A 144179-nucleotide genomic window follows, 5' to 3' on the forward strand; every position below is an offset into this window, starting at 1 on the left:
CTATGTTCTCTGGTACTTTTAAAATACTTCTTTGTCAGGCTCTAATTGCTGGCCTTTATTTATGATGCGTGAAATAGCTGACAGATAAAATACATGTCAAATTCTCCTTTATTGTAATTATTTTATTATTTACATAGCAAAATTCTATGCTTTTCAACCCAGGGCAGAATTGTATTTCACAGATCTAACTAATGTGAGTCCATTTACTTCAACTAGATGTTCGAGTGATTAAGTTTACTGAGCAAGATGTTATGAAGGTACAATAACTTTCAGTTGCCTTAATCTGATGATTACCTGTGTCTAATCATGGAACTAGAAGTTACAGTCCATGCCACCAGCCAAGCAAAACAAGTTTCTAGGTATTACCAATTCATAACAGTAGCTACTTAATTTCATCTGAATGGCTTAGTTTAATAATGGAAGGATATGATTAGCCTAGAGCATCATGTACAAGCTGCAAATTACTGTATATTAGAAAATTATTAGAAGCCTGGCAAAATTAATTTTAAGCAAATTACATAAAATTAGAAAAAATATGAGGAAACAACCTTCCTCTGTTAACCTTTACATCTTTACAGTGTATTTGGCTTATTCTCAGATTGTAAGGCAACATATTATTATTATTCTTGGTTACCCAGTCAGCCAGATGTTTAGATTGGATCTGGTATTTTAAACACCTACCAAGTCTTTTCCAAAGCCTTGGAATGGAGATGTTGTTGTTTAATAGTATTAAAGGCATCATTGCAAAATGTAAGCTGTTCCAAAGAAAGCTGCCTTTTCCAATTGATTGATGATGACTTTGTCAATGTTGATGATGTTCAAACGATGCTCCAGATGTTCTGGAATTGCACCCAAAGCTCCTACTACTATTGGTGCTTTCTTTGCCACAGTTGTTCTACTTCTGTTTGGAGGTCTTTGTATTTTGTGATTTTCTCCAGTTTTTTTTTTATTCTGCTGTAAGGCAGACATGAAACAAGACATGAAACAGTGAGATCCAATCAAATTTGGTGAGGTAAAAATTTAATAGTTTTTCCAGATAATTTGTATACTGAATTTGATAACTTGATAACTACTGTATTTGTAAAAGGGAAGATAGCATGTGCTGTCATTTTTACTGCATATTGTACATTGCGCACTTATATATATATATTCAAAAATAATTCCCATTGACTTAATTTCAATTAGATTCTCTCAAAACATTCTATCTCAGTATTAATATTTATATTACTAAATTGTTACTAACACTATTAGTCATGTTATCTTGTGAGCATGGAAAATGGACACAATTTTGCACAGAACACTGAATGTTTCCAACCACTTCCTGTTTTCTTAACCAAAGACTAAAGTTTTGGTAATAGAAGGCTTTTATATAAATTCTTTAAAATATAAGGTTGATTTTTTTAAAAAAAAAGTGGATTGTGGCTTGCAAAATTTGAAGGATCATAAATTATGATGTCCCTCATTTATTTATAATGAGATGCTGTACATTTGTATAAACTAAAAGCAGTGCTAATCGGAGGCAACAGTTATTTGAATAATTTCTTCTTCTTACAAAGTAACATCTCTGATGTTAATATTATTATTTTATATAATAAAAATGGCAGATCCAGTAAATCCAGTTTCTATCAGCTATTGTTGTTTTTACTATTATTAAGTCACCAGTAGTGGCAACATTTCAGAATGAGTATAGAGTAAGTCTGTAAGCAAGTATTGTTCCATAATCTTCCAGCTGTACCATGCAAACCTCTAATAAGTTACTGATCTGGCCCTAATTTATTCTAAATAATGAGGCTATGTTTCAATTCTAGATCAATATGAGGCTCAATCAACTGGGAATATTAGGCTTAGCATTGCAACGTGACCTAGCCATTCCTATCTTAATTCCTTCTAAATAGAGAATAGCCAGGTTACAACAACAATTATGGAATAGTAATAGATCACATTTAGAATACAATATATTGTACCGCAAACTCTTTTGGGTCTGTGCAGTGAACAAGAAAGAGGAATTGGCAAGTTGCCTATCAAGGAAGTGTGCCTCTGAGGAATCTCCAGTAATCCTTTAAGAATCTCTGGGGGGCTTTAAAACCAGTAGATTAAAATTATGATAACTATAATACTTTTACCCAAAAATTAAGACCCCAAAGTAAAGGAACTCTGTGTTCCTCTCTGAATATGATCCTTCACCAGAGATGTTCTAAGCCGACTTATTTCTGAACAGAGCCTTTATATATAATGTAGCAACATAATATATAACCCTGTGCATTCCAGGCAAGTAAATCCTAAACTCACCTATATTTGGTTTCCCTGAGCCAGCAGCTGAAAGTGCTCAAATTTCTCTGGAGACCTCAGTAACAATGCCCTGCTGTCTACAGTAAAAGCTTTCTTTTCTGAAAAGAAATCAAAGAACTTACATAAAATCTTTATATTGATACAGAGATGAAATAAGATCATCAGCAGATTGGCTTAACATTTGGGCCATCACACGTCGTGTTAGCAAAGGAAGAATGGGCTACAGAACACGACTTAGAGAAAGAATAAATTCTGCCACTCCAAAATGAGAATACAGAGGTGATCTCAAATTCCAAGCAGGAAAAAGGAAATCTCACAAAGATATCTGAAATGACACCATCCTCAGGACAAATAAGAGTTCAGGAAATGGGCCTCTGTAGGGTCAGAAACCAGCATCTAGAAAATAAACAAACTTCTTTTCCCTCTGAGACTTCTCAACAGGGCAGCATTAGACATCTCATTAAATGGACCTTTGTTAAAGAGATAACAAATTTCTGGATCACTGGTAGGAATTACATCCTCATTCATACTTGCAGAAAAGGTAACTCAAAACAAGGATCTTAATCTTCCGATTTTGCATCATTAGATCTGGGGTAGGCTTCAAAAATTTTAGCAAGGGATTTTCTGCTCGGTTGCTGGGTGAGCATGACCATGGTGGGCGTGGCCTAGTTGGCCTCCTGCACCATAGCAGGAGTGTGTGTTTTTGCCCTCCCCGGGCTCCGGAGGCTTTCCTCAAGCCTTGGGAATGCAAAAATGTCCTCCGCAGGCTCTGGAGACCCTTCCAAAAATTCTGGTAGGTCCATTTTTCACCCATCCTGAGCCTCCACGTGCACCCTGCACTTACCTGCATCCAAAACGGGCCACGTGGGGATTCCTAGGGTGGGTGGGGTGGGGTGGCCCGTGGCACAACAAAACCGCGCTACGCAAAATAGCGGAGATTAAATCGCGTCGCTAAAGTCGCGACGTCATCACCGCGCGTCATCACCGCGGGGACAACAGCGTGGCGACAGAAGGGCGTTCTACATACTTCGTTCTTTGCCTCCAAAGGTAGCCCTCCTCCTCCAGCTGACAGCGGGCACGGGGCAAAGCGGGCTGCCCAGCAGCAGCAGCCTGCGGGAAGGGTCCAGCACAGCCACGGGGGGCAGCAGGAAGCCCACGGGGAGCCCGAGCAGGGCCACCGACGCTGGCGGCGGCGGAGGAAGCGGCAGCGGCGGCGGCTGAGGCTCTCCCGGGGCCGGCGAAGCGGGCTTGCCCGGCAGAGGCAGGCCGCCCACTTCTTCCTCAACAACATCTCCTTGGATGGGCGGCCGCCGCCACCGGGCAAGCCCGCTTCGCCGGCCCCGGGAGAGCCTCAGCCGCCGCCGCTTCCGCATCCTACTCCCCTTCCTGCTGCCCCCCGCGGCTGAGCTGGACCCTTCCCGCGGGCTGCTGCTGCTGGGCAGCCCGCTTTGCCCCGTGCCTGCTGCCGCTGTCAGCTGGAGGAGGAGGGCTACCTTTGGAGGCAAAGAATGAAGCATGTAGAACGCCCTTCTGTCACCGCGCTGTTGTCGCAGCGGTAGGGTCATTTTTTTCTTAGCGCTTCGGACGCCGCGGATTTGCCTCCGCACTTATGTCGGCGCGGATAAGGGCATTGCGGTTTTGTGGTGGAACCAGGGTGGCCATGGCGGGCAGGGATTTGGGGGTTCTCCAAACTGCACAGAATCTTAACTAAAAGTTCTTCCAAAACCCTGTGAACTCCCAAAAGCCCCCTTCATTATATAGTATTTAGTTTAAGAAAAATGAAGAATAGAAATAAATAAATAAATAAATAAATAAATAAATAAATAAATAAATAAATCTTTATTTATAACTCTCCCGATCTTCATCTACAACAGTGATGTGCAGTCAGGGGAAGCAGGGGAGGCTCTGCTCAGGCGAGCGAAAGAAAGCGCTTTAATCAGTGGGGTGCCAGGAGAGAGGAGAGAATGCTCAGGCATTCTCTCCTCTCCCCCGCCATGCATCCCACTGACTAAAGTGCTTCCTTTCGCCCGCCTGAGCTCTGCTGCGGGCGAAAGAAAGTGCTTTAATCAGTGGGGTGCCGGGGGAGAGGACTGCCTCACCAGCCATAAACCACCGCGTGTCACTGATCTACAATATAAGTAAATTTCAAGATCATTATGTATTAACACACAGACAGGCATATAATCTATGCTGATTTTCAAAGAAACTTCATGAACTATATTATATTCAGAAAGCACTTTCTTACTTCTGCCAGAAAGAACTTGAGACTGCAACATGATTGTGCAAGCTTAGAAACATTTCTACCTGCAACATGAAGTTCCCTTCTCGGTCTGAGAATCATTTACATTCTTCAGTACCAGTTCAATCCCCTTTTGCCACGGAGACCTGCTTTAGTGCATGAAAGGGGAATTCCTCACTTGCAGCCCGCCCCTCTTTTCCTTGGCATGCTCTTTGGTGATTGGTTCCCTATGAGTTGCACACAAGTTCCTTTTTGCTCAAGTTTGGGGAGATGATATGAATCGTAGGTCATAAAGTTGTAACTTTATTGGTGCTTGGAATGTTTCAAAATAGAGAAGTGCTGATTACAGTACTCCAGTCTAGTAACCCTAATCCCTTTAGTAAATAGTAGCAGTTCATAATTATTTAAATGAAAATGCATGAAAAGCTGTGGTGGGTGCAGTGGTTAGAATGCAATACTACAGGCTAACTCACTGCTCACTCCAGGAGTTCAATCCTGACCTGCTTAAGGTTGACTCAGCATTCCATCCTTCCAAGGTCAGTAAAATGAGGACTCAGATTGTTGGGGGCAACATGCTGATTCTGTAAAGTGGGAGCAGTAAAGCACTATGGAGTGCTTTTGCTACAGTGCTATTGCTAACAAGCCGATGGTTTCAAACCTCACAGGTTTCAGTAATTCACATCTCTTGAAGCATTCAGAATGGCAGAGTCTTCGGTCAACCAACCTACCTACCTGACAGATGCTCTGGAAATCATTATATTTGTTTAATAGATTGATGTCAAAGAAAGGGCAATGAAAAAATATTTATAGGAGCCTAGAAACAAATGATATGAGTGCACGAGATGAATAAGCCACTTCCCCATCAGTCCAGTGGCAAACACACACCATAATTAGCTGTGGTTTATTGATTAGTTGTCATGCTTTGGATTTTCTAACTCCACCAACGAACCCTCCCCTTCTTTTATTTAAAGGCTAAGGGACAGGAAGTTTAAATTGCTTAAACCTGCACTTCTGGAAGCAAAAGGACAACACAGGTTTAGCCACCTTACAAAACTGGTTCCACAATGCAGGGGGGGGGGAATGCAACAGTTGACTAAAATCTGAGCTCCATCTTCACAGGTTTGTACAGTTCTACCTACTGAGATACCAGGACTGGAATGTAAAACTGGGACAAAGCCTGCCAAACCAGGATATATGATATTTACATGTTTCTGACTCAGTTTGTTATAGTTTTTTCTCCTTGGCAATTACAAAACAGATTAATCCCAATCTGAATATGAATAACAATTACAGCTAAATGTGTTTGTTTGTTGTAAAGGGCAGATAGTAGTCAGTAGGAGGATAGTAGATCCTTCTTAATAATTTAATCAGTGGTCCAAGTTGAACTATCATACTAGATCTAAACAGAAAATGACTGAGCATGTCATTTGAATATAGCTAATATTTCAGCACCAATGACGAAGCACCCAGGTGAAAAGTTAAGCATGGACAAAATTAAATATTCATATAGGAAAAACTAAGATCTTCCAATATAAACTGTCATTTAAACCGTTATTAATTCATCAATTTGTTGAGAGTAAGTATACAGAGAATTTAAGTATATAATTCAATATCATATAAATATGTTTAAAATTTAAAATATTACTATGTATGTATGTATGTATATATATGCATGTATGTATGTATGTATGTATTGTATTTGTGCTGATAAATAAATAAAGGGAGACTAGCATAGATCTATTTCAAGCTATTTAGCTCTCATCAGCTAGCCATACCCTTACTGGGATTAGAACCTGTGCTGTATTACATTTTAGGCAGATGTGTTAACCACTAAGCCACAAGGTTCTCCTCCTTTATCAGCTGAGCCAGGGAAATAGGTATGTATTTAGTGTCACAACCCCTGGTATGCCCAAATATGGGAGAAGGCCTATTGCTTCCTTTCTCTGTCTATCGGCTCGTCGCAAGAGACCATCCAGACAGAAAGCCAATGTTTTTACTGTTGCCTTTGTTACATTTGTATTGTATTTGTGCTGATAAATAAATATATATATAAAAATTCCATTCCAAAAAGGTATCAAATAATCACAGGACTGTATCATGTAGGTCAATGAACTCTCAAATATAATTTAGAACATCTTGGACTCTCCAAATAATGTATTTGAAAGGGTATAATGGTTAAAGTTTGTATTTCTGCTAAGCCTTACTGCTTTTTTGCTAATTAATATGGAAATATGAAATATTACATGTAGACTTACAGAGGATGGGGTGAGTATGGGATGAAGAGGTGTTTGGTTGTATTTTAAGAGATAGTGATAAATTGTTAATGTTGATTGTATTTGCTGGGGATGAAAGGGGAGGCTTTCCTTTGTATCCTTTTCTTTCTCCTTTTTTCACATCTTTAATTTTATTTTTTTAATTTATTTTTGAACTATGTATTTATTTAATGTTACCTGTATAATATAATCAATAAATTTATTGAAAAAATATAAATATAATTTTTGGATAAATCAACTTAAATCTCAAATCCCTTGACTCCTTTTTAGCAAAAGCAATGTCTCTTGGAAGATAGGTTGCAAGATGATTTAGACTTTTCCAGATTAAGAAAAGATAAGCATGGACAATATGATAAGTATATTTATAATTGTGTCTATTATGGGGAATATGTTCCTCTCTCATAATTCCAGAATCTGAGAGAGTCAAGTAAAGAAGAGTGATTTCTCCTGATAATGTTTAAAAAACTGGAATAAACATAAAATAGTGACTGGAACCTTCTGGGATCCATTCATGAAAGATAAATCAATCAGTGACTATATACAACCTTAAGTATTAAAGGCAAAATACCTCTTAATATAAATGTGGGTTGTACAGGATCAGGATTTGAAGGGCAAAATATGATTCTGATAGGACACTTGAGAAATACTTGTGATAGAAACATTTTAAAGCAGCTGTGGGTTTTCTAGGACTTGCATGGCTGTCCTGATATATGATCCTAGGAAAACATGTGTTTGAAACATTTGCTGCAATCATAAGCAGGACAGTGCTACTGCAGTCATATCCTGTTTATGGAATTATAAGCATTTTGTTAGTCATTATGGAAACTGAATGCTGAACTGAATATATTTTGTTGAGATCTATCCAGTTCTTTTGACTTTCTTGTTGGGTAGAATGAGTATGTATAACAAATGTAAATTATTCTATTGGAATAAGGTGTGCTTTATTGCATTTGTTGACTGTTGTTTTATTCATTTGAATATAGGGCTTTGATTTCTAGGATATATCTGCACACATGTAAAGTTAGAACTATGTTATCTAAAAGCTTATTGGAATTTTTGATTTCTCTTCTCTAACAGATAATGAAATGTTGAAAAATGCATTTGCCCAAAAATAGCATCTGGTTTCAACAGATTGTGCAATCCTAAAAGGCTTAAAACTGAAAGCAGAAATATTACTCTAATCTACTTTTTTGCAGATTGTCTGAATGAGATAATGCTACATATGTACATGAATACATGTGTTTTCATATAATTTCATTACACACACACACACACACTGCTTTCTATAGAGTTAAGAATCCAGTCATTATAGATACACTACCTCCAATTCACTAGTGTTGTATGCTAACTTTAAACAGTAAATATAGTTCTAAGTATAAAATGATTGTGAAAATCCTATGAAATATAAACAGCCTGACTTTATGGAAGGCAATGGGAAAAATAAATGTTGTTTTTAATCTAAACTAGTGCTTGACACAATAGGGTGATTTAAACCTAGTTGTTCAGAACAGTGAATAATTCAGGGATTATCTGTGTTGACTCTTCTAGCCTCTAAAGCAATAGATTACAGTAGAAACCAAAAAGAATCCCAAAAATCAAAATGGTCTTGCATCTTCCAGCCAATGCCGCTAATAAAATACTTGAGTGTATTTCACCTATGTTTAATTGCATCCAATACATTTCTTAACTTTCTCAGGCATTTCACATTCTTGCCAAGCTTGTCCCTTGGGACGCTATCCATTTAATATGTTCACTGTTAATTAATTCCCTTGATAAAGGAATAGCATCTTCAGCAAAGGATTACATATAATGGATTTTTCTTAAATACGATTGCTGCAAAAGGTGCCCAGATTTTTTTTAAGTTTATGGAGATCATAAAACTTTTTCCTTTGTTTCTATGTAATGTTATACTTGCTTAAACTGTTATATATTATTGGACTGCTGTTAAAAATACAGAAATTGTCTTAAAATGATGGTAACCAATACAAATATAATCTTCATATGGATGAAACTTTAATAACAGCATAGTGAGAGACTAGGAAAAACTAGTCACGTGCTAGATCAAATTATAACATATTGTTCTGATTTAGTGCATTATGTGAATCCAGAAAGTGCAGCTTATTAAACCATGATTTACAGAATATGATTGTTCATAAAATCTTAACTGAAACAAAAACATGCATTGGTGAGTGGTGCATGTATACAATGAATTAATTTCAAAGACTGAGGTTCTTATCATTTTATAGGGCACTTCAGGCAAAAAAATCTTTCATATGCACAGGTCCAAATGAAGTTTGGATGGGATTCTAATGGAAGCGTGGAAATTTAAAATGCAAAACCTCTGGTTTTACATATGTTGAGGATGATGTCCCCAAAACAGTTATGTTCTTCTCAAAATTGTTCTCTGTGACACCTGCTGAGTATACACGTTCTTGAAATTAATATAGAAAGTATAGATTTTAACATAAAAAGTCTCAGAGAAATGTTTGTTGCTGAAAAAGCACCTCTGGAAATCTGTGGCAAGCAAAATGTTTACAGATCAATCAAAAGCATTATTTCTAAGTCCTCATACCAATTGAATCCTATTTCTATGTGCTTCTGGTTTTCTACACATTACTCTTTACCAGTTGTGAATATGCCTACCCTTTAGCTATTGTGCAATAAAATAAAAGTGGGACACCACTTAGGGATGTCTCGTGAGAAACTATGTGTGAGCAAGACAAAATATTAGTGGTAGAGTGCTTTGACTTAACTATTCAAGCCAACTGTGCTATCTTCCCACTTGTCCTGCTTGACAAGTTCTCACTTTTTTTTCCAACTGGCATTCAGAATTAGATGGTCACCAACTCATAGAGAACATTTTACTTGCAATATAACTGTTATACTTTATATATGTTTCTATTATACTTTTGATTATATTTTAGTTAGAATGTAACCATTATTTCCAGCCAGTATAACTTTTCTAATCTTGAATCAAGTGAGGCCTTTTGGTTTTGTGCTATAGAAGGTAACATTTCTCAACTTAGCCATGATGTTCGATTTCTTTCGTTTACTTACCCGGTCGTTAAAATGACCTTATTGAATAAGCTTTCCTCACACCCCGACTAATCAGAATCAGCTAGTAAGGTAAAGCAAGGTAAATCCGTGATGCAAAGCCTTGAGGAACATCTTAAACTACCATATACAAATAATATACAAACGTCATGCCCATTCAGTTTTATTAACAACTTTGGTTCCTCTCCGCCGCCCCTCCCTTTCTCTCGCACTTTGATTAAACCTGCATAACTCCAACTATCTGAAACGTTAAGCTGATAAAATGAGGAGGCGAGTTCAGGGAGGCTCCAAAGCTCTTTTAAAAACAATCCCTTTCGGGGGGGGGCGGAGGAAAGAAAGAAATCTCGGCATGTTCTATTCATACACCATCTAAGTAAGAGAAAGGTGGCATTACGACCACTGGATTTGGAAACGTCCAAGTGAGAGGGGGGGGGAAGAGAAATGGTAGAGGCGTCAGCGAGCTGGATACAATCCCGCAAAAGAGGAAGGTAGGTAATACGAGGCGGTGTGTCGTGCGCGCGCGGTGCGGGGGCGGAGCTACTCCTCTTTGAACTCGGCAAGCCGAGTAGGAGGAGGCGGTGCCGCGTTGGGGCGTCGGGCCCTCGGCGCGGGGAGCTGCGAAGTGGCTGCTGCCCCTCCTGGCTTCCTTTTGCCCAGGGGCTCCCGACGGTCACCTCTGGAAGGAATCGCAGTTAGGGTGCGAAGGCCAGTCCCGGCTTGGGAACTGGATGGGAAGCAGCCTCAGCCAGGGTGGCTGCAGGGGCGGCGGGCATGGGGGAGCGCCTTAGCACGGCCAGCTCTCCGCCGGAGCCAGACGGAGCTGCCCCCGAGCCGCGTCTCTCGGGCACGGAGACCCAACCTCCGCTGCCCACAGTCAGTGGAAGGACACCAAGGCCACAGCAAGAGGACGATGCTGGACCGCCGCCGATTGAACCGCCAGGCCAGGAAGCCGGCGACGGCGGCGGGGCTCCCTTGGAGGAGGGTCCACACTCGGAAGCACCAAGTAGCAACAGCTGCCGGCTTCCTTTGAGGCCCGTCTCCCGTGCGGAGAGCGAGCAGTCCCGCGATGGCCCACCGCCTCTTCCTTCTCCTCTTCCTCCAACTCCAGGAGAAGAGGGCCGACAAGAAGACCCCCCGCCCGCCGTCTCGCCGCCGCCGCCGCCGCCCTCCCAGCCGAGCGCAGTGGGAGTTGGAGGAAAGGGGACCCCTTCCGGCAACGTCGAGGTCGACCTGTATCTTCTGCCCGAATCTTTCTCCGGGCTGATCTCCGGGGACTTCGGGACCCTCCTGGTGCTTTCTTGCCGTGTCTGTCTGGAGGAGAAGCCCCTGAAGCCGCTGCCGTGTTGCAAGAAGCCAGTCTGCGAAGCGTGCCTCAAGCGCTATCTCAGCTCCCAAGTGGGTACAGCTTTGGCGCAGTTGTCCTTGACCTGCCCTTCTCTCCCCTTTCCCCGGAACGGCTCGGGGAGGGGGGGCGATGATGTCTCCCCCTCCCAACAGGCCCTCGGGCGTGTGGTCTTCGCCGGGAGGCTGCCTCCCTTGTTTGCCTCCTTAGGGCGATCCCGAGTTGCCCGTCCTTCCGTCTCCTGCGGCCGTCGGTAAAATCCGTGCGGGGATTATAGCGCTCGGCACATGTGCAGAATGTTTCCCTCCCAAATCCGCGAAAATCTACTCTCCACCCGTCCCCGATGTTTTAGGGGACGGAGCTGCCAGTTAGGAAGTCGGGGAAAACCTGGCTTAATCTTCTATCCCTTAGATTCCCACCGTCGTTTTTTCCTATTTCATACGTGACCGTAGGGCTTCTTAAATGTGGAACGTCCCTCGTTTTAACAACACGTTCTTCCTGAGTTGAACGCCTAAATTATTTTCTTGTTATCCTCCACAAGGTTTAGCAACACCTTTTGTATCGGTAACCCCCCCCCCCCAACACATACACTTCCTGTTCTGTATCCTGCATCCCTGAATTTCCTGTTCTTCCTTTCTCCTCTCATTTCTCTTTGGTCCACTAAGCAAAACTTGTAAGGGGAGCAGAGGGGGGGGGGAGGAGACACCTTGTTTTTAAAAGACACAAATGTCATGCTTTCCTTGAAACTTCCTGCTCCTGGTGTCTGTGTGTGGGGGGAAGGTGATTGGAATGGGCTGGTTGTTTATGGGTCATAGAAGCCATTGAGGGCAGTGCAATGAGAAGATAATGCAGCCTTTTCCGAATTTGAACTTACTTTAGGTTGAAACAGATCAGGTTAGAGTATGGATGGGAGATATTGAATAGAATAGTGGTTCTCAACATGTGGTCTGTGAAACCCTGGGAAGAGGGGCACGATGTCCTCACTGGGGATCTGCGAAGAAATGTTATGATTTAAATCTTGAGTTAAGCCTTGGAGGGCCATGGTCTGTGGCTACAAAGGTATTTAAGGAGGTCCATGATGAAGAAGAGGTTGAGAAACCACATGGATAGAATAAATAGAAAGTGGGGGGGGGAGATGGAAGTGGAAACATCCTGGAAGATAATGTCAAATTCTTCCATGTTGTTGTGGGGAAAATTTAACCATGTGTAGTCACAGTAGTAATTGAGAATCAAGCTCAACTTGAAGGATACTTTTTACATTACTCAGTGCTGTAGGAAATGGCATAATTTTCCTTTTCCCTCAATATTAACAATCCATTGCTGCTCTAACGATTGAGTTCTGTTGCAAATCATATAACTGCAGCTCCTCCTATGGGACGCACAAACACACACGTCTGCATTTTTTTTTCTTTAATGTTAGCTACACTTCGTGTTTTGATTTTTTTTTTTCCTCTGCCAAAACTCTCTTCACCAGAGTTCAATTTTTGCATTTCTTTTAGAGTTAAAATCAGTGCGGGAAAAGGAAAAAAAGAGACATAAATGGACTTATTCCTCTGTAAAGAGAGAGAAAAAACTTGAATGTTATAGAAGTTGAAAAGGCTTTTCAGTTTTTAAGAAACAGTTTTCAGGTTAGTTAAGAAAAAATGGTGTATGGGTGAAAGAGATTAGTAAAATTAGCAGCATTAGGTTTGTGTCCTCTATGATGCTAGTTTTCTTATCAAAAAGTGTTCTAATCAACATGTTGCTGACATGCATTTTTTTCTTTATCTCATATTTGATGATATCATCATAATTTTTACAAAGAAGATTAGCAGAGTTCATACCTACTCTAAGCCAAGGATTGTTCTAACTACAGTTTTCTTAGTTAGATTCATACATTCTGCTAAACCATAAGCTATATTTTGCAAATGTATTACATAGATTACACAAATCACATTATGAATTAATTTTGTGAACCCAGGTAATTGTAGTTTAGTTAATAAATTGTGACTTAGCAGGGGAGGTGGATCAGGTAATTAACTGACTTTCTCATTTAAAACTTTTAATCAATTTTAATCAGGCGAACAACTTGGATATGTATTTAAGCAAGATATTCTTTTTATGCTTATTCATAAATAATGTTTAAAGACCAAAGTGATCATTTATTTCTATTTTGTTATTTTCTATATGTATCAATGTATTTAAAGCTCTTATATTTTCCATTCATCTGAAAATACTACTAGAACAGATTACAATTATCAGAAATAAAAGAATCTTCAGACCAAATACAGAAAGAAAAGAGGGTAAGAGAAAATAATTTCCTACATATTAACAGCCCTGGGACGTAGGAGCAAGCTATGAAAGAGTGATGTGGTTAAAGGATCTAACAGTCTATAAAGAAGTTGAATTCCGTCTCCATATTTACATCAAGGAATCTGAGAGACTGCAGCAGTTTTATCTATATGTCTGACAAAAAAGCTGTTGCCTATATGTCTAAATTTTTATGGTATATTTAAACTGAGTCATTGGGAATTTGGACAAGAGGTTATTTAATATTTTACATTTATATGAGGTTTTGCACTCTTGTTCCAGTAAAAATAAAATCCTATGCCCAGTTTTGGTACTAATGTTTTTATTTTGTTTTGTTTTGTTGCTTGTCTTGATGCTCTTTTGAAAAAGTTTATTTTTTACTTAACTTGATAGAAAATTCAGGTCTTTCAGGATAGGTGGAATGTTGACTTGCTGGTAGTGTCTACTGATAGGCACACTTCCTCATTTTATTCTATAAAATTTCCCAGTAATTTTTGTTTCCTAATTCCCTCAGAGGTTGAGGGAACTCTGGGCAATTTTGAGACACTAGTGACATTATTCCAAGCTGCTGACCAAGATTTATCTTGAAAACCCTTTTTGTGTTTGATTTTAATTTTAAACATACACATAAACACCTGAATTATAAACTTAATTTCTTTTTTTGTACACAATGGACAAAAATTAGTTATTGTATACTTATATAATTTAGTTCTATGTTTACTATGCTGCTGGCACTTCATAAGTTCGTATGTTGAAGGAAAATTTAAAATAGTATATAACATGACAGTAAATGTTCCAAAAGCTTCATATTTATTCCTTCCATGTTACAACATCTCTTTGAATAGGTCAGTGTTACATTGTTTATTATTTGTGACTTTCTTTGCTCTAGTCTAGAAAGTACAGAGTGTGTTTGCCCATAACCCAGCAAACACAATAAAATGTTTAAAATACTAATTGGGGAAAGAGGATATCAGTTACTGATGAATATCAATTAAAGATCATACCACCTTGTAGAACTATGTATGCAGATGTTGATTTTAGCTAAGTCTCGAGCTTTCAGTCACTCCAAATCTTAATGTTATGTCTCTACTCCAATAATAATAAATTGAACTGAATAGGATTGCATTTTTTTGCATCAGAAGTGACAAACAATTATTTTTAAGGTACTTAAACTCAGAGACAATCTTTTGAGAGGGTGTATCTGAATTCATCACTTGAAGACTCTGGAATGGGGTTGGGGCTTGAAGTATGTTTGAATACTAGAAACACCGAATCAAGGTCATAATGACCCACAGTAATGCATATTGTTTTGGACAATTGGGGTCATAGGTCCTCACCATGCAATGTTTGTTTAATGGGTAAATATACTAAATAATTAAACAAAAAGTTTTTTAAAAAAAAATGAAAAATGTGATGTGCATTGTGCGTAGCCCAAGTCCTGACTTTGTTGTTTTCTGTAGAACACACCATACAAATGCATGCTAGATTAGGTTGATTAAAACTGTATATATAAAGTGATTGGTTCTTGACTTATTTTTGATACACAAAATTGCAGCAGCTCCTTCAGCATAGCTTGGCCAGGAAATAGGAAATATTTTGCATGATAACATTATATAAGCAGTATACTTCAAAACATGGGTTGGTCATGTGCTGTCTTCAACCAAATAATAGGAAATAACTGGATTATACAAGGCAATAATACACAATAAGAAAATGAGACATCATAAAAAGCTGTAATTGTATTTGTTTGCTTTGGATATAGCATTTTATGTGCATCCAGCTTTATTGTGTTTGAGAGGCTTAAGACCATGTGTGGAACAAGGCAATTGTATTTTTGTTTCAACAAAATATAGTTGAACAAACCACAGCTTAATCTTAACATTTGAACCTACATTGTGCCTACAATGAATTGACCCTAGTATGCCTTAGATATAGTGGCTGAACAAGGAATGGATATTATGGCAAGAATATTCTTCATTTTTTCTTTAGATGTTTCTGGTGAGAAGAATAAAACATACTTAAATCTCAGCTAGAAATAATTCTAAAGCTGCTTCAGTCTTCAGGATTATGTCAAGTGATGGGGTGAAATGTCCAACTCTCTATCTTTGGCAAACATTTTCAAACTGTTTTACTCTTTAATCAAATTTTGTAAGATTCTAAGCAAAAAGATTCCCTTTTCTATTCGGCTGCTGACAAATGACTGTGTCACCAGAAACATTTCTGTGTTTTGTGCACACCGTTTGTTTAATAATAATAGGTTTACCTACAGATAGTCCTCGATTTATGACCTCAATTGAGCCCAAAATTTCTGTGGTTAAGTGAAACATTTGTTAAATGAGTTTTGCCCCATTTTATAACCTTTCTTGCCACAGTTGTTAAGTGAATCACTGCAGTTGATGTTAGTAACCCGGTTGTAAAGTGAATAGGGCATCCACATTTACTTTGCTCATCAGAAATGGGATCATATGACCGTGGGACACTGCAATGTTATAAATATGAATCAGCTGCCAAGCATTTGAATTTTGATCACATGAACATGGAGATACTGTAAAGGTCATAACTGTGAAAAATGGCCATAAGACACTTTTTTCAGTGCTGTTGTAACATTGAACGGTCACTAAACAAACTATTGTAGGTCAAGGACTACCTGTATGTATATTAAAGAATTCAAATGTTTTATCATAATTCCACTAGGCTGGAATAACAACAAATCTGTACAGAGTATTCTCGCTATATTAAAATTTGAATTATTTGTTATAAAATTCCATGTAATGTATTATGTTTGCTTCATTATATGATATATATAGGTGCAAAGAATATCATTACTGAACTTTAAAAGAGAATGTATTCAGATTTAAATTTATTAAACACTGTATACTGCATGCTGTTAATGAGCTGAAAGAATAGTATTACACTACAGTAATGTCAGACAAATAATGAGCAGCTGGAGATAGAAGCCTGTGGAGTCAGCAGGCAAAAATAGGCATCATTTTGAGTAAGCTGAGTCACATATTCAGTAGAGTTTTTCTAGCCAATCATCAACTGAACTTTAATGGGGTTTTTTAATTAAATTGTTTATGTATAGGGCTCAGGTGATGACAAAAAATGTATCTGACACTATATTAGCCTTTTTAATTTCCAGCCATATGCAGTATATGAAGTGTTTTCTTGCTGTACTTTACTTTATTTCTCTTATCAAGTTATAGTCCTTTAAATCATTGGATCAAGATAACTCTATGAATTACCTTGGGTATTACATGAATTGCTGTTGTTTTTGTGTTGCTTTCTGTTGCTTCTTTGTTTCTAAATGTTTTATCAATATGTAAACTACCCTAAGAGCATATAAATATACAGCATATAAATTTAACTAGTTTTTATTTTGGTGTGTTATTTTAAGGCAAGAACAATAACTGGCAAAATTAACCAAGCAAACTTTAGGGCATGTGGGGATTCAATCGGTTATTTAAATGTGTGCATTAATAGTCCCCAAATATTAATTAATATTTATGCTATGAAGTGTTAAGGGACTTCACTGCATTTACACAGCATTTTCTAAGATCAGTTCCAATAATTCCTGAAGCCCTTTTGCTGCACAAGTCTTCCTTCCCTATAAGACTGGTAATACTAGATCTGTGAACGCTGTTGAATGCTTGATATGCATGTACTCTATGGAAAACACACTCCTAGGTATGCCCATATGTTTTCTATATAGAGTAATGATGCCTTGCGTTCAATATACTCTTCAGAGCATGCTGTGATGGCTCAGCTCAAAATATTTTGCATTATAGGGACTGCCTAGGCTTCTTAAATTGATTTTCCAGCAATTTTGAGTTGCAATTTATTATGTTGAATCTGAGGAATTGCCTTCTTATACAGAAGCTATGCTTTTTTGGAATCATGATCTTTCAGTCAAACTGGACCTACTTCAAGCCAGATAGAATATACCGTGTTTCCCCGAAAATAAGACAGGGTCTTATTTTCTTTTTACCCCTCCCCCCGAAATAAGCACTTGGCCTTATTTTTGGGGAGGGCTTATTATTTTTAAGGTGAGCATGGTCACCTCATGGCTGCTGCTGTGTTGCAATATTTTCAGGAAGGGCTTATTTTCAGGGGAAGGTTTATTTCAGCGCATGCGCTCAAAAGCCCAATTGGGCTTATTATCCGGGGAAGTCTTATTTTCAGGGAAACAGGGTAGAGACCAAATGCACCCTAACATACTCCTAACTTTAGTGTTTGATATACGCCCTAACCTTGCTGTTTTTATGTTTGATTCTTTCTTAGAATGATTTATATGTGGTGCAATTTTAAATGAAATGTTTGAGATTTCTTCAGAAGCAGTGTTATTGAAGTTAACTGCCATAGTGTTAGCTATCATATTCTTTTTAGTGATAATTAACCAGTTTTTTATAGCAGGCTCTTACTGGATTGAGGGAATTCAGGTTTGAAGATTCAAATGTAATACAGGTAGTCCTCAACTTACAACCACAATTGAGCCCAACATTTTTGTTGTTAAGTGAGGCATTTGTTAAGTACATTTTGCCCCATTTTATGACATTTCTTGTCACAGTTCTTAAGCAAATCACTGCAGTTGGTAAATAAGTATCTCAGTTCTTAAATAAATCTGGCTTCTCCACTGACTCTGCTTGTGAGAAGGTTGCAAAAGGTGATCACATGATCTTGAGATGCAGCAACGTTCATAAATATGATTAGATGCCGAGCATCTGAATTTTGATCACATGATCATGAAGATGCTGCAAAGGTTGCAACTGTGAAAAATGGTCATAAGTCACATTTTTCAATGTAACTTGTAACTTTTTCTGCTGGTTGAATATAGGCTTTGCTCAGTGCAAGAGAGAGGGAAGGCTTCACCACAAATATTACTCTTCTTTCTACCATACATACTAGTTTGACCAATTGCTGTTTTGTTAAACAGAATTCTTGGTATTTTATTTATCTAGTTATGAAGTTTATATGCTGCCCATCTCACCTAGAAGTGACTCTAGTACACACCAGTGTTCCCAAACTGCTCTGCTCCTGGGTACTGTTGACTGATAATTCTGAGATTTGTAATCCATCACGGCTGGACAGTTTCAGGCTATGAAGGGTTTATTGCAAAACTTCCAACATCACTATAATTACCACATTCCAAAATGGGTTGGACCAAGGCCAATTTTGAAAGGGATTTTTAATAGTCATTTTTTTCTTGTTTGCTGTTTCTTATTTGATTCAATAACACAGCGGATGCCATTTTAAAGACATTGCTGGCATTAAATGAAAAAGAAGAGGCACGTTAAGCCATGATTGTACTTGGTGGGTTACCCTAATTTTAAAAAGAGATATTTAGCTTGCCAACCACACCACTTATGGTCTATTATGCTATATAGATAAAATGTTGTGGTTGGAAACTTGTAATTTAATGCAGGTACAAGAAAAGTTGGAAGTTCATTATCTAAAATAATCCAGTGGCAATATGCCGTTTCCAGAATCACTTGAAGAGTTTTCTGAAACTATAATGACATTTCCACTGAGATATTTAACTGGTTGCTGAAAAGGATATGCATTAAGAATGGTCTGGAAGGCCATTGTGGTCAATTTCTTAGGACAAAATCATTTGGGTCTGCTTGAAGTTAGATGTCAACTGGGCAAATTCAGAGGAAGTATCTTAAGACTAATTCTTAATAGGTTATCTATGAGGAGTTTGATTCTGTAATAGCCAAGGAACTGGACAAGGTGGACTCAGCATTGACTTTACGCATGTAGTCTGGATTTTTCCCTTTCTAGTTGGTGTAAGTCTCTGGGGAGGTGCTAGGAACATATATTGAGCTGGTGATAAATGCATTGCTAAGTAGAGGGAGTGGCCATCCTCCCTGAAGGAAGCAATAGGTGCTTCTATTGCATTACATTCTGGAAACTTATGGTTTCAACCTTCCGTTTTAGGGATGGTTGTTAAGAAAGTTAAAAAGCCCTGGAGGAATCAGTCTCAATTTAGTCAGATTTCAGGCACAGTACATTGTGACATAGTTTGCATTATGGGTAACCAGATAGGAGAAATATGATGCTCCTAATGCTTTTTGATCTCTCTTATTGCCGTTCAGTACTGTCAATTATGGAATCCTTCTGACTTGCCATCAAGGATTTGGAATGGGAGGCACTGTTCCACCATGATTCCAACAGGGTCCAGTTGATGGTGATGTAGAGAAAGTTATAGGCTTCACTGTTATGGAATGAAGTCAGATATACTGCTCCTTCTAGGGAACAAGTGGTAGCTCCCTCCTGTGATATAGCCTTTTCTTCAAATAACATCTTTCCTTTTGGCATTTTAGGAGGTCTATTAAGACATTGCCAGTTAAACTGATTGTATTTTCCCTTCAGCTATAAAGTAGTTAATTATGATTAGTTGGTTGTATTTTATTCCTAACTCCCAGTCTTACTATAAAATTATATGTTGTATTGTTTTCTTCCTTTGTAACTTTTTATGCTGAGTAGGAACTCTACGATCAGAATCCTAAACTGTCACAAATCCAATAAAAGTAAGAAACCAAGTGTTCTTTAAATCTTTATCATTTAATACAATTGCTACAAGGCAAAACCAAGGGATAATCGCTAGTTATAATAGTTGTTTGTTTGTTTCCTTATAGGTATGGCTTTTCATCAATAAGGGCAGTTTGATTCAAAATGTATTAAATTGCTCCTACCTCTGAAATTTGATTCAGTTAATGTAGTTCTGTTTAAAAATAATACTTTCCAATATTATTGTGTGATTTGTTTGTTTGGGGAAGGTTCCAAGCACTCAGTTATCATTGCCTATAACCTCCCCTACTTCATTTCTCTTCAGGTGCTTTTAATATAGGACTTGTCAAGTTGCTTAGATATCAAAGACAGTCAGTCACGTAATAACATTTTTCCTTTTCCTATAAGGACTCAGTAAAAATAAATTATTTATCTAATTATTTTCAGCCATTTCATGTCATGCAGAATAGGTTGTCTTGAGGAAACCAGTTCATTCTTTTAAGTCTTTAATCCAAGGATGATTGTGGTTATGTCCCCAAAGTAATAAGGCACCTGAAATGGAGTTTGCTTCACATATTAATTCAGAAATAGCTTGCTTGGATTTAAATCTCAGTGTGTTAACTTTTTGCCAAATAAGTTCCAGTTACTGAAATGATACAATATGTGTTCCTTAAATCTCCCTTTGGAAGTTATACAGAAGTGAGAATGTTTCATGTTAGATGAATATTTTGTGATTTCAATTTCTGTATTAAAATGTTTTTTTAGATGAAGAAATTTTGGAAAAGTTACTCAGTATGCTGCAGAATATTTCATGTCTTGAGATAAAAATGTGGGAGGGGAAGTTCTTTACAAATATTGAATTAAAGACTACAGATTCTACTTTCACATTAATTTATAGTATGATAAACAGTATCAGGTTTTTATGTCTCAAGCTTGGAAGCAGATAGAATTTTAATTAAATTTCAGAAAAGTGGTACTATTCCAAAGTTGGGTTCTTTAAGCTATGAAAATGTAGTAAATGAGAAATATTCATTTGTGCTAAATAAAATAACATACACGTTATCTGTAGATATTTATATACTTTGAAGGAATAGATGATAAGATTGGAAGATATATTTTCTGTGTTTCAAAATCAGTTTCCAATTCAATGTTAAATTGTCTTGAAAATAAAGAAATCAAAGTTGCTATTTTGATTTTGGATTTAGACACATTCCATGGAAACAAATTTTCTAAGGAGAAAATAATAAAATTGTTGCAGCAAAAAGGAATTTTGTTGTCAGTTGCACCTGCAAGAGCTACTTTAACTGAAAGGATGTTTTGCTTCTTGATAAACTAGACACCAGGGAATCCCAGAAAGGGGAACATTCAGACTGTGGTGACTCACTGTCTCTTACCACTGATTTATATACTGATCATTGAATTAATTTACCTTGCACTCAAATTTTAAATACAGTTGATACTATTGCAACCTTCCCCAAGCTATCACCTTCCAATTGTCTTAGGGTTGCCATGTTATGTGGGAATTGCAACTCCAGCACAATAAAGCATGCTTTATTGATGACTGCTGCTTTAATGTATCTACATACTCATTGATTTCTGTAGCTGTAATGGAATGAGTAGATGACCTTGGGGGGAAAAGGAGAAGAGATGCTGCCTAGGAAATGATCAGATAAGAGAGGCAGAACTCCACACACACACCCCAAGTGGGTTAATAGCCACAGAAAGTAAGGAAGGAACCCCCCCCTCTTAATTGTTCAAATGGTTAAAAGTGGTGTACTTGGAAGATTCTGTCAATGTAGCCTCACAATAAAGTAGAATTAGTACATCTAGCTGTGTTTCTTGTCTGGCTTACAGTGTGTCTGTGTGTGCGCGCGCATGCACACACATGCACATATGTTTGTGTGTGTAGGTAGGGACTAGCAATAATTTACTGTTACCATACTTGTATGTCAAAATTATTAGATTACTGTATTAATATTAAATTAGTGTTATTATTCATCACTCCCATTTGACTGATTACCTGGCAATTCTAGCTGTGGAACCTGATACATTCCTCTGTAAATGCTAAAATACATGTTATGACATATCTAGGGCTCTATATGGGTTCTAAAAGGTTGGGTGTGGCCCCTAAAGCCCTTCCAAAAGTTGTTGCCAAACTACATTTTAAAAATGAGATTTTAAAAAATGAGAACTATAAAATGCATCAGGAATATCCCTATGATTATATTAAGTTAAATTTTTTTTAATTTTAATTCTAAATTAAATAACATTTTTTTAATCTTCAGCCTATTATTGGTTTGTGACCCCATTCCAAGATTAGTATGATCCTTAGCCCAAAGAGCTATATACCCCCGATTTTAAATGAATGTATCTAAATACTGAATTTTCAACACATTTTGGTATGCTGACATACATAGTGCTCTAAATATTGCAGGGCAGATATTTCATTGCAAATGTTTAGCAGGATACTTGCTTTTAAATAATATATAGATAGTTGTATCTAAACTCAGCTTTATAGACAATAAATAGTGGATATCAGGGATGTGAGAAATTAATCTCTTATTAGTGTCTCACTCTATTTGCTCCTGGTTCCTGTTTTTGAAGCAATTATTTTTTGCTTCTGAAATACCAAGTAGATACTTATAATAATTATGCAGTATGTAAGTAAAGCCTCCATATGGTATTATTTCATATACTACATCATGGTACTTTTGAACCTTACTTTAGTCTTCAAATAATTTATTCTTGTATTAAAATTGCATGTATGAACAGTTTGACCTCTGAATTCACAGTCTCTATTGAAATGTGATGATCAAGAAATCATTTCTGTTCATAGTAAAAGAAGCCAAAAAGGGAACAAAAATCCCAGAATGCCTCTTTATCAGCAATACAATACCCAGATGAGCAGAGAATAACACCAAAATTAACATTAGGCCAAGTATCAAGAAGAAAACAGTGGTTCATAGCATACCAGATTTAATTGTGGTTGAAAAGAATGAAATGTGGATAACTGATATGACAATACCAGGGGATAGTAGACTAGAAGATAAATAGTTGGAGAAGATCACAAGGTATCAAGATCTGAAGTTGGAAGATTATTGCATAAACCAGCCATAGTGGTCTCAGTGGTTCACACTGGGTGTCATAACAAAAAAAAAAAAAAAAACTTAGCACTTAGAAAATCTGCACAATAACACAATTTTCATCTGCCAATTACAAAACCACACTGCTTGGATTTACTATGCTGATACATTGCTATCCTAGGTTTTTGGCAGGAACTTGATGTATATGAAGGCCATCTTCAGCTAAAGAATTGGCAGCTTTAATTTCACATTGCTGTGTACAATAATAATAATACAAAGTTGGTAAACTCTAATCAAGTGAACGGCCTAACTATGAAAATAGCTGTGAACAACCAGATACTAAGTCAAAGCAAAATAAGAACCCTATAGTATCTTCCAGTTAATATTCCAGCAACTAACATTGAGGGGCTGACTGCTTCTTGACAATAAAAAAGTAACATATAATGATAATATTGCCAATCATTTACCCTCTGTGGATTTTTTGAATGTTCAGGAATTACAGCAAATTCAGAAATTAAAATATTACCAATATTTTTTGTTGGTCATGAAACATTTTTCTGAAATAATCCATTGAGGCTGTTGAAACTAAGCAATTCTGGAATTGTATCAGAACTTCCAAAGAAATTCAACTACTCCAACAGAAAAAAAAGATGATAGCATGATTGTTGTTTTATGTCTTATCTACATTTCTGCATGGAATTTTAGCACAAGGGATTTGATAAGTAATGCAAGTTCATTTAGAGAAGTTTTTCTTAACATTGTGTTGCTGTTCTGTTATTCAACTCCCATTATACTCAGCACAGTTTGTAGTCTTAAGACATGTGGAGGGTACACGGTTAGAAAACATAATTTTAGATGAGAATATTCCTCAAAATGTGGAATATTGTGTCCTTGTTGATATTATTCTCAAGTCCAACTTATAGAATTGATTTCTACCTTCAGATCTTGAATGGATTTGGGCTGGTATATTTGAGGAATAACTATTACTACTTTTAGAACAAAAGAATGTCTCTGCTTACTTTTTAGATCAGAGGTAGAGAGATGTTCAATATCGTCTTACTGCTTGAAGTTTAGTAAAAGACATGGACTCCCAAAAGGCAACATTTCTGGTTCAGTCACTAAATCAATGATGTGCAACTTCTCAAGTTGGTCAGCCTTCCTAGGTAGACTGGACAGGAAACATGATGAGCTAATTCTATTTTATTTTAAGGCTACATTATCAGAACCTTCTAAGTCTGAAAGTACAAATCACTTACCCTCTTTTTACAAACTGATAAGTTAAGAGCTCTCTCTTTGTCCCCAATACACAAAGTCATTATCACATTCCCTCACAGGGACCCAGGAACAGATCTGTTTATGTTGTGGTGCCTGCCATATGGAACAGCATTGCCCCAGAGATTAGACTTGCACTGACTTTACTGGCCTTTCTGTAAGATCTTGAAGAAAGGTTTTTATTATCTAGCCTGATCCTGTATCACAGGGGTGTCAAACTCAAGGCCTGGGGGCTGGATCGGCCACGGGGTGCTTAGATCTGGTCCACAGGCCTGTATGCAGCCCTGCTGGGCTACATTTTCACTGGCAGAGGGCTGCAGGAGGATTCCCCCAGCCCCACCCAGGCGACCTCAGTTTCATCTAGTGACATCAAGCTGGCCACGCCCACCCTGGTCACGCCCACTCTACCATGCCCCCTCCCCAAGGTCAAACACAACTCTGATGCAGCCCTCAAGCCCTGCTGTTCCATGATCAACCCCTGCTGTATCATGATTGTCTTTTGTGGTTTGTTAGCTTGTCTTGGCTGTTAAATATTTTTTTAGTTTTGTTACCTTGTTTCATGGATGTACGTAGATGTACCTAATAGATCTAGCATTCACTATTACATAGTACAGATTAATTTGTCTGGGTAACTGATAATTTTTGAGGATTTTTAAATTTTAAATTGTGCAAACATGAGAGATTAAAAACCTTTATTCTTCAGTTTGAATTTGTTTTGTAGGCAAATTTTTTTTAGAAAAAATTGTCTACACAGACTTGGTGGCAGAGGTTGTCCTTACATGTTAGCGAATTAACCCTCTTCACAATCTCTGAGCATTAGTTATTTTATTGGCCCAACCAACTTCTGGACTATGAGACCACAGCTTCTAATTTTTATATTAGAATATTCCATAATGATGTTAATAGGTTCTCCTTTTTTCCTTTCATTTTATTAATATAGCTTGTAGTAGTTACACACAATAAAATGGATACTAAATTAAACCCCATTGCCTTATACCAGGTAGTCCTCATTTAATAACCACAATTGGAACTGACAACTTCATCATTAAGCAGTGTGATCATTCTGCAAGATACCTTATGCACCCAACTTTCAACTTTTTTGCTAGCTTCTCCACTGACTTTGTTTGTTGGGAGCTCTCTTTGAAGCATGAAAATGGTGATCATGTAACTGAAGGATATGGTGAAGGTCATAAATACCTGCTGGTTGTGAAGCATCCTAACCTCTTTGTTACATGACTGTGGGAATGCTATGATGGTCATAAGTGTGAGGGCTAGTCATAAAATTACTTGTTCAGCCCCATCTGAACTTTAAACGGTGACTAAACAGAGCAGGTGTTAAGTGAGGACCAGGACTAGTTATTCACTTAAAGGATGAATTGAATAGTTCTATGAGGTTACTTTTGTGACATATTATCTTATCAACATGTTCTTCTGTTTATATGCAGGTGCAAGTGGGGCAAGCAGATATCCCATGTCCAATAACAGAGTGCAGTGAACATCTGGATGAAACCACCATCCTCTTCAACTTGCCACATGATGACATCATCAAATATAAATACTTCCTGGAACTTGGCCGTATTGGCTCAAGCACCAAGCCATGCCCTCAATGCAAGCACTTTACAACCTTCAAGAGGAAAGGTCATATTCCGACCCCTACCAAAATGGAGAACAAGTACAAAGTGAGCATGCTCACACGAGTTATGGATTAAATGGCAGAGTGTGAGCAGCAAAATTAGGCCAGGATATGGTGGGCATTTAAATGGGCTTTCTTCTCTTACTGGAATCTCATGTAAGATGTGTTTTTAGACTACAAATATATAGCTTATACCCATTATTAGTTGACCATTAACCTATCTGGACTAACTAGTCAGATACCATGTTAATCCTTATGTTTGTTACATCTTTTTGTTTGGAAATGGCTATCCGGCCTGCATTATTTTATGGAGTTTGGCAGTTCTTACCCTTTGAAGTATTTGGTGGTCTTTGCAATGTTTATTTTAAGTATTGTACTATATGAGTACCTAGCTGAAGTTTACAAAGTTCCCAGTTTTACTTTTGTGATTTGGTACTGCTCTGAAATCGACCATCTCAAAGTACATGGAGGGTTTTGCATTTTACTCTTGGGATTATTCTGATAATTCTCATGCCATTTTGGTCTGACATTCTATTAGTTAATAGAAGTCACCTACAAGAATGCAGATATAACGGGGCTTAGTATAACACAGTAATAATGGATATGTGTTGTTATATGTGCAGAATATTTTTGGAAAAATAGACACTAAAAATATGCATGATAAACTACTGCATGTGCCAGATTATAACATAGTCCCAAGATATAACATTGTAAATACGCAAAAAGAATTATCAGTAATATAAGCATAGAGTTTTGTCTCAGATTCTTATTTTTAATGCTTATGTCTAATGTTAGAGCAATTTGAAGGACTATATAATAGGAAAAAAACAACATTTGGAAGTGGTTCAGTGTTCTACAAGATCAGGACTACAAATTAGGGAGTGGTAGAGAAATGTATAACAAAATCTTTCCTTGTAATATTGAATGTGGTTCTGATATATTATTAACTCATAGTTCAAGCTCATGGGTATGCTCATTGATTTTAGAATTTTCAGTTGTAGATAATTCATTGCCAGAAGAATGCAGTAAGTACTAACTGATATTTAAGATTCTTTTTTTTTAAATGCTCAGTATGGTATGTAAGACTTGGTATTTTGCTAGCTTGTTTTTCAACATAGACTTTTATAGAACAGAAATTTAGAAAAGCCCCACCAAAAATTAAGAGATCAAGGTTTCTTCTACATAACACCGCTATTTTGTTGGTTGACCAAAATAGATAATCTCATGTCAGTTTAAGTAGCGTTAAATATTTCGATGCCTTTCTCACTAACTGTTACCAATAGGTACACAGTCTTAGACATGAGTAATGTTCTACAAATCATATGGAAATAATTCATTATATTCCAAAAATGTTTTTCAAATAGTGCAGGGATACAAATTGCTCTTTAAAGCAACTGAATCTATTTACAAAAATATATAGCAGCTCTACAAGACAGTCACATGATCCTTGGAAAAGATGCCTCTGTTTTAAAAAGTTTTAGACTATGGTCTCATATTCACTAAAGGGACCTCTTGGAACTGAATTGGAAACTCTATTCATCCCTAATATTTACATTTTAATCTAAATATTTATTAGATTGCATTTTATAATCTCTAATATTTCATCATATTGATAATATAAAATTAGCAATTAATTAGATATAAAAGCTCAGTGGTCTTGGGAAAAGCACACTTTTTGAAAATATTTTTATAACACAGGACACTTAAGAATATATCTTTTTTGTATTCTTAATTTTTATTTTAGGATTAATGTACTTTATATTCTACAGTCTCTCTTGAATTGTTTTTTTCTTAAATCACATTGAAAGGATTAGAAAGCAGATTCAAAGTTAATAGAGTTAGAACTTTGGAATGTGTTATTGACTTGTATCCTTACTCATCCCTCACTTTCTTTATTTCTTAAAAGTAGTTGTCTCTATTCTGCTGCTGTCTACACAATATGGCCAGCGCATTGAGTAATGCTGCTTTAAAGGCTCCCCCCCTAACTTCCTAATAGTTGCTATGCCTTGCAAATATGTAACTTGTTACTGTGGACATTATGACCAACTCTGATTTAAGAAAATCTACAAAATGCATGTGAGCTTTGAACCATAATTTATTCAGCTCATGATACCTGATCTATTTTGTGGAATTATCCTTTAGAAAAACATTATACCTAGGAAAATCAAACTTAAATGTGCATGTCAGTTGTTCATGAAAGACATCCAGTGAAAAAATCTGGTAGTATGACATTAGGGTGGATATATCTTGTTTTCCTAAAATAAGGCTTGAAATTTACAGAGAGCTCGGGTGTATGCTTGAACTACAACTTGTACATTTCTGTGCACTCCTCATGTTAGCATATATAGCATCATCTCCCCCCATTTTAACGCACAATATCAACACTGTTAATATACTAGGTTGAAAAGCAGCGTGAAAAACACAATTGGAAAAGAAAATCTTCACACACAAAATCTTGAGGATAGGCTATCTGGTGCCCTCTGGATGCTGTATATTGCAAGACTTGTTCCCCTAATCACTAACTATGTTGGTTGAGCGGAGGAAAATTAAATCCAAATCATCTGGAGGGAGCCAGGCTAAATCTTAGATTTATTCATTTAGAGTATGGCATGGAATTCATGGATAACGGTAGTAAGGATGTATAGAAGAAACACGTAATAATATCAGGCACATACACTGAAGATCTGTGGTCAATTTCGTAAGATGTAAGAAATTCAAGAAGTTATATTTTGAGTTAGATTTTTGTATCCTATTAGATAAACTGTAAAGTTGTATAAAGCACTTTATACACTTTATAAAACACTCATTAAGGTATTTGTAGCCTTATAAAGGTTCAAATGTTGATTCAGTGGTCTTCCCAGGATGTTTTGTGTATGTATGCAAAGGCATCTGTTCCATAGGGTATACAGGCAAAGTTGTTTCGCTTGTAGATACCTGCTGAAACTATCTGGAAGATACTTTAAGGCAGCTTTGTCAAGTCTTTCAGAAGATGGAGATACTTGGCACTTTGAATAGTGGTCTTTTATGTGCTAAGTACAATATGCACACCTAACTTAAACCTTCAGCTGAAATGTTTTTCACATATTTAATTATCTATATTTTAGTATATATATGATTGATTTTCTTCTGCAGAGAGATTTTTAAGGATTGATTCAGTTTTGCTGACATCCAAAATAAAAACCACTTGCTATCTTTCTTAGAACACTAAGCTTTACAATTCTTTGCATATAGAGGAGATATCTGCAATGGCTGATCTTGTAAGATTATATCAGCTGTTTCCTACACACTGAAAAGGAGAATACTCTGTAGTATATAGTAAACGTTAAACTTGCAGTATAAATCTTGTTAGTGTTGCCTTTTTTTACTTCAATGTTTTATTGGTTCTAAATTTTGCACTTTTTCTATGCAAATGCACATTGCCAAATCATTAAAAAATAATGATAATAAAGAACTATCAGGTATAGTTTTACAAGCAGCTTATGTCTGGCTAGGTTTAATTTGATATTAAAATTTATCTCATATTGTTGAAGTGGCCAAAAATCTCTGTTGTGAAATTAGGTTTTTGTTGAACATTAAGAGCACAACTTGCTCAACTAGGTCATATTTACATATGATTATTAATATTTCAAAGGTCAGCTGCTTTTTTTGAGTTGCTGCATGTTAAGCAGCATGAACAGTTCCCACCAAAGATAGAATATAGCAACTTGGAAAAGTAGAAAACCAGGTTGGAAGGATAATTAGTTGGTTATCTAATTTCTAAGAAGAGGCCTAATCAAAGAATTTCCAGTATTGATCAATGCAAAATATATTTATGTTATGACTATTGATTCAAACAATATTACTGATTTTTAAAACTATAACATATTCTGTGGAAAATATGATATAGGAATAAATAGTGCATTTGCCCAAATATATGTTACCAGGAAGAACATTTGTTAGGTTTATTGTGTCTTTTCTCTAGAAAATCATGTCAATAGATAGAATAGAATAGAATTCAATTATTTATTAGCCAAGTGTGATTGGACACACAAGGAATTTGTCTTTGGTGCATATGCTCTCAGTGTACATAAAAAGACAAGATACATTCATCAAGAATCATAAGATTCAGCACTTAATGATAGCGATAGGGTACAAATAAGCAAATCTGGGAGGTATATTGGGCTAAGAGATAGCAACTGTGCCAGTGAGCCTTGGTGGCTGGGAGGGTCTTGCACATGGAAATCCCAAGTGCTGTTACAACAATTTAGACCTAACATTTCACTGGGGCTCATTTATCTAAGAAGAAAATAGGGACTTATCTGTGCGTCCTTGAATTCCTGAATGAAAGACCACATAAACTCAAACAAATATAGTCAGTGGCTAAGGGAAGTACCTAAAACAAAGGAACTGTAGTTATGAGGATTTTGCGTGTTATACAGTTTGCCTATTATTTCAGGCAGTAGTAGGGCTTAGCCACATTGCACTCATCCATCATATATATATATATATATATATATATATATATATAGGTCTCTAGTTGTTCGGGTTTTCTCCCGCGTAGAATTGGAGATGTCTTGGCGACGTTTCGACGAAGTCACATTCGTCATCTTCAGGCTGAAGATGACGAATGTGACTTCGTCGAAACGTCGCCAAGACATCTCCAATTCTACGCGGGAGAAAACCCGAACAACTAGAGACCTACATACTAACACCCGCGAAAACCTCAGAAAACATATATATATATATATATATATATATATATATATATATATATATATATATATATATATATATATATATATATATATATATATATATATATATATATATATATATATATATATTTGACCCCCTCCTCCGTCCAGTAACGAAAGCTGAGACAAGCGTAAAATGGAATGTCCTTTAATAACAAGACGAGACTCTTGGTGGCTGAAAGCCAAATAAACAAACAGATAAGGACCTTGGCAGCAAGGCTGACAAACTTTGGCAGCAATTCAGACAAACTCTGGCAGCAATCCAGCCTGCCAAGTTTATTTCTCTTTAGTCAAAGCATTGACTTCTGCAAGAAGGGCATGGCACAAGCAGTCTCTTTTATAGTCTGGAGAGGAACCTAATGACCATCAGCTGAGCGTAATTACCTCCTGTAATTACTTTGACGGCGTGCATCCCGGAACAACTCACTGTTGATTTCTGGATCACTCTCTCTTGTCTCCTCCCCACTGATCCAAGGCTCAGGCGCCACCTGGTGGCCAACCAATCTCTCTGCGCCCTGCTCTGAGTTGGAACACTCTCCACGGTCCTCCACATCCTCCAGGGCCGACTCATAGGGCCACTCGCTGTTGGAGTCTGTGACAGCTCCAACGGCTCCTGCCGGGCCACAACACAAAATTATGTTTCAAAAATTAAAATAAAATAGATCTTTGTCTTGACCAGAAAGACATAATGAACTTGACCTCTGCTTAATTAACCTTCTGCTAACAGCTTTGCTATGCCATTATTTTTAGAGCTGTACAAATTCTTATGAATATAAAACCTAATGCAAGAGAACTGGCTTTGATCAGAGGTCATAATAATAGTAGGATGCTTGCTGAAATCTTAATGGAATCTTATCAAGACACTTGTTCTATTGCAACAAATCCACAATCCTTATCATATCCAGGTTGCTGCAGACAAATAGCTATAGGGTTCTGTCAAAATGCCTTATCAATATGAAGATAAATTTATTACATTGGTAGGAAAGATAAACATATGACACCAGTTTTTCATTTGGCATGTTGCAATAAATGTAACAGAGCTGACATTCTGGATTCTTACAAAAGTTAAAACCATTCTGAGAGTCGTCACTGGACAAGATGGGCAGCTCATAAGTTAAATAAATAAAGGCATAAAACAGGTGAGAAAGAGAATAAAGACTGAATGTTTCCCTATTTTAGAAGTAAAACACCTAAAGCATTCAGCAGATGGTCTCTATTATTCATTTAATGAGATTTGCTTTACTTGGAGGAAATGTAGACATAAACATACAAAGATTACTGTGTTGTTGTACTTGGTCCATAGTGCATATTGAAAACTCAGATTCCTGTATTCCTTAAACATTACCACCAAAGCATTGTAAGAATAATAGTATTATAGTATACTACAAAACTGAACCATGAACAATGATATAATGAAAACAATATGTTTTGAGGAAAATGTACATATGATAGAAAGCTTGAAAAAAATTCCCAGATGTCTATTATCAGTCAATGAAAAAGAGCATTCTTCTTACACCTGAAGATTTGTTGCAGATTCCATTTATTGTAAGATTGAAGGCAGCTACTTTCATTAAATAGGCTTTCAAGACAATCTTCTTTTTTGGAGCATTGTACCTTTTTATAAACTGAAGATCACACCCTTTGACTGGGAGGCACTGGGGCCAGGGGGTGCAAGGTTCCAAAAAGAAAGTAGGCATCACCGCAACAAATATAAATATATTTGATTTAACTTTTTAATTAACTTGGAAGGAAGCCTGTCCTCTGTATCTACTAAAGATTGAATATTGATTAGTGTTTTCCACTTACCATTACTCAATTGATTGATAATGAGAATTTGCAACTTTTTGTATACCGTATTTTTCAGAGTAAAAGACATATCTTTTTCCCTCAAAAAAGAGGGTGAAAATCTGGGTATGTCTTATACACTGAATATAGTATTTTTTGCCTAATGAAACCCCATCCCCTTTGCAAAAATGGACGTGCAGGTTTGGGAGGCTTGCAAAATGCTCCTGAGGGCTGTGGAGGGCAAAAACGAGCAAAAATTGACTGGTTTTGCTTGTTTTTGCCCCTCCCAGCCCCCAGGAGCACTCTAGAAGCCTCCCAAAGCCTCTGCATGCCCCTTTTTTTGCAACCCCATTTCTGGGAAAAACTGGCCATTTTTTGTTCATTCCCCCCCAGCCCCCAGGAGCACTCTTAAGAATCTCCCAAGGGCCTGCATGCCCCCCCTTTTTTTCAAAACATGAGGTGTGCAGAGGGAGGCCTGCTTAGTGTAAAAACTTTTTTAAATTTACCTCTTCAAAATCATGGTGCATCTTATACTCCGGTGCATCTTATAGTCCGAAAAATATGGTTAATCAATTTCCTAAGGAAAAGGTGGTCTATAGTTGGTGCTCAATGGAAAGATCAATGAAATGAACAGCTAGTAATAATAAATGGATATTTTACTTTTTGTCTTCCATGTTTGGTTAGAGCACTAATATTAGTGATAAGAACAGGTTTTGTACTGACAGTAATTGAAGTAAGTGGAATTAGTGTGGTGGGGAGATAAATTATATAAATCAGCCTGCAGTGACCACACTCTGATTTCAAGAGAATGTTATTGGTTTAAGCTGCCCAAGAAAGTTAATTCCCTATAAAATGTATTTATCTCTAAATGGTAAGGCTTCTTAAGAGCTTCATCTTAATGTGTGAGTAAATGAGTAGTTGCAGATTGCAGGTATCTCTTGACTTACAAAAGTTCATTTAGTGACCATTCAAAGTTACAATGGCACTGAAAAATGTGCCTTATGACTGTTTTTCACAGTTACGGTTTTGCAGAATCCCCATGGTTATGTGATTAAAATTCATATACTTGGCAAGTGGTTCATATTTATAACCATTGCTGTGTCCCAAGGTCATGTGATCATCTTTTGCGACTGTCTCATAAGCAAAGCCAGATTTGTTTAACAACCTGGTTACTAATGTATTAACTGCAGTGACCGATGTAACAACTGTGGCAAGAAAAATTGTAAAATGGGGCAATACCAATAAAATTTTTGAGTTCAACTGTGGTCACAAGTTGAGGTCTACCTGTATTAGGTCGTTTTTCTGATACATGCCTTCACCATCTATACCCCCTTGTCATTTTTGTGCAGAGGGGAGCTGCGTTATTTCTCTGCCAGCCTCTGTTCAATGACCATTTGTTTAGAAGTTTATTGCTTTATGCTCTTTACTTAAACAGATCCAGTGTCCAACCTGCCAATTTGTGTGGTGTTTTAAGTGCCACTCTCCTTGGCACGAAGGTGTCAACTGCAAAGAGTTCAAAAAGGGAGACAAACTGCTACGTCACTGGGCCAGTGAAATTGAACATGGGCAAAGAAATGCTCAAAAATGTCCAAAATGCAAGGTAAGAAGACAGTGCATGTTCTTGCAATACTCTTTGAGGTGCCTGGGCAGAGTCAATTAGTAGAACTAACACCTACTGAGAAACAAACTGAGAAAACCAATCCCTTTTATCTGTTGACATTACAGTTCTTATCACCTTCTTTATTGAACCAATGACTTTTAGAACTGTGAACATTCTGTTTCTCAGGAAAAGAAAAGAAACCAAATAACTTTTCCTTCCGTCATTCCCCCCCCCCACACACACACCCTAAGATGTATTTAAATGGTAAGTTCTAAGGATACACTATTTGGGATAATGATATTTGATCATGTATTTCTCTGTTTCAAGACATTATGGATTAGAAGTTGGGGAAAAAAATTTCAACTGAACTTTTTTGATGGAATCTACATTTAGCAATATTGAAAAGCACTGCACTTAAAAAAATATTAATGTTGGTTATTGATGAAAGGTGAACTGAATTGCCATGGTTGGTCCCAAATTTCTTAATGAAAGACCATGGCAGTGCATTTTATGTGAAAATGTTTTCTTTTTAAAATTAAAACTATTTAACTCTTTTGTGTAAACATTTTTTTTAAAAATTATGACAATGTTCAGTTTTTTTTAAAAAAAAGTTTGCTTTTTACAGCTGAATTCCAGTGTCGCTGTTTCCGTACTGTACATGAAGTGTCAATGATACTTTCAGGAATGAGGATCATCCCATGATTTTACATATTGGGAGCTTCCTTCTCAACATCTTGAAAAAAACAACCAAATCTTGCAAAAATTTAATCCCCAAATATTTTGAGATCACTGATTGTTGGATGCTTCATTCCCCATGGGCAGTATTTCTCTGATCTGTGCTTTTACACAAATAAAAGATGGAACATGCAAATTTATTTCGTAGGAGCTGTCCAAAACCTATTGAAACAGTGAGGATGTTGCATTTAAGTAAAATTAAAGCAAAATGTTTGCAACAAAGTACGTAAATAACATTCAGGCAGTAAATAGAAAAATAATGTCATCAAATGCTAGTCTGAAAATAGAAAAAGATTTTCCCACATTCTGATGATGCAGCCTATTTGTTAACAGTATTGTTTCATTCATTAACGAATATAGAACTCAAAATCTGACTGCAGGAATAAAATGTGTTTCAAGTTTCTTCATTTGACAACTTTGTCAAGTGAAAATGAACTTTCTACACACAACAAGTATTTTTATTGAGCAAACTTGTGCTCTATGTTCTAAGGGTGATAATATGCCACATGTTTCCACCAACTGGTTCTGCTTGTTTTACAAACTGCATATCCATTATATAAAACCAAAGTGGACTACATTTTTGGAACACTTTGTCCTGGTTTGAAAATAACATTTCAGATTTTCAGCATTGTTTTCGTAGTGTTTATTATAAATAAATTGATCTATTGAGTTACAGCAGAAGAGGCTATAAATCAGTGATGGCGAACCTATGACACGCGTGTCAGTGCTGACACGCGTAGCCATTTGGGGTGACACGCACAGGATTCATCCCTAAGGTGACCAGACGTTCCGCTGTTGGGACGCGATGCATCTGTAGCGGAGGAGCGGGATCCCGAGGGAGGCTGTTGCAGAAGGGCGAAATCTGAGATTTCTTCGCTTCTGCGGCAGGATAACATTTGTTCTTTAGAGGAAGGGGGGGAGAGACCACTACAGTTGCATTTCTTTTCTTGCTGGGGATTTAGAAGTCTTATGTTCACTTTTATTCCCGGGGAAAAAAACAAACCCGAGCCTCCGCCATTGTCCAACCCTCGCGTTTCCTGGCAAGAAATCCATCCCCCATTATGACGAGGTATGCCGGCTTTCGATTGGTAAGGCATCCTCGGCATCCCCCGGGTGATCTCTGGGCCCCCGGCTTCCCCATCTCCTCTCCTATGGGGAGACGTGCATCATAATGTTGTAAGCTGCCCGGAGTTACCTGTGTGTGAGGTGGGCTGCCCTATGCATTTGCGTTTGTGTGCTGGAGAGAGAGTGAAAAAGAGAGGGAGAATTATATTAATTAGAAGCGGCGGTGGCGGACGTCGGCAGCGACTGTAACGACTGCTCGGGCGAGGTGCGGAGGAAGAACGGAAGGTCCCTCCCGCCCGCGACGACGGCTCCAGCCATGGACGACCAGGCTGGCCCCAACAACAACAACGCACTGCTCTTGCCGCCACCTCCGGATGGGAAGCAACCACGCCTGTGCGGCCCCTGTGCTGAGGTGGGAAGCGAGTTGGCAAGGCGTGGTTGCTTCCCACCCGGAGGTGGCGGCAAGAGCAGCGCGTTGTTGTTGTTGTTGAAGAAGACGCCGGGGCCAGCCTGCTCGTCCATGGCTGGAGCCGTCATCGCGGGCGGGAGGGACCTTCCGTTCTTCCTCCGCACCTTGCCCGCGCGGTCGTTACAGTCGCTGCTGACGTCCGCCACCGCCGCTTCCCTCGTCCGTCTCGATTGCTGGAAGCAGTAACAAATGGCGCGTCTGCTCCGCTGTCAGCGCCTTGACAGCCACCCCAGCCAGCGGCTACCGGGCCTCGCTGGAGTCAATTGCAAAACCGCGTTCAGCGCTTTGAGGACCTGAGACATCTTGGGAAATGCAGTTCCCTATCGGAAAGAATGGAGTAGCTGCGAATTTGTAACAACAGAAGATAATAACTTGGTGCTTCGCAGGTTACGAAAATCTCAAGTTTGATTTGCACACTGTTTTTTAAAAGTTAGATAAAGAAATTATGCTGTGAAAGCGACTAGAAAGCCTCCCCTCCCCTTCCTGTGTGCGAGAAAGGGAAGGAGAGGAAGGAAGGAGGGAGGGGGGAAGGAAAAGAAGAAGGGAGGGGGGAGAAGATGGAAGGAGAAAAGATGGATGGAAGGAGAAAGAATGGGAGGAGAAGGAGGAAGATGGAATAAAAAAAGAAGAAAAAGAAGAAGGGAGGGAGAAAAGAGGGAAGGAGGTAGGAAGAAAAGGGGAAGAGAGGGAAAGAGCAGAAAGACAAAGAGGATGAAGTTGATAGGCAAGAGGAAAGAGGAAGGAAGGAAAAAAGAAAAAGGGAGGGAGAGAGGAAAGAAGAAAAGATGGAACTAGAAAGGAAAGAAGGGAGGGAGGGAGGAAAGGGGAAGACAGGGAAAGAGCAGAAAGACAGAGAAGGTGAAGGTAGATAGGCAGAAGGAAGGAAGAAGGAAGAAAGGGAAGGAGGGAAGGAGGAAGGAACAGAAGCGAAGAGGAAGAGAGAAATGGAAAGAGCAGAAAGACAGAGAAGGTAGATAGGCAAAAGAAATGAAGCTGAAAGAATGGAAGGAGGAAGGAAGAGGAAAGGAGGAAGGGAGTGAGTGAGGAAAGAAGAGAGGATGGAAGGAGAAAGGAAGGAAGAGAGGGAAAGAGCAGAAGACAGATAAGGTGAAGGTAGATAAGCAAGAGGAATGAAGGAAGAAGTGAGGAGTCTCGAGGAGGGGGAAAACATTTAGTGACCAGAGTTACAATGGCATTGAAAAAAGTGACTGATGAACAAAGAAGTTACTAAGCAGGTATGTTAAATAATTTGTTTTTGGTTTATTAAATACAATTATATTGCAATTATATATTTTTGTAGTTTAAACTATAAATTGCGCAAAATTATGTTTTTGTCGAAGTGACACACAACGCGAGTTATGCTCGATTTTTTGCCGATTTTTGACACACCACGCCAAAAAGGTTGCCCATCACTGCTATAAATTATACCAAATGATTTCTTCTTTTGGTTAGTTAGCAATTTGTATCTAGTCTGCAATACTTATTTTTTAATGTCAAGGCAACGTTACTGTTTTAAAATTGTAAGCTTTGAAATTGAGTACTGTACAGAATTCAAGTAAAGGGTTATTCAAGACTTTGCTACAATTTCTCAAAGTTTTAAATACTGCTACATATAAAGGAAGTACCTTAGCTTTTCAGTGATTTGCTATAGTAATATGGTAGCTAACAAAAGATATTGAATTTATTTGTTATTTTTGGAATCTGGAAAGGAAAATTCACAATAAAGTAGAACTAGAATTAATTGCCACATGTTATTTATCAAATTTCTTCAAAAGCTTTTGATCAAAATGAATAAACAGTTTATCAGCAATTATTTGTATCAATTTGATTATAACTTTCAAGAGCAATTGAAAAATACTTTGAAGATACTACAATTTTAAGAAAATAGATTTTAACAGTTGAATTATTTTTATAATCAATTCCTGGTTAGGTTATACAACTGAAAAGTCATGTGTTTTAGTAGTTTAAATTTTAAATACATTGTTCAAAAATATTGCTTTACTAACTTTCAGCATAATCTGAAACATTTTTGCTGTACTAATAAGTAATATCTTTCATAAATAAATAAATAAAATACCTAGAATCTTGATTTGCTTCTAAAAAGTAGAAATAATATTGGCACTTTACAGGATTCTTCATGACTTTTTGTATAAACTCTGTAATTATGCTTTGTTGATTTAAAATGATTAAAATAATTATGAAATTATTACTTTAATTTTGAATTTAATTAGCTCCTTTGTTTTCTATTTTATTATTGTGAGCCACTCAATGTTTCCAGTTTGGACAACAGACACGTGATATTAAAAAAATAAACAGCTGAATGGATTTTCTTAATAACCAAACATTAATAAACTAGAATTACAATCAATTACTATATTTTTCGGAGTATAAGATGCAGCCTTTTCCTTCAAAAAAGAGGCTGAAAATCTGGGTGCGTTTTATACACTAAATACAGCATTTTTTGCCTCCCAAAACCCCGCCCCCTTCACCAAAATGGCAGTGCATAGCTTGTAAGAGGCTTTCAGAGAGCTCCGGGTGCTGGGGAGGGCAGAAATAAGCAAAAAATGGGCCATTTTTTTTCAATTTTGCCTTTCCCCCCCCCCCCCAGCCCCCAGGAGCACTCTATAACCTTCCTAATGCTCTTTTTTTTTTTTTTTTTTTTTACAAAAAATGGGCCTGTTTTCACAAAAAAATCCCCAATTTTTGCTTGTTTTTGGCCCTCCTCCCCCAGGAATACTCTACAAGCCTCCTAAGGGCTATTCATGCTCTTTTTTTGAAGAAAAAAAAAAACCGTGAAAAACGGGCCGTTTTGGGGAGGTTTGCAGAGTGCAAAAAACTTTTATTGCTAAATTGCCTCTTCAAAACCTTGGTGCGTCTTATATTCCGGTGTGTCTTATACTCCAAAAAAAAATACGGTAAGAAAAAAAATCAAAGAACCAACTTTTCATTGAATATATTTAATACACATATATGTTGATGTTTATGTACTGTATATCTGAACATAGACTCATACTGTTAATTACCTTCCAAAACATACCAATAGCACCGTATAATCTTAACCTATGCTTCTATCCAAAGACTTAGGGAGAAACTTTCTCTAGCAACTGTTTGGTGATGGTCTAATAACTTTCCTCCTTGACTGGGAATGAGACTTGGAATGCTAGTTTGGGAAATCTAAATTGCTGAAATATCTTGTCAATTTTCTTGAATGCCTTAACTTTGCAGCACTTTAATCACTTTTTCTTAGATTTGACTTAAAGTTGTGTCATTGTTATAGAGCAAATAACTCTTAAGTTTATGAATTTTTGTGGCTTTAAGCAGTATTTTAAAAACCTTAATTGCAGCAGCCTTTTAGCTTCTATAACTCTCTCTATTAATACAATATAGCTTTCTTCAGAATTTTTGGGATGATTTGTCATAAAACAATTGAGGTTGTTAATGTTGGTGGAATCTTTCTATCTTTAAAACAATTATTTTTAACCCTCTCTCCCAACTGTTTTACTTTTAAAGATTCATATTCAGAGAACAGAAGGCTGTGATCATATGACTTGCTCACAATGCAACACTAACTTCTGTTACCGCTGTGGGGAAAGATATCGCCAGCTTCGTTTCTTTGGAGATCACACATCAAACCTCAGTGTTTTTGGATGCAAATACCGCTACCTCCCTGAAAGTCCACATTTAAGGAGATTAGTGAGAGGCTCTGTCTGTGGTAAGTGGGTAATAAAGCCTTTTGGGAAATTACATCATCTATGAAGTAATTGCCATTGATAGGAACACTGATGCTTATACCTCATAGAATAATAAACATTTCTCCTCCAACTATAAATTTTTGTTCTGAACAAAAGATTCATTACCATGGGAATCTCTTCTTAAAGTATGTTTGTCAGGTTTCCTAATTCTGTGCATCTTGAGGTTGCATGAAGAATTGCTCAAATGTGATTTGAACTTAACAGATATATAATTAGATGCCAGTTATATATTCTGATAATCTAACAATCAAGAGCAGGTGCGTCCAACCTTAGCAACTTTAAGGCTTGTGGACTTCAACTCCCAGAATTACCCAACCTCCACCATAGAATGAAGAAATTAGAACTTTGGTTTCACAATCAGATCTGTTAACATAATATAATGATGGATTTATCCTAATATTTTCTATACATTTCAGACTTAATCTGTTTTTAAAAAAATGCAAATCATGTTAGATTTAAAGAAAATAATAAACAACTAGGCTTACACGTTTTCCATTTTTCTGAAGCCATTTTTACCTCCATCCGTCTTAGTCCCTTGTCTCTGTCTCTATATGGGGGATGCTCCCATACAGCCCCTTTGACTTTCAGAAGAACTGATAATAAATTGAATAATTAATTAATCTTGAGGGGTCTAATAGCTGCCAAACGTTATGTTGCTATTACAAAGAATGAGTTTCAAGGTACCGGGGTTTTGCCAAATCATGATGCAATCTTATTAAAAAATAGAAAGGTTATATGATATATAGATTTTTTGTGCTTTAATGGAACTCTCATAATACATATCAGAATTAGGGATAAAGGGGAGCATAGCAGAATAGTTCTGTTAGAACTTTTTATTTCTTTCATCCTTTTACAAGATCATGATGGAACAGCAAACATAGCAAAATAGCAGCAGAGTTTAAAATAAATAAAATACACTGGATGTTTTAAAAACACTTGTCTAAACTGAAATGATGATTGCTTATGATTCAGAATTATTTTAAAAAAAATTAAGGGGAATTTATTGACAATTATACTGGATTGCTAGAAGGACCTTGCTTTTTGTGTATTGATTTTATAGAGCTGCTAATAAGTACTAAACATTGAGAAATGGGTAGAAAAGAAAATGTGTTAAGGAGACACATTAATAACAATACTAGTAGCTGGAAGAGTAGTACAGTTGCTCTTGCCAATGTAATTCAATAAAATATGAAATAAATGTACTGACCATTCCATTAAGCAATTACTGCAATGGTAACTGTATTATCAGTAGAAGCTATTGTTCTTAGGCATGATGTAGGTTGCCTTATAAATTGTAGGGGGGGTAGGGGGAGTTTATTGACAAGCTACCCAAAGAATATATTTCTACATAATATATTTCTATTATGCATTCCCTTTTCTGTATCTTCATCTGCTAAACTGTAGTGTGGGGAACCTCAAGAAAAAACATGCTTTTAAAAACTATTTGGCAAAGAGCAAGGCAAAATGTTAAGTAATTTATTTTTGCCCAGCTGCTTTGAAACTCAAGATGCTTTTCCAGAGTTGCTGATGTTTTGGCCAAGATTGCATATCTCAGTGATGATTTGGAAATTAGTAAAATGCAGTGCTTTCAAATGTATTAAGATATTAAAGCACTGCAGAATCTGAATCCAATTAAGTTAATTAAATAATAGATCAGATGATGCATTACTGCTTATGTATTGTACTCAGAGGTAAAACAAACCACATAATTCATTTCTTTAAAGTGGGAGAGGGAGCTGCTTGGCATGCAACAGATTTCAATTGATTTAACTTCAGAGGAAATAGAAAGATGTACAGATTACTAAATGATCATCCCTGTCCATGCATAATCCTCTCTGTAATCAGTAGGAAATATGTACTCTTAAATAAGTCCAGGACTAAATTTAATTTCTCTACTTAACAAAAAAATGCATACAACTGTCTAGGCAGAGCTAGGACAACTAACAAATTAAGCATTCTGAGAGCAACATTTCCAATGCTTATTGAAGTATTGTGTGTATGTGTGTGTGTTTATAAATGATACATTGTTTGGAATTTTGATCTGTAATTACATTTGTTATACTGGATTTGATAAAGGAGGGTTGTAAGAAATACTTCATAAGATTGCTTTAAAAACCTACTACACTTGCATCGCATTCGTGTTGGAAGCATTGAGGCACTTGTGGGTTGAAAGGATTAGCTGGTAACATCACAGTTGCCTGGGGATGCCTAGTTGGGGACTCCTTTCATGTCCCTGTTAATGTGTTTATCTACTTGCACTTGCAGGTTTCAAACTGCTATTTGGGCAGGTGGACGTACTACACTTTGACATGCAATGTGAGGCAAGATTTTTAGATCTTGCTTTTTTCCCTCATCTTCTCCCACGTCGTTTCACCACTGTGTGCATTTCATGCTTGTGAGCTGCTCATAGTGAGTTTCCTCATTGCACAACAGTCTACTTTTGACAAAGAAAAGCATTAGAGACATTGCATAATTTGCCTGTTACTGCTATTGTAAATTTCTGGCCCAGTGAAGAATCCCCATTTGACCATGTTGATTCTAGGCCAAGTTCTTTTGTTCATTAAATATTATTTATAAACCAGATAAGTCAACTGACTCTTAAATTCAGAAAAGTCAGTTTAAAGGTGACAATAGATTAATCATTTGCAAACTGAGAATAGACTTGCTGCTGCAGTTGTATTGTTGATTTTGTCATTGCATAGATAGTCTTTGGCTTAGGAATATCATTTAATGACCAAAGTTAACCATGACCTAAGAAAGATGTTTTTCTTGTCATAAACCACAGTCATTGCAAAACATCTCACTTTACCCTCCCTCCACAGTCAAATCACCATATTTTGGAAACTTGACAACTGGCTTGTATTTATGACTGGCTGTCAAGCATCGTACAGTCATGCAATTGCCATTTGTAGTCTTCTCTGCCAGCTTCTGAAGAAGCCAGTTGGGAAGCTCAAGACAAAGGTTGCAAGTAGAGGCGATGGAGAAGAGAGGAAAATACTTGTGGGGCTGCAGGAATAGAGCTGAAACATTTGAGTTTGAAAGGGCTTCCTGCCAGGAGGATTTCGGCTCCACACAGAACTGAAACCCTCTGGTAATCAGCACTTTCACTCTTAAGAAACTGCCTGCCAGGAGGATTTCAGAGCTGAAATCCTCTATCAGGCAGCTCTTTTGCTCCAGCCACTTAATGACCAGGAGATTGCTTAATTACTGCAACTGGAAGTGCCAAGATTGCAGTTATTGAGCAAAGCAGTCACATAGTGTCTAATTTAAGTACCACTGCACTCAACAACTTCCCTTCCCAAATACCAGCTCCACCCCCCCCCTTTTCAATGGCAGCCAAGAGCAAATAGCGAAACAGAGGCAATGGGGACTTTCAAAGTTCTCAGTTTCAAGGCCAGTTTTTCCACCACTTCCAGGCTAACGATGCAACGTGTGCATCCCGAATCTAAAAGGGCCAGCATTTTTACTTGGGCTCCAGTAGAGGGGCACTTTAAGTTCTACTGGGATGATCATGGGGCACGATCGGGAACTTACCAGATGGTCATCATCAGATTCGGTTTCACTTTCCCCCGATGAGGAGGATGGTTTTCTTCTATTGGAGTGGGAAGGAATTGCGCAGCAGGTTCCACACCTTTCATGGCGGTGTCCCTTCTCTTCCCAGGTTGTTTGTCTGGTTTCCTCCCCCGGCAGGGGGCTTTGGACCAATCTTGGAGCGGCAATTTGCTGCCCGGTGCCTCTCCTTTCCGCAACGGAAGCAGGTGATAGATTGGGGCTTGCTTGTAGACCAACTTTTCCCTCCTTTCGGAGCTCCTTGGGGGTGGGGTGGGGGGAAGCTTTCTCTTTCTCACTGTCTTCATGGGTTCCACCACAAATCCGCGAAGCCCTTATCCGCGGAGACATAAGCGCGAAGACTAATTCGTGCCCTTCGAAGCGCTAAGGAAAAATGCGACCTTACCACGATGACATAATCGTGGAGGGCAAATCCGCGCATTCCCAAAGCACTCAGTACCCTAAACCTAACCCTAAACCTAACCCTAAACCTAACCCTAAAACAAACCCTAAAACAAACCACTAAACCTAATCCTAACTCTTACCTTAATTGAAATTGGCTTTCTGCCGCAGCGCCGTTTTAAAGCGCCCTTCTGTTGCCGCGCTGTTGTCGCGGCGGTGATGACGTCGTGGCTTTAGCACCGTGATTTTATCACCGCGATTTTGACGAGCGCGGTTTTGTCGTGCCACGGTCTTCATGGTACTTGTCTCTGGCTAGATTGATTTCCACGTCCGCTGCCAATTCATACCAGCGTTGCAAGTTACCGGGGGGGGGGGGTGTTTACACAATTCTGGTATATATCTTTGTTTAAGCCATCCATAAAACTGTCCATTAAATCCTCTTCCAATCAACCCTGCATATAAACGGACAATTCACAAAACTCTTGTATATAATCAGCCACTGGGTTCTTCCCCTGGGTAAGGGTTTTCATTCTGGTTCTGGCCTTCCGCTCCGTGAGCAAATCATCAAAGCGTTTCCTCAGGGCAGCCATAAATTTATTATAGTCTCTCAGTAGCGGGGAGTCATTGTTATGCAGGGCAACCGTCCTGCCTTGTTCTCCAGCACCATGGTAACAACTCTTACCTTGGTTTCTTCTGTGGGGAGATCTTGTTCGAACTGTTGCATGAAATTCCAGACTTGGAACAGGAAAAATCCTAGGTCCTTTGAGTCGCCACCAAATTTCACACCAAGCGGAGGAACTTTTGCCATCCGGCATCTGCGGTGGGGCCCTCCCCCTCTTGGAAGGGCTCTCGTGGCTGCTGCTGCCGCCAGGGCTTCTCCATCATGATGAGCTCCACTGTCTGCTCCCAGGGACCCCTTGGGCAGAACACGGCTTCTGCAGTTCTCTCCTGTGTGAAGTTTCCAGAGGCTGTGTTGATTTGGGGAGCCATATCATTTGCTGGTGTTGGTCCATTGTGCTTCATTAAGTCCAGGGTCAACACAGCCGTCTACCAGGAGACTTTGGAGCACTTCATGCCTCCTGCTGCAGACGAACTTTATGGGGATGCTGACTTCATTTTCCAGCAGGATGTGGCACCTGCCCACACTACCAAAAGCACTAAAACCTGGTTCAATGACCGTGGAATTACTGTGCTTGATTGGCCAGCAAACTCATCTGACCTGAACCCCATAGAGAATCTATGGGGCATTGCCAAGAGAAAGATGAGAGACATGAGACTGAACAATGAAGAAGAGCTGAAGGCCGCTATTGAAGCATCCTGGTCTTCCATAACACCTCAGTAGTGCCATAGGCTGATAGCTTACATGCCATGCCGCACTGAGGCAGTAATTGCTGCAAAAGGGCCCCAAACCAAGTACTGAGTACATATGCATGCTTATACTTTTCAGAGGTCCGATATTGTTCTATGTACAATCCTTGTTTTATTGATTGCATGTAATATTCCAATTTTCTGAGATGGTGGATTTGGGGTTTTCATGAGCTGTAAGCAATAATCATTACAATTAGGACAAATCACGGCTTGAACTATCTTGCTTTGCATGCAATGAGTCTATCTCATGTATTAGTTTCACCTTTTAAGTTGCATTACTGAAATAAATGATCTTTTGCACCATATTCTAATTTTTTTGAGTTTCACCTGTATGTAATAGTCTTGCATATTTGTCTCAAGGTCATCTCTCTTATTAATTGCAGAGATGAATTCAACCTTGATGTGTCAAATGTACATTTCTCTGATTTTACACATAGATGGTGCTGTCATAAGCATTGAAGACCATTTTCATGTGACTGCAATGAGTAGTTATGCTCCCCATGTCTTCAGGCATTTATTTCTAAATTGAGTTTAATTAATTTTACCTAGATTAAAACACATAGCAAAAGTCAATTGTTAAAAGCCACAGTTAGAGCCTAGGGGAAAGCTTGAGCAGGGGTATATATACTTGCATATTGGTTTAATATCGTAATAAACTAAGTAACAGATTCAGAAAAAAAATTCATCACAAGAATTAATTTTGATGCAGTTAGATGAAATGGAAAACATTTCATCAGTAGCTTTAACCAATAACACACAAACTTTGTGTACCTCATGGGAGTTGGGATACCAAGAATCCAAAATTGTATTTCAGTGCATTGTTTTTGAGCTAAGATAGTAATGCAAATTGATTAATGCCAGCCCATATGACTTCAATTTGACTTCAATTTCAAACATGACTTCAATTTCTGAGGATGCATTAATTTTAGAACATTGTAAAACCATATTGTGCAGATCATTTGGAATCCAGTCTATGCAGATACAAATGGACCTAATTATCCAGTTCCAGACTGCTCTCAAAGATACATTTTGGTACCCCTCTCCCTCTTCATTTTTTTGTGAGGGATGTGGTGTTTACCAAATCTGAGTAGAAATTGTAAAGTCTGAGTTAGTGGCATAATTACTTCCTCTGAACAGGTGAATAAAGTTATAGCTCTGTTAACCAGTACTTCCTTTGAGCCAGAGGTGGTCAAATTGTAGTTCATAAAATATATCCAGAATGGGCAGAGTGAGCTCTGCTAATATGTTTTGTTTTAATAACCTGGGAATGTTTACTTTTAAATCATCTATTTATTTCCTGTAGATTTTTAATCTGTCTCATGTTTTTTCTTAACCCCTTTCTCCCTTTCTGCTTATAACTCATTATACCTACCTTTATATATTGATGGTCTTTTAAAATAAAATAATATTTATCCGATTCACAGGTATTTACACCCAGTATTTGTGTTAAGGATTGTCAGGTGTCCATCCATTCCATCAATGTCCATAGTTCATCCTCTCACATCGTTAATTATTTTGCATTAATTAGCTGGTTCAGTGATTCAAGTGTTTTAGTCTTTCTGATCCTACCTTTAGGGATAGAATTTAAGATATTGATGATAGTTTAAAGACCAATCACTAAACACAGGATGTTTGGTCTTTTTTCTTTTTGCCAGCTTATCCATTTTTTATCTTTACCAAGTTTGAATTGGAGAGGGGCTTTGAGAGGAATGAGAGCAAGGATGAAATAATTTGTGCGCATAATTTTTGTTCACAGTCAACCCCTTCCAATTCTACTTGAAAAACCAAATTATTATGGAAAATTTATTCCTTTATCAAAAATTCTGTAAAAAAAGGATTGTATTGCATCTTCTTTAACAACAATCGATGCATCTGTCTCACATAATCAGATGACAATGATTCAGAAAATAGTATATTTTATTGTCTATTTACATATATACAATACAAACTGACTTGCACTACTTACCAATTGGATAATATGTTATAATATGTTATAAGACCTGGGCATTTATGTTACAATAGATGGAATGCAGTCTCTGATAATAGCCATTGGGGGAAGTTTACTTTATCTCTTAACAGCTTTGTTCTTTGTTGCCTACTGTACTTTTGTCTATAGTCTGTGCTGTCTGCTGGCTTGTTTGCTTAACAAGAGTGGCGCTGTCTGCTTTTTCTACAACACAGTGTCTGCCCTACAGGATCCCAGGAAAGAAAAGATAATAACTTTTTACATAAAACAATTGAAATGAAATGGAATGCAGTCAATTATAGGACAGCATGTAGCAGAACATCAGTGAATATTTAAAATAACAATGAGCATTTAAGATAAATGTTGGGAGACATGTCAGCATGCTAAATGTCATCAAACTTTTTGCCATGTAAGCTTAAGCTTTTTTAAAAAAAAATACAAAGCTGTCATCATCAATAGAAATGGAGTAAACCTCTTATCCAAAATTAAGCATTGCAAAAGGTAGAAGGGTGATATTTTGCTTCCACACCTCATATGGACATATTTTAAAATTCTATTTACATCTTATATATAAAAGGAGAAAGAAAAAGAAAAGATTGATCTATATTATATAAAGAATTAGTTTACATTTCACCAACTGTGATTCTTTCCTCTTTCAAAATAACTCTATATGGCTGTGAGTTATGTACTATGTTCCTCTTTTATCTGGCTAATTTATATTCTGTGTCTCATCAATAGATTTAAACAACAAACTTGTACATATTTTCATATAAAACTCGGTGTTTTTTTATTTTTTAAGAATATTTCTGTGATCTATGCAGAGCCAATAGCCTGCATTTCTGCCTGAAGCTGGTACTTTTGTAATAATATGCCAACTTTCCACCAATTATTATTTTTCAATTAAATGGATGTAAAATAAATTAGTAAATCAAGTGAAACTTGGCTATCACCAAGAGAGGCACCATGATAGAATTGTGGATGTGATGTTGGAAATTTAGGCCATAGCTAGCAATTGGGGTAGATGTTTATAGATGTTTAAAATTTCTGTTCTAATTTATAAACTTTTACCTCTATACTTAGAGTCATTTGAACATGCAAAAACTGCCCTCTTATTTTTTTTAACTCGTACACCTTTAGACAGTTCCATTGTAAGTTTATAATTTTAACATTGAGAAGTACAATATTGTACTTGAGAATATTCATTAAAATCAGATAATTAAAACACTAGCGTGTTCATTTATTGCACAAACTCTTGTGGTCAAGCTCTGACTGATGTCCCATAATAGAAAAGTAAAATTGAAGAATTAAGAGGGGGAAACAAAATAAGACTGCCGGACCCTAGTAGCAGTTAATTTGCTAGTCCAGATCTGTTCTTTTTACAACCCATGGGCCACATCCAGCCCACAAATGGTCACAGATTGACCATCTGAGTAGGGCAAGGTGCTGGCAGCCCCAGTTTCTCATGTGGACCAATGGGAAAAGTAATTACTCACCTCTGTTTTAGCCATTGAGGAAGAGTCCTACAGCAGCAATTGCCTACTGCAAGGGCAGGGTCCATATCATCAATCCCCCAAAACTTTCTAGAACAGCCAATTCTTGGTTGAATGCCAAGATGTGGGCTGACCTTACTTTGTACAAGGATAAATGTGTCACCCTGAAAAATGTTGCAAGGCTTCCGTTTGCAGTAAAAGACTAATAGAGGTGGGGCTATTTTTAACAGTAATATTACAATAGTGGATTCCAGAGAGATCATACAACCACGAACCCATATGATTATGTATGAAAGCTGTGAGGGGAGTGGGGAGGGAGAGAGAGAGAGATGGAATCCATTAATAAATTTGTAGAACTTTAATATGGTAGGCTAAATGTACTTTGTAACTGCATTAAAGATACTAGTAATACATGAAGTTATGTTTGCAATTTCATTGGAATTATTTAGAATTAAGGGCATACACTTGTATTGTAAAAACAATAATAAACGGTGGAAGAGAAACACCACATTTTTAAAATATGAGTTAATATACTAAAATTCAATTAGAATGCTGAAATTTATGACCATGTGTTAAAAAAAAACTAATAACAGCTGCCAGTGACGCTCAATTATTTGAATGTGGTTCCTTGAAATCAGTGTTTAATTTTTGACTCATACCTGGAATAAATATGCGCAGGTCATATTTGACAGGCAATAGATTTGTTCTGCAAAGTGCAAATATCTTGGGTGTACAGTACTGCGCAACAGTGTTAGACAGTTGTGCAAAAATCCTATAAATTAACAATGCTTTCTGAAACAGAAGTGTTAATAGTTTATTTTTATTGATTAACAAAATGGAAGGTAAATGAATCAATATTTGGTGTGACCACCCTTTGCCTTTAAAATAGCATCAATTCTTACACTTGCACAAAGTCAAGGATTTTGTAGGACTGGAGTCAGGCATATGATTAACCAATTATAACAAACAGGTGCTAATGATCATCTATTTCATACATACTGTGTTTCTAAACTACCATATTTTTCGGAGTAAAAAACGCACCCCTCCCCCCGCCAAAAAGCATGGAAATGTTGGTGCATCTTTACACCAAATACAGCCATTTTTGGCCTCCTGAGGCCCCATTCCTGCATCCCATTTTTTGCGAAAAACTGAGGCTTTTTTGCCTTGCCCCAGTCCTGCTGAAACCTGCAGATTGCTGCTGGGGGCTAAGGGAAGGAAAAAACTTTTTTTTATTACTTACCTCTTTGAAATCTTGGTGTACTTTATACACCATCTTATAGTCTAAAAAATACGGTACTCTTTAGAAAAAATGAAGTCGATTCTGATTGGCACTTTTACCCTCTTCTTAGCCTCTTTTCTTCAGAGAGAAAAGAAACCATGTTGAATTAATAGTGTGGTTTTTGATGTTATGAGTAATTATGAAATTTAATCCTAGAAAAAGGGTAGTTTCCATTGAGAAGATAAGGGATGTTCAATTTTATCCCCATAATCTAGTTATTCACTTGCTTGTGTGCAACTGCAGTTAGATTTATGAAGCAGCGATTGCCAGCCTTTGGAGTTGGATGGCCCATAAATTGCATAAATTAAATGTTTTTTTTTTCACTAAGGGGTATATACTATAATTGCTTTCACAAAAGGGAAAACAATTTAGCATTTTCTCATGTAAGTGAATGGTATGCATATTCCTTAAATTTTTAATGTTTGTTCATTTATTTTTATTAATTTATTCCCAGCAGAAATTAAAATAGCATGGTTTGAAATATCTCACAATCTGTAAAAAAATTATATTTTTCAGGTGGAAAGTTACTTATTGCACCAGCAATACTGGTTTTGGGACTGGTAGTAGGAGCTGTAGTTGTTCTAATAGGTAAGAGAAAAAGGTATGTTTTGAATTACATAATTTTCAAACTCTGGAACATATCAAATTCAAAGAAATTATAAATGGGGGAAAACGAAAGATATCTGACATTGAGATCTGGAAACTCAATTAAAAGCACAATTAACACACTTTCTATCTCCTGAAATTCAACCTTATCTATTTATAGATAAATAACCTATAAATAACATCCTACAATTCAGTAACTGCACATTTGGAAGGCAGGTATTGATTATATTTAATATTTGCAAGTAACAGTTCACATAATTCCATTTTAACACTGATTGTATTCATGTAGATTACATTAGGTTTTCATGAATTCTGGTCCAGTGTAACATTTCAGTGGTATAGGTAGATAATGACTGTTTTTCTGATTCTTCTTCCTCTTGCAACGTACCTTTACTCTGTTTCCCAATAGATTTAGTTGAAACTGCTATCTTCTTCCTATCATTATATGAAAGTACGGTAAATTTTAGAAAAGTCACAAGTTAGAATAAATAAATTCAGCAGGAATCATTGAAAACACTAGCAAACAGCACATTGTAAAATTCTCTTCTGAATATCAGAAGCTAACTCACAGTGAGTAGATATGTTTGGAATTATGAGAACCTGTTATGGATGTTGTATGTTAGAGTCACACTGTCTTGAGTTGGGCAGCCTTATAAATCTTGAAATGAAATGGTGGCTTTGTCCACCCACAGTGGTTACCACGCATGCTATTACCCCATTTCAGAATCTACCTATCATGCCAATAAAGCCTATTGCTCTGATTTGTATTCATTTTCTGAGTAGATGGGCATACTTCCAGAGAAAGTACTTTCCCTAATCATTTTTACTTTCTTGGAAATAAAGATGATGCTGGAAGATGGCACTTCACTTTGAAGCACAACAGTTTTGTTCTCTCTGTAGATTGTTTTTATTTTAAGATAAAACTGAGGGAATGGTAGCTGTTAATGGTAATCTGTGGATAAATTTCACCTCCAGATGCCATGTCAGAGATCCCAGATAAAGTAAAATCTGATTGTTACACTGTTTTAAAAAAGCTTTGCACTTCATGTATTTAAAAAGGATATTGCTAGATTTCCCAAGACAAAACTTTAAAAAAGATATCTTCAGTAATGGGGGCGAAGTTGAGTGATTTTTTGGGTACATTCTGTAAATTTATCTAAGTTTAGGTATATAGGCAATACCTTGCTTATTAACTGCCTTCAAATGCCTTTATTTGCACAATTTCCACAGTGGCATTCAGTTAATTACTAGTACAGTTGCAAATGCCACTCCAAGAGTAAAATTTCTGAAATGTTTACAAATTGTTTGCAAATATCAATATTATTCATTTCTAACTATCTTTGTTAACAAACACTATTCTTAGACAGATTAAAGGTATTAGTTGTCTATATCTGTGATGATGAACCTATGGCACACGTGCTGGAAGTGGCACACAGCTATCTCTCTGGGTAAATGACCTATCACCCATTGCTACTCCGGGTTCCGGAGCACCAGCCAGTTGGTGTTCACATGCACAGGAGCACCAGAAATTGGAAAAGCAGCCTCCTGATGCGCATGTGCACACTGGGAAGATGATCTTCCAATTTCTAGCATGCATGCATGTGTGAAAACAAGCTGCTGTTCCGGTTTCAGGCGTGGGCATACACACCAGGCAGCTGCTCTTCCAGTTTCCAGCACTGCACACACTCATGCTCCTGTTTTGGCACTCAGTGCTGAAAAGGTTCGCCAACACCGCCCTATAACATACATTGCAAAAATCCAGAAATTTCATTTTATTTTTTCAGCTCTTTAAATTTAAATATGCTGAAGTTGAAAAAAGATGTCCTAATCTTGAATTAGGTCTATTACAAAGACTTAAAAAATTGTTTCATTTTCCAACTTTTTATTTTTATAATGTTATAATATTTATATTTTATAATGTAATTACTTTTAGTATTGCATTTTTGTTGCTATTTTGGAATTATAATTTTTATTCATGCTTTCACAAATCTATGTTCCCTTCAGCCATGTATATACCCACTGGATGATTTTAGGCTGGTCCAGTTTAAGTCACTTGTGGTTTTGGGAAGACTTTGCAGGAAAATGTGCTGTATAATGACCGTGAGCTCTTGAAAGAAGAGTGATAGAAATCTGAATAAAGAACGTTGCTCTAAAATTCAGTACTCTGAAGCAAGCATTTTCTTATTTTGTGGCATCAATCATGGTTCCTAGCTGATCACCTTGATAGATTTTCTCAATGATGATCTATCCATAACTTGTTTTTTCAAGTCTCCCAATGGTGTACTCATTGCCCCTATAATTGAGTCCATTCACCCTGCCATGCCACCTTGTCATCATCATCTCCTTCCTTTCACTTTTCCCATCATCAGAGCCTTTTCCAGAGAGCTGTGTATTCACATAATATGTCCAGATAATTTGAGTCTAGTCATATGAGTCATATGAAAATACTGGAGAATAACAAGTTATATGCACTGCTATTGAATTTTGCTTGACTTTACCATAAAATGTTTATTCCAGTTCATAATTTTCTGTACAGTGATACTGTGGGCATATGTTTAAAATGCAATGATTCCTCTTGTTTTTAATAGGTTTATTTGTATTCCCCATCTATTGCCTTTGTAAAAAGAAGAAGAAAAGACCACAAACTGAAATGCCCTGGTACGAGTGAGGAGTTGTGAATCTGAATGGAGCTGATTCTGCAAGGCTTATGCAAAATAACAGCAACACAGCAATAGTGTGTTGGTTAACTATCTTGATATCACAGCTCTGGCAGAGATTAGGGGCCATCTGCCATATTCCTATTGCACTGTACACTACTAAAGACAAGCCAGAATTCTGCTCAGACCTGGGGCCTCAGAAGTTGTTTTTTTTTTAACTCCCAACCCAACTGCCTAAGATTTGGTTCAGCTCTTCTTTCTTGAACACTTATATCTGCACTGTAAATGCCTATCTACTGATGAGCTCATGAAAGGAGTATATAATTCAGCAACATTTTTCCTAGTTATTGACAATAATTCTGGAACTTTTGCAGAAACAATTTGAGTGAAGGTGACTTCAGAGTTTGGTTTCATGCTGGCAGTTGATTAAAAGTGTTACTTTAAATGATTACTGTGGTCATCAACAGTATGATGATTGGATCCATTTGGTGCTGAATGCAATAATTGTCTTAGATGTGATTTTTTTACCTAATAATGAACCATATTATTAGCTGTTGACAGATATGCAGAATAGAAATAAGAAATGATTAGACCAGCATCAATATCTCATACTTTACTACTGTTTAAAAAGTTGGAAAAATTAGCTTGGATGTTTGGGAGGTAATGTCATCCATTTATAGTGTTTTGAATTGTATAAGCAATTCACTGTGTCTAACTTAGAGAAAGACAAAAACCTGCTCTTTATGATTATTCTGTAGTGTCTGATGCAATGCAAGCGTTGCCATACATATCCACACCACAAGACAGTCGCATGATCATAACCTAGTATGCCACAAAAATAAAAATGTTTTGAAGAGCTAGGAAATGAAATAATCTTCCTTCAGATAGTTCTTCAGTGTTCTTCAGTCCATTATAGTAATACTTTGCTCTGAAGAAATCAACATATATTACATTTCCACCAAACTGTATCAGTTTGTCTAAAACTATGTTTCCAGTTCTTCCCTAGGAACATCTAGGAATGTCTATAGTTCCAGAAAAAGGTTCTTGATATAAGGCCAATTAAAACTCAGTGCCAGTTGGTCTGGTTCTTCATAATGGTGAAGAGAAAATGTGGACCTTATTGATTAGTCTGCCATATCATGATTCATCCCTAAAAGTTGGGAAGGATCATGACTACCAGGTGAAATCTCTGTTTTTGTATGGACTCAGCATGCTAATGCTTCTCTACAGTTCTCTGGTGTTCACCAAGTGTCATAAAGTAGGTTATTATATAACTAAATTGACCCATATACACATACCAAATATAAGAGATTAAATTGATTCCCAGTAAAATTCTAAGTTTCTTAAAAGCTGTTACAGTAAAATCGAATTGTACATTTGTTTGACTTCAAAAGTAGTTAGCCAAATAACCTTTTGTTTTTCTTGTTGGTTTGCTTTTAAAATAATAACCGTTGATTGGATTTAAAATTTAAAAATGATAATAGGCTAACAGGTTTAGGAATTAAAATCAAGGATATTTTTTAAAAGTTTTTGTTTTGTTTTGTCCAGGGTAATATAGAAGAGAATGTTGGGGAAAAGGGGAACATGGTATGCAGTTAGTCCTTAGGAACTGAATTTTAAAAGTGTCCTTTAAGTCAGTGGTCACCAACCTTGGCAACTTTAAGACTTGTGGACTTCAACTCCCAGAGTTCCTCAGCCAGCAAAGCTGGCTGAGGAACTCTGGGAGTTGAAGTCCACAAGTCTTAAAGTTGCCAAGGTTGGAGACCACTGAAGTAGTTCTACAGTGAGAGGAAGTATCTTTCACTCATTGAAGATCTGCAGCTCAAGTGCAATCTCCCTCCCTCCCTCTCTCTCTCTCTCTTTCTCTGCCCCCCTCCCTCCCTCTTTCTTTCTCTCTCTCTCTGCCCCCCCCCTCTCTCTGTCTGTTTGGCTTGGGTGAGAGAGGCCAAATCACCTTTTCCATTTCTATGAGTCAGTGTTGAGACTTCCATTTGCATTCTACAGGCAGGATGATTCAGTCTGAGGTGTTAATGCTTCTTTCACTATTGGAGATCCTTAAAAAAGTAAGACAGTATTATTGAAAATGGCTATTTTGCAAATTGTTTGTTCTTGAATTCAGGTTATACTAATGCTAATAGGCTCCATGCATTGTACAGGAAGGGAACATGTACACATTTTAGCAAAACTTCTTAAGTAGAGCAGTTTGTTGATTGGTATAAAATCAACTGTAATATATAATCTATATTCATTGTTGAAGTAAACTAATGACTCTAATTTGTTAAATATTTTCACTTTAAATTATGTTTTGCATCAGTCATTTTCTATTAATTCCAAATAATACCCAAATTTACTGCTGCCTTTTCATCCATTAAAATTAAACTGATTTTGGGAGACATTGCATTTTAACATAATTTTTATTTATTAAAAAATAAGATTAGATCTGTTGAAATTAACGGCCTTTAAATTAGTTAGAACTACTTTAGATAATTTGATTTCAATGGGTCCGCTGTTAACACAAATCTGCATTCAACTATATATCATTAATATGTTTTTAGCTTAATATGTTTTTCTTTTATTGTGTTTCTCAAAGTTGAATGTTGCCTTAAGAAACTTTTTTTTAAAAGATTGTATACTTAATCACAAATAATTGTTTTCTCAGGCCAAACGTATCTATTGTCTTTGATTTACTCAGGGATTTTAGTCCTTCCTTATAATATCAGATGCTTTTTTGAAAACATTTTTGTATTACTAACATTCAGACATCCAAGTTATGATTGGATTTGATGTTTATAGTGCGGAATACATTAAAGGAATGCCGAGGCTTCCATTTGATTTAAGAATTATCTTTTCCTGCAATGCTTCCATATTTCCCCCCTTCTTTTATCCTTCTGAAACATACTATTTATATAGTAATCCTTGGATTTTGTCTAGAAAGCTTCATATTTAAGAGAAAATTATGTGCAAAAATAAATGCTTATCAGCTAACCCATTTGGCTAGAATACCATCAGGTCTTGATAGAGATAACAATCAGTGATTTTGCGTACAAATTCTGCATTTGAACTATCAGAGTGGACCCTTATGAAATGCTGCAGTCTTTTTCATTCATATTGCACATTTGGGACCATATAAGATAATCTCATTTATGGAAGCCGAACGTTGAATCCAAAAGTGGATTAATTTTGCTGGATAATATGCATGTCTGTTTTCCTTTTTTTTAAAAATGGCATCTTGGATATAAATTGGATAGTATTGAAAAAGTTGATATATTAAAATAAACAAAAGACACAAATATGTATGCTGCTTATACCTGTAAGAAATTTAAAATTGAAGCTTTATTCCCATTTTAATTCTTAACTTTTAACACTAAACATACTGCTTGAAGAAATATTTCAGTCAAATCCTTTAGTAAATTCACCCCAAAATGAATTTATACTATCCCTTTTAAAAAACATGCATTAGCTGCTTTCTATAAAGTGTTTATTAAAGATTAATCTTTGAAAATTGTACTTTAGTTAGCCTTAACTACGTATTTGTGAACATGTTCAGTTTAATAATCATTGAATAATTATGGATTGCTTCTGGGAGAAAATTGTATTTTTCTGAAATGTTTTTTGACTATTATAAATATTGTGTTTCTCTTTCACAATTTCTGGCTTGTTCTTTGATGCTTTTCTGAGAAAAGTTACTCCAGTTTAAATTACTTTTGTCCCCAATGTCTCCAGTCTTTCCTTATTTATAGTAAGGAAGTCATCTTTAATATTTTTATTTATGTGACTTTATCAAAGCAAAAGACTTGAAATATTTAAATTATTTAAAAGTTTCCTTTTTAGGATATAATTCTTTTTTAGTTTGACAGTGAAAAATAGAAAAGCTTGAATGATATTGTGCCACTCAAGTATTTATTCTAAGGTCCTGATTGCTGTATAATTAAATATGTCAACCCCAGGAAGATTAGATTATCCAGTGCTTTTTAATATATATATTTGCCAAATAGAATTGTATTTGCATTTAAAATAAAATACTAAATTGCATGTGGATTTCATCTTAATGGAGAAATCACTAATATTCTGGCTCCTTTTGATATTTGCCTTGTGTTTGGTTTCAGCAAATAGGCTTTCTCTGATTATACAAACTATTGTGGTATGTTTGGACATTTTCAGTAAACGAAGTTACCTTATAAAAACCATAATCATAATACAGTGCTGTTCTTGGCTACATATTGGCTACAGTTCTATATTTCTAAAGCACTTTCTTTAGAATTATTCATTTAATGTATTGTCTATATCAAAGTAATGAATAGATTTAAAAAAATAAGATGTAGTCATGTAACACTATTGCCTTTCTGGTACAGCTTTCAGCAAATTATAAGAAATATGATTTTGCTTTAGGTGGCGTGATGATTGATAATCTATATTGATGCTTGCCTGTTTTTTTTTCTAAAGATGATGGCATTCAAAGTTTTTGTTAAAAATAGAGAAAGCTGCACTACAATTTGATGGATCTGACATATTGAAAAAAGCAGGTGAATTATTGAACACATTTTGCTTTGCTGACGTTAATCTATGACAATACATCATCCATTTATACTTCCCTCCAGCAGTGCTGATTTATGCCTTTAAAGGGCTTCTATAATTGTGTTGTCTTTCTGAATGTGTCTTAGTATTAGCAAAATATGCTAGAGAAGGAAACTCTCCATGGCACGCATAATAATTCTGTGGCATCAGATCTGATAGTACTGATCAACTCTATCTCATGGGAGGAGATCACTTCATTTCCCATCAAGAGATGTCAACTGTGTAAGTTGTTGCTTTACCCATTTGCTTCTCTGAGGTGTATTTTGCATGGCAGTAGGATCTGAATACAGAATTTTGAAAACTGTAGAGTACTAATTATTACTGAGTACACAGAACATTAATTTACACTTGCAGTCATATACAGAAGTTTCAAGGACAAAAGAGTAAATATGTCTTTTTCCCCCTGTGTGGCATCCACAATCTTTTTAATGCATTGCCAATGTTATGTGCTAACTTCATAGCTTCTCTGTTTGTATAACATTTTCAAATAAGTTGCATATGAAATCCTGACTATGTGAGAAGGCAAGGTGGTTTGTTTGTTTTGATTTATTTAAACAACCTAGTATGTGTTAACATTACATTTTGACCTATATGTACTTTTGTGCTGTAATAGACTTTATTTGATTATAAAAATCATAAAGATTATTTATGAAAGGAAGTGGTGGACTAATTGACACACAGTAAATCTGAAACAGTACCCTTCCTATGGTAAAAATAAAATAAAAAACACCTGTGTTCTCCTCTGGTTTCAGAATCAATGTCTCTATTTTTCTTTTTCTGTAATCATCTATAAAAGTTTGTTAAAGACTTTAATTTAGTTGCAGTTAATCTTTCCTGCCCATTCTGTAGTTCCCAATAACTGGAAGGATCTCTCATGTCAGGATCAGTTTTCAGGAATACAATGATACAATTTTTACTGAAAGAGGGAGGAAAGCTGGATACATCTGCAATTTTTAACCTCTAACCCATGTTTTCTGTATGAAGTGGATGTGAAGAACATTTTTAATAATACTGGGGGTTATTAGAGACATTCAGGAGTTCCATTAAAGTGATTTAAACCATGGAGAATGAATATTAAGCAGAGATTTTGCAACCCTGAGTAAGATTTCTTGACCTTTAATGCAATTTGAGGTAAAATAAAGGTGACATTTATTCAGTAAAACCCATTGGGATAAGAACATATCACCTCAGAACACACACACATAAACCTTTTTTCCTGTTATGTGTGTGTGAGAGAGAAATAGGTGACCAAGGTACTGAGATTTAAAACACACTATTTTTCCATAGAGCCAAGATGTTGGGGTCTCAAGTATAAAATCTGCTACGTTGCCTGGAAATTTTAAAGGCCCCTATTCATAAGTTGTTCTTTCCTAAAAGAACAACTTATGATAAAAAATATGAATAGAAGGCAATATAATAATAATTAAACAAGTGTTTTTCCAATGGATGAGCCCTCTTTGTATGAGTGTCTCTGTTTGGTAGGGAGATAATAGATCTATCTATCTATCTATCTATCTATCTATCTATCTATCTATCTATCTAGATAGATAGATAGATAGATAGATAGTTGATAGATAGATAGATAGATAGATAGATAGATAGATAGATAGATAGATAGATAGATGATAGACAGACAGACAGACAGATGATAGATAAATGATAAATTGTATATTACATTTTTTTCTGCATGGGTAAGTGCCACTAGATGACGGAAGATAGACTTTAAAAAAGGAGGTATACCCACATTTTGCTTAAAAAATATTTTTCATCCTAAGAGCGCAGGTTTATTCCTTTCCATCTTCTGAATAATGTGGTGCTGTGTATATTCATGTTTAAATATTTACCTAGAAATATTCAGTAAGATGTTTTATTTGATCCCATAAATTTCAATTATCTTAAATTTGAGACTTCCATATGAAATTGTTCCTACGGCTGGTATCTCTCCTGAAAACTCAAAATATTCCATCTGTATTTTCATAATAATGAAGAACATGAACAAAAGTAAATTTGATAAGCGTTAATCTTCCTATTCCTTGTTATATCCTGTTAATCCAAGTTAAACAACTCTCATTTTTAGCATAAAATCACTTCTTTGCATGGAAGTTTTAAAAGTAAGCAACTTACCAATAATATAGCGTGCATTGTATAATCTTCCATTATGCCAGTTAATGGAGAAAATGCTTCATAAAATGAGAAATGAAATTGTAGAATTGCACTGGCCTTTTCAGCATCATTGCCACCCATGATTCCACTATACCAATTACTTTTTCATAGTAGGTTTACATGAAAAAAAACTTGTTCTTCTGAAGCATGATAATTATTCATAATCCAAGATCTAGAGTTTGCAAATTCACTAAGTACTGGAGGAATGTACTATATTTGTATTTATTGAAATTAATCTTTGCCTATGTCATCCTATTTTTATTTACGAACTTGATGGCTGAGGCTGAAGTTCCATTTGGTCCAAGAATTTTTTTCCAATAACATATAATGCTTTTTAAATACAGAGGTCAGAACATAAACACAATAATTATTACTTGTCCCCAGCATATTATCAAACTGCTTCTTTACAGGGAGTTTCCATTTAGAGATTTGTGCTGTTATCAATGGATAATAGCCATTCAACTTTTATGACAATGATTCATCTATAATATTTTAGATACAGATTTAGCATATTAAGAAATAATATATTTTCTAGGCTCAAATGTGTTACAGCTTTGTAATGTATTTCACTAACAAATTTGAGGCAATATTTTCCCAGTATATTTCTGAACATTTACATTAGAATGCCAGTGGCTATTAATTCCTGTTCATGTCTGTTGAAGCTACATCTAAAATGTTTTATATTGTTCTAAGCAAGTGCCTTTTGATTTCAAAATGGCCTCTACAGTTTCTTTGCTACATTGCGTATGTACTACATGTATTGAAATAAACATGTCCTGATGAATGTAGACCATACCTTAATTAAACAGACTGTGCATCAAAAGGAAAGTATTCTCCTGCTAATGTATGTCCTGCTAATGTATGTCCTGCTGGACAGTCTTTCCAACACAAAGTGAAGGTTTAACTTTAAAAAAAAATTGGCTACCATAAACTGAACTGATTGTTCAGTTACAATCGTGTCTTTCATTTTCTGTTTTGAAAATTGAATGCTATTTATGGTGTAAGCAAATCCAGTAACTAGTGTTATCAGTAACAGCTGATTAATTGTCGGAAGCATAAAGAATACTTTTGTTTTTGTTTTCCATTGATCTTCAAGACTGTGCTTAAGATGAGGAAAAAAAACAATCACAATAAATATGTACAGACTGTATTAATTTGATCTAAAAACTGTATATTGGACATGCAATATATGGATATTTATATGCAGAGATATAGTGGTTTTTTTTAAATTGCACACTAACTTTCATAGCAATGTTAGCCTAATAAACATTTTAAAACAAATGCCTGATTTGATGCCTGTTTCATTGCAGATTTAGTTTTCACCATTTTAAATAAGCAATTATTACAAGGTAAGTCACCACACATTGTAATCTCAATTAATTGTTAAAAAGTCTAATATGCATATGAAGTTAAGTAAATATTTCCACTTTATATCATATGAACATGCAACCATTCTAAAAATGTATTTTTATCTCCTGCTTATATTTTTCTGTGTGTAACCCTTTTCAGTAATTCTTTGACAAGGGTAGTTGGACCATGCCAAACCAAATGAAGAAACTGAAAGCTGAAGATAGCTGCATCCTTTTGAAGGATGTCCATAGTTTCTGCGCATGGGTACAGCCAGTGGAAGTATTCACACACGCACTTTCGACTTGCAGTTAAGCCGCTATACTGTCAGGCTTGCAGTCATCTTTTCTTTGCGTTCTTTACAAAGGATGCAGCTGCTTTAATACTTTTGAGTATGCTTCACTTGTGCCAACACATTTTGCAGAGTATTTCTCTCGAATGCTTTTCAGAACCTTATTGCATATTAAGTCTGCAATAAAATTCTAATAATATTCAGCTGAATACAAATGGAATTGGTGATGCCAAGTAGTGTACTGTGCTCAAACAATTATGTGTAAATTTTTCCTGTTACTAATCAACATTGCAAAATCAGGAATCCAAGCAGCCAAGACTGGTCTATGCCGTCTGTTCTCTAGTTTTATGCACTTGGGATAATCCATGGATAAAATGTTTTTATATTTTATTGATACTTCAAAACAAGACTGTTTCAAAATAGATTTATTGATCAAGCATTTCATTCTTCAAGAGCACAACAGACAGTACTAGATATCCTTTTTATGATTGCTGTCCTTTTGATATTTTATGGAATCTGGAAAGTTTAGGGAAATATCCAGAGAGTCTGATCATTTAAATGCAGTACCAGTGTGTAGAGGAAAAGTTAGTTGTTTTGAATTTAGACACTGCTTTGGTTGATTACCTATTTTACGTGTCAAATTGTTCGTGTTTTTCTTAGCAGGATTCCAAATGTTTTGTCTGGTGTACAGAAATATTGTAGAATTAACCTATCAATGATATGCACAGGATATGCAAGACAATGGAATCAAATGTCTTATCACTGCACTTAGCTGCAGTAACATAGATTTCATCACAGAAGTATATGAAGTGTATGTCACAACATTTATTCTGTAATAAATTCCTTTCTTATTAGAATTTTGAGCAGTAGCTGGATTAACTTTGAAGCAATGTAACCCAAGATATTTTAGTCCTACTTCACTTTCCAGGTCACTCTGCTGTTTTACACGCATAAGCTGAGAGGTCTTTTAATAGCTGTATAGGAAAGTGCCACAAATTAATAAAGCTTAGCTGTACTATATTCAGGTTGTTCAGAAAAATGGTTGTAGTATTCAGTGTACTATACTACAATGTTTAATATTAAGTGTACATATAACATTTGACATGTCACATTCCAAAAATGTAAATAGTGTGATCGAATGTATCCTACTGCCTTTAATACCTACAACAAAATATTTTCATATGCTACATTGTGCTTGTTCCACTGTATTCTACTGTCTTTAATACCTACAACAAAATACTTTCATAAGCTACATTGTGCTTGGAGTTATCTACCCAACTCCATGATAGTAAATTGTGTCTCCATAAAACTACATGTTGTATTAAAGGTTTCAGCCACTCAAAAGGGTGTGAATGGTTATTTTATGATTATTTCATCCTCCTCAAATGTTCAAAAATAAATTTTATCACTATATATCATATAACTAGAAAATATTTATGTACATATTTCTATTGTGTTAATAAAATGCTTAAATTGTACCATTACAGTAGAAAGTGCATTCACTTGATCTAAGAGGCGCAAAGCTCAGTGTAGAGTAAAAAATGCTCAGTAGGCAACATTTGGAGAAATATAAGCCCCCAATGATTAGAGAAAAATAATACAGAAATAGGAAGTGCCAGTTTAGCTTAGGTAGATACAACTGAAGCAACAGCATTACAGGTAGTCTTTGACTTGCCTTTCATTTAGTGACCATTCAAAGTTACAACAACACTGAAAAAAGTGACGAGCATTTTTTCAACATGATACTTGCAGAATCCCCATGGTCATGTGATCAAAATTAGGACATTTGGCAACTGGCTCATATTTATGACCAATGCAGTGTTCTGGTGACCTTCTGGCATAGTTAATGGGGAAGCCAGATTCACTTTACAACCCTGTTGCTAACTTAACAACTGTGACAAGAGAGGTCATAAAACTCCCTTAACAATTGTCTTACTTAGCCACAGAAATTTTGAATTGTGGTTGTTACATTGAGGACTACCTTACTGACCAGACTGAACTTGTGTTACATCGAGGACTACCTTACTGATCTTGTGACCTTCTGTTTATATTCAATTGGAAACTGGATTAAAAATATGGCATTATTTAAATAATGTAAATTTAACATTGATTTAAATAATTGATATATTTGTCTCTAATTTGCAGCTTGCTTAGGAGACTAAAATCATAGATTCCACAGAATACACTAATATGTGTTTTTTGGGGGGGGGGACGTGACATTGTGATTTTAAAAAAAAATGATACATGAGACTGGTCAGCACTTCAGAGCAGAAACAAAAAAAAATGCTTTCGAAACCAATCCAAATTATACATGAGAAGTTTCTTCAGGATTTGATTAAAAACACCTATTTTATTTTGACTTTAATGGCTTTTTAATGTAGTGATTTATTAAAACATTGAATTTTGGATTCAAAGAGAAAAAGCTGCTTGGAAGCATGCATCTCTACAAGGTACATCTTATTTGGAATCCGGCTGCAAATTTGGAGTGGTATGATTTATCTGTGTGTATTTGCTATAAGGATGGTGGACAATTCTAGATGCCCCCAATCATCTTTTTGCCCTTGAATCCAAGGAGCTATGTGGTTTAGCACACGGCATATTAAATGAAGGAAGCTCAGTTGCTTTAACTCCACTTTTTAATTACAATAAAAATATATTTAACGTGCTAATAATTATTGGAATCAATTCAACCTTCAAATCTTGTGGCCATTCCACTTAATATCTGAGTTGAGCAGGCTTTAGAAAAGTCTACATTATTAACATTGAAACAGGCCATAGCTTTGATCTGCAGGGAAAAAATCTAAGCTACAACCAAGGAATATTTTAAAGATGAGTGACTTGGTACTTTGGCAGCATTTTTTTACATTAACCAGATTGTTTATGGTGACTTCATCAAACATAGACAGGAAATTGAATGCCTGTTCCTTTGCAAGGATACCTTTTACTCTCACCTGCTTAATGTGCCCAATTTATTCAGTCTGGCTCAAAGAGTTTAAATTTGAACAATGTCCTGCACTCCTTCAGGTTTATTTTATCCATTGTAAAGACAAAGCAAAGCGTGACCAGACTGTCAGATGAAACTGCAAACTTTTGGATTGCTTGCATTCAGTTCATACAGGTAGTCCTTGACTTATGACAGTTTATTTAGTGACTGTTCAAAGTTACAACACTGAAAAAAGTGACATGACCATTTTTCACAGTTACAAACTTTGCAGCATAGTCACTTGATCCAAATTCAGATGCTTGGCAATTGGTTCATACTTATGATCATTGCTGCATCCCAATGTCATGTGATCACCTTTTGCAACCCTCGTGAAGTCAACGGGGAAGCCAGATTCACTTAACTGGATTACTAACTTAACAACTGCAGTGATTCACTTAACAAATGTGGTAAGAAAGACCATAAAATGGAGCGAAATTCACTTAACTGTCTCACTTAACTGAAATTTTGGGCTCAGCTGTTGTCATAAGTCGAGGACTACCTGTACTTAACTACTACTCATCTAAGGGTTGCTGATTCTACCTGTACAGGGATGAGGCCTGTGATGAGATGAAAGAGACAAAGCCAAATGAGTTCTGGCGCTCATTTGCCATCATACTCGAGGTGGAAGCAAATTGGCTCAGGTGCCTGAGGATCATGGGGAGCAAGGGGGAAATGGGACATGACACCAAATCTGAGCTGGGCAGACCTGCCTTTTTTGCCACAACACCTGGAGGGTGACGTGGGTGGGTGGGAGAATCCTGCAATTTCAGGGAAAGGGCCTTCCATTTGAAAGTGGTTGCACGGTGAGCAGCTCAACTTTATGGAAGCCAGTCTTCGTGTTAAGAAGACCCCAGAGGTGCTTTTTTTTTTCAAGAAGCAACTGGACTTTCTTCTTTGAAGACATTTCGCTTCTCATCCATTCTTTACAGCTGAAGAAGCTTCTTGGATGAGAAGTGAAACCTCTTCAAAGAAAAACCATGCCACCTGAAAAAAGCACCTTTGGGGCAATCATGGCTTGGATGACTGAGAATCTCCGTAGACACTAAGAAGACAATTTGGGTTGAACACCCTTTGAATGGTGTGGGAGTAGGAATGGATTTCCAGAAAAATTGCAGAATATAGGAACCAGGAGCACTACTCCGGTGACTCTGAGGACACAGATAAACCTCCAAGTGCCTCAACAACCCTCTAAAAGAATGCAAATGACCAGCTGTCTGCAATTAATATAAATTCTTTCATTCCCCACCATCCAGTCACAGCTGAAGAAGCTTCTTGGATGAGAAGCGAAACGTCTTCAAAGAAAAACCAGAAAGCCCGATTCTTGCCTCTTGGTTTAAAAAAAGCACCTTTGGGACAACCACGACCTGGATGACTGAGAATCTCTATAGACTAAGACAACGAAGTACCTTTACTTCAGAACCGAGGAACCGGCTTTTTGAGGGCGACACCCGGCTTGTTTGGTTTTGCAAATGTCTTAAGGAAATCGCGGAGATTGAGGGAAACGCGGCACGAAACCTGCCCTCTCGTCAAAACCGAGGGCAATTTAGCTCTCCTCGCTTGTCTTTTCTCTCTCGTTGCTTATCCCCCGCCCGGCCCTGCTTCCGCTGCCGCCCTCTGGCGTTTTGGCTTCGGCTTCCTAGGAAAGTTGGCTAAAGCTGTGCCTGGAGGTTGCCGTGGAGACGAAGAGCCTCCAGTCGGTTGCATTGGCTTTTCCTGGAGAGCTGAACTTGCTGCAGGAAGGTAAGAGTTTCGGTCCTTTTCTGTGCCTGCCATTGCCATTCCCTACGCCGGCCCTTCCTGGTTTTGAGCGACCGAAAGCGCTCCAAGAGAACAGCTCACTCCTTGCGAGTAATCGCGAGAGAAGCCTGCTTCTGCTCTGTAAGAACTGATTGACGTCCATGCCGAGAAAGTTGTGTCGTTAGCAACTGTTAACAAAACGAACCCTCTCTGAATTCATTTGCTCGTGCTGGATTTCAGCAACTCCGCTCGTCCATCACCCGTGATTAACAAACCTTCCAAACAAACCGCAAAGGAAAAACGGAGGGTGCAAAATACGCGCGGTTTACCACAAACAAAATTATAAGCCACTTTAAAGACTGAAGGGACTGGGCCGGTGCTCCATCTTAAACGTAGCTTAACTACTGTGGTTTGTAGGCCAAGGGTCGTGCATTTGCATCTGTGGGAGCCCAGCTTTCTAGTAATTGTGTTGCAGTGATTCAATCTGTGTCTTGTAACCTTTTCCCCCCCTGGAAGAGAGTTTAAAAATATAATTTATGGACGGGGCTGAAGTACTTGGGAATGAAATAAGAAACGGTCTGATTGCAAGATCAATCCTGATGGAAAGATTTAAAAATGGATCATCATTTAACTAGATTGGTATTAATTTATTGCTTTAAATTAGCCTCATTTGACTTGTAAACCTTCCTCTCCTTAAAAGGCATATTCATTTTGTTTGATAGAGGATCAGCAGAAATGGACACAAATTAAATTTTGAAGAAAATTGCAACAGCAGGGTAGTATAAAATATCAGTACTATACGGGACTGGCTTAACTTCTTAAATTAACAATAAATTTTAAGCGAATACTCTTGCATTATTTTTAGTAAAATGAAAGATTTTTGATAGGGTTATTGGCTTTTAACAAAACATCTATAGTGAAAATCTCCAGAATGCAAATTGGGAGCATTTGTATATGTCCAATTAAAGCAACAACAGCAACAACTTATTCTCTTGTACTTAACTAAGGAGAAAGCCTATGGAACTCATTGGAAGTTTCTTCTGAATAGATATGTATAGAATTGTACTCTGTTTATTCACTTTATATTACCGCTTCCTTTTAAAGGAAATATCAAATATTCCAAAAGGACATTCATAAATTTATTGCATAATGAAACCATTTCTGCAAAGCTGCTAGTGGTTGGACCTGATTGGAGATGAAGAGTGACAGATTGGAACATTTCACATTCATGTTTCTTATTTGGCCACAAAACTCAAGTGATAGTTTTGTGTCAGTCATTTAGCAATATCTCCCCATCCATAAAAGCCACCATGGCATTATTTAAAAAAATACTAATTTGGGGCAGATGGGTTACAATGTCAATTTGAAAATGTACATTTTATAAAATGGGGAAAATCATCTTCTGATTTTATTTTTTATTATTTTAATTATTTTGTGAACGATGGCTTTCCAGTGATAACTTTTATTAATGAAAGGACTTTTTTTATTGCTGAGTAAATTGGCTTATTTTCTGCTCCAGTCAGTCATGTCCAAGTCTCAGAGATTGCCGGAACAAGACCCTGCAATTTTCTTGGCAAGATTTTTCAGAAACCTGAGAGGAAGTGATTGGCCCAAAGTCATCCACCGGCCTTTGTGTCCAGAAAGGGACTAGAAGTTACAGTCTTTTGATTTCTTGCCTGATGCCTTAACCATTACACCAACTGGTTCTTATTGAGTATATTCCTAATACACTGTATATACTACTATATAGATAGTGACATATGAGTATTGTATGTTGAATTGTAGAGATCCTATTGAATTATATGGAATGGCTTGAGAAAACTTGGGTAAAACTAGGCTTTTGTGAAATGCCTTGTTTTTGGACAAAATGTTCCAAAACTGACTGATACTGTCTTTATCAATGGCAAAGAATGTTCCATATGGGCATGGGTTGTTTGCCAAGGTGGTGGTTGCAACTGTGCAATGAAAACCCTGCCCATTTTTTTACAAGAATCAGGATGTACGTAAAAATCCATGGTTATCATATGATTGTGGTCATCATCCTGACTTTTGACTCCCCCACCCCGAATTCCTGATTCTGAATGAATGTGATGAAGGATTTTTCTCTTAGATGACTTTGATAAATAGAGGTAAATGATTTGGCCATTAAGGACTGAGAATTAGGTGGGTTAGTTGGTACTTTTTGTTGGGAAAAAAATCTGTTTCTTTCAAATGTGAGTTTCAATTCATACATAGACATGGCAAGGGAATGAATATAACAGAATAGCAGAGTTGGAAGGGTTCTTGGAGGTCTTCTAGTCCAACTCCATGCTCATGCAGGAGACCCTATACCATTCCAGACAAATATAGATTTAAATCATTGTTGATTTAATTGTTTTGAGAAAATTAGTGAAGGATTCAAGGGTGATGAGAGATTATGACCATAGAACAGGTATTTCTTTAGGAAAATTTTACCTTTGTACAAAATGGAATTAAATTAGAATGACTGCAGAAAGTGAAAGTATAAATCATTTCTACTTTTTAAGTCAATTTTTTTTTAAAGACAGATTAAGCTCCCAGATGGAAAGGAAATAGATTTAGAAGCTGTTTAACATAGGTTAAAAACATTATTTTACAGAATGCCATGGAAATCTGATAAATTAATTTGGAGTATGAAAACGACTGCTTGTTGGCATGATGTAATAAAAAGAAATTGTGTATGAGAAAAACATTTACATAGAAGATTGATTGTTGGGAGCTAACAAGAAGCCTCCAAAGGAATGGCATTGAAAATAAAAAGGGGAAATAATTTGAATTTGAAGTGACAGAATTCTGGAATAAATATATTAGAGATTGTAGTGATAGGTCAAAGAGAAGAGTTGAAATAAATATTAATGTTCTGAAAAAAAATCTTTAAAAGATTTTTAAGTACTGTGAGAATCTGGAACTATTGTAAGGCTTGTTTGATGCAACTTGAAAAAAATTAATGGGAATTTTTTTTTAATGCAGTGGTTGCACAATTTACTTAATATCTGGTAAGGATTGTAGCTTGGGCCCAAGGATTAGAAGATGCTGCTGATTTTTTTCATATAGAGGGGAAAAGTTGTAAGGATGGATACAAAATTACATGGGGGTACTTTAAAACTCCCATAACAGTGTTATCATTATTTTGCCTGCTTTGACATCATCCGCCCCGCACCCCCATGAATGCTTTCCAAATAGGTAAAAATAAAGTACAATAAAATTCCCTGTTCACATCATTGGCGAGCATCGCATCAAAATGGCTATCTAAGAACTCTAGAAATATAGGAAATTGACGGCAGAAAAAGACCTAGCAGTCCATCAGGCATGCCCTTTGAGGGGGGTGGGGGTGTTGTTTTATTTTATTATTTATTACTGTTTTTATTTTATTATTTATTTTTCTAATTTTTATCAGATGGTGGACATGTGTTTATCCCAAGCATATTTAAACTCAGTTACTGCTGATTGTCCCACAGGAAATTGGTTCCAAGCTTCCACTACTCTTTCTCTAAGTAATACTTTCTAATGTTACTTTTTAGCTTCTATCTATCCTGTCCATGTAAGAATTAATTACAGTATAAAAGTAAAACTTTTTTTAAAAAAATCAAAAGAAATACAACTTTATAAGTTACATTTTATTTTATTTCATTTTGCTTTTAGAAATGGAAAATACATCACTATGCATAGAATCTGAATACATCAAGAATCTTCAACAGCAAATTTATTTCCTTGAATTGGAAGCTAAGTTTCTATATCCTCTGCATTTCTGAGTATGGTTAACTAAAACATATGACTTAAAGAATTATAGGGGTAGGATATTCAAAAGATTATTTGTAACTTTGGACTCGGATATTTTATTAATGTGGAACCGAATGAGAATTTATTTTCTATTTAAAATTTTATTTAAAGTTATTTAGTTGATGTTTCATCCTTTTGCCTTAACTTTTTGTCATTACTCGGGAGCAGACTAAAAAAGCAATTAATACTCAGCCTCTCCTTGCATGTGAAATGGAACATATGCTACAAACCCTACAGGTAATTTTTATCTCCGTTTGACAACTAATGGCAAAGTAATTCTTTGCATATTTACTTATACTTAGTGGGTTATTAATAGAGGAAAGTGAAAGGACTAATCTGTTTGTGAATTGAGTACTTGCTAACAAAAATGAAAACACAAGGAAAACATCAGACTAACTACCAACTAATGCATTTGAAATATATGTACAGGTGCTCAACGTATGACCAGTCACTTAGTGAATCATTCAAAGTTAATGGAACTCTAAAACATACATATAATCCACTTCTGAGGTTATGATGTGACCACATTTTAGATGCTTGGCAACTGCCCCACATTTAGAGTTGTTTGCAGTGCCTTGTGATCACTATGATATTTTTTTTCTTGGAAGCTGGTATTTACATTTTGTTGTTGGAAAAAAACCACCAATGAACAATGAGTTTGCTTAATGTTGCATGTGGTTAACAACCACCACAAAAAGGTTGTAAAATTGAGTCTAGTTATTTCATGATCCAACTTTACGACTGTCACAACTTACAACTGGAATTGCTAGGCTCAATTACAGTCGAAAGTCGAAGATTCCCGTATGAAAATATTTTTCAATATTACAGGAGGTCTGAAATCCAGTTTATTAGAACATGTATTTAAAATGAACTCAACTTCTCTGTTATTTCAGGGTAACTATAATTTTATAACTATAACTCACTGTATTTTTATTGTTCTATAGACAATGCAGTGTAAGGCTGATAACCTTGATCTGGAGCTGAAGCGAAAGAAAGATGGTTTAAATATTTTGATGATGGAAAGAAATCAACTTAATAATCAAATCAGTATGGCTAATGGTAATCATTTTTTCAGCATTATCAAAATTATCTAGTTTTTCCCACGGTACTATTTTTTAAAATTTAATAAACATTTGTATTTTTTTTAACTTCTAATTTCGGTGTGTGTGTGTGTGTGAAGGGCTCAGAAAATTTTATTGCAAATCATTTTCATTGCAAAAAAATCTCCAAACCTCTTACTAAAAGGAGGAAAAAAAGTATTGCATATGTCCAGCTATGGTATTGTTCTTTTGAAATTATAAAGAATAAGAAACTTTACTAAAACCATTCAAGATACTTTAACCTCTAATAAATTCTAATAATTACTGTGCTTGGGGAAAAAATCTTTTCTAGATAATAGTACTATAATCATTATTTTCTCTGTAAGGTGTGCAGCATTGTGAATTTATCATCAAGGCATAGCCTTAGTAAAGACATACTAAAGATTATTTTAAAGAACTACTGGCAATATTTTCAATATCTTGCAGATGCTTATGCTATTTAGCAAATAGAAACAATTATTTAAGCAGACAAGAAAGCCAAACAGCAAATATAGAAGGAAAGACAGACGAAGACAGATTTTTAATTTCATTCTAAATTCATAATGAATATAGCTTATTGACTGCTGACAATGCTCATTTAAAAAAAGCCAAATAATATTTCAGTTAAGCTTCAGGTGACACTTTTTTTTTCAAAATAGCACTATCCTGTGGTAAATATGTATATTATTGCTTTAAATGATATCTTCAGGAAATAGTAGTATGTTTTCTTTCTTACTTTCAATTAGGCAGACCAAATTCTAAAAGAAAATATGGATGTGTTGAATAGCAGATTGTAAATTAGTCTTCAAAGGGCAGTTCAAATACAGGAAGTGGAGATGAACTAAAATCTGCTCCCTTGATCTCTAAATAAAACAGTCTTGTTTGTTGAGTCTTTGGGTTTAGAAAAGATGGAGCCTTATTAATGCTTTCCACTAGAGGGTGCTCTGAGAGAATGAATCTAGGAGCAAGTCAGGTATTACTATCAATTATATATGGTATGTCAATTTCAGGAGAAATGGAGAAAAGTAGTGTTCTAAGTAGTGGCATTGTACAGACTTGTGTTGTAAATCAGTAGTTACAGTAAATCTGAAATACTTATTTAATCATGATTTATTAACTAATCCACAATTATCAGAACTTAGATATCATGCCAAGATACAAATAGGCAAACCAAATTTTAACTTGGTATGATATATAGATACTCTATAAGACAGCAGATGAATAGCAGCTCTCATTCACTAGCACATTGGCCACCAGCCCTTGCTTACTTAAAGACACTTAAAAAGAGATGGAACTAAATCACATTTAGGGCATTAATACTACAGAGAACAAAATCTTCTATTTTGTTGACATTGCTGTGTCACCAATAGGTTCTGGCCTGTTAATACAGAAAATTTGCATCAAATAACCTTGTGGTTTCCATGGTTTACCAATTATCCACAAACCAGCATGTTTGAATCATTGGTTAAAATCACCACAGGTATTTTTCAGATGTTATAGGACTTTTTTTTTTGCTGCAGAAGTCTCCATAACCATCCCCATGACATCAATCCAGGGGTGGGTTTCAGGCGGTTCGCGGCGGTCCCCGCGAACCGGTTGGTCAGCGAACCCGGAAGTAAGTAACTTCCGGGAACGCCGAAGGGTCCACCCGCCCGCCCGCGTTTCTTACCCGGTTTTGACGAGTTCTGCGCTTCCACGCATGCACAGGACGCATACAGCGCCTGCGCAATCCTCCAGGAGCAGCTGGAGCATCGCACAGACGCTAGTACGCATGTGTGCACTGTGCACGTGCTCGAGGACACCGCCGGCCCCGTTCCAACCGAACCGGTTGGAACGGGGCGAGAAACCCACCCCTGCATCAATCAGACAAAACATCCAGTTTAGTTGTTTATTTCCCTATGAATAGATAAAATAGATAATGCACAAAATAAATTATTTATTCATGACAAAATGTCCTTTTCCTCATTTTTCCATGGATTCTATATCTAATTTTGTGCTAAACGTTTTGAAGTTCTGAGTTAATTTAATCTAATTTTAATCTACAACTATGTTAATTTGATCACAACCAAAGTGAGCTTTTTATTAAAAGTATGAAAAGCATTAATTATCTCATGCTTGCAAGAATTTCATTATAAATTCTACTTTCAGAGCAGTATTTAAAAGAGAAACAGGGTTTGATAGATGAAATCAGACAATGGAAGAGAAAGAAAGCAGAGAAAGATGAGCAAATCTCGGCAAAACAATTTGAGATCTCATATGCTAAGCAGGAACTGGAAGAACAACAAATGAATCTGAAAAACAAAGAACAAACTATCCTTATGCTAAAAACAAAGGTATTGGTTATTTTATAGTTTATCACATTCTAATATGATTGATCTCTTTTTTTCTAAAAACAGTAATATATACACAGAATTATAGAGCTGGAAGACTTTAATTTATATTTCATTTGTCTAATAAGTGTATGCATTCATAATGGCCATCATTGTTTCTGTCAAGCCCTATGAGGCTGGCAAACTTGGGAAACAGGAACCAATTGGATTTCTGTAAATATGTTTATGGCTAATAGAGTAATGTCATGAGGAGTGGGAGTAGGCTGGGATGCTGAGGGAGCAAGCTGGACTATTTCAATAGCAGTGGGCAGACTGAGATATGGTGGGGATCTGAGTGTGAATCATAATCCCAAACACTGGTTTTGCTGTTTGTTGGTCTGTTGTCCAGTTCTTGGCTTCCTATGTGTCAGACAATCTGATCCTGGAGTTCTGCTATTGTTTTTGAATGCCAGGTTGGTGAATAACAAAAGCAAAAAAACATTCCTTGGGTAGGATTCCTTCTATTTCATGTCATCAATGTTCAGAGACACTTTTTGACTAGGGAAGAAAAATTCTTCTAAACACACAAAGTTCCTTTACAGTCTTCTAAGACAATTAAAAGAAAAGACTTTCCTTACAAAGCCATTGAAAGCAAATTCTGACATCATATTCTATTGTTGCCACATTTTTCGTCCCCTGTATAAACAAGTCTATTCTTCCATTTACTTCTGCATTACTGCAAGTCATGGAACAAATGTTTTGAGAACTGTGACAAGAGAAGCAATATATATTCTGTTAAGTATTAAGTATTTTGCATATGTTAAGTACCTTGAATGCATGTAGTTTCCACCAATGTCTTCTGCTACCAGCAGGAACTCATTTAAATCTGATTGGCCAAAGGCCCTGCCGCAGCCCTATAAAAAGGCTGCTACCAGATAGAACCTTCACTGGATTGTAGGTAGCAATCACTGAATAAAGAGCTGTTGTTAATGAGCCTGAGTCTGCCTTCTCTGTTCGCCCGATCTAACATATTCAGCCTTTTGTGAGACAGTAATGGCCTCAGTTGTTAGAAGACAAAATCTTTTAATGCTTGATAAATCAGATAGCATACTATTCGTAGTATGCAAGAGCTCCTAGGATCTATGGTAGATCATATTACCTTATTTTCCAAACTGAACTGGGCATGTAATATCAAACATATCTCCTTGTGGAGTTTTATATAAACAAACAAGAATATTATCCTGTATTTTTCTCTCTCATTTTCAGGGTATCTCAGAGTTCTTATCCTGGAAAGACAGATAGCATTATGATGAAATCTATCTAGATATTCCTGTTAAAAAGATCCTTCCTTCCTTCCCTCCCTCCCTCCTTTGGAAAAGTTATTTGTAAATATTTGAAAAACAAAAAAAGCAAGAATTTCAAAGTTTAAGTTTAGATATATGATTAATTGTTCCATGAATCTTGTTCTGTGATAAAATGACCCTCAACTATTTTTGAATTACAATTCTGTAGAATATTAATCTGTTACCACATGTTATATTTAAATCAAGGGGACGCAACAGTTGGAGCGGCAAAAGGCAATGGAGTTGCAGCTTTCTGAAAAGAAAAGGGAATTCTTGGAAATGCAGTCTGCTGTACATGAAATGGAAGGAAAAATCCTTAAGAAAACAGCAGCAATGCATGATCAAATTGCTCGTGAATTACGGTACTAATTAATGAATTTTGGAGAAAATGAAGGCTAGATAAACTAATATCATATTCAACCTTGCAAGTATTTATAACTGGTGCGAACCCCTACTTAAATTGTTAATTTGTTATAGTATTAGTGCTAGAAGCACAGAAAAAATATTCATTAATAGTTCCTCCCACTAGATTTAGCATATTGAGGTTTTGTCTGGAGGCTTGACTAGGAAACTATGGTAAATGTTTGAAATGAAATCTTTTCAAGTAGAACCCTATAATTACAGAATTCTCTACTGAGACTATCATGCTTTACATTTTTTTTTTGATAGTATTTATATGACTGGCAGAGGCACTGTGTTTCATAGACGTTTTGAATCTGATTATACTGTATTAAGTTCTAATTATTAATCTTCCATGAAGCTCTGTTACTTGTTTTATTTATTTTATTTTTGATTCTGCTGTGCCTTTTTAAATAATTCTGTGCATGTGTGTGTACACACACACACAAACACACCTCACCTAGCTACACGTGTCATGCATTTCTGTCTTCTTCAACAATAGACAACAATTCTCATAATATTAATGATGCAGAATTGTGGCCTATGGCATCAGAATGATAGCAAACTGTGGAAATCGTATTTTTTTATTACTGTAGGAATGAGATATCTTTTCTGCACCATCAAATTCGTGAACGAGAGCTATTGGCAGAACAGGACCATCTCTTAAGAAGTAAAATAGCGGGTGATTATGCAACTTTGACCAAGGAAAATAATCTCTTGCAATCCAGGTTAATGGAACTTGTCAAACAAACAAACATTGTAAGAAAAATATTAATCTCATCCACAATAAGAACATACATATTTGGTTGACAGTATGTGAGGAAATATATGGGCTTCTACTGGTTTTGATTTTTTTTTAGTGTGCCTTTTTACCCACCATCTGTATTCCAGTAAAAATATATTAATATGGGCTGTTCTATTTCTTGCTACAAATAGGCCAGTTGAATATTCATTCTCCCTTTTCCTTTCAAGGGACAAAATTTTGCCTACATTTTTTATGTATTTGTGTCATGCCAATGATATTAATGCTTAAATAATTCTCTATTATAAAAATAAAGCAAAATATAGTAACTTTTAAATAAAAAGAAAGTCATATGGTCAGAATGATCTAAACCTTTTCAAAAGACAGAAATCCTATACTAGGATCTCAGTGAGAAGATTATTACACAGGATGAAGAATGCTCTCTTCTTTATTAATTAGTGTTAATTAGAAACTGTAGCACATAATGACTAGATGGGCCTGCCTAATGGAGGAACTGAGTTAAAGTTAATGTAGTTTCTCACATTCATACATTTCACTTTTGAAAAGGAAAAATCTCATCAGTGCATCTCCTGATGACATAATATACCACATTTTGGTTAGTGTCACCTTTTTTTTAAACACTCTTTTGGTCAAATTCTGCCATATACTTTCCTGAGCACTGTTAACAAATGTATTTTATTCAATTTGCATAACTGGCCATTTCAGATCAGTAAAATTAATCACCTTGTGGATTATTTATTAACTTTTTCTATATATACCCAAACATTTCTAATCAACAGGGATTATGGTGCTGTTGTTACAAATATTAAACAACTTACATAGCCATTCTATTACAAAACCAGATCTTTATTTTTATATTTCTCCAAGTGCAGCAGCAACAACCTTACTTTAAAAAAAAAACATTTAGACTTTTTTCCTACTATTTTTTGGGACACTAGCATTTATAATATTTATTTCATTATTTGATATTTTATTATAATTATCATGTAAATGTTGAAAATACTTATTCCAGCATTCTCTCACTTAAATTTCATCTTCAATTAATTCATCATGTTATTTTCAATGCCATTTACTTTACTGGAAGTAAAATCTATAAAATTCTATAAATCTATAATATTGCATCACAGCAGCAGCCATGAGGTGGCCACACTCACCGCCTCCTGTACCTCAAAAATAATAAGACATCCCTGAAAATAAGACCAAGCACTTATTTTGGGGTGGGGGGGGAGGTATCAAAGAAAATAAGATCCAGTCTACTTTTGGGGAAAACATGGTAGTTGTCGTCTTATATGCATATATTTAATGATTGTATAGATTTTGTTCATACACATCTTCTACCACAGTGTTTTTCAACCACTGTGCCGCGGCACACTAGTGTGCCGTGACATAGTGTAAGGTGTGCCGTGGGAAAAACACTTTATATATAGTCAATATAGGCACAGAGTTAATTTTTTTTAACATTTTCTAATGGTGGTGTGCCTCGTGATTTTTTTCATGAAAAAAGTGTGCCTTTGCACAAAAAAGGTTGAAAAACACTGTTCTACCAAAGTGGCCTTTCTCACATTTAGAAGTCCTTTGTCTCCTTTCACCATGAATAAACAATATATCAATATGTTTATGATTGAACTATTCAGAAGAATCCAAACTCTTTCATGATCCTCATTTATTCTTGGATTTCTAAATTGTTCAATCACTTTTTATCCCTCACTTTATTTTCACCCATCAATGCATATCACCCATTCCTTTTTTTCTGGATTGCCATTCATTTCTTTAACTTCATTTTACACAGAAAATTGCCTGCTGCAGGGCTTCATTATTTTATATAGCACTAAATATCTTGGGTTGACAGGTGTGCTTTTTAAAAATGTACATGTTTCTTTTGAACTTCATCAGTATCTCACATTTCCTTATTGTAGGAAAGCGTTCTCAAGGAAGAGATGTATACAACCCATTCAGTGAGCATTGCTCAATTTCTGACAGTGAAAGATCAGGAAGAGCAACTGCAACTTGAGATTAAGACACACCAAGACCTTCTAGACCAAGAAATTAGCACCTTCCAGGAACTTGAAGATAAGGTTGAATGACTAAATAAAACATAGTTATATTGGCTGTTAAAAAATATCAAAATCACTATTAGACCACTTCAAATATCACAACAGCATGTTGATGATCTTGTGTAGGACTTAAAATATGACTTTATACAACTACCAATCAATTCCTTACTTATTTGTATAGAATCACAGGAATCATTTCTTGTGTCTTTAATAATACTTCAGTGTGATGGGAAATGGCTGCCTGACATTTTGCTGCTACCAGTTAAAGGCTATTATGCTAAATTATCACTAATTGGATGTGTTATAAAACAGACCAGTTTGAACTTAATGGTTAACAAATCAGATTCTTATTCTATATTTGCATGTATAATGATAATACAGAAAGATGATGCATACTAGTTAAGTACTTAAAGATAAAGTGTAAAGATAACTCAGCACTTAGTTCAGTGACAATCTGTGCACATCAAATCCTGTACTAGCTGCTTCGTTAACCAGGTTCATTTTTAAACAAAATCCTTTTAAAGCAATTAGAAACATTTGCAGAGAATAACAGATGGGTGCAACTGAGTCAAAACATTCACTTCCTACTGCTGATTTTTCCTTTGCTTTTGTGTTATAAAGAATCCAGATGCTTGAAAACATCTAGTTCTCCTCTAAGATTCAACCTCAAGTTAATATTCTTTACAGATTGCTTGTTTCTGATACTTAGTCAATACTTTTCGATCTTCAGAAGATCCATTATACTCATGGTCAATATTCAAGCCCTTTGATGGAATGGTTCCCCATTCCAAAAGGCAGGCCTTCTGAGGACATCACAGATATTAGGAAATTGCTTATCCAAGTTTTTTATTGATTTTTCTCTGGATGTTCCCTTATATTTTCTTGCTCTCTTGTAGTGATGTACATCAACTAAACAATTATAGCATTTTTATATTTGTATGTCTTTCTTTTAAATATCTGCTCCTTGGTTTTTATTGTTTATTGTTGCTGATTGATTCTAGATTAGCATGTTAGAAAAAAGAAGCACAACTGTTGATTTAAATATTGCTACATTGAATAGCCGAATAGCTGAAGTTAGAGCTATGCTAGAAAAAGAAGAACAAGACAACATAGAACTAAAAAGAGAGAATTCTCTGCTAATTGATTTTGCATCTAATCTAAAAAAACAGGTGATTTCTTTTATCATTTGTGTAAGGAAATTGTGGGTAATAAAGAACATCTGTAATCAAATTAGAATGCTCCTATGGAAATACTGTTCTTACATGTACATGTGCATGCACTTATGTGTATACACTTGCATTCACATGTACACTCTATTTATAAATAATCGGGATATGTTGTGACATGAGATATTTTATACCAATTCCACTTAAGAAACTATAGGAAGTAGATAATGGTATGTTGAAATTGCATGAAAATACTGAAATCACAGAGGAATTGATGCAGGAGCTATTATGTCAAATATTTCACAGTCTGCCCAAAAAGATAAAGGTTTCAGTGCTTAAAAATAAAAGTAGTATTTTGTATTGTATTTTAAGCTTTTTTATTGATTAATATGTCATCTTATCAAAATTAAGTTTACCTGTAAATGTAATCTCTTTTCTTATGCTAGTCAGTTGAAGAATAGAGCTATGCTTTGCTTTTTTGAGGTCTTCCTCTGAATCTGGGTTTTTGAAAACATTTAAAGTAACCTAGTTAAGTAAGCCTTCTGTAATTCTCATGAAAGTAATGAGAAAATATTAGAGTTTGCAGATTTTTAAATGACTATATGACAAAAGGGAGAAGAATAGAAGGATAAATTATAATTTGCTATTAATTTAGGAGGAGTTTACTTATTACAATAGGACCCAAGTACCCATTTAAGTTAAATATGCTGTTTATTAATGGAATTATAGCCAGGATCATCTCTTCTTTTTTAAAGAAAAAATAGCATTTAAGTATCAGGGTTAATTTGAGGGATAAGAAAATAACCTTTTCCACAACATCTGAAGGTATTATTCACCAGTTTAGCTTTTTCCCCTTTTCTAATAGGCAGAGTTTGGAGTACAAATCTAACCCTGGTTAGAATCCTGTCTTTTCCATTATTGCAAAATACTTTGGGAGAAATTCATAGGATACTTGCCCTCGTCACCTCTAGGCTCGATTACTGTAATGCGTTTTACGTGGGACTGCCCTTGAAAAATGTTTGGAGACTACAGTTAGTCCAGAACGCAGCCACGCGAGCAATTTTGGGTATACCTAGATACACCCATATTACACCTATCCTCCGCGAGCTGCACTGGCTTCTAATCGGTCTCCACACACACTTCAAGGTGCTGGTCATCACCTTTAAAGCCCTACATGGCCTAGGACCTGGATATCTGAGAGACCCCCTCCTGCCACATACCTCCCAACGGCCAATAAGAACTCACAGACTGGGCCTTCTCCAGGTGCCGTCGATGGACAATGCCGGCAGGCGGCTCCTCGGAGGAGGGCCTTCTCTGTAGCTGCTCCGACCCTGTGGAACAACCTACCCGTAGAGATCCGGACCCTCCCCACTCTCTCGGCCTTCCGAAAAGCCACTAAAACCTGGCTATTCCGGCAGGCCTGGGGCTGTTGACTTCATGAATGAGGTCCAGCCCCACTTAGATTGAGTGTATGGTGCGTTGTTTTTTTTAAATTGTTTCTTTTTAAATTGTTTTCTTTATTTTAACTCCTTATTTTAACTTGTTTCTGTAAGCCGCCCGGAGTCCTACGGGATTGGGTGGCATATAAATTTATTAAAAGTTAAAGTTAAAGTTACTTTGTATAAGTTACGACAGAACATAACAACTGACAGAACTTTTCCTCTTATACTGTTTATTTGCTGAAAATCATGTATTATAATGCTGTTGTTGTATCACAAAAAGTGCTATTTGCAGCAAGAATAGCTGCATTTAAAGCAAATAGCAAATATAGTGCAAGCAAATATAGTGCAATCACTGTATGCCTTTTCCTTTGGCTAATAAAGTTGTTTGGCCTTAAGAACAATATCTTTTTACATAATTTTCACATTTTTTTATCTTCAGCTTGCTGGAAAAGAAAACAGTTTACTGGAGGCATCAAATAAGATGCTAGGCCTGGATGAAGCAATTTCAGCTTTAAAAATGAAGCATACATTACATCAATCTCTTCAATCAGAAAAATGGGACAAAATCTCCAAAATGGCAAATTCCATGATGAAACTCAGCAATTCAATGGTAAATATTATTGACAGAATAGGAAAAGAATAATTGAGATGTATTAATGACCTTTGATTTCATATGAGAAATGTTGAATTATGTATGATTTCATAAAACCTTCTTAACCATGTCAATTTCATCATGTTAAATATTATTTGAATCATGACTGTACATAGAAGGAAGATGCAGTGGTATATGGGAATGACTTTGGGATATAGGAGGTTATATTGTACTGTATGTATATATCAGAGGTGGGTTCCTACCAGTTCGCACCTATTCGGTAGAACCGGTTCGTCAAATCTACCGAACCGGTTAGAAGAGGTTCCACCAGTGGACCCGGAAAGCAGGCCACACTACAGAAGAGGTTCCAAAAATGTTTGAAACCCACCACTGGCAAGGATCTTGTAACTTGACAGCTTTAAGACTTGCATGCTTCAATGCCAGAGTTTCTGAATAGCTACTTGGACCGACCTAAGTACTAATTCATAATTTCATATCCGGTCACATGGGCGGCAAGCCACTCCCATCCGGTCACATGGGTGGCAAGCCACTCCCACAAAGAAGGCCACACCCGGAGTAGGTTCCAACAATTTTTGAAACCCACCACTGGTATGTATGCATGCATGTATGTGTGTGTTTGTGTGTGTGTGTATTTGTTTTCGTAAAATATATGTGTGTGTGTGTATATGTATGTATATTATTTACATTATAATAAATTATACCCACATACTTATATATATATGTTATACTAACTCATATCTATATTAACTCATATATATACACATACATACATACATATACCACCATAGCATTATTATACCATTACTATTTAATATTATAACAATAGATTTGGAGAAATTATTATAGAGAAAATGGGAAGACCCAAAGGGAGATCCCAACCATTATATGTTACTTAGGAAAAACACTTTTTGCAGTGTAAAGATGACAAACTCAACAACCATTACCAAAATAGGAAAGAAAACCTCATCAAACCCAGCATCCACAACAACATCCCCGTAAAGTCAACATTCAATAGATAGCATGCTTGGTGTGGAGAGATCAAGTTCCATGCTAAATATGCAGACCATGCAGATGCTGCTGCTCATGATACAGGAAACTATGACAAAGACCCAGGAGTTGATAGTGAGAAATCATGAGGTGATAAAAAATGAGATGGAAGAAATGAAAGATATCCAAAAAAGGGATGATAACATAGGAATTATTCAACAAACAATAATCAAGATTGAACAGATAATACAAACGGTGGAAATAAAAGCGGAACAGAAATGAAAATGGAAACAATGGAACAAAAACACATCCCCGCCAATAGGGAAGAGACAATCGTCCTTCTAGAAATGGAAAAGGAAGCCTTCTTCCTAAATACAGAGAGACAAGGACAACCAAACTGAGACCTATATATAAATAACAACATGGGCAACAAAATCGAGGTGCTCTCAATCAATATTAATGGATTGAACTCCCCTGCAAAAAGTAAACAAACGGTGATAAAACTACAAAGACTGAGTATGGACATAGTCTGCCTCCAAGAAGTTCACATTAAGAAACAATATGGTATTAGAACATCAAAAAATCAGAAAGCTTTATATATCCTTAGCACAGGGGCATGGCAAATTTTAGAAGGGATTCTTTCTAGTTTGTTTAGATGTAAAGAGAAGGAAGGGTGATATATGTTCAGGCTCACAAGATTTTGTAAATTTAACATTACCATAAAGATGGAGTTAGTATTTCTGGGTATGCTTCTTATCTGGACTTAACCTTTGATTAAATGATTGTGTGTCATGTGGTCTTAAGTGTATCACGTTGAGATTCTTTTATATAGTGATGGTGATTTCTTTCACTCAAGAAATCTTGCACTTACAGTCAATTTGAAACACCCCTCTCCCCCCCTCCACACCCCTCTCTCTGTATATATACGCACACACACATACACCACACATATACCGTATTTTTCAGAGTATAAGACACACCTTTTTTCCTCTAAAAAGAGGCTGAATATCTGGATGTGTCTTATACACTGAATACAGCATTTTTTGCCTCCCAAAGCCCCGTCCCTTCACCAAAATTGCCATGCATACCCTTATGGATGCTTTCAGAGAGCTCCTGGAGGCTGGGGAGGGCAGAAATGAGCCCCTCCATAAGGCTATGCATGCAATGTTTTGACAAAAAACAGGCCTGTTTTTGTGAAAAACGGGCCATTTTTTGCTTGTTTTTGGCTGCCCCCCCCCCAAGCACTCTGCAAGCCCCTCCAAGGCTATTCATGCCTTTAAAAAAAAGGCCCGTTTTCGTGAAAAACAAGCCGTTTTTGGAAGGTTTGCAGTGTGCAAAAAAAATTGTTTTTCTTTTGGAAAGCTCTTTAACTGATTGATGAGAATTACATTGATCAAGTGTTGTGCCAGCAGAAACACCTACCTATCTACTGTATTTCTCTTTCTCTCCCCCTCCTCCCTCCCCCTCCCTCCCTCTACCTACCTACACACATACACACTCACTCACTTTCCCTACCTACCTACTGTATTTCTCTCTATTTCTCTCTCTCTCTATCCCTCTACCTACCTACCTAACTACTCTCTCTCTTCCTACCTATCTACTGTATCTCTCTCTCTCTCTCTCCATTTCTCTCTCTATCCCTCTACCTACCTACCTACCCTCTCTCTCTCTACCTACACACTCTCTCTCCCTACCTACTGTATTTCTCTCCCTTGCTATCTCTTTCTCTCCCTACCTAACTACTCTTTCTCTCCCTATCTATCTACTGTATTTCTCTCTCTCTCTATCCCTCTACCTACCTAACTACTCTCTCTCTCTCCCTACCTATCTACTGTATTTCTCTCTCTTTCTCTCACCCTCTATCCCTCTATCTACCTACCTTTTTTAAAAAATTTGCCTCTTCAAAACCATGGTGCATCTTATACTCCGTTGCGTCAAACTCCAAAAAATACGGTATAAATACGGTGTAGCACACAGGTTGATCAGATATTTTCTGTTTGTACTTCTTTAAAATAAATAAAGATTTATACTGCATTGTTCAAAACATGTCAAAGTATGGTTCTTAGTATCCAGGTGGCTGCCACACTGCTAGGGTTTTAAAGAGCTTTGAAGACCTGACTGTTTATTTGGGCCTTTGGCAAACATAATTGTGTTGGTCCAATTCTTTTGTTCTTGTCTTCTGCTCTCTTGCTATTTTTAAGTTGCCTTTGTTTCTGTGTGTTATGGGGTATGTTTGCAAATAAATTTCCAAGTCTTTGGATCCAGTTTTCCATCAATTTTGCACTATGTTGCAATCACATCTTCAATGATCCTTCCACAGTTGGTAATTTGCATCTCATTTCTAAGTATGGGAAACTCGTTCACAACCTTTTTTTCTAAAATAATTTGCACATCATTTTCTCTTTTGTGACACAGAAAACTACTAACTACTAACATCCAAGAAAGCCATTCATAATTCATAGGTAAATTCAGATTTAAAGCTGGTTTGTGAGCAAATTTCAGTTACTATTTCAGATGCCTAAAGTGAAGAATACATTGGTTAGCTTAGAAAAAAGAAGCCATGAAAAGAAAAATTATGACACCATATAAAGTTTGTAACTTGTTCCTTAACCTACTTGGTCTTAGCTTTAAAAGCATTTGACTGTACAGAAAAAGTTAGAGGCCATATTTAAGGCAAACACTTATGCTATACTTACAACAAGATACCAATACAGTTAACTATGTACTACCAATACTACACTATAGTTTATATTTAGTAAACTGTAATATAGCATACTTGTTTGGGTGTTAGCATGATCCATCAATCCAACCACTAGTTTTGTGAACCATGTTTTAGTATGATTTAGTATCAATAGGCTGCCTAATTAATCATTTAATACTTACTGCATGTATGAACATTTGTTCCTTATATTCTGTTCAGCTGCTGAATCCCAATGGCCTAGAAACTGATTTCTACAAACAGCTTAGATATACAATCTATGAAAAGGCAAGGCAATAACATTTGGGTATTTTTGCTGAAGAACTGCCACAGAGCAAGAAGGTAACATGCAAAGAACAGAGCACCACCAGCAGCAAATAAAACTTCAAACTGCCTAACAGATTTCATATAACTGAGCAAGGGAAAGCTCCATGGAACAAAACTGATCACTAAGCTCTGAGTAGGTAAAGGCAGTGTTGAATTTAGATTTGGTGAGCCCCTTGTTAAAAAGTCACACCATAAATGTGTGTGTCAAACTAGAACTTATCATCCCATCCCCAATTGAAAACATGTACCTAATAAGGTGAAAAATACATTTTTTTTCTGGGATCTGCTCTCAAAAGTTCCGTTCGTTGTAATCTCGAAATCAAGAGAAAATTTGGTCTCAAAATATTTATTACAGTACACATAAAAAGCCACACTTCATTGTACAAGCCAAACAAAAACCCCAACTCAACATTGAAATGTTGTGAGGCCCTTCAGATTGTAACATCCTAAATTGTAGTTTGCTTAGTTCATGCCTAAATCCGGCATCGGGTAAAGGAAGAAAAACAGATTTGCTTTCGAGAAACTTGTGACGATATCCTCTTCCCCAAAAAAGCGTCCGCGCAGGGGGAAATAAAACCCCAGAGGTCTTGTGGCAGAGCGGACAAAAGGCCGACAGGTGGCGCTGCCTCATAGCACGGGCAAACGCGTCGAAGCCGGAGCCGCCGATGGTCACCAGAAGCAGTAATCGCGGCGTAGAAGCGGACGCGTTTTGGACGCGGATCCCTCCGCTGGGTCTTCTCCGCAGTGAAGCACTGCCAGTGAAGTGCCGGTGGGACGATGGAAACACAGGCGCAAGGTGTGTGGCTTACTGGTCCTACTGGGGAAGCTGCGTGCGTTTGTTTACATTCTTCTTGTCAGAGATTCCCAGCCTCTCTGTCCCCCACCCGCCCCTCCGCATTCGCTTTCCGCTTGGTGGTGTTTTTTTTCGGAGGGAGGAGTGGGTGGCAATCCTCACCCAAAGCTTAGACCTCTTACTCTGGTTGCAATAAGCAGAGAAAGTTCTGAAAAGAACTTTCCTCTTGCAAAACAATCGTAATCGATGGGAGAGAAAGGCGCGGAGTTCTCGAATAAATCATTGCTTCTTTTCTGTGGATCTTCGAAGGTTCGGAAGTAGAACCCGCGTCTTGTTTTGAGATACATTTTTTTGGGGGGTGAGGTCCCTTGAATGGCTCAGCGCTGGGGATTTTTTAAAGAAAGTTGAGAGTTCCGCAAGGCTCCGTCGGTTGCTCATGCCAAAGTACTAGCTTGAACCATAAGCGGTCCACTGATAGGAAAAAAAACTTAGAACTTGTTCTTCTGGGTCTCCTTCAGTCCAACCTTAATGCCTGTTTTTTTCGGCAGCAAGGGCACGCTCTCGTTTGGCGCCGTGCAGCAGAAGCCCAAAGCCCTAAGGTGACGTGCTCCGTTACTTTTAAATCTCCCGTCAAGAGGCGCAGCCTGGTCAATATTGATTCTAATTCTTTGCTAATTAGATCAGATCGAAGCACTGAAAGAGCCATGGCAAAGCTCTGAGGACACTCTCCCGTTGCAGTTTCCCCCTGAAAAGGCTCCGTGTATTCTTAAAACGTGCATAAATACAGTCAAAGTTAATAAAACAACTCATTTTCTTTATCACTTCGCGTTGTTCGGGTTTTTTTGTCAGTTGCAAAGCAAAGTTCTTTTGTTGAGTTGGCGAATAGAATGCGACCCATTGTTTACCTAAGGTAAGGCTTTCTATGAGCATAGGAAAGGCCCTTACTTTAAAATTACCTTTTAAGTCTCCCCCACCCACCTACCCACCCACCCCATGTATTATGGAATACAGCTTTGGTGTATTAAAGACAATTGTTTCCATAAGAGCTACTTACAGCACTGTCTCTTAAGGAGTTTTGCTTGGATTGTGGTGTTTGGCAATAGAAAGTAAATGTCAGAATATCTCTTAAACTCTTTGTTCCTTGTATTACTTCTTTTTGGTCAATGAAGTTTATGAACCAGAGCTTATGTTATTTGCTTTTTCTGTTTACATCCCTAATTTCATGCCTGCATTTTGTTAATAAATGCCTCTTATTATTGGAGAGAGATCTAGTTAAATTAGAGCTCTTCCATGGAGCATTTGCTTTGTAATGACCCCTGTCCTATTATAGAGACTATAATCCTCTTCTTGTGACTCCATTAGTTACATCAATATCACTTTCCAAACCTAAGAAATCATAGAGGAAGGCTTTTTATATTACTCTATTTTAAAGAGTGTTGTTCAGAAAATTTTAGCCAGTGCCATTTGCCATTTTGCATACATGTTTGAATATTTCTGAAAGAAATTAATTGTATAACGTTTTGCCAACTAAATTATTATAAGGATAATTTTACACTGCCATCTTGTGAATAAAAAAATGAACATTGGAAATAAGTTTGCAAAACAAGAGAAGTTGTTTTAAGTGAATACATTCCCTCATTATTGCTTAGTTTTAATAAAGGGATTGAATGTACAATATCACCATTGAATAGTTATTTAGATTTCTACCAAGGGCTGGTTGTACTGAGTGAGATTTCTTTTCAAGTAAAACATGCATTGCATCAGACTGAAAAAAGTACCATTGATGCAGTTTAAACATGAATGTTTTGATAATGCATGTAATCTCAAATAATTGGAAAAAAAACTTGTTTCACTGTGTTTATTCACACCTCAGAGTCATTGTTAGTTGCAACTGTCAGCTTTCTGTTAAAACTCATGATTTGAGTGGGACTTGCTGGGAGAGCATGCTTTGGGTGCCAACTTCTCAAATTAATCTTAGACTGTGATGTATAAACTGACATGATAGTGATCATCCAGAAAAATCAGTTGCTGGTTTCTGGATGGGGTGGAGTCAGCATCTGGGTTCTGAAAAGCCAGAGCCATTTTTTGGGCGCCTTCTCTCTGACAGGTTCAAAAAGCTTTTCTTCTCAAAATATTCATAGGTATGAGAGAGATTTGTGAGTGATCACACTTTTATTTTGGAGTTCTTTTCTATTTATTAAGCTAAATAACAGATGATTAGGACACTTTCAGTTCACTTTTCTAATAGAAAGTTGCCAAAATAATTTCAATAGTTAAACTTTGTTGTGAAGGATTACCCAGAAATCATTTAATGCTTGTGCTGGCTGCTAATATGCTTCCCACACATTATGAGGTGTTAATGTAAAGCCTGTAAAAGATTCTTTATGGTTTATTGTTTTGAGTTATGAAAAGGTTGCAAGGAGAAGAAAACATTGTACAGTTCAGTGCCTCCTAAGGGAATAAGCATTGTGAAGTACTAGGCATTCTTCTGAAATCTTTTGTAGAGTGTTGTGAAGGATTTTGAATAGTGATGAAAAGATTTTGAGCTGTGGGTTCTCAGTTTCTTGAATAATTCTTATTCAGACTTAACCATAATGGTGTTTGGTTATCATTTTCACTTTCTGCTCAGTTGATATATGATATCCATCTAATATTGGAGGGTACTTCCAGAATAAAATAGCTTCCTTGCAAAAGGTCATTAAAAATGGGTTCCAACATGTAATGAGTATATCTGCCTTTCCAGGAGTTGAATGTTCAGAACTCCTAATAGTCTATTTAAAAAAAAAAAAAATCAAAAAAACAGAATCAATAATTGAACAAAGATTATTATTGATAATTGAGTTCAGAAGAACTGACTGATCTGGAAGGTGCATTGCTTAGAGCAGGGGTGTCAAACAAAATGGTATCACATCATCACGTGATGTATTGTAATTCCCCCCCTTTGCTAAACCGGGGGTGGGCCGGTCCCCTGTTTACTGAAGGGTGCACGGTCCACGAGTTTAATATTCCTGGCTTAGAGGAAAGAGTAGGAATACATATAACTTGCTGAGTCCAAGTTGGTAACTTTTTTCATTGGTGACAAAGTTATCCAGATGAAAAAGAATCTTCCACACTTTTTAAGTATTAATAGCAATTGTCAAGGAACATTCTATCTATTGAATATTGTTTATGTTTTCAGGACAAATATACAAAGAGAGGACAAGAGAGATTAAATCTCTAAATAATGTTAATTTAAGTAGAAAGGAATGTGGATTACAATTTCCAGAATACATTACCAAATGACAAAATATTGGCGGAGTGGGGGGAAATGTCCAAAGGGAGCAATTTTCTTGAATTTAGAAATTGTGTTTCTTAGGAATATATTAAAAACAGGTCATATTTATTTTCTTCTATCCAGAGAGATCCTCTGATCAGATTGGAAAAATCAAGATGTCCCAAAGATGCTTTTTCAAGAGGCAACTAGACTTTCTTTGCTTTTCTTCTAAGACTTTTCACTTTTCATCCAAGAAGCTTCTTGAATAAGAAGCGAAAGGTCTTCAAATAAAAACAAAGTCCAGGTGCCTCTTCAAAAGTAGCTTTGGGACAACCATGACCTGGATCACTGAGATAGACAAAAATCAAAATTGCAGCCTCAACTATACACTCAGAGTTCCAACCTTTTTACATACATCATGACATAAAATATAAATGTAGATAAATCATAACTTTGAATGCATGTAAAAAGGGAACAGGGCTTTGGATTGCATGGGTATCCAAGTGGGCTTAGGAGAGTTATGCAAGCTTTAATGGAATATTATGCTTCATTACATTCAATGACTCCAAAACCACCGCTATGCTCTTCTTGGGAGACCTAGTTGCATTAGCCTCAGTGGTAAATCAGAAATAATAAATCTGAGCAAGTTCCGGTTTTTAAATATTTTGGCATAATTTTCTAAGCTTCCAGAAGCTAGAGGGAACAAATCAGATCCATCTTTGCCAAAGCTAACAGCAGTGTTAAGGCAATTCTAGGCTTTTTCCATTGTAAAGTGGTTAGATGCATGCTTGCCACCGCTGAGTTTTTAAAAGCTAAAATTATATCCCACATGTCCTACAGTGCTCCTATGCACATTTACAGTGAACTACAAGCCCCAAGACATTGTTCAGTCTTAAGTTTTAATGAGCACTTTTCCAAGCCCCATGCTGGGACTCAAATGCCTTAATCTGCATGGAAACCTTTTGGAGGCGAGAGACCACAGTTGCCTCCTCTTTTATGAGCTTTAACTTTTTGTTCTCTAATGGCTCACTGACCCTGTTAATTCTCCTTGATGAATTTTCATCAAGGTGGAAAGTGAAAACTCTTAGCTGACCTGTGTGGTTACAGCCTGTCTTTTTTCTACTTCCCCTGGATTTAAAGAAACCTGCCATGAAAAAGCTCTTGGAAAGTTTTCAATATCATGTGGCAGAGGGATTTGGACACTTTAGCCAATCACCCACAAGTAGGTTTCATTCCAAAGCTACTTTATATTTCCAACAGCTTATTCATCCTTATTTGTCCAGCACACTGCAGAGTGTTTACTTTTTCTCATTACAATGCTTTTCCTCCTGCTGTACTAGAAGGAAGGTTCTGTTCAGTAGAATCCCACTCACTAAGAAATGCAGCCCTTGTAACTTATATTTTCTTTTGTAATAATGTATGTCCTGGTAAGTGGCAGAAGTCTTCATTTCCTGCTTGCAAACAACCAAGAAGGAACGTATTGGTTAATATGAGAAACAAAATGCTAGATTACAATGGACGCTGGCCTAATCCAGTATAGTTTATACTTGTAGAGGAAATTATTGTGCATCTAAAACCTATTAGTGCTGAGTGAAATATAATAAAAAATACTATGTTTCTTTCTTATTTATTTGATGTATATCTCCATTCTTACCAATGAATAATATTCAAGGCAGCTAGCAGTAAAAAAAAGCCAAAAAACAAAAAATGCCTAATTAAATTTTGGATTCTTGTATTTCATAGCAAAATGTGAACTGATTATGTTTAAATCGTTTCTGTTAACCTAGCTCAGATGCTGTTTAATGTTTACTTCATTGGTTCAGCAAGCTTTGCGTAATTAGAACACAGTCCTAATCAGCTACATTACTGTGTGGTTTCACTAAGCAACCAATAAATTTAGTAACAAGTCTCAAACTCCTTTGTCTATTTTTACTTGATTTAATTATTTGGATGCCATCAAGTTGGGCCCAGCCATTGGCAACTGTAAGAATCAATATCCACCATCTGAACCTGATCTGAAAACCTGTAGTTCTTCTAAGGGATAACACTGATCTCTTGATCCCACCCACACTTGTTGTCTTTCCTTTCTTCTACTTCCAAATCATACTTCTACTTCATCATACATTTGCATTACATGCCCCCAAATTAATTTCTGCATGCTACTCATCACTTCAAGGGATTGGTCAGTCTTTATTTAATCTAGGACTGATTGATGGGTTTTTTTAGTAACTATTAATCCATTATTGAAAGCATGTGGGTTCCTGCTCTTTCTAAATACACAGCTTTAACAACTATCCATTGTTAGTTGGAAAATATTCCTTTATCTTCATTTTGTCATCCTGATCTTTGTCATAGAACTATTCTTCCTGCAAAATTTTGTTCATATTTACTGGTAGCTATTTCTGATCCAAGAAGACAATGCAGTCACTTCTTTGCCATGAACTACAGAGCTATTGCAAAAAACCTGGGTGACTGATAGATGGCAGCAGAGAGATGGAGATAAATTTGGGTTTACTCCTTCTCCTATGGATAATAGCACCATGAAGTCAGTTTGTTTCTATCCTCAGAAGTAAGAACTGACATATCTTAATATTGACTCTTCCAAAATCTGTGTTCTGACAATGAATTGTGTTCTCTTTTAATTGTTCTTAAGAGCTGGTTCCATTTATATAGTTAATATTAGTCTGTTTGATCAGTTATATGGAATTGGTCTTCTCACTGTTCTCAGTGTCTAATTTATCATTGAAATAAAGTGGTGTTGACCAAAAAAAGTGTTTTCAGAAGCATGATGTTGCTACATCCCTTTTAATATTAAACAACCATGCAGTAGCAGTTTGCTTTACAAGATCTATATTACTTTAAGGAGCAGAACAAGAAGTACAGTAACTTTGTATGATGTTGTTGCATATAATGACAGGAAATGATGTAATTGGCTTTAATTAACTTCCCTTAAGGTTGACATTTCAACCAGAATACACAAAGAAATGTGAAGGCATTTCGTACCAGTAACTACCTGAACTGAACAGCTCTTTGGAAATTACACAGATGCTCTGTTTCATTCCAAAGTTCCTTTGTTATTTCTTTTGAATATATTTTGTGCCATTTAAATCATCATAAGGTCTAAATTAATGAGCTGTACAAAGTAATGATTACGAGGGAAGGTTGTATATGTGATGTAGAAAAAATGAATTTTAGATCTGGCAGCAAAGAATTGAACATATGTTAGCTGGTCAACATGTACTGTTCTCTGCAGAAAATTTGGATCTGATATATTACAGCATGTCTATAATCCTTTAAGCTTCATAATTTTTCACCATATCTCAAGAACCTTTGGTTCTATTTTTAAAATTATATTCAAGCCATCTATTATAAACTCTTCTTTATAATAAAGATGTTCAGTACATCGTCTTGAGTAAAGTAAGTCATAAGGTTAAGTGAGTTGACAATCTATATGGAAAACTGGATATGAGAATCCTAAGAATAAGTCTTACCAGAGCTTGAGGATAATTACTGGATAGTCTTGAACAGCCTAATATATTTCAGATTGGTCACGTTCTCTATTAACACAAGGAACACACTCTGCGCTGTAAATTACTTAAATTGCTTCTATTCGTGTTATAAATTCACTTCCAGAAATCTGGATTTACATGCCTATTTATACTTTTAAGATTTATACACTAATGATTATTCCTTACAGCTAGACCTTGACTGAGATTAGCTCATTTAGTGACCATTCAAAGTTCCAACAGCACTGGAAAGAGTGACGTGATCTTTTTCACATTATGACCATTACCGTTTCCCCCCATGTGATCAGCTTTTGTGACCTTATAACTAGCAAACTCAATGGGGAAGCCAAATTCACTTAATAACCATGTTACTAACTTAACAACTGCAGTGATTCACTCAACAACTATGGCAAGAAAGGTCATAAAATGGGGAAAAACTTAACAAATGTCTCACTTAGCATCAGAAATTTTGGGTTCAGTTGTGTCAGTAAGATGAGGACTACCTGTATTTGTGTTATCTTTATCTTTGTATCTCCTCATTATCACTTGTCCAGGAATCAAGGTTTCTTAGAAGGAGCCTTATGTTTTCACTCTTTTCTGTGTTATTTCCAAAGGTCTATTAGAAAAACAAACATTCCATGAGACAGATGAAGACACCATCACTGATGTTGATTTGACCAATGTGATTTCTGAAGAAGAGCGAGAAGAATTAAAAGTTGAAGTAATCAAGGTAATTTTATTTGATCTTTATACATCATTTTAAATAAAAATATTCTTTTTTTTTTGGAAAGAATTCATTGCTTTCACTATTTTTTCACTTTCTATTATTTTTTGGTCACTTGGTTGTGTGCAATTTCTGGATTATAATTACAAGCAGACCTGGTTAAAACGGAGTATCTGGATCATTGGGGTTTAGATTCATGTCTGGATATGGGATCAAAATTGCAGTGGTTGCTCTTATTGATAAACTTTGGTGCAACTGAGATAGAGCTATGTGGTTATCCCAATCCTCTTGGACACGATTAACCATGATATTGTCTTCCTAGATTGTCTGTCAGAAAACGGGAGCTATTGTTTTTCAGTTGGCTACTTGAAATTTTAGTTGGTCAAATTCAGCATATGTTTTCTTGGGGCGACACAGTAGTTGGAGGAACCGGGATTATCCATTCCTGTTCACTTGGTTATTTATGTGTATCTGTATATTATTTATAAAATTGAGTCAAAATCAAGTACAAAGAATTGTATGTTTAGCTCTATAAGATTTTATTCCCCAATGTTTCCTTCTCACTGATGTGAGGTGAGGTTAAAGCCTTTATCCTCAAAGCACATGCCACAGTGCAAATCATTTTGTAGTCTTTGTGATTATGGAATCTTGGTCAATTCTGATCTTAGAGCATTTATAACATACTATTTCATTGTTTCAGAGAAGTGCTCTGGAGATTTGCCTTCAGAAATGCTTGAAACTTCTCCAAGTTTACTAATTTTCTGAAGAGTGAATGAATTTTTGCTTATTTAGATTAGCTGTTACCCTTCCATTGGAAGTTATGGGCCTCTTGTCTCTCTGCACCTTTGCAAACAGTCAGTAGTTGAAGACATTTATTAAACCTGACTACATTTTCCAAAAGTAATAAACACTGTAAATATTATACTCATACCTGGTACTCTCTCTCCCCACCAACTGTACCATATTATAACACATGAAGTTGGGGCTACCAGATCAGGTTACAGAAATTAGATGACAAGCAGATTGTACCCTGAAGTTATTGCTCCAAGCTAGTGCTCATCTGAATTTTTGCAGGTCAGACTCGTAGATCTAGATGAAGCAGAATTCCTATCTATACCAGCTAGTTTTATTAAAACCCTAAATTTTGCATCCCTTTCTTTCTCAGTTTAGATCTTTTTCTTGTTAAAATGTTTTTATTTTTCATTTTTCATTTTCATACAGTCACATATATATTGTGCATAACCGGGGCCATACAACATTAAACAATAATCACAGCAGTTCCTCTTGTCAACAATACCCCCAGAAATATAAATAAAATAAAACTCAAACTCAAATAGAAACCCAATATACCTCTTCCGCTCTCCATACACCTCTTTCTTCCGCCCCCTCCAACTTACTATCTTCCCTCCATCATTCCCCTCTACCCTACTTCCCCTCCCCCTCTACCACTCCTCTCTCCCAGTCCACTCCCTCCCTTCCTTCTCACCCTCCTTCCCATCCTCTCTCCCGCCCTCTCTACCCCTCTTCCTTCTATCCGACTCCTCTTCCCCTTGGTGTATTTCTACTATATGTCAATGTATTCAGCTTGTCCTATTTTTACGGAGAAATTAAAGAGAGACAGTATACATGTGAAATCGCATTACGTTGAAATCTAACATATAGTATATATCCCCCCTCCCCTCCCCCCAAACACCCCACCTCCCTCCCCCCCCCGACTTCCCAGAGCCCGTATACGGTATAGATTTTTAACAATCACAGTCTAAAATATATTGAGACAAAAGAAATTAAAAAAAAGGGTTAATAACATCTCTACATTGATCTTAGCTTCCTCCTGTTACACTAACTTTGAACAATTTAAATCATTCCTGAACTTAAGCATAGGCTATCTGGAATTTCTTAGTCCCATATTTGTTTTGTATATAGTGAATCCATTTTTTCCAGTCTCGTTTATATCTTTCATTTGAATGATCTTTCAGATATGCCGATATTTTAGCCATCTCGGCTAAGTTTGTAACTTTCAATGTCCATGCTTGAGTTGTAGGCAAGTCTTCCTTCTTCCAGTATTGCGCCACCAACAGTCTTGCTGCCGTTATTAGGTGCAGAACCAAATTAGTCTCTACCACTGTAAAGTCAGTACATATACCTAGTAAAAATAACTGAGGAGTAAACTTTATCCTTCTTTTAAAGATATTTTGCATAATCCATCATATTTTTATCCAAAATGCCTTAACCTTTTTACAGGTCCACCATATATGAAAATATGTAGCATCGAGAGAACCACACCTCCAACATTTAGGCTGTACATTCGGATACACAGAAGCCAGCTTTTTAGGATCTAAATGCCATCTATAGAACATCTTATAAAAATTTTCTCTCAGGTTTGGAGCTTGTGTAAATTTCACATTTCTTACCCATATTCTTTCCCATGTATCCAACATTATTGGTTCTTCAATATTTTGAGCCCACTTTATCATACAATCTTTGACTAATTCTGTTTCCGAATCCATCTGTATTAGTACATTATATATCCCCTTTATATGCATTAAGCTTTGATCTCTTATTTGTTTAAACAAATTATCCTCAACTTGGATAAAACCAATTTTTTGATCTATTTTCCACCTGGCCTGTAATTGCCCGTACTGGAACCATGTTTGAACTACCTTCTCCTCTTTTAATACCTCTAAAGATTTTAGTTGTAGAACCCCCCTTTCCAGAATGAGAAGCTGTCTGTAGGTAGTTCTATCCTGTTTTTGTGCTGTATTCATATTTTCAATTGTATGTCTAGGAATTGCCCACATGGGTATCTTATCATTTAATTTATATTGGTATTTTTTTCAGACCCGCAGTAAAACATTTCTTAAAATATGACTTTTAAAATTCTTATCCAATTTTTTGTTGAATAACAGATAAGCATGCCAACCATATACCAGATCGTGTCCTCGATATTCAGTATTCTATCATTAGTTAAATGAGTCCAATCACTAATTACAGATAGCGCCACTGCATCATAATATAGTTTTAGATTAGGTAATTTCAAGCCTCCTCTCTCGCGTACATCTTGCATTATTTTCATCTTTACCCTCGGCTTCTTTCCTGCCCATACAAATTTGTTGATACCCTTCTGCCATTCTAAAAGATTCGCATCTTTTTTAAGTATAGGTAACATTTGGAAGAGAAATAAAAAATTTTGGTAGGATATTCATTTTCACTGCCGCTATCCTACCCAACAAAGATAAGTGCAATTTCTCCCATTTTTTCATCTCTATCTGTATACTATGCCAAAGTGGTTCATAATTATGCTTATATAATTTCCCGTTTGAGGTTAAAATATTAACCCCAAGATATTTGACTTTTTTGACTACCTCACATCCTAGCATCCCTCCTAGTTCTTCCTTTTGTTTAGTATTCATATTTATAGCTAATATTTTTGTTTTTCCTAAATTTATTTTAAAACCAGACACTTGACCATATTGATTAATCGTGTTCATTAAAACCATACTGGATTCCTGCGGTTGTTCCAATATTATGACCAAATCATCCGCAAAAGCGCGGACTCTGTATTCTTGCTGCCTAATCTTGATCCCTTTTAGGCCATCCAAGCCCCATATTTTATTCAACAATACTTCCAAAGTTATAATAAACAGTAGTGGGGACAAAGGACAGCCCTGTCTTGTACCTTTTCCAATTTGAAAAGAGTCTGTTAGACTTCCATTGACTATGATTTGTGCTGTTTGCTGTTGGTATATTGCTTTAATTGACTGTAAAAAGCTATCTCCTATCTGCATTTTTTGCAATATCTTCAGCAGAAATTGCCAGTTAACTCGATCAAAGGCCTTCTCAGCATCCAAAAATATGAACGCAGCAGGAAGCTTAGATCTTTTTAAGACGCCTTCTTCTAACCATGCTGGTTTATAATGCATGAGCCAATTTTTTAATTGTTTATATAGACTGTCTTACCTAAATTTCCCAATCATTATTTCAAGAGACATGTGTATAAAGATCCCTGTATATAACAATCCATAGCTCACTAGTGCATGATTTCTGGATATTTATAGAATCTTTATTTTAAATACATCAGTGATCAGCCTTTTTTCCCCCTTGATAGTTTAGGACGGGTGTCAAACTCAAGGCCCGGGGGATGGATCTGGCCCATGGGATACTTAGATTTGGTCCATGGGGACCGCCTTGGAAACAGAGAAGGACTAGCTCACAGTGCCTCTGCCAGCGAAAACGGAGCTTGGGAACCTGTTTTCGCTGGCAGAGCCCTCGGGCCACCACAGGCACCCCCTGGTTGGCCACACCTACCCAAGGTCAAACACAATCCTGATGCGGCCCTCAATGTAATCGAGTTTGACACTCCTGGTTTAGGAGTTCCAAGACTATGGGTCCCTACCCTTGCACCCCTAAATTAAGATTTTCATTGCTGAAATTCGTCATATACTGATGCATACTTTTTAAAATTATAATGCCATTTGACCACATCATTTCTGCATGAGTAGTCATATTCATTAATTTTGGAATTCTTTAAGTGAATATAAAAGCAATATATATTTGGTAGGTATCCAATTATTTGGCCTTATTGTACTTAAGGAAAGAGTGATACTTAAAATTAATGGGCATGAAAAACAAGGAATAATGATCCAAGCTTTTCCTTTGCTTTATTTCTTATATGCAGCTAGAGGATGAAATTGCAACTTTACGCCAAGTTTTAGCAGCCAAAGAGAAGCACCTTGTGGAAATAAAACAAAAGCTGGGCATCAATATGATGAATGAACTGAAGCAGAACTTCAGCAAAAGTTGGCATGATGTGCAAACTACTACTGCGTGAGTGCAAATTCACTCTTCTTTCCTGTAGCTATATATCTTACATAGACATTCAGAACTTGTGGTGGAACCGATTTGATTTCCACAACTTAATGTTTATCTACCACTCTATCATGACTCTCCCTGGAATGCTGTTTTGTTGGCTTGGTCTTTCTCATGGAGCATTATTGAAGTTCAAGACAAATGAATTATCAAGTCTGTCAACTTACACTCTTAGAAATAATTTTGGAATGCCTAGCTTATGTGGGATGCTTTGCATCTTTTGGGGGAAATGGAGTTGTTGTTTAGCTACCCCCTGTCAATGAAAATCCATTAAAGTCAATTTGTCAGGTACAGAAAAGACTGAGCCTGCTATGTAGCAAGGTTGCATTGCGGTATAGGGAAATCTTCCTTTTTTGTTATATTAATTGAAGGAAATATACTGGACAATTTAGAATAAACATTGGATATTATTCTTTGGACAAACCAACTCCATTTGACATTCAAAGAATGCATTGTAGATAGATGGGCTTATCTGAGTTCAAAGAGGTATATATTTTAAAGACAGTACCAACAATTTAATGGATAGGAAATAAAAAAACACACCATGAGATATTGCTTGCATCACTATTCAGTTTTTGCATTAAGTCTCTACAAAGAAGCTAGCTTCATATACACTTTTGAAATGCATGAGAGGCACCCAATTGATACACCAGACTTTATTTTTCTTCAATTAGTCTTTATTAATTATAATGACCTATTAAAGTTTCTAGATTCATGGAGCAGGTAAAGCATTTCCTTCTGCCTCTAAATGGTTTCAAACCTTTAATCAGCTACCCCAGTATTCATAATAAAAAACTTCTCTCTTCAAATTACTATTTTAGAAATGTTCATGGCAAATGTTAATATTCTGCAAACACTTAACTGCAGTACAAATAGTAAGGTTTAAATCTGTTCCATTCTTAGTTTCCTATTTAATCTAATCATCCACTTTCCATCACAAGATATAATTCTGATGATTAGTTTACTGTTGCCTAGAAACTTTTAAATGGATTAAGGCTCAGTTATTTAAGATTTTGAAATTAATTGAAAGGATCCTTCCTTGTGGGAGAACTTTTCTGCTTGTACACTGAGACTAATAAAATGATTTAAAAAGTTGGACACAAGAGGGCACTAGATGGCTATATTGAAATAAGTGTCAGAGATATGCCTATAATAGCAATAGCAATAGCAGTAGACTTATATACCGCTTCATAGGGCTTTCAGCCCTCTCTAAGCGGTTTACAGAGAGTCAGCATATTGCCCCCAACAATCCGGGTCCTCATTTTACCCACCTCGGAAGGATGGAAGGCTGAGTCAACCCTGAGCCGGTGAGATTTGAACCGCTGAACTGCTGATCTAGCAGTAGCCTGCAGTGCTGCATTTAACCACTGCGCCACCTCGGCTCATAAGAAGTTTTTAACTTATTCAATTTTATAGGAGAATCAGAAGATGTTATTGAAGAGGAACAATTCTGTTTCTTAAAACTGAAGTTGACTTAGAAGTGCATTTAAAAATTACAGCCTATGGGAAATGGATGGAAATAATGGTTTACAAATTAAATTGGATGATGACTTAAATATTACAAAAAGATAGACACCTAAAAATCAGAAGAGTGTTGTGGAATACTGTCTTATACTGGATTTACAAAATGGTTTTGTTGGACTTATTCCTTAAGATTGGGAGTGGATTGATCAAAATTTAGCAGGTTCTTTGTATTATTATTATTATTTGTTAGTATTCAATTCTGTTTCTCTTAATGATATACTTTTTAATTTCACATTATTTTTTTATTTCTCCATTCCTCCAGGTCACAGTTGTTTTCATTTTAAGACTTAATAGAAAAAAATATATTAAATTATAATCAATGAACTGCATTTTACTGGGTTTGGTAAACCAACTGTATATAAATGCAAATAGATTGATGCCCTCTGCTTGCTCAGTATTTTTACAAAGGGTCAGAGTAAAACAAAGAATAGTTGTAATAGTGTTGGAGTATGAGGAACGAGGTGGCTCAGTGTCTAAGACGCTGAGCTTGTCAATGAGGTCGGCAGTTCACTGGTTCGAATCCCTAGTGCTATGTAATGGAGTGAGCTCCCGTTACTTGTCTCAGCTTATGCCAACTTAGCACTTCAAAAGCATGTAAAAATGCAAGTAGAAAAATAGGAACCACCTTTGGTGGGAAGGTAAAAGTGTTCTGTGCGCCTTCTGTGTTTACTCATGCCGACTACATGACCATGGAGACGTCTTCAGACAGTGCTGGCTCTTTGGCTTTGAAACGGAAATGAGCACCGAGCCTTAGAGTCAGGAACGACTAGCACATATGTGCGAAGAGAACCTTTACCTTTACCTTTATGAGCATATACCTCCAGCGTAGGTACAAAGGTAAAGATAAATTGTGAGATATGAATGAGCATACTCAGCAAATATAATTGACAAAAACTAACCTGCTGATTTCTAGATTTTAAACAGTTTTGCAGTTGTATTGAAAAATGGAAACACAGCAAATTAAAGCATAATCTATAAATCAGTCACGTGTAAATTTAAGAGGATTGTGATATGCATTGTGTTGTCTGTTTTAAGAGAAAAAGCAGAATTCCTTTCAATGTGAATCTGTTCAATCAACTCAACTGAAATGGCTATTGGTTTTTCTCCCCCTATTGTAGTTGACAGTTTAATTTTGAAATGCTCAATGCAATAATCTTGATTAGCCATCAAATTTCCTAGCTATGTGATAATTTTAACCAGTATAACGCTTTACCCATCTATACAACACAGATCAATCTGGCTGATGTGCACCATTCCAATGAATGGTCTGACACGTACCTAGTGATACTTGGCAGTGCATTTTGTTGCTCACTCTTCAACCATTCACAAATTGCAGTATAAGACAGTAGAAATGTAGACTGTTTCTCTTTAGCTAAGTAATCACATTTTTACTGCCCTACCCACTTCATTCATCAATATGTAATGGATAACTAGCAATTAACATATTAAGGAAACTTAAGTTGTATATTATTTTAGTCAGTGGTCCTGAATCTCCTAAGGAAGTTGATGTTTAAGCTTCTTGATCTTTCTAGTTTAGAGCATATCTAGTAAAGATTGTAAGCTTTGAAAACCACTTGATAATGTTTTGGAATGTGGGAGCAGAAGAACAATGCTCTTAAATCTCTTAAAACAGTACTGTCTTTTTCAGTTTCCTTTGTGATTCTCAAAAAAGAATGTGGATGCTTTAATAAGTGACTCGTTAAAGCATTCATATCTTCAGTGCAATTCATTAAAGTGACTATATTATTTTTCAAACTTGCATGGAAGACCTGCTGTTAGCAATTTCAAACAATGCACAGCCATATTTAGGAGCATAATAATAATTTGAAAGAATGACTAACCCATTTTAGACATAGATACAACTCATTCACCCTTTTGGTAACCCAGTTTGCACTTTGGCTCTCAATTCCTGTAATAGAATGTTGGCTTCTTGCTTTCAGTTTATGATATGCTGATATCTTAAGGGCACAAATCTTGTTCTTAATTAGGATTGCTATTTACGCTACACTAGGTATAAGAAGACTCAAGAAACTCTAACTCAAGCAGGGCAAAAGGCCACAGCAGCTATCAACAACGTTGGAACAGTTATCAGCAAGAAGTTTGGAGATATGAGGTACGCCAGTATGGATTTAATTTAAAGGATGAAATTTAGTTCTTTCTGGTTATTCTTCAATTTACTAGCTTTGCAAAATTGAATCATAGTTAAATTAGCTTTCATTTTTCTTGTTTTATCGTAAAGTAAATTGCTACTTTATTAAGATACATTCCTGATATAACTCCTAAAAAATTGACAATGGAAACAAACACCTTAAGTCCAGTTTGCTAATTCTTAGTAGTATATTTATAGTTGGACCACAAAAATTATATTAGCTTAATACTTTTCATGGATGGAATCTTAAAGAACAAGTATTTTGAAGAATAACTATCTATGGTGATTCTCAATCATCCAGGTCATGATTGTCCCAAAGGTGCTTTTTCAAAAGACAACTGGAGTTCAGTTCTGTCTTCAGTGCTTCAGAACTGAGGATGCTTCTTGGATGAAAAGTGAAACATCTTCAAGGAAAAAGCTAAATCCATTGCCTTTAAAAATGCACCTTTGGCATGAAGAATAACTACTTTACCTCCAAACTTTTAGAAATGCCATGTGTGATAACTGCACACATTCCTAAGCAATTAGAATGTTAGAACTTGTAAAATCGTCAGTATCTTCATTCATCATTTTCTGTGGACTGCTCCATGATGGATCTTTTCAGTCAGAGTTGTCTTTCATAGAAAATCAGGTTTGATTATTAGACATTTCAAGGTTGAGCTGACTGATGAATCCCAAGGTGATCTGTTGCAGATTTATAAGCTTGTTAGGCAACTAGTTTTAATTTTGTATTTGCTTTGTTACTTATTGCCAAGGTTTTAGCAGTTTGGTAGGAATGAGGTGAAAGGCATTGGAGATAGGTCCGAGATGAAAGGATTAACAGCCTTTTTCAAAGAGATAGTTCCTAATCTTCAAAACAATAGCCGGCAGTAAAGCAAGTTGCCCATGGCTTGATCTATATATTGCACGTTATCTACCATCATCTTAAATGGGACATCCTATGTTGACTTTAATTTATATTGTTGGATCTGAGATTTCTCCAATTCAGTATTAAGGGTTGACACTTTTTCATCTTCAGCTCAAACAAAGCCAGTCTTGGGTAATTTTTGCCCATATTAGCTGTTGGTTTTGCCCTAACTATGTGTGTTCCCCCCGCCCCCTTGAAAAAGAATTATTTGAATGAGGATAATTTACTGTGCAGCTCTCTAATATAATTCCAACTAATAGTAGGTACATTTTACCATGGTTATTTGCCACTTGATAAATAATGTAGCACAAAATAGTTGGGTCTAATTTGTCCTTTAAAAATAATAATGGAGATCTGATATTAATAGCAAACTTTGAAAAAGTAAAGATAAATATGTCACATTAAAATAATATATAAATATTCTTATATTAATGATAAAACTGGATACTTTTTATAGCATCAGGTTCAGGAAATGATTTATTATATGCCATCAAATCAGTGTTGATTCTTAGTGATCACATAGTTTGATTTTCTCCATGTTTATCTCTTCAAGGACTTAAATTGATTCATTTTAAATCATCACTGTTTTCTGTTTCATTAGTTGACACAATTTAAGCCACTGAATTATATGTGCCAAATGTGCTGTCCAGCAAGTAAGCTCTGTCATTGAATGCTTTCATTTGTCACAGTGGAATTGGCTTGAAATTATCTTGCAAGTCCTGCTGAATTCCTGTTGGAAGCACAACCAGACGTAGTTGATTTAATTAATTCATTAATTAATCTAAGGTTTCTGTGCCACTCCATCCTAAATTGGCTCTGAGAAACAAACAAATCTTGGTGATCCTAACCTATCCCATGCTTTTAATTCCCACTTAATTTTATGCATACTTAACTGAAACTAATTGGCTCACCTATATATTTATGTTGCAACTGATTTGATGTATAGATACAATATTGTTGATTTAAGGGATGGCGATGCATTCTGAGCTAAGACATTCTTCTTTTGCTATTTAATTACCAGAGCTGATGATGATGATAATAATGGTTATTAAATTTCTGCTCTCTAAAATAGCTATGTTTAAGGAGTATTAAATTGTTCTGAACATTGCAAACTTCAATGAAACAGATACAAATTATATGAAATGTTACAGTTTGACTCCTAGTCCCCTCTGAGAATAAGTTTGCAAAATTCTTATTAGAAACATATTTGGGATTGCAAATATTGATAGTTATAGGGTTGTATAAAGCTTTGGAAAGGGGAGCTAAGCAGAGGGCTTTCTACAAATTAGGAATCACTTTTCAAAGTCTGAAAGGACCTGGATGGTACATTGACCCTGTCTGGAACCGATGGAAGAGATTCGTTCGTTCATTCATTCATTCATTCATTCATTCATTCATTCATTCATTCATTCAGCTGGTGCTTTGCATGTGCTAACATACTTCATGAAGCACCATTTTCACATGCTTTCTGGTCATGAAAAATACTGTAAATATTATTCAATCTCTCTTGGCACTGAATAGACTATGTTGGATTTTGAAAGCACTTCCATAACTATATACCAATGCTTAATTCTTCCTGATTTTTCCTTATGCTACTGATCCAGGTCACATTCCCTTGGGTAAGGTGACTATATGTTGCTACTACTTCTTGTTTTCTCTCTGTCTCTCAGTTTCTTATTTGTAAGCCATCAATTGTGCATTCAGGAAACTTTGAAATTATATGAAGAATGCCATATATATCAATGGATAAACCAAGAATTTTAGGTGCCAAAATATACCCCAAAAATTGCTTTGGCTTATCTGTGGATAAACTTATCCATGAGTATATGTAGTAATACTTTTTAAAACACACCATATTTCCCATACATACTTGTGGATAAATCCACCTGCAGATAAATATATCCTAACTTTTTGAACCAAAATACCATGAAAAATGCAAGTTGGCTTACTCGGTACATACATACTATAAATATTTGGCAGTGTTTCTTCTTGTAACAATGATTTCCCTCCTTTAAGGAGGGAGGTTATTGCTCTAACTAAAATATTTTTGAATATATAGCTAGATTAAACAGTATAGAGATTGCTAAAGACTGGAAAAAATACCTGCAAACATTATTGAGGAAGTTGCTAATATGATATGTTACTTATGAAAATTTAAAACTTTAAACTATAAGTAGCACTTCCAAAGTAAACAGGGATGTATTGATCTAAGTATAAATATCCATGATGCTCTCAATTATAGCATGGCACTTTCCAGCTGCCTGAAAGGTGGTTTCTTTCTGAAAAATGGAAACAATTGAGTTAGCTCTAAATCTGTCCTGTTTCCCATTTTTAGAATATTTATGAACAAGATGTGGCCAACTTGTATTGATTTAAATAGGAGGTAGCTTTCTGTCTTCTGTCCGCTCCTTATTGTTGCAGTGTTTTTAAAAAGAGGGTTAGACACAAGAAGTGTTTCCCTTCCTCCTTCTCCTATTCCTCTTCCTCCCATTTGACAAAAGACTACATGAACTTTCATAGACATAGATAAAAATCCAGGTAGCAGGGTCTTTAAAGCCCTTTTAGAGACAAGAGTTTTACTTTTCAGTTCCCTAAAAGACTGTGTTTATTAAAGGCAACCATTAACCTAAGACTATTCATCTTATCTTAGAAGTAATGCATTATCAGCCTTAATCAACTGAATGCAAGTGAATAAAGTATTTCCTGGTTTAGAACTATTGTTCTTCTTCTCGTTAGTATCTTAATCATTCCCTTCCTTCCTGCTGTTGTTATTGGCAGTCCCTAGACTACTACTGATAGCACAATTAGAATGTTATACTGTACTAACCCCATCTAGCTATAGTCCATCAATTAAAGCCAAATGAAGTAGATTTAAAGTGTCACCACAGAAGATCTTCCATTAGAGTCTGACAGTGGAGTGTTGTATTTTAGTGAGATTCCAAAGTAGCACTTCATCAATGAGCAAGCTCTTAGAATATAAACTACAATAGTCTACTGCTAGATGTGATTAATGTGAAATCAATATAGCTGCAAACCTGTAATTGCTTTGTATTTTCTCTTCTTTTTCATGCTTTTGCAAAGCAGGTATTCTATCCGCCATTCCATGAGTATGCCTGCTATGAGGTAACTGTGGTTATATATCCAATGGTACTGTAATTAGAAAAATATTTAATCCTACAACCTTTATACTGAATATTAGAAATGTTTTGCATAACTGTATTTTCCATTCTTTCTGATACATGCTTGATTAAAGACAATGTGTCAGGCTCGGAGTCATTAAGAGACTCTCTTGTTTAGCTGAAATAGAAACTTATTTGCGAAGGAGTATTGCACTGAATAGTAGCAGTAATTGATGGAGAATGGAAAACATTCCTTATTTTAGCAGTACCTGAAAACAAAAATGTTTGAAAACATTTGTTTGTACTCAATGTATGTTGTATTTAAAGAAAATGGGACACATCCTTAAGGGGAAGGGCAGACATTACATTTTCTATCTTATTCTTTATTCTCAAACTTTATAAGGCCAAAGTCCCAGTCAGATCATTTTAATTCAGAAATAAACTTGATTCTAATTCCTGGCTAGAGTGTCTGTGTTTCGGTTTCATCTACTAACATTGCCTACATGCCACAGTACTTTCACATCAACAATCTAATTCTACCAGAACAATGCCAGAAGTGAATGCTCTGCAAAAAGGATTTGAATCAATTTTAAACATTTTGTTATTTTGTACCATTGAATTAAAGTTTCTCTCTTATGGCATCAGCCTTCCAAATGAAGTGTTTGTTCCTGTGCAAAGAATAGAAAAACAGTACCCTCTGAATATCTCCAATACAAAGTCTCAGTCCAAACCAAATTCCCATAGATTTGTATCAAGTATCTTCCTTCTTCTGGAAGAATGATATCTGGAATAATATGGCCATAAAGAACTTGTATGGTGATGTGGGCTAAATAGATGTCCAAGTATTTCAGAATAATTCATGTATGTCATTCTTGGTGCCCTGTGTAAGCATACTGCACTTTTCTTCTAAATGGGGTACTTTAAACTTTTAAATATTGACTAAGGAAATGAACAAGATTAAGTAGTAACAAATACTGCTGTTTGTTTTATCTTTTTAAGGAATTCTGCTACATTCAAATCCTTTGAAGAAAAGGTTGAGACCACTGTTACGAGCATTAAGGTAGGGATAAGAACAAAGGGAAAAGGGATTAGGAGAGCCAGGTAAACCCTAAGAAAAACCTTGTGAAAAGTTGCTCAGTTAAGTCATTGTTAGCGCTTGTGTTATAAGCAAACTAGATGCTCATAGGGTTCCTTCTGTGAAATATTTTTAATTTGCATTTTTAATCCCAGAGGGTTGTTTATAAGTTGAAATGCTTGGTTCAGGAGCAAGTCATACTTTCAATAGAACTTAGATCAACAGAACTTAGTTCAATAGAACTCAGATCTTAGTTCAATACAACTCAGATCTGTGGCCAGGTCATGCACATTTTCCCCCCAGGGTTCCTGGTAATTTCTGTTACTCAGATAGGTTCCTTGTTTCCGCATGGTATTAATTTTTCCAAAATGTAACATTAAATCTCTGTGAAGGAAAGAGGATGAATTCATAACCAACTTTGCATTTAAGAGCTACCTTGAATCAAGGAACTTCTGTACTGCACTTCAAAATACCTAATTTTTAATACAAATGGTCACAATTATATCACACAAAGCTTGTCTATTTGTTGACACGAATAAGCTCCTAATAAAATTTTGCTCTGGCATAAACTTATTGCATGTTAAACAAGTCCTGCCTCACTTGCTGCTTTGTGAGCAGGGTCAATCAAAAGATAGAATGAGTTACTATGCAAGGGTGCCAAATAGTTCATGGTATGGAAGTCAAAATATGTAAACAGTCCAGAGGGACAAAGATGAAATTATTGATTTTAGCAAAAAAAAAAAAAAAAAAGGTTTTATTCTTTCCAGACAAAAGTTGGAGGCACACCTCACCCTGGAGGAAACTTTGAAGAAGTTCTTAGCTCTGCGGCCAATGCTAGTGCTAGGAGTCCCATTGTGGGCAGCCGACTTTCCGAAACTGAAGAGGAGCTCCATTGCTAGGTGAGGGTTTCTTTGCCCTGCTGTTTGCATATGACTGATACATAAAATGTTTCTTTTCTCTCCACGGCTGAGTATGAAGTTGTAGGACTGCATTGAGAATATACCTAGACAGACAATACTAGGCAGAGAAATTGGCAGGGATGCAACCAAATGGCAACTATTGCTGCAGAAGTAACTGCTAGCTGTCCTTCTATATTACCCATTTTATTCTATTTATGCTTATAAGTGATTTTACATTGTTACTGCTATACAATTGTGTCAATATTTAAAATGGCATGTATTATCTTAAGAAATTTGTCCATGCATGTTTTTATAATGAATTTCAGAAAATAAGCTGAGGTTATTATTGTTCAAGCTATTACCTATTCTATTTCTCTTGCTATAAACAATGCTGTTTTTGTCTGTCCTCTGCATATGTGCCTGTTTATGACTGTTAAAAGAAAACCAACCTCTTTATTATTATATGTGCCATTGGGATAAGGATTGGAACCAAAAACAATTATGTTGTAAAGTTTTCTGTCTAAAGAAGCAATGATACACATGGCTTTAGTACAAAGTAGTGAGGAAATAATAAAAGAAAAAAAAAGATAATTTTGGAATAGTCAACCAGTAAAAAATTTGGTGTATATAAACAGTTCCAATTCCTTGCAAACATGTGGAGATTTAATCTGATAATAATCTGAGCCATATTATATCCATTCTTGCCTGCAATTGTTTGAATTGTACGGTAATAACATTTTTCTCTTTTCAGTTGGAGTAAAATAAGTGTGCCTATCTAAAATACCCGAGCATATTTATACTTTTTAAAGAAAATATTTAAAATTTCAATTCTTACTTTAGGGCTGGATCTTTAAAGTATGTTAAATAAATATAATAACTTGTAATTTATGACTGCTGGACCTGGTAAAAAACATATCTAAAAAAATATGGAGCTCAATTACATTTATGCAGCATTAAGCAATTTGAATTGTTTGTGTTTATAAGTTATGTAGAGTGGGACACAAACAGCTTTTTTTTTCCTGTTTCACTTTTGTCTTCCTATCTTGCTGGGTTATGTGGTTCATTTAAAGAAGGTTACTGTTTCTATTGCAAATGTTCAGGGAAGCAGACCGAAAAGCTGACACATGGTTTAATCATTTGGGTTTTTGTGTTTGAAATTCAATAATTGGAACTGCCCAAATGGTGAACGTGTTTTCTCACTTAATACAGACTTTTGCTGTGCAGAGTGTCTAAGATGGAAGTAACAAAGTGGTTAATACTGTGTCCAATTTTAAATTGTTACTGAATATTCTAGGTACTAGTTGCTTCCTATAAAACTCCAACCGTGCTTTTAAAGCAGCCACTTTAATTTTTTGACTCCAATACTTAAAAAAATATTTGCCTTCCTATCCCATATCACAGCCTCATTCATTTCACCGCCTACATTTTCTACAAATTATTTGATAAACCAACAGTCTTTATGTATATTATACCACAAGATCACACACAGACGTTCAAATCATAAAATAATTTATTTTAGATCCAGCTAAGCACATTTCAAACGTGATTCAAGTTGGAGGATCACTGTTTTCCGCAGCTATATTTGCATTTCTTTCTTTATTTATCGAAGATACAAGCTGGACTATTTCTGGGTGACTAAATTTTCCTGCAGAAAAAAGATTTTAATTAGTTTACATACTCTTCAAATAGGCTAAGTACAAGATTATGGCAGCAACTCTGGTAACTATAATTTTTCTACAAGAACTGTGTTACTACATTATGTAAGCTTTAATATTTGGTACTTATTTGGTTCCATTTTCTAAGCTGAGGTATTTCATCCTAAAATTACAATAAAGGTTGGAATGTTGAAAAAATGCTAGGCAGCTATGTTGTGTTATTGCCTTAATCTGCTACCTGAAATCAGATCAGATGAGAGGAGAATCAAATCCATAACACATCAACACAATTGGCTGGGCTTTTAAATGTCTTTTGCCTCTGAAATCAACATCACGGAGAGCTACACAAATTGACAGCTTTCTTGCTAGCCTTCCAAAATACAAGTAGACAAGCCAAAGTCATGGAAAACAAGGGCACGAACCATCATAGAAATGGTTGTTGGCAGCAGCTTGTGTCTTTGAAAAATTCTAACTAGAATGTCTTGCAACTTCATGTCAAAGACTTTAATGGATGGATCCATTTCTTGAAGGACAAGATCCTACAACCAAAATTTAATAATCTTGGAAAATGTACAAGTAACTAGACTTCTACAAGATTTAGGGTATGAATAACCCTCTGACCCCAATAGGTTTCCAGAGGCCAAAACAACAAATCTTTTTTCCAGTCAGCAAAAGGGAGCAGCCCCTGGAAGGACAGTCCAACTCCTTCCCTTTTCCATCTTGGTGCTATCAGCTTCTAGTTTGAGAAATTTTGATACCAGAACACTTTGAAAAGGCAATCATGGGGATCCCAGTCATCTGTTTTAAATTAATATCACATCTTTACTTTATGAAGTGTATGACAATGTTACATTAGCTGGGAGACTATAATGCTAATACATACTAGTAGTTTGGCTGCTGAAGACTGCTGGCCCTGTTTGGTTCACATTTGTGCACTTTCCAAGCCGCGCCACAGGGGACGAGCTAGCTCTGCACCAGAAAGAAAGGCGAACGGCATCCTGCAGTGTCATCCCTCAGTAAAGAAGCATTTGTTTTGTCTCATGAGTCATAAACATAAATTTATTTAAAGGAAAGGATATTTACCAGCAGTAGTATCATAAAAGTCTTGTAATCTCCCAGGTCTTTTCTCTAACTCTTCATACTCTAAAGCTTGAATAATCATTTCACATTGGTCCAGCTGTTTTACAAATTTTGCTTCTGCAGTAGACTGATGTTCATATTCCTGAAGAGAATTATATAATGGAAAAGGAGTTCATCCTGTCACACTGGAGTCTGTAAGTCATTCCCAGCATTACTTTTTCTAGCAACTCAGACATGTAGAAACAAATGCAGGTTTATATTCTGTATTGTTCATTTTCTTATCTAAGAGACTCTAAACTATATATTCTCTTCCTTCACACATCTAAACATACCTTCCCAATACAAAGGTTAAGTTTGAGTTCCAGAACAATCAAGGTGACCTACACAGAATGTTCCTTCTATGCAGCGGCTTCCAAGGACTACAGTGCCCACTCACCGGGTTACTCAAAGCATTTCTTTCCTCCCTTCTGGTACTTTTCCAGCAGAGTGCCTTTCTTCCCTTAGTTCACATGGAAACTACGCGCTTTGAGAACTCTCTTTCGTTGCTAGAGAGATATCTTGCTTCACCTTTGTTAAAATTGTAATTCTCCACGTGCAGCATAAGAAATCTTCCTAAACAAACGTGGCCTGTTTTGAGTGAATCTTAAGTTTATTCATCCACATGCATACTGTTTAACAGATGCACAATGCCATTGCTCTTCCCAAGCCATCAGTACTGTGGGATATTGCCTCACCTGAATAATGGGCTAAATGAGAAGGAACAAGCTCAAGTTAAATTCAGAGAAACTAGAGGTGTTGATGGTAAGGAGAAAGCTTCACTCTGGGACTAAGCTGAAGCTTTTTCTGAATGAAACGGCATTCCATTTGTGTCTTTTGAATGGTTCTTGACCTCCAGTGGTCATATGCAGATTGTGGCTGTGATTTGCATATTTACTTTTCTAAGCCACCTTATGTCTGGGATACAATCTGACCAAACTACTGTATTGTGCTGCTCTTGAAAAGTGTCTGAAATTGCAAAGTACTTTCATTACAAGTAATCCTTGACCTATGAGCACAAGAACCTTCATCGTTAACAGATAACAGTCACTAAGTGAGACAGCCCAATTTTACGATATGTTTTGCTGTGGTCATTAAGGAAATAGGAATAGCACTTAGACCTATACACTGCTTAAGCAAACCTGGCTTCCCCCATTGACTCCGCTTGTTATGATCCCTGGGAAGGTTGTAAATGGCAATCATGTGACCCCAGGATACTGCAACTGTCAAATACATGCCAGTTGCCAAGCATCCAAATTTCTATTACCTGACCGCAGGGATGCTGCAATGGTAAGTTGGAAGATGATTGCAAGTCGTTTTTTTCAACACCATCATAACTTTGAATGGTCAGTAAATAAATAGTTGTAACTTGAGGACTATATATACATGATGCCTATGATGAAAGATCTGCGCTGTTAACCATTTTAATGACTACAAAATGGTTTGTTAATTAAAATTAACAAAAGCTTGGCAAAATATAGGTTCTCTACCTCTATCCCCTCCTCTTTCTGTAGGGAATATATGCATATCATTTAAAATGTTCTTTTAACCTTGTGTATTTTACTTTTTTCTCAGCTTTTAAAATTACTAATTGTTTGTATTCTACCCTTCCTATGCTTCTCTATGACCCTAAAGATTTGGTTGATTGAAACAAGGGTATAATTTAAATAATAAATATTTTTTATGAAAAGGATTCTGCTCCCTGTTATCCACTACACACATTATTTCATGAAATACAATATTATTTCCTCAAATTAAAACAAACATATTCTAATGCAAACATAAAAACATAATTCACTTTCTGAAGCTGTTAAGCAAAAACCGAAGAAAGAGGTCACTTCAATGGACAAGGTATACTGATCATGTTAAGTATGTATACTTCAAATTGCTAACCGCTTTCTAACTCCCAATATCATGGATCATAGCTGTATGACAATTACCCTGAATCTTCTAATGAGCAGTAGAGAAATTTTTAAAAATTGATGGTGGCTTTCATGCAAAAATATTTTAACATGTTTTTTTTAAAGAAAAAAATATGTCAATAAGTTTATTTTCTGAAAACTTACTTCCCAGAGTTCATAAATCTCTTTTCCCATATCCTCTGACAGCAATCTGGTCAAATGTTTCATAGCTTCCTAAAAAGAAAGAAAGAAAAAACAAAACAAGATCTCCAAGATGCTCTAATTTTTATTGAAATGCTAACAAATGCCTTTATCCTATTCTATACCAGAAAGATGTTATAGAAGTGTTTTTAATGTTGTTTTGGGAATGTCAGTTCAGGGAAAACTGCTACGGACAATCACACTACTCCCATCTCCATACTGACCTTTTCTTGCCGATGTTTCTCTTCTTTGGAAATATTGTCAGCAGGAGCAATGTCACCAACTATGCATTCAGCCATATCATGAACCAAAGCTAATCGAATGCACCTGCAAAGAAAATATGTATAAAGATATGCAACAGAGAAGTACCACCGGCAAAATGTACTCTGAATATTAATCGTATATAGTTCTCCATCAAAACATATCTTCATATACCTTAATGAAATAAAAAATGTCATACAAAGGTTCATAAATAGAGCTTTTAACAGTAGTCTTTGTTCCAAAAATGCCAGTAATAATAATAATTTTAAAAATCCATTCTTTGATTAATGCAACCATTTGTAACAACATTTTGAGGGCCTAACAACAAAAACCCTCACTCTGAAACTGATTAAGGTCTGGCCAGTTTCAAACATGAAAACTAGCTAGTCAGAGGGTTCTAATCTATTAAATAAGGACAGCAACTAACCAGTAACCTTCAGTGTCTCTCTGACATGTGTTATCTTAGTGACCATTCTGCTTCTAATTTTAAGGAACAGATTGTGATAACTAAACAAGAAGGGGATGTAGTTTTGGGGTACTGAATTTCAGTAGCAGCACTGGCCCTTGGGAGTGGCTTCCCTCTGGATCTTCCACTTTTAACTGCATTTTAGAAGCTGAAAAATGACCTTGAAGAAAGGGGAAAAGAATACTGATTAAGAAATAATCAGACAGGAGAGGCATCTGAAGACATTTCCATGATTATGTGGCCAGGGGTACACGGAACTGCACAAAACCGTTACCTTTCCATTGAAGTGGTACCTATTTATCTACTTGCATTTGCATGCTCTCAAACTGCTAGGTGGGCAGAAGCTGGAGCAAATAATGGGAGTTTACCCAGTCGTGCAATACTTGGATCTTGAACCCAGGCTGTCAATTTTCCAGCTGATAAACTCAACGTCTTTAATAGATGAACCACTGTATCCCCATGTGATGTAATATAAATGTAATCAATCAATTAATCTACCCTTATATTGCAAACAATGCTCATTTTTAAAGAGAACTAAAACATGAATTCTGCTTTATATCAGTTATGCAGATCTAAAAATGTAATCCAACATGCATCCCATTGTAAAACAAAGCCAATGCGATCAAATATGACCAACTTTTGGGAAGGAGCATTTTAACAATAGCCACAAGACATAGTGCAACCATCAGCATGATTGGTAACATTCATTTGAACAATTAGTGCTATTTCACAATTAGGCTTCAATTGGTGCGGAGTGCAGTGTCACGGGCAATTCTTGGGGTCCCTAGGATGACTCATGTTACATCACTGATCCGTGATCGCCACTGGCTACCGGTTTGTTTCTGGGTACAATTCAAGGTTTTGGTTATTACTTTTAAAGCCCTGTGTGGCATGGGCCCAGATTACTTAAAGAACCATTTCATCCACTGTGATTGGTCCGCCCCACCCACACTGGCAGAGAAGGCATGCCCCATTGGTCAAGGAATTTTTGCTGGTGGGGTCCAGAAGAAGAGTCTTCTTTGCCATGGCTTCTGTCCTTTGAATATCTTACTCCAAGATGAGATTGGCTCCTAGTTTTTTGTATTTCTGCAGGAATCTGAAGACCTGGCTCTGCCAGATGTCTTGGGACCCTAACAGGAAAGCATCACTTTGGAGGTGGTGGTTGAATTAAGAGGCAATTTAAAAGGCCTGTTCCTTCCCACCCCATATTTTAACAATATTTTATCTTGTTTGGGATTTCTATTTTTACTGTTTTAAAGATATTTCTTAGGATTTTAATGTTTTAATGCTGGAAACCAACCAGTCATTTCCTTACAATATGGCAAATAAATTCAATAAATATAAATTCAATTTGTTTAATTAATTTTAAGGTCCACTCACCTATCTTTATTAAGAGTTTTATCTTCAGTAACCATAGCCATAATTGCCATTCTGTACATGTGATCTGAGACACTTTCTGGATTGTTTACCTTTCTGTATACCCATCCGGTCCGAGGTACTCTCTGGTTTCAAAAAAGGAAACAGAAAAGCCAGATTGAGAATTAGACCTATGTTCCAGGTAGCATGTTCATCTATTGTACCTCAGAAATATTTTGAAAAAAATATATACTGATAATTTTTTTTCAAACACAAGGAAAAAGAAGGACCGGGTCATGTTGTTTTCAATATTATACAATTAGGCGAAGCCTGGCTCAAAAACAGGTCCTTCTATGAGAGGGACCTTGGAATTCTAGTAGATGATCACTTAAATATGAGCTAGCGGGGGGGGGGGGGAGCCAATACAATTCTAAGTTGTATAAACAGAAGCATAGAATCTAAACTATGCGAAGCATTAGCACTGTTTTATAAAACTTTAGTAAGCCACACCTGGAATATTGCATCCAGTTTTGGTCGCCACGTTACAAAAAAAGGTGTTGAGACTTTGGGAAAAGTGCAAAGAAAAGCAACTAAGATGATCAAAGGCCTGGAGACTAAAACATATGAAGAATAATTGCAGGATTTGGGTTTAGCTAGTCTAGAGAAAAGGACTACCATAGGAGTGACATGATAGCAATATTGGATGGAAACTATTCAAGGAAAGAAGCAGTCTGGGATTGAGGAAAAACTTCCTAACAGTGTGGAACAATTAACGAATGGAACAGCTTGCCTTCAGAAGTTGTGGGTGCTTTATCACTGGAAATTTTAAAGAAGAAACTTGTCTGAAATGGTATAAGATCTCCTGCTTGAATAGGAGGTTGGATTAGAAGACCTCCAAGGTCCCCTCCAATCAACTCTATTCTGATTGATTTGGCAACTTCATAAAAACATCTATGCAGGTTTTTCTTTTCACTACAGCGGTATTTATTTATTCAATTTATATAGCAGCAATCTCACAATAAAAATGCTGGGTAGCTCATAACTTTTAAAAACAATGCAATCACGAAATATAAATCATAAGCAACAGCTGAGGTGTCCAAGCAGCCTAAAAAGATAATCGAATAGAATTCTTTATTGGCCAAGTGTGATTGGACATACAAGGAATTTGTCTTTGGTGCATATGCTCTCAGTGTACATAAAAAGACAAGATACATTCATCAAGAATCATAAGGTACAACACTTAATGATAGTCATAGGGTACAAATAAGCAATCAGGAAACAACCAATATGAATATAAATAGTAAGGATACAAGCAACAAAATTACAGTCATGCAATCATAAGTGGGAGGAGATGGGATGAGAAGACTAATAGTAATAGTAACTCAGCCTTAGTGGATGGTTTGATAGTGGTGAGTGATTAATAATGACCACATCATGGACTCCAAGTAACACTCTAACCCCTCATGCCCAGAACCCATTCATGTCAAAGCACCTTTAAATACACAAGTGGCTTGTGCCAGCTCATACACTGCCGGCCTCCAGAAAAATTACATTATTGAATGAATTAGATCTGGGAAGAGCCTGGTTCAAATCCATCACCAGCCATGGAAATTCACCGAGTGGGCAAATCCAGTTATGTCTCTCAGCCTAATCTGTCATATTAAAGGTGGCCATGGGGAAAAAACTAGATTAGAGGCTGCCTTGGACAACAGTTTGAGCGAGCAGATTAAAAGCGAAATGGCAATATCCCTCCTATTTTTCTTCGTTTTAATTGCCGTTATTGCCATTTCCCGTTCCGAGCCGTTCAAGAATGCTGGGAAGCCAGGCGAATTTGATGAAGAACTAAAATCTTAAACCCGAAATAAATGAATGTATTTCGGGCGCCTGGATCTTAACGACTCGCCTTCCAACAGGCACTGAAGGCCACGGATAAGCCGATCCTTTCCTCCGCAGGAACGCTCGGATCGTCTGGCTGGGATGGCAGCCATGTAAGCCCTTCCCGAGGCCCCGCTTATCGTGCGCGTCCTACGCCCCAAAAGACCCGGCTTCGGATCCACGAAGAGCGGAGAGGGGCTTCCGAAAGGAGCCGGAATAAGCCAGCCAGGTCCGCGGAGGGACCGGCAACGAAAGCCCAGCACGAGCGGGGAGAACCACCTCAATCTAAAATCCACACACACACCCAACCCACCCCTCTCGTTCCGCCCGGATTTCCCACCTTCAGCTGCCCCACCAACTTCAGAAACTGTAGCAAATTTCCCATCGCGTCTGCGGCAATAGCGTCGGCGGCCGAGCGCAGCAACAACAGGCAGCGGCCGAGAGCCGGGAAAGAGGCGGGATCCGCTCGCCGTTTATGCGCGATTTCCGGCCACTTGCTCCAATCCGCTGGCCACTGACTTAGTTCCTTGCCACGCCTCGGTTGCTTGACTCCGCCTTCTCCTTCGTCAAAGACGGTGGGTCGCGGGAGCCCGTTTCCTTTACGTACGCGCTAAGTGCGTTGCGTACATAACGGCAATGTAAAAAAAAAGAAAAAAAGAAACAACTGCAGGAGGAAATCCCAAAGGTCCTTTTTTAGAAGGCAACTGGACTTTCTTGTTTTTTCTTTGAAGACGTTTCGCTTCTCATCCAAGAAGCCTCTTCAGCTCTGACAGGATAGTGTGGAATGGAAGGATTTATATTCCTTGCCGACAGCTGGTCATTTGCATCCTCCTTTTAGGGTCGTTGAAGCACTTGGAGGTTTATCTGTGTCCTCAGGGTCACTTGAGTAGTGCTCCTGGTTCCTATAATCTGCAATTATTTTTTCTCTGGAAATCCGTTCCTACTCCCACACCATTCCAAGAGTGTTCATCCCAAATTGTATAGCAAAAGTCCAAGGTGACCATGAGGATACAGATAAACCTCCAAGTACTCCCAACAACCCTCCAAAAGGTTGCAAATGACTAGCTGTCTGCAAGGAAAATAAATCCTTCTATTCCTTGCCATCCAGTCAGAGCTGAAGAAGCTTCTTGGATGAGAGACGAAATGTCTTCAAAGAAAAAAAAAGTCCAGTTGCCTCCTGAAAAAGCATCTTTGGGACAACCAGGATGATTTAGAATCTCTACAGGAAAGGAAATATTTTTAGGGTCCTCATATTAAAACTAGAAAGCATGGATTGCTTAGCTGCGGTTTATCGTAAAAACCACAAGCAATTGGATTTTGGCAACATGCTAGGTGGTAAAGAGAGTCAGTTTGGCGTAGTGGTTAAGGAAAATGAAAAACCTTGAGTTTTAAGCCGGCTTTAGGCTGGGTGATGTAGGGCCCATCATTTTCTTCTCAGCCCTAGGAAGCAGGCGATGGCAAATCATTTCTGAAAACAATCTTGCCAAAGTAAACTTATCCAAAAAGTTGTCAGGAGTCAAAAATTAGCTTGAAGGCACAAGCACACACGGCCATGACGAACAATTTCAAACCAATTGCCTCAGTTTACAAGACAAAGTAAACCACCAAAACTACAGTCACAAAAAAAATCCCATCTTTCCACCTTGTTGTGGTGATTCAAAATGGGAAGCTGCATTTTTTCAATCTTAGAATTTAGAATAACTTTATTGTCACTTTGTACACTAACTGGCATTAAAATGAAATTTCATTGCATACAGCTATCAAAGGGTCACCACCTCCAATATACTCTACATAAAGATGCAAAACAAATAAATACATAAATACAAAATTATCCATATACCCACATATATTACATGACATAGAGTCATATAAAACAACACAATCTTCTCTGAAGTTCCTTTCAATTGTTGTTAAGCCCCAGAATTCTATGCATGTTAACTTTGAAGAAGCCTACTTCTGGGGTGAAGAGTAATGATTCAACTCATTTTCCAACATCCTTGGTACTAGGAAATAGAATCCAATATTTAAATAGCTGCAATAAGAAAGAATCATGCAACACTTTAAAAGAATAACGATTTTACTCTGTTATATGCATTTGTCGATTCCAGTTGGCTGATTGCAGTTGTTCAGCAAAACAAGATTATAGTCAGCTGGGGATCTTTTCACAGCTTCCAATACAGTCAGCCATGGATTAGCATTGGATTTGGAGGTTAGGAGTTGGCACTGCCCTGCAATTATATTTCTTCCTCTGCGGCTAGTTCCAATGGAGACCTAGGTTTCTCCTGTGTGGGTGGCATACTTTCCTTGATAGGAAAAAGGTCAATTTTGCCAGGCCGTGTCATTGGATATTTGGATATTTGAATGTATACCTATAATTGTAAGAGAATAAATGACAGTAAAAATATAAAGCACAATATAGGTAAATAATATTTGATTATAAATAGCTGAGTATAAATAAATATAGAATAGTACATAAAAATGGATAACGAATAAGGGGACCGTGAATGCAAGATAGAAATGTATAGAAGGGAAAACACTAACTGCAAAGAAACCGATACGTAACTGCTGTATGATATATGATGGAACTTATTGTTCCTATGTTGTTTTAAGTTATGTGTCTGTTTCTGTTGATGTGTTTATGTGTTTAAACACCTTATTCCCATTTAGCTCGGCCTCTGTAAGCAAATATTTTCGCTGAAGTTGAAGCTGGAACTAAAGCGCCCTCTGGAGTTCCTTTTGCAACGTCATCGTCATTGTCGGGGGTACAGAATCCCTTGGTCGGCCAAAACGCGTTGGCTAATTCTGGCTGAGAGCGCCTCCTCTCTGAAGGAAAAGGCATCGCTTCTAGATAGAATAGAATAAAAAGGAGGGGGGGGGAGATGAGGAACCTGTCTTTGAGTTCTTGTAACAGCAAATTTAGCTAAATCTGGGAGAAAAGAGCCGCAACACAGACTTTTGCAAGATGTTGGAGGGAAAGAAAAATTGACTGAAATCATTTTCTTTGTTTCCAAAAGAGGGAGATATAGTATCCGCTTTTGTGTAATTCCTTCCAAACCAGCACTCGCATGTAGTCACTCATGCTTCATGTCAGAGAGCTACGGATAGAGCTAGAAGTGGCGTCTTGCTCTTACCACTTTCACTCGATTACAATTGCAGCTTCACTTTTTCTGATTCAGGCTTCACAATGAATTCCCCGTGCTTAATTGTTCGTTTCACAGCTACATTTCACCCACATCCAACACATCCAGACAAAAAGCACCAGCTGCCATCCACCCAAACCCTCCACCCAAATGCCCAGGAACAACCGCTCACACTGCCACCTAAACTACTTTTCTCTTAGCAAAAAAAGTGCAGGCAGAACTTGTTGCTGCCCAAACAGAAAACACAACCTTTTGCACCTGCACCTTCTTTTTCCCCCTCTTACCTTGGTCTCCAACACAGCAAGGCTCCACCTGGGCTGCTCCACTCCCTTGCACAGAAGGGCAGCAGAAATGAGGAAAAACAGCAAGGTACCCCCTCACCTCCACCAAATTAATTGCCGCCCTGGGCCAAAAAGGCTTCTCCCTTTTTCTAGTGAAAACAACACAGATACTCCCTCAGAAACGCAAACTTCACATTAATCCCCCCCCCACATGCCAGAAAGGGTTTCCCCTTTTTGTAGAGAAAACAACAGGATACTCCCTCACCTCCACAAACTTGAAACTAATTTTTCTGCCCCTGCAAAAAAAAGGGTTGCCCCTTTTTGTAGAGAATCCATAGCACACAACATACAGCATATACATGTAGCCACCCTTCCAAAGGAGAACCAAAGCTCTACCAGTTTAGTTAGTGGACATGCTATGCTCTGCTGCTGTTGAGCTATAGAAAGAGCCAATGTTGTGCTTCTCTCTTTAGCTATTTCACTGCCTTCAAATGAAATCATTTCATTCTTTCTCCCCCTGCATTTTTTCATCTTCCAAATATTTCATATCTAGAAAAACATCCTTTCTTTCAATAACAACCTTTTGCACCTGCACCTTCCTTTTCCCCCTCTTACCTTGGTCTCCAACACAGCAAGGCTCCACCTGGGCTGCTCCACTCCCTTGCACAGAAGGGCAGCAGAAATGAGGAAAAACAGCAAGGTACCCCCTCACCTCCACCAAATTGTCGCCCCTGTGCCAGAAAGGGTTGCCTCTTTTTGCAGAGAAAACACTCTTTTTGCAGAGAAAACAACACAGATACTCCTTCAGAACCGCAAACTTCATATTAATTGCCCCCCTGCCCCCGTGCCATAAAAGAGTTGCCCCTTTTTGTAGAGAATCCATAGCACACAGCATACACCTGCAGTCACCCTTCCAAGCCGTGGCCGAAGCTTTAGCAGCTTCAGCAGCAGACATGCTCTGCTTTGTTGCTATTGAGCTATAGAAAGAGCCAGCTTTGCTGCTCTCTCTTTAGCTATTCCACCCCCTTCACTAAGGACTTCCTTAGTCTGCTTAATGGTTAATACACCACTGACTGCTAATATTAAAAAGGAGCCACTATGGACCCTGGTCATTCAGGCTATTCAGGCCCTTACATACTGGTAGTTCCTGGAGGCTGTGAAGGTTTTCAATGGTGCTCTACCTCATGCCTAACAAAATAGAGGTTTGGCCCATCTGGATCCAGAATTATCATCTTTGACTCTCAACGCTTTAGCCCTCCCCCAGATAATTATAGGAATATAACTTGGGATTCCTCCTAGACTCACAATTCTTGCTCGGGGAGCAGATGGTAGCTATGGCTTGGGGGCTTTGCACAAATCCCTCTTGTGCATCAGTTGTGTCATTTCTGGACTGGGAGGCCTTGCTCAGCCATTGATGCCTTGATACCTTTACAGCTGGACTACTGTAATGTACAGGTAGTTGTTTTTTTAGCAACCACAATTGTGACCAGCAACTTGGTTGCAATCACAAAATGAAACCCAATTCTGCTTATGATCTTATTCATATTTCTTTTTCTTTGCACAGATCCCTGTGGCTGGTTCCAATTGGAGACCTAGGTTCCTCCCTGTGGGGTGAGTATGATACGAAAAGAGTCAATTCTGCCAGCAGTGCGCGTTATTGAGCATTTGGTTATGGGAATGGGATCTTGGCTATCTAACATTGAAGGGCTTCTGCAAATATTAGCAAGCATATGTGGACCAAATGATACTCTGGGCTGGAGAACGGAACCTACTGAATCCCAGCAATGGAATTCTCTGCCAGAGAGATTCATTTATGAAATCCCATAGAGACCTTTTTAAGGGTTTGTGTCCATAATTCCCCATATTAAAAATTCTCTGATACAGGAAAAGGACATTGTTACTATTTGTTTTCCACTCAAAAGGGAAAGATATTATATATGGTTATGATATGATAGAAAGGAGGGGGTTGAGGTCTTGTAATAGCAAAAAATGCAGAATTGGGGAGAGAGAGCTGCAAAAAAACCATATCCGATTTTGCAAGGCATCAGGGTGTAAGAAAAATAGGAAATGATTTTATTTGTATGAAAAAGATGAGCAGAGATATTAGTGTCCCCCTGCCTTTTGTGAATCCTCCATAGCAGACAGCGCTCACATGTAGTCACCCATCCAGATAGAAACCAAAGCCTTTCCAGCTTAGCAATCAGGAAATAGCATGCTTGCTGCCAGACGACTACAGATAGAATTAGGGGAGGGGCCTTATTTTTTACCTCTTTTACTTGATTACTATTGCACTTTCACTTCCTCCTGTCTGATGGGAGCTTTACAATCATTTATTTCTGCTTATCCATTCAATTCATTACCCCAGTTCACTCCGCTTCACCGTCTCAAACCACCTGCCTTCACCCACATCCAACAATTTCACAACAAAAAAAAAACCGTCGCCACACACCCAAACTCCCCTCCGCATGCTCAGGAACACTGACACCTAAACTACCCTTCTCTTACCAAACAAACTGCAGGCATAAGGTGCTGCTGCCCAAACAAAAAACACAACCTTTTGCACTTGCACCTCCTTTCCCCCCGCCCCCCCTTACCTTGGTCTCAAACACAGCAAGCCTCCACCTGCTCTCTGACCTCTCCCACTCCCTTGCACCCAAGGGCAGCAGAAATGAGGAAAAACAGCAAGGTACCCCCTCACCTCCACCAAATTAATTGCTGCCCTGGGCCAAAAAGGCTTCTCCCTTTTTCTAGTGAAAACAACACAGATACTCCCTCAGAAACGCAAACTTCACATTAATCCACCACCACCCCGCCGTGCCAGACAGGGTTTCCCCTTTTTGTAGAGAAAACAACAGGATACTCCCTCACTTCCACAAACTTGAAACTAATTTTTCTGTCCCTGCAAAAAAAGGGTTGCCCCTTTTTGTAGAGAATCCATAGCAGACAACATACAACATACAGCTGCCCTTCCAAGCAGGAGCCGAAGCTCTACCAGCTTAGCCAGTGGACATGCTGTGCTCTGCTGCTGTTGAGCTATAGAAAGAGCCAATGTTGTGCTTCTCTCTTTAGCTATTTCACTGCCTTCAAATGAAACCATTTCATTCTTTCTCCCCCTGCATTTTTTCATCTTCCAAATATTTCATATCTAGAAAAACATCCTTTCTTTCAATAACAGGATCAAGCCACAAACACTGCCACATGTTGTACAAATAATAGCAGGACCACTATGACAAAAGAAAGAAAAGACTGGATAGCTCTGACCATAATGGGTGTATTCGGGGACACCCAAAAACAACTGCAGCACCACCTGAATACTTGACAAAATTACAATCACTCAATGCTAAAAGGCACGTTTGCTTTCAATACCTTACATATTTTGAACTTTCCTTTAAAAACTACTAAACAATATCTCTCTGCCTATTTCGGATACTTGCGAAGGTCTTGACAGCTGGGTAAAAATGCCAAGTGCGGTTTGAAAATGTGGATGACTCGGAAAATAACCATAACAATAAATTAATATGCTGGAATAATTATCACAATTACCTCAATCAAACATACTGGATTAATATCAATAGATACACTAGTACCGTCATGGCCAGCCTATGGCATGTGTGCCCGGAATGACCATGTCGCCTGGCATGCGTGGCATCGCCTGTTCCTCTTCAGGGTTTCTGGTGCCAGCCAGCTGATCGTCGCATGCACATGTACGCCAGTAACCGGAAGGCTAGCTGACCGGCATGTATGGCAAAACCAGAAGTTCATTTTCTTGCGTGCGCATGCCCCCTGGGTTGCGGCCCAGACAAGAGCACACAGACGCACGCTCCCTTTTCAGCACTCTGTACTGAAAAGGTTTGCCATCACTGCACTAGTACATACTGGTATCATTTGGATTCTGCTTGCAATGCTGACTGTCAAATTCTGGGAGTTGAAGTCCACTCACCTTAAACTTTCTGAGGTTGAGAAGCATTGAAATAATAAATTGGGAAAGTAAAGATAAAGATCAAAGATATGATGCTGAATTATGTTCTGCAATTAATAAATGTATGAATGTATTTTAGTATGTGTTGCTATTTTTCTATTCTCTAGTTTTCCAACAATAGGTGACATCATCGAGGGACATTTTTAATTTTTTCTACCCATTAGATAGCCGGTTTATTTGTTCATTTATTTAACACATTTATATAGCCACCCAATCACAGATAGGTGACTCTGGGTGACTTACAACATTAAAAATGGCAACAAATCAAATCAACCACATTTAGTTTCATATTTCGTTTGCTTGTTTGTTATATTGCTGCTGCTGCTGCTGCTGCAATGGATTGTGAGGCTTGTTTGGGAAAAAAATCAATTTTCTATTGTGCAACATGTGCTGAGAACATAGTAATGGAGAACCTCTGCTCCAGGGAAGCTCTTATACTCTGAGGGAAGCCCTAGTAGGCCTTCAGACAACCTCCTGGCCTTCCAGGAGAAAGGTTGGATTGAGTCTGGGCTGAGGAAAGTGGTACAGTTTGGGAGTTTTGAACTCTGGATTTGATAGTTCCACTGGGAGTTTCATCTTCAGCTGGCTATGACTTGGGGTCAGATACAGTCATGGCTGGCCTATTCAAACCTGGAAGTGTTGTTGGTCAATAAGACCAAACTTATTCAAAGACCACTAACATTAAAGGAGAATATTTGTAACTCAGGGTTGAAATGATGGGTCTGTGATGCTCTCTGAGCTTGTTTTCTTGCAGACATTTCAATAGCCTAACTAGTTTAGTCTAGCACTGATGATGTTACCACCAAGGACCACCCACGAGTAATTTTAATTCCATTGATTTCCAATGATATAGTTTAGGTCTATCATACCCAATTGTGTATGATATCACTTGAAAAAAACTAAAAAGTCCTAAGTGAAAGCTATTATACTTTGGAACCTTTCTGTTCATTTTTCTGCAATGAGCCTCTGGATTTGATTCCAAAACTCTACATTGGTGTGCTGGAGAAATATTTATTTCATATCCCTTCTTGTTCCTCCCTTAAACTCAGGGATTCTTAATTCTTTACATTAATAGTAATCCAGTTAAAAAAAATTAAACTCTAAACCTAGAAAAATATATTGAGGTATAAGAAAGGGAAATCCTATTTTAATTGAAAAATGTTTGAAAAAAGCAGCATGTCCTACATAAAAATCTGTGTCAGCATGCAAAGAGCATGAAGTCTATCAGCCAACAGTCTGACACACTCAGAGTCCCTCTGTGAGGTGGATGGACATTTTTAAATTTGATTGATAAATAAACTCATCTGATGGTTGATAGAAAGCAAATATAATGGTTGTTGAGAAAGACACAGCATGGAAGGTGTAGGCAGTGTCTGGAAGCATCTGTGGCTTGGTTGGTTTAGTCAAACAAGATTTTTTGGAACTGTGGGCAGACCTGGGCAGCAGAAAGTGATAAGTAGTTGGAGAGAAAGGGCTTTTTTCTTATTGTGGTTTGCCACACAGTCAGCCAGATGTTTAGATTGGATTTGGCAGTTTTGCCTACCTATTGAGTCTTTCCCAAGGACCTGGGAGAGGAAGGTAGTTTTTGATGGCGTTAAAAGTATCATTGCAGGATGTAAACTGTTCCAAGTAAAACGCTTTTTTGACAGATGGTGATTTTATCAATATCCACAGTGTTCAAGTGATGCTCTAGTTTGTTTGGGATATCACCCAAGGTGCATATTACTATTGGTATTGTCTTTGCTCTCTTTTGCCACAGTCGTTCTATATCTCTTTGCAGCCTCTCTGTCTCTTTCTTCAACTTTCTTGCTATTGATTCGTCTCATAGTCAGCCAGATGTTCAGTCTGAATTTGTAATTTTTCCACCTATCAAGTCATTTCCAAGAACCTAGGATAGGCAGGTCTGGATGTTTGATTGTGTTACAGATGTTTCAGAATGGAAGCTGTTCTGAGTAAAGGGTCTGGGTAGAGAGGAAGCAGTTCCTCATCACTTTTAAGGATATGAATTATAGAGAGCCAGGATAGTTGCAGATCCACCTCTCTTTGGGGATATCTGCCCACCCTACCAATCCAGATAGCTGGATGCCCCCAGGTCCCCTCTCATCAGATCACCCAGTAAGACCGAGAGGGCACACTTTGTCCACAGCTGTTCCTGCTCTGTGAAAGAGGTTCCTTGATAAGTTTCCAAAGTCTCTACCCCATCCGACCCCACTTTCCCCCATTATTTATAGATGTGAATCTGGTAAGAACACAGTGATTTCTGTTTGGGCAGCAGCAAGCTGTGCCTGCAGTTTGTTTGCTAAGAGAAAGGTACTTTAAGTGGCAGTGTGAGTGGTCGTTCCTGGGCATGCAGGTAGAAGGTTGGGGGTGTGGCGGCTGTTGCTTTTGTTGTGAAATTGTTGGATGTGGGTGAAGGCAGGTGGTTTGAAGCGGTGATGTAGAGTGAAATGGGGTAATGAATTGAAAGGGTAAGCAGAGGGAATTGATTGCAAAGCCCCAATCTGAGTGGAAAAAGTGAAACTGTAATTGTAATCGAGTGAAAGAGGTAAAAGCAAGATTCTTCTCCCAGATTTATCTGTAGCTCTCTGGCAGCAAGCATGCTATGTCACAATTGCTAAGCTGGAAAGGCTTAGGCTTCTATCTGGATGGGTGACTACATGTGAATGCCATCTGCTATAGAGCCTTCTCCATCTTTTTGAACAAGAGAAAATGATTTTTTCTCAACCTCAACATATTGGAAAAGGGATGCATCTCTTTCAACGGTCTTTTTTCCAAGATTAAGGCAACGTTTGCCATTACAAGAACTCAAAGGCTTCCTCTCCACCCCGTAGCTATTCTATCCAGAGACGATGCCTTTCCATTCTGAGAGGGAGTGCTCTTGAGCAGAATTTGCCAAGGGGTTTTGACCGACCAAGGGATTTTTTGCTGCGCTGTTGCAGCTGCTGAAGACAACCAACTTCTGAGAGCGCTTTAGTTCTAACTAGCTTTCAATTACAGCCAAGCCATATGTCAACAAAGGTTGAGATAAATGGGAAATAAGGCCCGCTCTATTTACTGATTATTGCTCTGCCTAAGGCATCCCTGCTTTTACCTCTCTGATTTCTTGAAGCAGGGGACAACTTTGAGGCTGAACTGCAGCTGCCAATGGGAAATTCTGCTGGACCAATTCATTTATGAAATCCCAGGAACATCCTCATAAGGTATATGTGTATGTGTAAATCCTCATGTTCGAGATTTGCAATAAAAGAAAGGGAGCTATCCTTAAGAATCCGGGAATTTGCAGATTCTAGATTCCACCTAACTGACACAAGGCCTTTTTCACAAATTGTGACATGGAATCCTTCTTGCTGTGGATTGGCTGGCTGGCTTTTGCTCTGCTGTGTGAGACTTGTGGAAGGAAATGACACGTATGCAGCTGAATGAAGTCTTTTGTCATAAGTGGCCAAACTAAGTTTGGGAAGGGATGGAAAAATTGTCTCAAGCATCTTCTTGAGAAGTGTAATGATTGGTTTCATTTACTTAAGGCTTTTTGGTTTTTTCAAGTGATATCATACACAATTGGTTGTGATAGACCTAAACTATATCATTGGAAATCAATGGAATTAAAATTACTCGTGGGTGGTCCTTGGTGGTAACATCATCAGTGCTAGACTAAACTAGTTAGGCTATTGAAATGTCTGCAAGAAAACAAGCTCAGAGAACATCACAGACCTATCATTTCAACCCTGAGTTACAAATATTCTCCTTTAATGTTAGTGGTCTTTGAATAAGTTTGGTCTTATTGACCAACAACACTTCCGGGTTTGAATAGGCCAGCCATGACTGTATCCGGCCCCAAGTCATAGCCAGCTGAAGATGAAACGCCCAGTGGAACTATAAAATCCAGAATTCAAAACTCCCAAACTGTACCACTTTCCTCAGCCCAGACTCAATCCAACCTTTCTCCTGGAAGGCCAGGAGGTTGTCTGAAGGCCTACTAGGGCTTCCCTCAGAGTATAAGAGCTTCTCTGGAGCAGAAGTTCTCCATTACTATGTTCTCAGCACATGTCGCACAATAGAAAATTGATTTTTTTTCCAAACAAGCCTCACAATCCATTGCAGCAGCAGCAGCAGCAGCAACAGCAACAACATAACAAACAAGCAAACGAAATATGAAACTAAATGTGGTTGATTTGATTTGTTGCCATTTTTAATGTTGTAAGTCACCCAGAGTCACCTATCTGTGATTGGGTGGCTATATAAATGTGTTAAATAAATGAACAAATAAACCGGCTATCTAATGGGTAGAAAAAATTAAAAATGTCGCTCGATGATGTCACCTATTGTTGGAAAAAAAGAGAATAGAAAAATAGCAACACATACTAAAATACATTCATATATTTATTAATTGCAGAACATAATTCAGCATCATATCTTTGATCTTTATCTTTACTTTCCCAATTTATTATTTCAATGCTTCTCAACCTCAGAAAGTTTAAGGTGAGTGGACTTCAACTCCCAGAATTTGACAGTCAGCATTGCAAGCAGAATCCAAATGATACCAGTATGTACTAGTGCAGTGATGGCAAACCTTTTCAGTACAGAGTGCTGAAAAGGGAGCGTGTGTCTGTGTGCTCTTGTCTGGGTCGCAACCCAGGGGGAATGCGCACGCAAGAAAATGAACTTCTGGTTTTGCCATACATGCCGGTCAGCTAGCCTTCCGGTTACTGGCGTACATGTGCATGCGACGATCAGCTGGCTGGCACCAGAAACCCTGAAGAGGAACAGGCGATGCCACGCATGCCAGGCGACATGGTCATTCCGGGCACACATGCCATAGGCTGGCCATGACGGTACTAGTGTATCTATTGATATTAATCCTGTATGTTTGATTGAGGTAATTGTGATAATTATTCCAGCATATTAATTTATTGTTATGGTTATTTTCCGAGTCATCCACATGTTCAAACCACACTTGGCATTTTTACCCAGCTGTCAAGACCTTCGCAAGTATCCGAAATAGGCAGAGAGATATTGTTTAGTAGTTTTTAAAGGAATGTTCCCAAAATGTAAGGTATTGAAAGCAAACGTGCCTTTTAGCATTGAGTGATGGTAATTTTGTCAAGTATTCAGGTGGTGCTGCAGTTGTTTTTGGGTGTCCCCGAATACACCCATTATGATCAGAGCTATCCAGTGTTTTGTTTCTTTTGTCATAGTGGTCCTGCTATTATTTGTACAACATGTGGCAGTGTTTGTGGCTTGATCCTGTTATTGAAAGAAAGGATGTTTTTCTAGATATGAAATATTTGGAAGATGAAAAAATGCAGGGGGAGAAAGAATGAAATGGTTTCATTTGAAGGCAGTGAAATAGCTAAAGAGAGAAGCACAACATTGGCTCTTTCTATAGCTCAACAGCAGCAGAGCACAGCATGTCCACTGGCTAAGCTGGTAGAGGTTTGGCTCCTGCTTGGAAGGGCAGCTGTATGTGTATGTTGTATGTTGTCTGCTATGGATTCTCTACAAAAAGGGGTAGCCCTTTTTTTTGCAGGGGGCAGAAAAATTAGTTTCAAGTTTTTGGAGGTGAGGAAGTATCCTGTTGTTTTCTCTAAAAAAAGGGGCAACCCTTTCTGGCGGGGGGGGGATTAATGTGAAGTTTGCGTTTCTGAGGGAGTATCTGTGTTGTTTTCACTAGAAAAAGGGAGAAGCCTTTTTGGCCCAGGGCGGCAATTAATTTGGTGGAGGTGAGGGGGTACCTTGCTGTTTTTCCTCATTTCTGCTGCCCTTGGGTGCAAGGGAGTGGGAGAGGTCAGAGAGCAGGTGGAGGCTTGCTGTGTTTGAGACCAAGGTAAGGGGGGGCAGGGGGAAAGGAGGTGCAAGTGCAAAAGGTTGTGTTTTTTGTTTGGGCAGCAGCACCTTATGCCTGCAGTTTGTTTGGTAAGAGAAGGGTAGTTTAGGTGTCAGTGTTCCTGAGCATGCGGAGGGGAGTTTGGGTGTGTGGCGACTGTATTTTTTTGTTGTGAAATTGTTGGATGTGGGTGAAGGCAGGTGGTTTGAGACGGTGAAGCGGAGTGAACTGGGGTAATGAATTGAATGGATAAGCAGAAATAAATGATTGTAAAACTCCCATCAGACAGGAGGAAGTGAAAGTGCAATAGTAATCGAGTGAAAGAGGTAAAAATAAGGCCCCTCCCCTAATTCTATCTGTAGTCGTCTGGCAGCAAGCATGCTATTTCCTGATTGCTAAGCTGGAAAGGCTTTGGTTTCTATCTGGATGGGTGACTACATGTGAGCGCTGTCTGCTATGGAGGATTCACAAAAGTCTGTGTGTGGGGGTAATATCTCCGCTCATCTTTTTGATAGAAATAAAATAATAAAAACACACTGATGCTTTGCATAATTGGACATAGGTTTTTTTGCAGCTCTCTCTCCCCAATTCTGCATTCTTTGCTATTACAAGACCTCAAAATCCCCCACTACCCCTTTCTATCCTATCGTAACCATAGATAATATCTTTCCCTTTTGAGTGGGAAACATACAGTAATAATGTCCTTTTCCTGTATCAGAGAATCTTTAATATGGGGAATTATGGACCCAAACCCTTAAAAAGGTCTCTATGGGATTTCATAAATGAATCTCTCTGGCAGAGAATTCCATTGCTGGGATTCAGTAGGTTCCGTTCTCCAGCCCAGAGTATCATTTGGTCCACATACGCTTGCTAATATTTGCAGAAGCCCTTCAATGTTAGATGGCCAAGTTCCCATTCCCATAACCAAATGCTCAACAACGCACACTGCCAGCAGAATTAACTCTTTTCTTATCATACTCACCCCACAGGGAGGAACCTAGGTTTCCAATAGGAATCGGAGCCACAGGTATCTGTGCAAAGAAAAAGAAATATTAATAAGATCATAAGCAGAATTGGGTTTCATTTTGTGATTGCAACCAAGTTGGTGGTCACAATTGTGGTTGCTAAAAAAACAACTACCTGTACATTACAGTAGACCAGCTGTAAAGGTATCAAGGCATCAATGGCTGAGCAAGGCCTCCCAGTCCAGAAATGGCACAACTGATGCACAAGAGGGATTTGTGCAAAGCCCCCAAGCCATAGCTACCATCTGCTCCCCGAGCAAAAATTGTGAGTCTAGGAGGAATCCCAAGTTATATTCCTATAATTATCTGGGGGAGGGCTAAAGCGTTGAGAGTCAAACATGATAATTCTGGATCCAGATGGGCCAAACCTCTATTTTGTTAGTGGTAAGAGCAAGACTCCACTCCTAGCTCTATCCCTAGCTCTCTGGCATGAAGTGCTGGTTTGCAAGGAATTACACAAAAGCGGATACTACATCTCCCTCTTTTGGAAACAAAGAAAATGATTTCAGCCAATTTTTCTTACCCTCAAACATCTTGCAAAAGGGATGCGTCTGTGTTGCGGCTCTCCCCCCCCCCTGGATTTAGCTAAATTTGCTGTTACAAGAACGTTCCTCATCTCCCCCCGCACTCCTTTCTATTCTATTCTATCTAGAATCGATGCCTTTTCCTTCAGAGAGGAGGTGCTCTCAGCCAGAATTAGCCAACGCGTTTTGGCCTACCAAGGGATTCTGTACCACCGCCGCCGCCGCCTGCAAAAGGAAATCCAGAGGGCGCTTTAGTTCCAACGCTCTTTCAACTTCAGCGAAGATACTTGCAGAGGCCGATCTAAATGGGAATAAGGTGTTTAAACACATAAACACATCAACAGAAACAGACACATAACTCAAAACAACATAAGAACAATAAGTTCCATCATATATCATACAGCAGTTCCGTATCGGTTTCTTTGCCGTTAGTGTTTTCCCTTCTATACATTTCTATCTTGCATTCATAATCTCCTTATTTGTTATCCATTTTTATGTACAATTCTATATTTATTTATACTTAGCTATTTATAACCAAATATTATTTACCTATATTGTGCTTTATATTTTTACTGTCATTTATTCTCTTACATACAATTATAGGTATACATTCACATAGGTTTTTTTTCCTTTGCCATTCTTATACTATTGTTATTCCATTTAGAAGGTTATAAGGTATAGTTTGGATTGCTTTGTTTACCATCCCTACACCTGCTGTAACACCACCTTATTTTCTCTTTCTTTTCTTTTCTCCCTCCGTTCCTTCTCTACTTCCTTCCTTCTTCCTCTACTTCCCCTTCTTCCTTCCCTTACCTCTCCCCTACTCCTACCCTCTTTCTTCTCCTTCCTACCCACTCTCCTTCTCTTTCTCTCTCTTCCTCCCTCCTCTCCTTCTCTTTCTCTCCCTTCCAGCCACCTCTCCTTACCTCTTTCTTCTTCCCTTACCTCTCCTCCACTCTTCCTCTTCCTTTCCTACTATCTCTTCTTCTCTTTCTCTCCATTCCACCCTCCACTCCTTTCCCTTCCTTCGTCCCTCCCTTTTTTACTTCCTTCCTCCTCCCCTTTCCTTCCTTCTTCCCTCCCTTTCTTTTTCTATTGTTATATTGTTTCTTGTTTGCTAAGAGAAGGGTAGTTTAGGTGGCAGTGTGAGTGGTTGTTCCTGGGCATGGGGGTGGGAGCTTGGGTGGGTGGTGGCTGTTGTTGTGAAATTGTTGGATGTGGGTGAAGTCAGTTGGTTTGAGGCAAAGTGAAGTGGAGTGAAATGGGGTAATAAATTGAAAGGGTAAGCAGAGGGAATTGATTGAACCCCAATCTGAGTGGAGGAAGTGAAACTACAATTGTAATTGAGTGAAAGAGGTAAAAGTAAGGCTTCTCTCCCAGATTTATCTGTAGCTCTCTGGCAGTAAGCATGCTATGTCCCAATTGCTAAGCTGGAAAGGCTTTGGTTTCTATCTGGATGGGTGACTACATGTGAATGCTGTCTGCTATGGATGATTTACAAAATTGGTATTTATCTCACCTTTTTGATACAAATAAAATGATTTCCTATTTTTTTTACACATTGATGCCTTGCAAAATCGGAAAATTTGTTTTCACTCTCTCCAATTCTGCAATTTTTGCTACTACAACATCTCAAAATCCTCTCCCACTCTTTGCTATTCTATCGTATCGACAAATGATATCTTTCCCTTTTGAGAGGAAAACATACAGTAATAATTACCTTTTCCTCTATCAGAGAATCTTTAATATGGGGAATTACACACACACAAGAGATGTCTATGGGAGTTTGTAAATGAATCTCTCTGGTAGAATATTCTATTGGTAGAGTTCAATGGATTCAGTTCAGTTTCCCTCCATACCCCGTTTCTCCAGCCCAGAGCATCAGTTGGTACACATAAGCCTGCTAATATCTGCAAAAGTCTTTCAATGTTAAATGCCCCAAGTTTCCATTGCCATAACCAAATATCCAATGACACGGCCTGGCAAAATTGACCTTTTTCCTATCAAGGAAAGTATGCCACCCATAGTGGCAGTGTGAGCGGTTGTTCCTGGGCATGTGGGTGGAGGGTTTGGGTAGATGGCAGCTGGTGCTTTTTGTCTGCATGTGTTGGATGTGGGTGAAGGCAGGTGAGGAGGTGAAGGGGAGTGATATGTAGCTGTGAAACGAACAAGAAAACACGGGGAATTCATTGTGAAGCCTGAATCAGAAAAAGTGAAGCTGCAATTGTAATCGAGTGAAAGTGGTAAGAGCAAGACGCCACTCCTAGCTCTATCCGTAGTTCTCTGGCATGAAGCGTGAGTGACTACATGCGAGTGCTGGTTTGCAAGGAATTACACAAAAGCGGATACTATATCTCCCTCTTGTGGAAACCAAGAAAATGATTTCAGCCAATTTTTCTTACCCTCCAACATCTTGCAAAGGGCATGCGTCTGTGTCGCGGCTCTTTCCCCCCAGATTTAGCTAAATTTGCTGTTACAAGAGCTCAAAAACAGGTTCCTCATCTCCTCCCACCCCTTTCTATTCTATTCTATCTAGAAGCGATGCCTTTTCCTTCAGAGAGGAGGCGCTCTCAGCCAGAATTAGCCAACGCGTTTTGGTCGGCCAAGGGATTCTGTACCGCCGCCGCCGCCGCCGACTTTGCAAAAGGAAATCCAGAGGGCGCTTTAGTTCCAACGCTCTTTCAACTTCAGCGAAGATACTTGCAGAGCCCGAGCTAAATGGGAATAAGGTCTACTCGATTTGCTGATTGTTGCTCTGTCTGAAACAGCCCGTGCTTTTCCCCCTATGCTGTGAGACTGGGGGCAGACCCGAACTGCAGCTACCAGTGGAAAATTCTGCTGGACCAATTCATGTATGAAATCTCAGGGACATCCTCATAAATGGGTGGGCTTGCAAGTTTGGCCCCTTAAAAGGGGAAACCTTGTTCCTGTCTGTCCCAGGTTATTGAGAAAGTTAGTGAAGTGATTGAAGTCACTCCTGGTGAGCCTTGCTTGCAGGGCCTCCATGTGGGGGGGGGGCACATCTGCCAAGCAAACTCCACCCTTAATTTCTGATATTTTGGAAATATAACAGTTAAATAGATTGGGGATTTTTTTTTCCAATGTGTGTCTGGAAATTGTGACAAATATGGGAGCTGTTTGATCTTGGCAGTGTCTAGTTTCACTTTTGTTGTAATGTTCATTGCTTAATTATGCTTTATGTGGAGTGTATTATTTGATATATCTGACAAGTTTTGATCATAATACACTATATAAACATCAATAAATAAATAAAAATTATGCACATACTGAGAAGATACAAGGGAAATGGAGCTCCAAAGGTTGTCCTATCTTTATTGTTTTTACATTTATCTTCTTCTTGATGGTGAGGGAAACTATATATTACTGCCTTTACCCAAAAAGAAAACAATTTTGAATTGAGAATAAACTTTCTCTTTAGAAGAGACTGGGGGAAAAGTGCTCTTTTGTTGCATTGTGCACAATTCCTAGATGGCTCCCATTTTAAATATAAATAATGTGAGAAAAACAAATAGCCTTTCTTTTGGGGAGATACCATATTATGTCATAAAGTGCAGAATCACAAATCGATAGAATCCCAAATACCAATATATATTGTCATAATTTTTTTATTTTATTTTTAAGTTGCTACAGGCATCCTGTTTTGCCTTAGGTTTGCTATCTTGCTTTCTGTAGCTGGGCAACACAATTGATTTCTGATTGAATCCAAAGAGGGTGATCAGTTTTACCATGAACATGCAAGTAAGACCAAAGGTTTCTTGAGAAACATTTATGGTTTATAGCTGTTTGGAAATATTTACAGTCTTTTTTTCCATAACAGAAGGCCAAATAATTCAGGCAGGTTAATTCTTCTATTCAAGTTGTATCTTTGCATTGGAAGTTTATTGCAAGATATACTAGAATTTAAATTATCTGTCTCTTTTCTTTCAGTCATCCCTAGTAAACATATAAGGTGTGGGGGGGCATATTTTAAATGTACACCCTTGATATGATAAATGTTAACCATTTTATTCTGTATAATTCAATACAGTTAGTCCTTGCCTTACGACCACAATTGAGCCAAAAATTTCTTTTGTTAAGTGAAACATTTGTTAAGTGAGTTTTGCCTCATTTTATGACCTTTCTTGCCACAGTTGTTAAGTGAATCACTGCCGTTGATAAGCTAGTAACCCGGTTGTTAAGTAGATCTGGCTTCCCCATTAACTTTGCTTGTCAAAAGATTGCAAAAGGAGATCACATGACCTTGGGACACCAGCAACGGTCATAAGTATGAACCAGTTGCCAAGCATCTGAATTTTGATCCCATGATCATGGGGATGCTACAAGGGTCGTAACACTGAAAAATGGCCATAAGTCACTTCTTTTAATATTGTTGTAACTTTGAACAGTCACTAAACTGTTGTAACTGTTGTAACACTTGTAAGTCAAGGACTACTTGTATAAATAAACAATTTGGGGGGTTAAGATGAAATTGAAAAATTGAAGCTTATAATAAAATTTTGGACTCAATTATAAAGTAAATAGTAATGGTCTCATGTAAATAGAGCTTGTTTGGTTTTTTTTAAGGCATAACATAGATTAATAATTTTGTGATTTCAAAAACTGGACACTAGAGGGAACTAAAGATTTTAGGTAGAGGAAAGATATACAGGCTTGCAAGATGGTACAAAAAGTTGTGACAAAGTTACTGAAGGATAATTTTGAAGAATGGAATCAGAAAATAGCCACAATCAAGTATTAATAATGATGTATACTTCTATGGATAATCCAAAAGATGTTGAAGAAATGTAGGACAAATTTTATCTGACAAGATAGATATGATATCAAAAGAAGGTTTACAACTGACAAGCCAAGAAAATGATTTAGAAAAGGATGTTTCACTGGATCTACAAAAGAAATTGGCCGAGTTTTTAAACAAATGACTATGAGGGCGGCCTGCATATTTTTTCCCAACGGCATTTACAAAAGAGGCTTGTTAAAACCATGAAGAAGACTGTGCAATATGATAAAGAAGAAAGGAAGAAGAATAAAATCCTACAACAGAATTTGAATGAATTAAAGATTAAAATTTAGGAGGAGGATAAAGTTGATTTATTTAATCATTGTTAAAATCAGATATGTTGTTACTTCCGGTTACCCTTTATGGAACATCTGTTGACACTAGGACAGAAAAGATAATACATTATGGATTTGTTTCAAGATAAAAGGTTTTAGGTTTTAGGTTTTAATTTTATTTGTATGCCGCCCTTTTCCCTGAAGGGACTCAGGGCGGCTCACAACTCAAAAGGGAGGGGAAATACAAACAGAATAACAAAAACATAAACATGTTTATGGGATATTGGATGAAGGGGTAAATGTTTGTAATCTTAGTAAGGATCAGAATAACTAAATTTTTTTATACTTGTGATGAAGATTGGAAGTCATTTTTAATATATTTCTTTTTCTTTTCTTTTATTCTTACTTTTCTCTTTTTCCTTGCACTTTTTACTCCTTTCTATTCTCTTTTAAGTTCAGTTTGTATTATATTTTGCTGTTATAATTAAATATTAAAAATAATATTTATATAAAAGCATTATACAATAAATAACATTTATTTATTATATTTGCTATTATAAAATAATATATAAATAAATATTTTATTTATGTTATATATTTTATTATATATATACATTCAAGCAGGTGGCAGCCACAACCATGCCAGTAAAATCATTCCGGTTGAGAGCTTAGCTAGCGTATTATTTTTGTAGTTGTTTTGTTTTAAGAACTTGGGACAGCTAGAAAAAAATAGGAAGTAACAGAAAACTGCTGTTTCAGACTTTCTGAAACACAGCTAGCAAACACAACTGAAGTGAAGCATTATTAAACTTTTGATTTGCTAAATGATGGTATATGTGTTGCAGGCTACAAACAAATCATCGGAGGACAAACCTGTAAACATTTATTTTTGAAACACAACTGAGCTGCTGCCTTACAAAGACCATTGACCCAAGCCCGTAAATCATACGTAAGGTTATTTCCTTCCCTGATTAGATTTTAAAAAGGCAACCAATATAACAAGGAGATTTCTTTTGGTGCTTTCTTTTCCATAGTAAATGACAAAGTCTTTAAAAAAAAACATGGGAATTGTATTTTTTCCTATGTTAATGCAGATTTATGAATAAAAGCAAATTCTAATAGCATCCTCCTGAATAAAAAAAAATTAAGCCCAGCTAGATGGTACTACCTAACCAACTTTGATAGAGTTTGCAAAGTTAAGTATTTCTAACTGGCTTATCTGTGGATGTAAAGGGGGAAAATAGAATACTGGCTAAGACATGGAAATTGAACACGCAACAGCAAGGAACTGGATTGGCTTCTGAAATATTTTTCTGAAATTCATTCTTATATGGAGAAGCACAGAAGGTCCATATTTTCTTCTGTGTTAATATGCTGGGTTTGTCTTTGTGCTATATCCTTGCGTTGAATCTCCAACCCTACATTTGACCCCACCCAACTTTTATTCCAATCAGGATGGATACGTTGACACACCCACACCCACACCGTATGCAACTACCCATCAGATCCAGCCTATTTTTGAACTTGTATTTTCTATTCCAGGTCTCTCTCATGATTCTATACTAGTTTGGTTACCAAGAGTTACCCTATTGATGTCCATTTGTCTATAAGTCTGTCCATCTTAAGCTTCTTCCCATAATTTCTGTTCCATATTCTGATGAATTAACGAGAAAGAATAAAACCATCCTAGAGAAAGGCAGTACCAGATTGTTGCCAAGAAAAGATATCTAGAAGTTCCCAGGAGTCAATGGAGACTTTATTTGTAATAGGTAGCTGAAGTTGACAACTGGTAATATATTTCTTCATAGCAACCATACATTTAATTATTAGTTTCTGTGCTGATATCAAACTAATAGATAAACAACCAAGAGACATAGCTATTGTTTATTTGCAACAGTATTTCTATATTTCCCACATGGCATACCTCTTTCCTATTTAGATCAAATGAAGGCTCAGGCACTGAAGAAGAAATCACACAACGTGGAAGTGAAGGACTTTGGAAGAAAATGTAAAAATAAATTAAGTTTAAGATTGATTATGGACATCATTACTGCTTACCTGTGATTTTGATGGATTACAACAAATTCAACAGCAATGGATGGTCTTAGGAGAAATACTATCTGCTATATGGTCTGTCTGTGTTTGTATGTGTCTATGTGGAATCACTCTTGGCAGATAATGTTCTGAAAGCATCTGTAACCCATAAAAATTAAATTTTCTGCCCAGGTTGCAGAGAGCACAGTGAAACGTACTGTAATGCTGCATGTACAGAGAGAATTTCTGTTTCAATTTCATATGAAAATAATTAAAAACACTCTTATCAGCATTCATCAGCAATAAAATGGCAATGTTTTTGTATGTTACAGTCAAACAGATGATGATATGATATATATTCCCAGCAGCTAATAGAAAATCATCTGGAAAAATATTCCTTGAATGTGTTAAGAACTTATCTTTCTTTGAATTTCTAACCAACATAAGGGAAAGAAGTATATGAATTACAAAGTATCCTCAAGTTGTCATAGATTCCAGAACAACTGTTTTGGAGGGAAAAGCTTTTGAATGTTCAGAATATAAGAACTTTGTAAAAATATTGGAATAACCCTCCGAGAAAATATCCACACAGCACCACACTGAAATGTCTGTTTCAAAATCCTAAGGCATTCCAAATAGTCTTACAAATAAGCAAACGATTAAACACAACAGAGGTGTGCTATACTAAGTTATTTTTTTGTGCCTGTCATGGTTTCTACTGCCACCTTACAATACCTGATTAATAGAATCCACTAAGGTCCCTAACTTTAAAATGATCAATATTGTTTTGAGTCTTGAATGTCATTGTAAAGAAAGTTTAGCTTCTTTAAACCCAATAAGCCAGTGGTGAATTGCCATTTTTTTACTACCGGCTCGGGCGCACTCCTGCATGCACGTGACGCTTCTGTGCATGCACAGAAGTGTCTGGCTGGGTGGGCGGAGCCTCCCACCGCTGCTACTACTGGTTTGCCCAATCCGGGACGAACTGGGAGCAACCCACCTCTACAATAAGCCCTTCCAGTTTGCTGACTTCTTCCTCAGCACAGGGTTATCACACATTTTGTAAGTGTTCTTTTTCTTTTTGAAAACTTCCTTAATATGCCAGATTTTTCTTCCTACACATACAGATCCAAGAATATTTTAGAAGACTGCTGGCCGACAAATGATTTAACCAAAAGGAATTTATATTTTGATAAACTGGCACGTAGAAGACCTGCGTTACAGACAGCCTCAAGTACTAACAAGTCACAGTGGTGACATTAGGAAGATTATGGCAATGCTTTAAGAATGATTCAATGTGAATCATATTCATTGCGTAGTACTTAACATATGGGGCAAAAAAAAAAGCACAAGATTCAAGCTGAAGAGCTTTTCAGTGGTGTTAATTGTTGCTGAAGATAACAGAAATTGGCTGACCTTTAGGCAAACTATTGACCTATCATGAAATATCCTTCTTCAGTTGATTCCTGGTTTTAGGATTGGGACTTTCTACAAATCATGTCAATATATTTCTTAAATTAGTTCTTAAATTAAATAAAAATCAGTTTGTGGTAGTGGTTGAGGTAGTGGTCTAGAAACCTGGAGAATGTGAGTTCTAGTCCTGCCTTACTAGCTATGAAAACCAGTTGGATGACTTTGGTCCAGTCACTCCTTCTCAGCCCAGCCCACCTCACAGGGTGGTGGTTGTGAAGAAAATAGGAGGAGGAAGAAGTATTACATATGTTCACTGCCTTGAGTTACTTCTGAAGTAATAAAGATGGGATAAAAATCTAATAAATGAATGAATAAACAAATAAATGATGGTGATGATAGACATAAATGTGTTGGATTGATTATGTTATATGAAACTAGTTTCCAAGAAAAATATTTTCTGATTTGTCAGGGCTCTTCTAATTTGCTTATCTTGGTTCATTTGCAAGGAACTGTGTTACTAAAAATGTAACTCACACTGAGCAACATCTAATCCCTTATGTGGTGTAAGAAATAGAAATCCCCTGATTCACAATTCAATAATGTCTCGTGCTATGTATTACAATAACAGTTTATTTTCTACAAACATTGAAATCGATTTAAGTTCAATTTGATAGGGTACAATACCAGTAAAATAATTTAGAATGGTTATAGTTTGCTAAGTTACTTTTTACAAATAAAGGAAAAGGATCGCAAAGCCCTCTCTGCAGGTAAGGCTGTATATTCGGAAATGCATTTGAATATGTAACATGATTGCTTTAGAAGTGGCAAAGAGGTACAAACATCTCTTGTGACCTTGCTATCTGCAGCAGACTGGGATCCCTTCCAGCAACTGTTAGGGGATGTGGCATTACACCAATGGCTAATTTAGCAAAGTTCAACTATAGTGCAATTGGAGGTCTTAACATGAGCTATAAGTCAGTATAGTGGTGTGGGAAGCTCCCCCCCCCAGAAGAATGAAATATTTTGGGAAATATTAAAAAGGTAGAATATTATATTTCTTTATATTATATTTAAAGACAGAAAGCAGACTTGGTCTTTCTTAATAGCCCTACCCAGCAGACATTTCTTCCCATTAAGAAAGACTGGGCACGCTTATCTACAAAACAAAAGACCTTCTGCTCCAGGTGATGGGATTAAGAACAGGACATGATCCTTCAGGACATAACAAGATTAATCCACTACCATTTAGCAGAAGAGACAGAACTCACTACATTGCACAATCTCCTAAGGGCATTTCAGACATTGTACAACCCGCTAGCAGCATCTCTGAAACTTATAAAAATCCATCTACTCATCAAACCAATTGGTCAGCTCAGTGGTGTTTTAACCATTAATCAAACTAAGCATGTGCTTAGGGCCCCAGGCCCAAAGGGGGCACCACAAAGTTGAGAAAGAAAGAAAAAATAAAGATTGGTACAGTATGTACAAAGGTGGGGGCCACCAAGATTTGTCAGTGCTTAGGGTACCAGTGATCCTTAATCCACCACTGGGTCAGCTGCACCAGAACCACAAACTCTGGTGGTTATGTTCATCAATAAATGGACCCTTCTTTCCAATCAGCCTCCAGCCTCTATGTTGTTTCCAGCATGTTTCTCCCAGTTGGAACTGAATTGGATGGATATTTCTTCCCATACCAGGAAAGAGAGTTGCCAGGTTATCAATAGAAATCTTCTAATGTTCTCAAGCATCTTTTTTTCTAGGACAAAATTATGTGTTATTTTTTAAAATAAAAGGCTTGGGGAGATAGAAGTATATTTTCTTGCTTGCTCCCTTTCAGTAAATGGAGCAAGCAATATATACTACAAGATTGTGCTTTAAAAACATCTTTACATTCTCCCCCACCCCTCTTTGGATGGGTGGGTGGGCTGGAGAATGATAGCTATATTATTGAAAGACAAAAAAGTATATAAAGTAGAAAGAGGGGGACGTAATTAAGGCAGAATATCAGCAAATAGCCCGAGCCTGTAAAGATGAAGTAAGGAAAGCTAAGGCTCACAATGAAGAAAGGCTTGCCACAAAAGTAAAAAATAACAAAAAAAGCTTCTTCCAACATGTTAAAAACAAGAAAAGGGTTAAGGAAACAAGTGGTCCATTGCTGGGAGAAAGTGGCAAGAAGGTGACAAGCAACAGGGAGAAAACAGAACTATTTAACTCATTTTTTGCATCTGTCTTTACACAAAGGGATAAAACAGTCCAACCTATCAAAAACAGCACCACAAAAATCAGATTAGGAACACAAATTGAAATAGGGAAGAAAATGGTAAGTGAGCACCTGTTTATCCTAGACGAGTTCAAATCACCAGAACCGGACCGATTAAACCCCAGGATTCTGAAGGAACTGGTAGATGAGATCTCAGAACCACTGAACTATATCTTTCAGAGATCCTGGAGCACTGGGGAACTGCCAGAGGACTGTAAAAGAGCTGATGTGGTTCCTATCTTCAAAAAAGGGAAAAAAAGAAACCCAGGAAACTATAGACCTATCAGCCTGACCTCAATACCAGGAAAGATTCTGGAAAAGATAATCAAGCAACGAATTAGCGAACACCTAGAAGTAAACAAAGTAATAGCCAAAAGCCAACATGGGTTTGTCAAAAACAGATCATGCCAGACTAATCTTATTGCATTCTTTGACAAAGTGACAAAATTAGCGGACCAGAAGAATGCCGTCGATATAGTTTACTTGGACTTCAGTAAGGCATTTGATAAGGTAGACCATAACCTACTACTAGATAAAGTAGAAGAATGTGGGTTGGACAGCATCACCACCAGATGGATTTGTAACTGGCTGACCAACCACACTCAACGCGAAGTCCTCAATGAAACTGCATCTACATGGAGGGAAGTATGCAGTGAAGTACCCCAAGGCTCTGTTTAAGGCCCAGTACTCTTCAACATCTTCAGCAATGATTTGGATAAGGGAATAAATGGGGAACTCATCAAATTTGCAGATGACACCAAGCTGGCAGGAATAGCCAATACTCCAGAAGACAGGCTTAAGATACAGAAGGATCTTGACAAACTTGAACATTGGGCACTATCTAATAAAATGAAATTCAATGGTGGAAAGAGTAAGGTTCTACATTTAGGCAAGAAAAAGGGAATGCACAGGTACGGTATAGGTGGTATCTTGCTCAATAGTAGTAACTGTGAGAGGGATCTTGGAGTCATAGTGGACAACCATTTAAATATGAGCCAGCAGTGTGCAGCAGCTGCCAAAAAAGCCAACACAGTTCTAGGCTACATAAACAGAGGGATAGAATCAAAATCTCGTGAAATGTTAATACCACTTTATAATGCCTTGGTACGGCCACACTTGGAATACTGCATTCGGTTTTGGTTGCCATGATGTAGAAAAGATGTGGAGACTCTAGAAAGAGTGCAGAGAAGAGCAAAAAAGATGATTAGGGGACTGGAGATTAAAACATATGAAGAACGGTTGCAGGAACTAGGTATGTCTAGAGGGAGTCAAACTATTCTCCAAGGCACCTGAGGGTAGAATAAGAAGCAATGGGTGGAAACTGATCAAGGACAGAAGCAACTTAGAACTGAGGAGAAATTTCCTGACAGTTAGAACAATTAATCAGTGGAACAGCTTGTCTCCAGAAGTTCTGAATGCCCCAACACTGGAAGTCTTTAAGAATATGTTGGATAGCCATTTGTCT

General features: G+C 37.1%; 4 protein-coding genes across 6 annotated transcripts; 3 read left to right on the forward strand and 1 right to left on the reverse strand.

The window, feature by feature from the left end:
• The first annotated feature begins 10429 nt into the window (after window positions 1-10429).
• RNF217 (ring finger protein 217) lies at window positions 10430-59413 on the forward strand. 2 transcript variants are annotated; one of them, XM_032216540.1, is made up of 7 exons: window positions 10430-11250; window positions 25797-26030; window positions 33938-34102; window positions 39882-40083; window positions 50694-50765; window positions 53372-55073; window positions 55217-59413. In XM_032216540.1, exons 1-6 carry the CDS (start codon window positions 10627-10629, stop codon window positions 53449-53451), a joined length of 1377 nt encoding a protein of 458 aa, XP_032072431.1. In that variant the 5' UTR covers window positions 10430-10626; the 3' UTR covers window positions 53452-55073; window positions 55217-59413. The 2 variants fall into 2 exon arrangements, with proteins under 2 accessions (XP_032072431.1, XP_032072433.1); XM_032216542.1 differs by lacking the exon at window positions 55217-59413 and having other exon boundaries at window positions 50694-50778; window positions 53372-54368.
• An 11086-nt stretch (window positions 59414-70499) lies between these two features.
• LOC116508208 (kinectin-like) lies at window positions 70500-81771 on the forward strand. The gene is made up of 8 exons (XM_032216737.1): window positions 70500-70572; window positions 71280-71394; window positions 73563-73747; window positions 75274-75428; window positions 76062-76224; window positions 78145-78303; window positions 79284-79451; window positions 81330-81771. Exons 1-8 carry the CDS (start codon window positions 70546-70548, stop codon window positions 81531-81533), a joined length of 1176 nt encoding a protein of 391 aa, XP_032072628.1. The 5' UTR covers window positions 70500-70545; the 3' UTR covers window positions 81534-81771.
• Window positions 81772-86169: 4398 nt separating this feature from the next.
• TPD52L1 (TPD52 like 1) lies at window positions 86170-108916 on the forward strand. The gene is made up of 7 exons (XM_032216587.1): window positions 86170-86311; window positions 93682-93797; window positions 98467-98615; window positions 102193-102294; window positions 106322-106360; window positions 107356-107416; window positions 108199-108916. The coding sequence occupies exons 1-7, from the start codon at window positions 86293-86295 to the stop codon at window positions 108328-108330; spliced, it is 618 nt and encodes a 205-aa protein (XP_032072478.1). The 5' UTR covers window positions 86170-86292; the 3' UTR covers window positions 108331-108916.
• A 906-nt stretch (window positions 108917-109822) lies between these two features.
• On the reverse strand, window positions 109823-117626 carry HDDC2 (HD domain containing 2). Of its 2 annotated transcripts, none has more exons than XM_032216588.1 (6): window positions 117502-117626; window positions 115311-115432; window positions 113428-113530; window positions 113168-113236; window positions 111069-111207; window positions 109823-109975 (listed from the first exon to the last, which is right to left on the reverse strand). In XM_032216588.1, exons 1-6 carry the CDS (start codon window positions 117544-117546, stop codon window positions 109878-109880), a joined length of 576 nt encoding a protein of 191 aa, XP_032072479.1. In that variant the 5' UTR covers window positions 117547-117626; the 3' UTR covers window positions 109823-109877. The 2 variants fall into 2 exon arrangements, with proteins under 2 accessions (XP_032072479.1, XP_032072480.1); XM_032216589.1 differs by lacking the exon at window positions 109823-109975 and adding an exon at window positions 110002-110954.
• Window positions 117627-144179: the final 26553 nt, after the last annotated feature.

The sequence above is a fragment of the Thamnophis elegans genome, chromosome 4 (genome assembly GCF_009769535.1).
Source record: "Thamnophis elegans isolate rThaEle1 chromosome 4, rThaEle1.pri, whole genome shotgun sequence".
NCBI lineage: Eukaryota > Metazoa > Chordata > Lepidosauria > Squamata > Colubridae > Thamnophis > Thamnophis elegans.

Bases quoted from the DNA above. Each gene is read 5' to 3' on its own strand.
- LOC116508208 (XM_032216737.1), top strand. From the start codon at position 70,546: ATGGAACATATGCTACAAACCCTACAG. The intron at 71,395-73,562 runs GTAATCATTTTT...TTCTACTTTCAG, and splicing joins TCAAATCAGTATGGCTAATG to AGCAGTATTTAAAAGAGAAA. The intron at 75,429-76,061 runs GTACTAATTAAT...TTATTACTGTAG, and splicing joins CAAATTGCTCGTGAATTACG to GAATGAGATATCTTTTCTGC.
- RNF217 (XM_032216540.1), top strand. From the start codon at position 10,627: ATGGGGGAGCGCCTTAGCACGGCCAGCTCTCCGCCGGAGCCAGACGGA. The intron at 11,251-25,796 runs GTGGGTACAGCT...GTTTATATGCAG, and splicing joins AGCGCTATCTCAGCTCCCAA to GTGCAAGTGGGGCAAGCAGA. The intron at 50,766-53,371 runs GTAAGAGAAAAA...TGTTTTTAATAG, and splicing joins AGCTGTAGTTGTTCTAATAG to GTTTATTTGTATTCCCCATC.
- TPD52L1 (XM_032216587.1), top strand. The intron at 102,295-106,321 runs GTACGCCAGTAT...TTTGCAAAGCAG, and splicing joins AAGAAGTTTGGAGATATGAG to GTATTCTATCCGCCATTCCA. The intron at 106,361-107,355 runs GTAACTGTGGTT...TATCTTTTTAAG, and splicing joins ATGAGTATGCCTGCTATGAG to GAATTCTGCTACATTCAAAT.
- HDDC2 (XM_032216588.1), bottom strand. From the start codon at position 117,546: ATGGGAAATTTGCTACAGTTTCTGAAGTTGGTGGGGCAGCTGAAG. The intron at 115,433-117,501 runs GTGGGAAATCCG...TTTTGAAACCAG, and splicing joins AGTTGGTGGGGCAGCTGAAG to AGAGTACCTCGGACCGGATG. The intron at 109,976-111,068 runs GTAAATATCCTT...TTTTTTCTGCAG, and splicing joins CTTTTATGATACTACTGCTG to GAAAATTTAGTCACCCAGAA.